This window comes from Pagrus major, chromosome 4, assembly GCF_040436345.1.
Source record: "Pagrus major chromosome 4, Pma_NU_1.0".
Taxonomy (NCBI): domain Eukaryota; kingdom Metazoa; phylum Chordata; class Actinopteri; order Spariformes; family Sparidae; genus Pagrus; species Pagrus major.
Window position 1 is genome coordinate 32,699,781 of NC_133218.1, and position 111,830 is coordinate 32,811,610.

A 111,830-nucleotide genomic window follows, 5' to 3' on the forward strand; every position below is an offset into this window, starting at 1 on the left:
GTTTATACACTTCAGTATTCATATGCTGTAACAAACACTTGCTTAACACTAGGCTCCAATAAGACCTCCAAAATGAACAGTGGCCTCCTGTTAAGGTAAAAGCTCTTATTGACCCAAGTGTAAATAATGGTAAACATGAAATATGAACTGAATGTTCGAATGTAAGAATGGAGACTACATGCATGTAAATGTTGTCCATGTTTGGTCCATACACAAGAGTACAAGCACTAATTTTGCTCAGCTTTGATGCATTGGAGGGATTTGGTTTCAGTAAACAAGGTCAGTAATGCCCTCCGTATGAAACCAGAGACAAAAAAACACTCACCGTTCTTTTCGTGGATCTGAACCAGGGATTTGTAGGACTGCTGTGCTCTGGCGAGATTGTACTGGTTCTGCATTAAAAGAATGAAAATGAAGTCAACCTTATAGTGTTTATGATGACTGTACAGAACAAGAAATAGCATTGACAGCTGTTTTCTATAAGGAAAGAAAAGCTTATCTGACTGACTATCTCTCATTTTAAGAACAGTACCCAGTGTGTGGTGCACGATAATGAACACACATTCTGCCCTTGTTTGACCATTCGTAGCAGACTGCTTTCACACACACCTGGTCATTACCATTCACAGCAGACCTTTAGTTCTCCACACGACTGCTTAACCACCAAATTACACAAGAGTTTGTACAAATCTATATGATACAGGTTCACTTTGAGTTTCAAACCTGAGTGAGTTTTTACAAAGATGGACTTTGTCTGAAGACTGACTATTAGTTTGATCATAGAGATTAAAATTCATCCATTGCATAATGCTGTCTAGGTCTCAGCTGTTAGGTAGGACTCATTTGCCATGACTTGTGACTAAAGACCGTTTTCAAACTAATTAGCATGACCGCTAAAACAGCTCAGCTACCTTCACTCCAGCAAGAAAAAAAAAATTACTCTGGGAGAATTCAACAGTAACAAGGACATGTTACTAGGAGTGTTTAATATCCAATAAAATAAAGTCGTAACTGCAGCATAGTTGGGCTGCTGTGGTTTTGTAATGTGTCAGAGCTCAGTACTTCTGCCAACTCGTCAGTCAGGCTCAGAGTAGATAGTTTCCTTAGGCAACAAAAATGACTTGCATGCCCGCACTGGTATAAAGCATGTACCAAGATGTTACTATGGTTTCTGCAAACTTTCCTACCTTACTGGCCACTCCACCAAATTGTTAGCAAACCACACGTAATGAAATATATTTTCCTCTTTTTAGGTCAATGGTTTGTCAATGGTTCGTTACCATGGTAATATGGCTCTTAGTTAAACGTTAATCCTTTGGATTTACACTGTGTAATACCCCTTTCGAACTGGCAAAAGAAACCCACTTACACTTGCCAACATCTGGCTTTTGTGTTCAATATGAATGTAAATTATCAGGATTTACTCAATTAACCCTGCAGTAGTCGCTGGAACACATCGATGGCGCCGAGTTTGAAAGAAGTGAAAGATAAAAAAGTGACTGTTGTTTGTGGCTTCTGTGTGGTCTGAGCCTCGTCAGCTGCCTGATTGGAACTATGCATCTGCAACTCTCAACAATATCAGTAAAAAAAAATCAAGATGTCTCACTCCTCTGTGATTTCAGTTATCGGCTCCTGAAAAACCAATGTGTCTAATTCATGATATTACTGATAGAGACTTTTTCAAAACAAGTTTAACATCTTCTGGATGTGTTCTGATGAGATATACGATCTACTGCTTTCTACTGTTCATTGTTTTGTTTGGCACGTTCATGATGACAAACAGGATATACAAGAGAGACTATGCAGATTATTAGTGGGTTTACTAATGTTTTTTTTTTTAAAACGGCGTCTACACACTAACAGGTATAAAAGTGGTATAAATCTATATTTTATGAACGATTTTTAAATAAGCTACATGTCTACCTTTTCATACTTAAATGGATGCTTAACCCTGGTGAGACAGGACCTGACAGCAGGTTGTCTAACATGTGTTGACTTATTCAAACTGACAGCAAACAAGCAGGTTTAACCCAGGTCACTGTGTTGATCTTTAAGTGGTACGTGTGCAATTCAGAAAAACTCCCTGAGCTTAAAAATTCCCTAAACAAGTATTATCCCCTCCAGCGCCACACAGATGTCAAACTTCTGTTAGGCATCGAGGTGAAAACTGTGAGGGGTTCAACTTTTGATAAAAAGCCTTGAAAAAGCTATGATCCATTTATCCATGGTTCCCAAAGTTTATATAAAAAAAAGGATTTTAGTAGCAGCTGTCAGAGGGACTCTGTAGTCAGCTGATAAAAATACCTCTTCCATGGAAACAATACAGAATTTAACATGTAAATACATTTTAATCATGGCTGCATGTAATGCTCACCATGCATTTAATGGATTGAGGGGGGAAGCTAGTAACACTGAGAAATGGGATTTGCATCTATGAGACTACGCTTCTGAGAGGGACTAAACATAAATGTATGTTTCCTCATTACTTCACACATCAAACTCAGAGAGAAGCCTGCAGTCAGATTAGGTGTCATTACAAAAAACAAAAACACAAGTACAAGTGAAACCAAATGCAAACTGCAGCATAAAAAGACAAAGCCTCTACAGTGGCCGTCCCAGTGGTGACACACTGCACCTCCCACCCTACTCCAACTACACAGCCAGATTCTCCCCAAACACATTAAGAGCCAGAGAACCAGGTGTCCGTGTCAAAGCACTGTCACTGTGGTCGACATCACTCATAGTGTGAGCTCAGCATTATCACAGGACATTTCCTGACTTGAAATGAAACCTCTAGTGCTTCCTCACTTACTTTATTGGCTCCAAACTGCACTCTGGCTTTTCCTTTGACTAAAGTGGCATTGATCTGCATGATGACAGACTCAATGGAATAGGCACTGCTCCAGCCCTGCAATCAGGAAACCCAGTGTCACCGAGAGTATGTTTTAAAAACAGATATGAATACAATTCAAATTATACAGCGCTGTATTGCTTTAATTTAAGGTTTTAAAAAAATGTGCCTTTGACAAACCTGTTTGGTGAGAAGTTCCATGCACAGGGCACCTCCTCCAAGAACGTAACTGAACACAAGGACAGGGAAAAACAAATGATCAGAGAAAGAGGTATCACAACAACACAAAGAAGCTGTCTTCCTAAAGAAAAGGACACTTGAAAATGGTCAATAGGGATGGATGGAATACAGTGTGAAAAGTGTATCAGCTAAATAAACTCACCCTCCAGAAAGCACAGGCGAAACCACCCGGACAAACGGTGGATCAAAGGGGAAATTATCCTGTAGAGATGACCGGCAAAAAAGGTTAATTGACCAGCTTCAAAGACTCCTAAATGGTGTCTCATTTTCATCAACGCAGAGTCAATTTTACTCACTTTATATGAGAAGTTTAGTAAAATGTAATCCATTCCTTCCTTTTCCTTTAGGACTTGTAAATCACTGTGCAAGGGGCTATCTGGATCCACCCTGTTGGTCATTAAACGATGCAATCAGTCTGTGTTTATGCTAACACAGAGAAAAAGAAAGTAATGCTCGACACAAGATCCCCAAGTAACTTACGTCCTTAGTTTGACGTGCCATTCATACAGGCTGTCGTTGACAAGCTCGACTGAGTAGATGCCTGCCAGAAAAAAAAGGGAAAAAAAGATTAAATGTTAGTCCTCAGAGATGTCTCTCAATGTAAGTACCCAATCTCTTTTTTTTATTCTGCAACTAAATGGTGGATGCAGTAAAGTAAAACATAAAAATGTATTTCAACTGGTGCCTCCACCCTCATAGTGCAAGATAATTGAGTGGCAATTATTTAAAGCCTTGCTCAAAAGCTGAGGGATTTGTACACCCATTTGTGTGCCATTTTCCAAGAGTATCATTTTTCTTTGTTAAGCTGCTGTGGAAAGTGTGTCAGTGTGCCTATAGCCATTACTAAAGCATGCAATGCACACGTGCAAATAACAGCAACGAGTGTAGTAACCTACAGTTCTGCCACCACACCCAGCTGAGGGTGGAGCTGACCTCATAAGCAAAAGTCACAAAGAGCCAAGTACCTTTTGAATTCTGCATAACATAACTTCCTCTTACATATTTATCTCTGATCATGTAAAGCAGTATGGCTTGATGTTCACCAAATGTTGTCCATCGCATCAAGAGGATAGAATTGTTGATTACTGTGTGTGGGAGTTTGTGTGCTAGTTTTAGAAAAGAGTTATTTGCATGCGTTTGCTCCGCTCTGCATCAGAGCCGGCCTTTTGAGCAGTGTGCGTACCTGTCTTGTAACTCTGAGACCTATAGATCTCTCTAAGCTCCTTCATCAGACGGTCAGAGGCTTGCACTGAACCAGACACAGCTCCCTGCAAGACACAAAACAACTGTAACAATCAAGACCAAGAACACAGTGCTTTGCAATTCCCTGTGAAGGTAAACCTGTCATCTGTACTTAAGGTGGGCCGACATCAAAGAGAAAGCTTTATTTCTACTACACATCAGGATTTATATCAGTAAAACAAAAAAGAAAAAATAGTAAAAGAAATGCATGAAAACATGCTAAATTGATTCCATAGTTAGGAAGTTATTGTATTTTTGACACATTTTAGATACGGAGACAGCCTCAGAGCTGAGCCACTGAACAGGATGATGAGCAAGTTGAGAGCCCGTCACTGAAGAAAAACACATCTTTGTATAAGTTTATGCTGCCAAGAGCGACAGACGCCAAGACAAACCTGAAGATGTATTTCTAAACATATCTTTATATATCTAAAGATGTATAGGTTCGACAGAGGGGCAAGCTGACAAAAAAGGGTCATAGTCCATACTGTCAGACATATTGTATGTATTAAATGTCCCATCACTGCCTAACAAGGGCAAACTATGGGCAAACATAAATAATATATACACTAAAATGTAGACTTTAACATCAACTACAAAGGTGTAAAGTTAGGTCCCAGATAAAATATGTTATCAATCATAAGCTCCTCAAAAAGACCTGTACTTCACTGAATCAAGACTTACATTTAAGTGGTCCTGCCTCTGGTTCTTTCGGATCTTCTCCAGGATAGCCAGATTTTCCTTCTCGATACCGTCATCCTCTGATTTTTTCCCGTCCACAGGCTCCTCCTCTTTCATTTCATAGTGGTCCAGATCCTCTATGTCCTGTTGGTTCAGATTTGAGATTTTAAGCAACAGTAAATGCAACATAAAAAAACAGCTCAAGGATTAAATACAGTCAGGTGAAAAGATGTGATGAAATGTCCTTGTTGACGACAATAACAGTGTAACAAAGAAAAACATTGACACAGTCAATATCCAGGGTGAGTTGATCTTAATCACCTCAAACTCTAAAGACAATAATCGCGTGAGTAATTGGCATCTTAATAACATTTTATGCTTTCCCAAAACACATTCTGCGTCATACAAGAATGCAAAAAACAGCCCAAACATTCCTGATGTGTGACTAAGATGCGAGGAAAATACACAAGAGTTTTATTACAGAACATCTAGCACAACCTCCACAGAGCATCACATAAGCTGTTTAGGTCAAAGATGATAACTTACCTCTCCCATCTCCTCCTCCTCCTCTTCTTCAGATGTGACCTCCTCTGTCCCATGCTACACACACACACCACAAACAAGGCATTAAGTCAAGATGCATAAAGTGGTCTGAAGGAAGGTTTACTCGCTAAGCTCTTTTTATTTTACATAAGATTCCAACACCTTTTACTGACCATGACCACAGGAAGAGCCTATTGATCAGCTTAGAGAACAATTTCACACAAATCACCAAGGCCCTCTGTTAGCTGCTATTTCATTATTGAGAATAAGTAGTTTTGAAGGGGATATTAGATATACAAATTTAAATACGATTCCTTAAAAGTAATCAAATACAGGTTAAATGCAGGCGGCACCATTCCATGCCCTGGGGAGGTATCCGACAGGAGCTAACTAGACAGCCTTGCCTTTCGGTCTTGTCCCACAGGGCCTGCAGGGAGGGGCTGGTCCAGCATCTCCACATCTGGATGTTGGGGAAGGTTATACAGCCGACAAAGATCACAAATGAGTTTCTTCAACTGCTGCAAAAGCTAGGAAAAACAAACCACAAATAAAGAAGGAGGATACAGAGTTAGATCGACCATTTAATACTGCAAACGCAGCTACACAGCGATGCCACGTGGCAGAAACAGCATCGCAAACATTAACAATCGCAGATTGTAGTGTAAATAAAATGCCAGTCGGTTTAAATGTGATTTAATACACGTATCTGAATGCAGAAGTAGCAATTCATGATTGTATACAACAAAAGACAAGGAATAATGACATTCACCAAGCACTGTGTTGAAAGGCATTCAAACCACAACTGTGAATAATGTAAAATTTATGAATAAAGTTATGGCCAGTTATTCACATATGACTTCAAAGTGCAGATTTAAACATAAAACACGTATTTAAGAAGCACTGCAAGTAAAAAGAGAAGCACTGACATTGCGTGCACTCATACAAAAGGAGTTAGGCGACATAGTCATTAAGATGCTATCAGCTAGTGTGTTATGCATCCTCAAATTTGGTGCAGTTCAGATATAGGGTACTGCATAAACATCTGCACAACAGCAAGAAAATAGACAGATCTTATCTATCCACAGGAGTTCATCAACAATCAACAATGTTGTATTCTTTAACTGAATGTAGACGAAGTCATGGTGCAAACTGCAAACAACAAAAAAAAAGTCTTCTGTCCAAAAAAGCTGACAGCACTTCTATAAAAAGCTATTTTTTTGTGTGTCCTACAAACAGAGCTGCATGAATAAGTAGGCTAACTAAGCTCAGGGTGTCACACTGCACATACTTTTACATAAGAATCTGCCAGTCACGGACTTTTTGCCCCCAAAGGTCGTCCCAATAAGTTAATGACACGACCGCTTGGTCTGCCGGAAACCTGCGTGTCTGTACGTGCCAGTTATAAACATTCATCCGACTCCCGGCATGCAAAGTCACACACTTTTATGCAGCACATACAAGCTGCTTGTTTACGCTTGAAGTCTGATAAGACACTTAAAGCTCATTTAACACTAAAGTGGCAAAACACTAGTTCAACATAGCGCAAATCCTACAAGAACGATGCAAAAGAGAGTCTAAAAAACAAACATTTAATGAAATATTGTCTATAGTGCCATTATAAAAATCAAATTCTGACTGAATATAGTGCCTAACACATCTAAATAAGCAGCTGGCAAAATAAATCACAGTCCAAAGTGAAGGGAAATTATCTGTCTGCAGCTGATGAGGCTCAACACAGCAGGACGGCATTATGTCACAATAATGCAAAGAAAAAGCTCCTGCTGAGAGGCGCCCTGGTCAATACTTGTTTAGCCAAGCAATTTACTCAAGTCAAATAAAGTCTCAAACACATTATGAAAGCCTCACTGCTGCAGCCCATCTCTGTTTTAACATAACCGGGGCAGTAAAATGATCTCCTTAGTCATTTTTGCTGACTTGATTGCTGCATCACAAGATAATGTCCGTGTTGTCGTGAGCACTCACACCACCACAAAACCTGGTGTGTATGTTGAGGGCAGCGTCTTCGATGACAGAGGTTTCTAAGGCTAACCATCACAGTAAATAATACGTCGACAGCAGTATATAAAAATCATCAAGATCTCCTCAGTGACACAGTGAAACAAGCCAGTTAGGATACCCACCAGGGTGCTGCCTTTTCTCACATCTTCCAACCTCTCCAAAACTTGCGTCAAGCTCGGGTCATCAGAGTCCACAAACCATATCGGCGGCGTAGATGGATAAGATTCCTGAAGATGACAGAAAACGAGACAGTCACATCGACACATCTGACCCATTTACATGCGTGTGGCAGGGTTAAACAGGAGTGAACGAATGATGTAAAATCTGGGTTGACAACATTAGCATTCAGAGTGCAGCGTTAGCCTACAGCTAGGGTAGCTTATCAGCGCAGTTTTAATGTTGGATCGCCGGAACAACAAACCCCCACCAAGCCCGTTAAGCTCCCACTGACACTGGCTTATGAAACTACGCAAAACCTGTCCCGCATAGCGTCAGATTGTACAGTTGTGGAGGTAGCCTGCTACCTGGCTAGCAGGTTAACCCAGCTAACTTTAGCTCGCTAACGACCAACAAGGGAAGTGTTATAAATCCCCGGCACTTGTGTTTCTGTCCCCCTTACCGTTATGTTACAGTGGATTATTAACAGCTTTTCTCCAGTCACATTAAACTGGCAGCTCAGCTCGTCAGGCTTCCAGTCAATGATCCTGAAGCGTTCGTGGTTTGGATCAAAAATGGACTCCAAAAACTTCAGTTCGGCCTTCAGCCCCGACACCGACATCTTCCACGCATCTCCGGCTGGGCCGCTGGGGAGGGGGAGAAGTCGGGACTTAGCTTTTAGCTAGCTAAAGCCACAACACGAATTCAGTACAGAATTGGATGAAGGAGTAGCGAAGAGGTGACGGACCGCCCCGGTAGATGTGGCTGGGCACCGAGTACCAGCTATAAACAGCGTCCGGTCAAATTCCAGCGCAACCGGACAGATTTGCTGATGTACTTAGTAGCTAACGTTAGCTAGCTTCGGTTAGCATTTGAAAACAGCGCAGCGCTTTGGCAAAAGATGCTAGCTTAGCGAGTTAGCGAGCTAGTCCGTTGTTGTTGTCTTTCCGTCTATTGTTGTTGTCTGCCTACGATTACAACAGTTTAAGGCTCTGCGCGGTGTCCCGTGACCGTCTCCTCACAGTCCCATCGGACGGGTCTCTAGAGGGTTATTTCACCGGAGAACAATCATACCAGCCCCGCGATCTGAACTTAAATCCCGCGGAAGGGACAGTGTTTTTCATCCCGGTGTACAACTGTAGCTGGCCTCTTGTGGGGTTTAAAGATGGCGTACTGCAATCTCTCCGTTCCCGCAGAATCCCAGCATTCAGCGCGTACTCAATTTATCTCAGGCGAGAAAATAAAGCAAAGTTTACAGCAGTATTTTTTTATTATTATTATTATTTAGTCCAATAACATTATGCAGGACAAAAGCTTTTATTTCATTTTATTAAAAAAAATAAATAAAAAAAATAAGAGAATCTATTTCCTGCTTCACACAACACATACAGGCCACTACAGAGTTAACTTGTATAAGGATTGGCCCCTTTCCACTGAAATATTCTGCTTTGGTGCCACAAAGATGGCTGAAATGGTTTATTATTTATATGATTTTTGACGCACTGGTCACTCAAAATTGGATTCATGACTCAGCATTAGTGTTCAGTAATCTTTACAATACCACGTTGTGGTGTTCATAGACATACATGTGCAAGAAATGCACTGCTGCTGTGTATTTTTTGTGTCACAGGGGCAATTGAGTGCATGGCCCACATCAGTATTGCCCATAATAATCAATAATCTGTGTGTATTTTCCTGAATGTCTTAACAAACTGGTTACGAGAACTGTGTCTGTGTCAAGTTTTTAGTGAGTGACCTGGACAAAAAACAAAAAAGGTTATTTAAAAGAAAGAGTGCATGTATATGATGGGGTCAAATGTCATTATATATACAAATATGCACAATAAGGATTATGTCCAAGGATGTGTGCAAAAAAAAGTATTGCTCTGAATGAGTTGCAGGTGTGGATGTGAAGTACATCCACCTGTACAGTTTCATTCATTTCTACTTGTGTGAGCCCAGCCGACTGATTGGTAATTGGATTCTATTAATAAACGAAGAACCGTTGCTTGCCATACTCACATAAATCAAAGTCAAGACCACCAAGGTGAGCGTAGAATGAATCACCTTCATGATTATATCAAACAATAAAATATTGAGCTATGTGTTTTGATTGCTGCTCAGCCTACGTGTCATTTTCCCACCTCTTAAAATCTACTCTGCTCATTCATATCCTCTTCACATGCTCTCTGGATTTTTCCCTGTCAGACACCATCAACAGTGTACTTGTGTATCAAAATCATGTCTGTAGTAGTACCTGTTGCCCGCTAGGGGGCAGTGTTGGCTCAAAGTTTGAACAAATAGGTGAGGGTTAAAGTAGGGTAAGCTTATGAAAAAACACAGTTGTTGATCCTGCTCTCTACTCAGGTGTGGTTACTGCATTTCAGACTACACAAATCTAATCTGTTCATATGTATGTGATGCAAAACTTCCCATTATTTTAATGGTTGATTAAATGCCAAACATGTCCAGATTATTTCCATCCTTGCCAGGAAACAGATCTTTGATTGCTGTCTGTATAAAAATGAAAACTTGGATAATATTTGACTTTCAGGTCATTAAGCCAGACAGGCTCGATACTAGGACGATGTCAGGAAACCTTCAGGAAGCAGTCCTTTTAGGCTTTGAATTCAATTAGCCTGATGGGGTTGATTTGAGGGGAGCAAACCTCAAAAGCAAACTTTAAAAGCCGTTCCCTTTGTGAGTGAGCCCGTTATCAGGGAGAGATTTTGGAGTAGCTGACTGGCCCAGAACTGTGTTCTGCTGTCGCCTTTAATTATGCTATCACGAGGCCTCCCTTTCATCGGGTATAACCTTTCTTTTATTTCGACCCCCTCCAAATTAGTATTCCGTCATGATAGACAGTGAAGGACACAGGCGACTCAATCACTGGCAGAAGTTCAGTGCTTATTGTCTAATTTAGTCATATATTAGTAGACCTCAGACAGACCTATCATACCTCCGACTGTGGATGGAGTTACACTGTTCAGTATGCTGTAGTTGTTAGCTGCAGTTTTTGAGCTATGTTGCAGTTTGAGGTTTCAGTGTTGAGGAACAAGATATCGATCGACATTTTTAAAGGCCCATAAACTGAAAGGGGCGGAAGTGGTTGACCCGGTTGTCCGAAGCTGTGTTTGCCACTGTTGAAGTGTGTGGACCTGCAGCTGCAGATCTGAGCCTACAGTGTGAGCAGAGATGACCACAGAGTACCCAGCCCAGGTCTCTGAAGATATACATTAAAGCTGCTGTAAATTGTATTAAAATAAGAGTTAAATAGGTCAGTAACCCATGTCTCTCCTCCCCCTACTCATGCAGTAAAAGAGAAAATAAATTATCTGATATCCCTGCCCACTCTATCCAATCAGGACAGAGAAGTACATGAAGAGGTGGTCCTGGTTAACGTGTAGAGGGCAGGAGCCTCCTATTTGCAGCTAAGTACGGTGATTACCGCTACTTTCATCTGGGGATGTAGAGAGGACGGAGGGGATTGCCAACTGCAGCTTTAGACACATGTAACCAACCTATTATTAGCAAGGTTAAATTGGTAAAAATAAATAAATAAAAAATAACATTTCATTGACAGATAGAATGATGGTGCACCCATGATTCCTCGTGCAACAACAACTGCTGCTGACTTGTTTCTACATGTCACTAAATATTATAGGTCAAATTGAATATGCAACAGAATTTTCTAGTATATATGTCGTAGGGGATCCCTGCTCCATCGCTCCATCAGCTAAGCTATGCTCGACAGTATTCTCATGTGGGTCCAAGCAACCGGCTGCCCAGATTTGTCAACGTCCGCGTTATATGAGTTGAAAAACTCTTAAGTTCACTGCATAGGATATTGCAACTGTGTGCAATAAACTCACACAATATACCTGGACTCACTGAATGTGCAGTGAGGTCAGGGGCTTTGTTAATGTAATGGCTCCTCAGGAAAGGTCAAGGTTCCAGTCTGGCAAACATTGTAATTCATTTTTTGGGGGGAGTTGTTGGGCGGCAAGGGTGGAGGTGGTGGTGCAAAATCAACAAGGGTAAATGTGCAGAACACAAACTGTGGCTAACCTTTTCTCTCTCTGACCCCACTCATTGTGTTTTTGTTCGGTTATGTGTGCATCTGTATTAATGAGTGCGGGCTAGCAGCTGCATTTGTACAATGAATAATGACATTCAGAAAATCAACGCCAGGCTATGATAGTAATAATCATTTATGATAATAGTAATTTATTCTGGGTAGGTCACAAAGGTTTGAGGAATAATGGAGGGATATTATTTAGTTTACTGGACAAATGATAATAGCACAGTCTGCTTCTAGATATGAAGACAGGCTGGTTGAATGGGTTGCAAAAATATCGCTTTTCAACAAGACATCACATGAGCTGAAAATAATAATAAGTTTAGTAAAACATGGACGGACATGATCATTAAGTATGAAGAGAAATGTCCTTTTAAGTGTTTGTTAAGGTTTGCTTTCACATACCTTCAGCACTTCCACCTGGCCGCCTCACTTCATGTAGCTGAGACCAACCTGCTTTACCCCGGTTGACTTTTCACGAGCAGGTTAAATCAGTTAGTGTGCGTTCTTGTTGGTGCGTCATTACTGTGCATTGATTGCTTATTGAGGAGACTGTGCTGAGGGGGTCGTCCTCTACATGTGTCTGCTGTCAGGGTGAAGACAGCAGTTGTATAACATCCCGCCAGAAGCAATTAACCCTGCACACTAAACGTTTGCATCTTCCAGCAAAAAACAGCCACTGAGATTGATTTTGTACTTTAAGACATTAATTATACCAGAATATGTCCCCTTAGATCTTACACACAAATATATATATATATATATATATATATATATATATATATATATATATATATATATATATATATATATATATATATATATATATTGCTTGAAAAAACATGATCATATTTCATGTTGTTTTTCATTTCTTACGTGCAAAGATATTGTATATGGTTTGTTATTGATTGCACTTACAGGATGACATCCATTTCACTCATGAGGAGGACATGCAAATGGAGGGGACGAGGTGAACCTCTGAGAAATGGATTGTACACCTCGATGCTGGAATTATGCTTCATATATTTTAGGCTGAGTTGTACATAAAACATTCCTGGCAGCGCAAATCTTCAGGGATGTCTCAAAGGCAAGTGCTAAAGGGTCAGCGCAAACTAAAACAAATGTCTTTGCCTGGATCCTGATCGTCTTTTCAGCCTTGTTTTATGATTGAGCAGCTGACGTGCAGTTTGTCACAGCGAGCCTGTGTACGCACTAATAAAGAGGCAGATTGCTGTTGTCCTCCGTGATTTATCCCGTTCCTCTGCCCTCCATCTGCACTAGACGAAAAAGTTAATTAAAACCCTGCCTTGTCTCCTCATTCCATCCCAGACAGCGAGAGCAAATCATCTCCCGCCATTTACAACCTTTTATTATTTCTTTATGAACAAGAGCTGAAGTCGAGATGGGCAGCGTAAAGGCTCTACATGCCTTCTCCTTTCAGCTCGGACCTCCTTACAAGATATAAATGCACAACTGGCTGCTAGCGTGTTTTATTTTCACCATCCAATTAAGATACTCTTACAAATTGTTGTGAGTGACAAAGAGGTAGCACTTTTCTAATTAAACGTTTAAATGCCTGGCTTGTTTATGTACGTAGAATTAATAGTATAGCAGAGGTGAAACTGGACCTACATATTCTCAGTGCCAGTTATGCCCAACAGAGACACCGTGGTGTTAAACCAATGTCTTACAGGGATTTCGGAGGTGTTTAGATGTTTAGCTTTGGATATCTGTGGCCATTCCTCAACCGCCCCTACTGCTGAATCAACACATACAGCAGGGCCGTTTATCAGAACCGACTGCACCGTTCCCGACAAGGAGGAGCGATATTCAATTTTCTTCTGGGCAACAGTGAGTATATGGGCAGACACAGAGAGGACAGTTTCAAATCCAGGACACAGAGCTCTAACAGTGAATGTAGCATGTGTCCTTGCATCATTCACAGAGATCATCAACTGACAGAGATGAAGCTCATTTACAGAGAATCTGTATCTCTCAGAGTGTTGGACAGTAGCCACAGAAGGCTTCATTTAGTCACAAATCTTCTCTCAAAATGATCTTTTCTGTTGGTTTTCAGTGTTCATGCTGCAAGGAGTGATGATGACGTACATACATTCAATAATGTGAGAACTGTCCTTGAGACCAAGAGATTAAGAGAGCTACACTGGACCTCCTCACAGCTGTACTTCACTGTGCATGGTCAATAAATGTTAATGGTTGGATTCCACTTATTCTATGAAGGTAGAAAGCAGGAAACTGTAAGTTGAGCCATATTTCTGAGAGGTGGAAAGATAGCACCCTGCTATGTTCTTGAAAATCTCTCAAACAGCTGGAACTGTGGCAATATTCAAGCTATTTTCCTTGGTCTATGTTGCTATGTTTGTTCCACTTTTTCTTTTAAGGATTCTTATGCTTTTTCATTTTTCCCTTTCCTTCTGTGTGTTATATAGTTTCTTGTGCATGTAAAAGGTCTTAAAAGTTGAAAAGCCCCAAGTCCGTGCCAACGGGAGCACCTCTCTCCCACAGAAAACACTGCTCCTGAAACGCCTCGTCAGTAGTCCGGCTTTTAAATCTGCGTCTTCTTGACATCACACTAGTCACCATGTGACACATTTGCATAAATGATGCCTATATTCACAGTAGAAGTGAAACTAGTGCGACGGAGCCAACCGGAGATGCACCGTGAGCAGTACTGGCTCAGGCATGTGTGTGTTGACCAATCAGAGCAGACTAGATATTCAGGAGGAGGAGCCTTAAAGACACAGGAGCTAAAACAGAGTGTCTCAGACAGAGGGGGGATACAGTGCTGCTGCTGCTGCTGCAATGGACAGCATGAGAAAACTGATGTGTTTTCTGAGCATTAAAGCATGTAAACCTATTCTAGTAGTACCCCAAAATATTATGAAGCTGAAAATGAGCATATGTCTCCTTTAAAGTCTGCTGAAAGTGATGACATCTATATGTAAACATCAAGATAGGCGACAGTATATCAGGACAGCCGAGCCTGTTTGTCCAATGGGTGGCAGTGAAGCAGAAACATAACACAACATTGCACCACCAATTGATCAATATATGAAATACAATCTTGCCATGAACTTACACCTTTAATACAGAGTAAAGGCCGACAGCATCAGCTGCAGTCTTCTCACTCACCGCTCTTCAGGAGTGATTAGACCGGCGAGTTGCACCTGTGCTCGGACCTTATTTCCAGTATCTAATGGGAGGCGTTCTCCTGAAACTGACAAGCATCTTGGGAAATAGTCCCCCAGAGGATCATGATGGTGCTTCACTGAGGTTATGTCAAGACCTTTGCAAGACCAATGCATCCAGAACGCTGGTGAGGAAAGTGAACTGAAACACTGATGTGCAGAGCTCAACAATAGTTATCATTTTTGGCCAAAGATCCATGAAAATCTGCTTCTAAAATCCCTGTTCAGACTTTCCCCCAAGTATGAAGAAGTTACATTAAAACATTAGCTATCTTACAGTTAAGGTATACAGTGTATTATACAAATTGGTTTCATACCCTTTCTACACCAGTGTCTTCCAAAACATAATTACATTAAAAAGGCACTTGTCATTTCCATGGGTCTTAGTCGACTTAAGTGTTTCTCCAATGAGCCCACAGAGGGCCATTACACTAAAATAGTACTGAATAAAGAGCAAATGTCACCTTGAACTGCAGTTGGTTTCACCAGAAGTGTCTCAGCGGTCCTTGTACTTCGAAGTAAAAAAAGTTAAAGCTTGAGATGAAGTTGGGTTTAAAGGAGACGCATACAGCTGTTACAGGAGGGTAACAGAGATCAGGAGTGTGTGGTGCTATTTCTATAAGAAAAGCATGATTTCAGATCAGAGCCATTATACACATTGATGGGAGGCAGCAGGTTATAGAAGAACTTTATTGTGACACAGCAATATCAAAGCATGAAAAGAAATAATGTTTGATGGCAGTCGTAATATTTTGTAAAGTCATGTATATTTCATAAGTTTTACAGTGTAATGGATAAATGGACTGTGTTGTGCCAATCTAATTGGATAAAGGTTATCTGTGGGGCATCACTGTGCAGTGGGATCTGTTGTTCCTCATGTGGCCTAACCAAGTAAACTGCAGCCTAATCACATTCAAGCCAAAGTCTATTTACTTTCTGGGGCACTGCTGCTCTGGCAAGAGGCAAAATGGGCTGGTGGAGGGGGCTCTCGTAAATGGGTGCACCATTGCCAATCTATCCGTCCTAATGCTAATACAGTTTACAGGGCCAGTGAGAGACCCTGACAGGCTGACAATGGGGGAAGGAGGCCCGGCTTAAATCAATTAGCTAAGAGGACAAATATCATCTAAATCATACCCTGCCTGGCCCTGGGCAACCGGCCTGAAATGGAAGGCACATGCAGGCATAGAGCTCAGTCACGGCCACAGTTATGATTGAGGTGCTGACAGTAAAGCATACGCTTACTGTTTCGACTGGCTCAGGACCGAGCAGGCACCAAAAGTCAGACTGGAGATCACACTTTGAATAAATCATTTGCCTCATTAATCAAGACACTGGTCATTTCTGCTGCATTAGAGTGAGTGTACAGTGCATCCATTAAACCTTCTGACACTGTGACACTAAGACAGATTTGCATCTGGATGACGCTGAAGACCTCAATTTGCTACAAAGTGTGTGTCTGATTGTCTAACAGTGTCCACATCCTGCTTCTCACAGCAGAATTATGATATTTTTGCAACTTTCCAAAACATTATATCGCTATGACTATTTCTCTTTTCTTTTGCACCACCAAGTCCAGCACCAGGACTTTTTCCCCTGGACATTTTATAACACGTACTAGGCCTTTACGTGCATATTGATGAGTTGAGACTCAAACTTCTCACCATGGGTATGGAGATGATATTGTGGCAAAACCATTTGCAAATGTGTGTGGAGAGTTGTGAAAATACATCTGCTTTATCACCCCAAACTCCTCTTTACTGTATGTGCTTCACTCTTTACTGTATTGTTCACTACTGTTAATAGGATCTAATGTCATGTATGTTTTAAGGGGGAGGTTAGTTCTCCCAGGAGAGTCATTGTTACTGCTTGGATTCTTCAAAAACTCCCTCAATGAGACCTTTACAGTAAATTTGAACTTTGAACTTTTGATACCCTACCCTCGCTATAATTGGTCAGTTTTGTGACGCTGACTGAGCTAAAGTTAACTTTTCTTACCCAACAACTTCTGCTTCGTGAGACAGGCCGCTTGATCCTGTCACTTTCTCTCACAGGAGGATCGTGACTGAGGAGCAAGACAATCTAGAAAGTTTTCTTCCACCTGTCCAACCGTCTGCCTGTCTTGTCCTGTGAGTATGAGCGGGTGTGGAGAATAGGGAGGGCTATCATACAATGAGAAAAGGTGGGGACATATGGTGGCTGTGCTGAGAAGCTGTATGTGGCAGATAACATTTTCCACCAGTGATTCTGATCACAGTCGAGACTTCGAGAAGGAGAGGGTCTCAAAGGGAGCAACATACCATCTGGAATCCTGCGAGCTGTGACACATCCAATTTACCTCTACCTGTGGACCAGTCAGTAACCTCTCTGTGGCGCTCTCCAGGCCAACAGCCGGAGAGATTAGATGTAGTCTGACCTGACACGACATACTTTTGGGACTGGTCAAATTGCTCTCTACAGGAGCGCAGAGCAGTTTTAAGCTAGCCATTTTTTTGCAACTCTTGCTGGCTGTCTGCATCGCAAAATCAATTGACTTAACGATTCAGAAAACCACGATGCCGAGCCAGACTTTTCCTTCGGACGTCCTCCACATCAGCTCCCATGCTGTAAATAAACAGGGACATAATTCATTTAAAGGTTAGCAGTCCAGTCTTAAGTTATGCAATGCTAGGATTGCAGCATACATATAATCAAGCCAAGGACATCACATTGCCCTCACCTCGCCGGCTCTTTCATTCATGCCGTCATGTCACTTCATCATTTTGCTTGGGATGAAAAGTGATAATTCAAATTTTATAGCAGGGAAATTCCTCTCTAATAAATCATTTAGCTTTGGTTGAACAAATGTCATTATGTTAGACAAAAAAAAGGCAGTTAAAGCAATAAACTGCCACATCGAGGAGATAAATCACCCTATAATTACATTAAATGTCCCAAATGTCTAGTTAACACTCGAGGGCATGAGTTCTAATATGTCTTTTGTTGTGACTCCTAGCTAACATCAGCACATCAGTCCACTTGTGGTGAATTTATCCCTCACTATTGTTTCCTCTACAGTTGTTGTTGATATAATGACAGTCCAGCACTGCTATATGTATGTGTGATTGTGTGTTGTTTAAGCTGCAAACGTGTACATTTTAAAGAATAGTTCGCTATCTGGTAGAGCTTAATATCACCTTCATGTGCGTAAGGTATGAAGCTACAGCCAGCACCTGGTTAGCTTAGCTTAGCGCCTTATCTGGAAATGGGTAAGTAGCTAGCCTACTATATCTCACAAATTTACATAAATATCTAGTGAGCTTGAAGCGGAAATAGACAGCTTTTCCCAATTTGACCTCCGTTTTACCAGGAAGAATCCAGCACAGTGGCAGGCCCAATAGCATAATGTAAGCGAGTCTTATAGCGAGCCAATCTATGCTGTCATTTTTCTACAGCCATTACACTGTACAATTAATAATAATTTAAAGCAAAAATGTTGTCTACTGCCACTTTAACCTGTTAAAAAACAAAGATTTGCCAGTTTATGTTTTGTGTCACACTATCTCTTGATCCTGACCAGTAACTCCCTGGACTTGTGTGTGCTCAGACCCAAAATACAGTATTTAGTCGTAACTTGCATGCATCAAAAACGTTACCTTGTACGGTAGAATTTGCACAAAATGGCGGGTGCTGATGAATGGATTTGCGGTGCTTGCTGGATGGATGGGTTGGGATTGCAAGAATATTTACTTGTTACTTGTGCAAGATGGACACAACATCCCTAAACCTGTAACAAACTATCCTAAGGGTGTTTGCTTTCTATCTAATTGATGGATGGTTGGATTTCCATGTGGGAAATGCAGCTTTGCATCCAATTTGTTTCACTTATTTTGGAGTAACTACCAGCCTGTGGTTAGTTGATTATCCTGACCCAGCATCATTAGCAGTCAGTCCAGACAGACACACAGCAATCAGTCACTTCACCATCTGAAACCAGCCCCCCCAGGATGAGCACTCTCGCTATGATGACGGCCTATGTGGTCTCTTGGGTGCCGTGGATGCCAGAAACGCTTCATCCTCTCCTTCGGTCTCCCTAGAGAGTTGGTTTGACGCTAACACAGACACCGAATTGAATCACAGAGACGTAATCCTGGCCAAATGTACAGACATCATTAACCCAAGATACTGTATCCACTGAGCAACGGCTAAGAGGATATAGTTGCGTCATGAAAGCTCCAGTCACACACAGGTCAGAGACATCAGTCACACAACTGTTTATTTTAAAATGAAGCTTCAAGTTACTCCTTATTACTTCAACTGTCATGTTTTATCACACCAAAGGATTCACATGGTTTTACAACTTACATGAAAATACTACTCATGATAGCAAAACTAGTTCATCTTTCTACCAGTAAGACACAAGTCATATTTGCTTTTTCCAATTATATTACTAAATTAGGATTCAATTTTGCACTCCTAAAGATGCATCCTCCACAAGGACCACCCTCACAGTGGTGTATTACCCATCTCACACTCCCGGTCTGGCCCAGGTGGGTCATTCCCATGTCCAGCGTTGATAGGCATTGATTGGATCTGCACACTCTGACCCCACTATGAGCCCCAGGAGACGAGTTCAGCTTCCAAGGTCCAATAACAACAGAGTTGCACTGTCAGTCCTACTCTATCATAATTATGTCCAGCCAGGACCGATGTCTCCCGCTCTTCCTGTTCGACACAAATGAGCTCAGAGGACTGAATGTAGCATTAGGATTTTTAATGCTGCAGACAGCGGAAATTAGATTTCCAAAATGAACAGAATGAACAACATGATTGTTTCAGTACATTACTGCGATGCTTTTTAAGACAAAAATCTTGCATGATGGGATTTTATGTAGCTTTGGAAAACTGGGTAATACATCGTTATGATAAAAGATACATGCCAAAAAGCAAAAAGATGGGTTCCATTTTTTTTAATATTCTATTATTCATTTATTATTCACTATTTTAATCTACTACTCACCAATATTGCTAACAGGTGATATTTATGGTTAGTCATAAACTACCTCTGCGTTTTGGGGTCAAGGCTTTTTATTACTTTTGTCAATTTTTGTGCGTAAGGTGAGAAACAATCAATATTCTGAATCAATCAACATCTCACTCAAATTTCTCCTCCTCACTAACCAACATCTTTATTCCCCCGCCTGCCACATACAGGCAAATACTCAAACAAAGACCGGAAAATGAACTGACTTCTTTAAAGGTGTCATTGCCACTAAATGTGATATTCTGTCATTCCTGTTACAAACTATCCCCGGTGGCCTAAGGGTGTTTGTTTTCTAGCTTAACGTTGAGCAGTAATGTTACAGTTCATAGGCTTCTGTCGAACTCAGCCATTTTTTTCCACAAACTGCCAACTACCAGACTCTTGGATACCACGTGATACCAACGGCATTATCCTATTGGCTCACAAACCTTCTTAGTAGCTGGAACTGACACAGCAGACACACAATTCTTACACAGACTTAAACAAAACAATCATTTTGGACCCGACAAACAGCGTAAAATTATTAATTCACTATCATTATAATGTTTTTAAGGAAAATAGATTATTCTGCACCTTTCTACAAGCTCTGAAGATTAGAAAAAAATGACTTATCTACATAAAAATGTTTTCAATATGGCCTTTAACATTTCTCCACATTGACTCGATGAGGAATATAGGACCAACATTTTCAAGCACAGCTGTTAAGATGTGTAAATTATACCCCCCAGATTTGTCCCTTATCTCATAATCACGAGAGCATTCTCTCTCAAGGTGTCAGACATTTGCTCTCGCCGTGATTTGCTTTTCAACTCACAACGTCTGAGAACATTGACAGTGACAAACTTAAATCATCTGGATTTTACGAGGCAGCTCCTCAGACAGCTGAGGTTATGCAGCGATGACCCGCCGTCTTCAGCAGCACTATCTTTCTAGCAGCCTACCTGCTTTCTTGTTTGTTTTTAACCGGCTGCGTTCTTTGCCTGTGTCTCTTCCGGCATTCGTTTTGTCGCCGGTGTCTAGCTCGTCCTCGTTGGGAGCAAAGAAGCAGAAAGAAAAAGATTTACAGATAGACACAGTTTGCATGGCTCTGCTTCGATCGGGCTCTTGTCTAGGAGCTCTTAGACACACCTTTCTAAGCACATTAAGATCTCATCTAGGGCAGAAAGAATTGATTCCAGTCAGCTGTGATTGTGGGGATGTCAGTAAATAGTGTTTATGTAAGAGACCTCACAGTGACAAATGGGATCAGCTTTACAGTTCTGTTAACACAGGACTGTTTTTCATTTAAATTACACACATGCACAGACTTTTGCCCGCACAAACACATGTATATGCACACATACCTTTACTTTTTCGTGTCTTCCTTCTGAAATCGTTTGTATTTATTCTGTTTCCAGAGCTCTTTTCAAAAAAAGCTTTAATTTCTTTCAATTTAACAACCAGCAAAGTATGACAGCTCTTTATTCCGGTTCCTGGTTGGTCAGCCTCTCAGTTCCTAATCTGTAACGTACAATTTGGTAAACCGGCCTTTGAACTTTCAATCCACTTCCTTGAAGGCTTTGATGGCCAGACGAGCTCCTTGACTGTGGATGTTAAGAGAAGGCCACCTCTAAATCAGACTTCTGGGGTGGAAGAGGAGGATTTGTAGGGCTGCGCCTCCAGACAGGCATGGTTTAATACTCCTCCCTGAGCTGTAAAGAATGGCACTGCAGAGTACATTCAGGAGGCGACATTAAGTCCTGCACTATCTGTAGGTGTCACATAAGACCATTTATCTTCCTCCCTCTTGCTGTATGACATATTGGACACCACACTTGGGAGCTGGTCTCACCTTCCTGTCTATCAGCTGAATATATTAATGAACAGGCTAATCTGTCTTCTCCAGAGACTATCAATTACTGACCGCTCAGTCTGACGCAACAGATATGGACCGCTGAGATAAAACCTCCCACTGGTCAAATATCACATTCTGTGTTCATTTTGCTCTTCCTTCTAATTTCCGTTACTGAAAAAGAAGCTTGAGAAAAAATTTCCCCCCAAATGTTCCTCAATAACTCGGTCCATACCTCAGGAATATTGCAAACATAGTGTGGATGTAGCGTATGCACATGTAGCAGAGTTTCACCTCATGCGATAATGCCCGCTGACATAATGTCATTGCTTTATGAAGCCCCACCACACTGCCTTTTTAAAAAACAGCTGTTGGAATGATTTGCTTGCAGAGCTAAGAATCAATAAAAATTAAGTAATTATTTTTGTGGTCAGTATCGCCCTTCCTCCAAATTATGTGGCCAAGTGGAAGAGCTAATCATCAGATGCCTGCCAGTGACCTCTAATGAGCGGTTCCAGTGACAGGCCTCAACTATATTTGCATGTAGTTAACATTGTAGGTAACATTGTGTGTTAAAGCTCAGGGCACCACAGTGAGATCCTTTACTTACAAAGCAAAAGAAGTGATACCGTGAAACAAACAGATTCATGCTTGTGTTCAAAATGTAAGTAAAAGCCCAGAATTATTAGTAAATGTAACATGCAAAAAGAAAATGGCCACTTGCATAAAATACTGTTTTGTAGGGCTACTGATGCATTAATGTGTAAGTGGCATTTTACTCTGTTGTAGCGGGTTGAAGTAGAGCTACTTACAGTGTTAAGCATTTATAAGTCATACAGAGTTATGGTGCTAAAATGTTACTCTGGTAAAAGTGAAAGACTTGAGTAAAAGTCTTAAGTAAAATCTGATATTATACTTCAGTATGAAAAGTGATTTTCTCTGGCACTAAATATACAAAATATACGTATCAAAAGCACAAGTAAAGGTAAATTATACCATATAATGCATGTATGTATATGTTGTAAACTAAGGTCGATCAATTATAGTCCTGCCTGATTATCAAATCCGTCAATTCAGCAGTTTTACCGATTATAAAAATCAGTATTTATCATTTTTAACCAAATGCAAATTAAATTATCATTGTTCATAATATTTGATGCTCACACTTTTATTTTGAAATGTGTCACTTTGGTTCTGATGCACCATGCAATCCTCAAAAAAAGTAGTGACTGAACTTATCACATGAATGTAGTGGAGTAAAAAGTACCATATCTGCCTCTAAAATGTTGGATGATGTGGGATGGAAGCAAAAGAAGCAGAAAATGTAAAAATCTCAAGGAAAGTACAATTACCCCAAATTGTACTTAAGTACAGTACTTGAGTAAATGTAGTTACATTCTATCACTGGCTCTTTAAAATGACTCACTAAAATGACAATATGTATCTTAATCCTAATCTGCAAAGTAACTAGTAATTATAGCTGTTTGCTGGAACAATATTTCAATATACAATATTTCCTTACAAGATGTAGTTAGTCGTATAAAATACAAAGAACCATTAAATGGAAATTACTCTAGTAAAGTACTGTACCTCAAAATTGTAGTTTTGTCACAGTAGCACAGAAACTATGGTATATAATTAGTTTGCTTCTTTTCAATGCTGTTGAAACTTCACTCAGTAAGTACAGTACTTTTTTTAAATTTTGTTTTGATTTTTTGACAGGTGTCTGGTTTTTTTTCCGAATAGAATTTCTGATGTTTTGACTAGAAATGCATACTTTGAGTGAAATCCTGTCCACAGATCACAGATCATCATCACAGCATTGAAAACATCTTGCATGAACCAGTGAGACAGGCTGATCCCCCTGCAGGCAGCGGAAAGGTGGGCGATCGATAACTTCACATGAGGCTGCGACTCTCTGCTACAGGAGCCAAGCACTCCAGGTAATGAACTGCCTGCTTGATATATATCCCTCACAGGGTGGGATTGCAGCGGTGCAACATGGTACTGCAACAGCAGCAATTCTTTGATTAGCCATTTCTCTTCCATCACGCTTCCCTGGCACGCAGAGAAATCTCTCTCTCCCACACGCCCTAAATGTCTGTCAATGCATGAACATGTCTGAAAGTCAAACCGCAGGATGTTCATACCAGCCTTCACGCTGCAGAGACAGACACAAGTCAAACCATTTCAGATCATATCATCGTTTCATATCTAATTCATAATGACTATGTAGGAAGGTGTACTTCATGTGCATCCTAGTCATTTATCTTGAGGTGAGATGTTTTAAATAAATTGTTTACTAGTTAATTTCATCTAAATGGTTTCCTTCTGTATTATGTTCTGTTGTATGGGCAAATATACAAATTAATTTTAAAAAAAGAGAGAATGAGGCTTTGTACATGGAGCCAAACTGATGTGATTTGGGGCTTTCTTTTCAAAACACTTTTTAACTCTTATCAACTCCCCTGAAATGTAATGCACTGAGAGGTTGTCAGTCTGCATGATATGTTTGGATCCATAGAGCTGTTTCCTGTTTTTATTGTGTCCACTGAGAATCCAGAGAGGCTTTCCACTTGAGTGAACTTGATTTAGATGATTCGGGGACGTGAGCAAAAGGCTGTTTGGGTTGTTAACAGAACAAAACAATAACAAAACAAAAGGTACTCCAGCACAGTCATCTAATCAACATCCCCTTCAGATGATATATTATTATGCTGTGACCCTTGAACTGCTTTGCAATATTGCTGAACATCAGATATATTGCTATTGCACTGTTTTACTTATAATTGGCTCTGGGTTAGAGAGACACAAAGACACATTCAATTTGGGGACTTATCACTGTAATGATTTAACCATAATCATTACAGTAATGACATTTGTTACACTGTTAACTATAAAAATGTGAGAGTCATCTATTGGGTAAGGTAATACAAAGCATTCATATATATTAAAGTGCAACTTCACCAATTTAACACATTAAAGTGTGTTAACATTTCTTGGGGCGTACTACTGCATGTAGAAAAAAATTAGTACAAAGCCTGATAAATTGTTTCCAGTGATGTCACTCAATGGCGAAGTTGCATTGTGGGAAATGTAGGTACCACATTTTGAAGAATGCGTTGAATATGAAGGTGATATCTCTGGTTCTGCTGTAACAATTTTGATCATTGGTTTTTAAACAATCCATAAAGGACTAGCAGACTGCTTTTCAAAACCTGGTGCCTACGTTACCCACAATGCAACTCGGCCCCTGAGCGACATCACTGGAGGAAATTTAAGAGATTGCATGCAGCTTCCTCTGGAGCCACAAAAGGCTTTATGCAACTTTTTTCACACATGCAGTGCTACTCTCCAAGAAATGTAACAAAAGAAAACATAATCAAGTGCATGAGGACTTGAGGTCCCACAGCGTGTACTGTGTCTTACATTAACTCTTCTTTGTTACACTGTATTGTGCTTTATGCTGGTATGATTGAATAAGGTGGTTGTTTTTTGCTAAATTGCAAAATATATAAAATCATTCTTCTGATGTCATTACATGGCTAAGAGAATCATCTTAGCTTGGTCTGCTAGCATGCTAATATTTGCTATTTAACAATAAACACAGCATACAGCCATTATGGGAATGTCCTTAATTGCAGCGATATAAACCAAATTGTTGGACGTATTAAAATGCTGACCCAATGTTTGGTGCTGGATAAAGAGTCAGAATTGATTACAATTCGTCCTGCAGAGGATATACATGTCTGCACAAATTTTCATGGCAATCCATCCAGCGGTTGTAAAGATATTTTAGTGTTGACTAAAGTGTTAGACTGACTGAAGGACGAGCAGGCCACTAGTGCAGTTAACAAAAACAGATGTGACCAAAAATTGCTTCACTATTTCAATATACTTTGTATTAAAGGGCATTAAAGTGCTAAGGCACTGAATTTTGTGGCGACAAAGCTTTGCCTTTTTGTGTCTGGGCTTTTACATATTGGCACTTAAACCTTTAAAGTGCTGCACCTTCCTGATCAAAAAGGAAAGCTTGCACTTCATGATTCAGAGGGGCTGGAGAGAATTTCCCCCCAGGGCCTTGTTACCGGGGTTAATAAAAGAGAGCCACCAACATCTCACTTGATTCCCTCAAATAGTTTGTGCGCCCGCTTACCATAAAATGTAATATGTGTGAACGTATACAACCATTTAGAAGACATTATCGGGCAGGGGAGCAGCTTGGGATCGGGCAATTGAAACATAAAAATCAGTTTACAGCATCACACTTGTCATCGGAACATATTTTAACCACTTTTTATTGTGGGATGTTTGTTCAAGCACAACTGATCTTATCAAATGTATTGTTTGTTATTGTTGTATTGTATTCACACCAGGGATACTGAGCAGTTACTGTATCATCACCACTTTGATTTAGGATTTTGTCTTTGTCAATTAAGAGGTTAAAAAAAGAAACAACAGAACGGTGCCAGAGACCTTTCTTTGGTATTACTGGAGTATTTATACGTCTACGCAGCAAGATATTAGGGACGGGATCCTATTAAGGATGGGATCGTTGGCTTTAATCCAGAGTCCGAATAACCTTCTTGCTCTCCAATTAGAAATCACACTGTAGATATTGAATCTTTCACAGCATGTGTCTCTGTAAATAGTCATCAATGTGTAATATGATGAAGTAGGCGGCCATTTAGGAAATGAACTGGCACATGGTTCATTTCTGAGCAGTCATGTTTCACCACTCATGATTGTACTGCAGTTCATTGTATATTCATAGAATACTGCTGGGGCTGATTTGAGTATTTTTGCTACAGTTTGATTAGTAACAATGAAAAGAGAGTGACAGGAATAAAACACAGAGTATCATCTATTAGATTTAGGGCATTTTCTTGCATTTTCACCCCTGGAAGCTGCGCAGTACAACCACAGTCTGATCTGTTGGCCACTGATCTACCAACAGATTATTATGTTATATTGTACATCCACAAGATCTCCCTGTTACAGCGCTGGGTGGGTTTGTATACTGATAACTACTAAATTAACATTTGAAACCATTAAAAACTGAACAATTGTGTTATGCAAAAGTGGATACTAAGAATTTAAAGTTTCAGACTTTGACCATACTTTTACAGCAGATTTATTTCAAAACATGATTTTCCCATATTACAGGTATATTCTGGTATTATGCAAAAGACGGTATTTATTCACGATAAATGTGTGTGTAAAATATATTTTTTAACAGTGTATGAGCAGAGACAGGAGGCCGGTCTCACAATCATCTGCTTAAAGTAGAAAGTTTTTCTGTGCTCATCTTAAAACCGACTTCAAGGCAGTTATTTATGAGCAGAATCTTGTGACATCGCAACGATCGTTTTTGAAGCCACTTAGCGTCCAACATGCAAATGTTGTGTCCTGTTGAAACTCCAGCACACAGACGCTGACAAAGGACTTTACAGTAAAGTATGACACATCTTGTGCCCAGCAGTCAAACTTTGAAACAAAAACACATTTGCATATTGTGTTTTTTTTTTCAGTAATTGCACTTTTTCTTGGAAAAAAATCCCATCTGACACAAATCATAATTCTATGCAGAGTATTTTTATCTGTCTTAACATGTTTTGGGTGAACTTTAACCTCACTTTGATAATAAAGTGATTTCTGATGACTGCAGTGAACATTTAGTAGATGATACGTTGAAGGAAAATGCAATCAAGGCAATTTGCTAATGCAAAATACTGCTTAATTATTATGCATATGATTTTGTAGGAGATAGATTGTTTTAGCCATTGCTTCCATTCATTTCCCTTCAGTGTGAATAAATGTGGGGATACTTGAGACTTGCTGAGGCTACAGCAGGTATTCTCTCACGATGACCATCATGTCTGCTTTCACTGTTCTCCCAGTCAGGCTTTCAAAGAAGTGCAATTCAGTCAGACTCACTTCTAAAGTCTCCACTGAAGGACACATAACCAGGAGGTAACTGACTTAAAAGTGATCTTTCAGAGATGAATGAAAATAGAGAGGGAAGAACACATACATCCCTGTCATATGCTTTGGGATATTATCTGATGTAAGATATATATAATTGGTTGGAAAGAGACCACAGAAGGCGAAACCATATGGTCTTTTCTATGGATCCAATTGTTTCTACATATTGATAGTCTGACACTTTGCAAACAAATGCACAAACTGTGCAGTTCATTCAACCTTCAACCTGATTAAAAAAAATAAAAAGAATACACAAGCGAGGTCAAAACCTAATCAGCCCTCATTGATCTGCTCTCAATGATCCAGAATAAAAGTCTTTGGAGTCCAAATTTATAACCCTGCAGGTGAGTCCTTGGGGCTGCCCCTCATGCCTGACACAGTTCCGTTGCTGGCCTTTATAATGAGGCTTTAAGCAGCATGACGACTGTAAATCTGCTGCGCTAAGATTGCACTGGTCTGACTGGACCCTCACCTCACTAAATCTCACATCCAGGACCAGAGAGTAATTTATAGTCCTCCTTTGTGCCAGGCAGTGTGAAGTCAGCAAATGATCGGGATAGTCAACCAATGTTTGCTGGTGGGGAGAGAATTAGGCCCATGCACATGTGTATATCAACATCTGGACTCAGGTGCATGGGGTTGTCTTATTGAGGATGCAACATGTGACATGACAATTACACGAACTTCTCCTTTAAGTGCATTTAAGTGCGTCTTTTCAGGCTTGCATGAAGATCCTGAATTCACATATTAGGATGTGGAGGCAAAAGAGGTCAGAGAGATAAATATGGGTCATACTAGGTGCACTGACTGCCTTTACTTCCCTAACAATAAGGCGTGTCCTCACCAAATCCATAAGCAAAATTATATGTTTAAGAAAGAACAAACCATTTAAATTTAGACTTTCTTTGAATAAAGCAAATAACCTGTTCAGTGGTGTTTGTAACTTAACATCTAAAAACAGTTACTGAGTGTAAAGTTACAGCAGCTGATGTCAGACCGGGTACAGGACCTGCAGGACCTGCTGGGAATGGAGAGAGCAGCGCGTCAGGACAGGCTGCAGCTCTGCGTTGTTGGAGCGTAAGGAGCCGTTTACCCAGAGCAGACTGGGTGAATTTTACAGGGCGGATTGTAAAAGTAACCCCGCCATGAGGCGACAGATCTCGCAAGTCGGTAGCCTTAATGATCTGTTCTTCAGGCATCAGCACAGTGCTGGTTAAGTGTCCAAACCGTGAGCGCGTAAAGTCCGGCATGTCCGAGAGGAAGAGCGCTGAACACCGCAGCTCCGAGGCTTCATCACTGGCAACTCCCGCGGATCAGATGGTGCCGAAAAAATGACTCGGGCTCTCTGCATCCTCGCTTACTTTCTCTCTCTGATCCACTGTAAGTGCGTTTTTATTTACATTCTGTGACTTAACCTACTGAGTGTTGTTCTGGCATGTGTTCTTATCTGTGTTTCAACTCTAGATTTAATTGCGTAAAAGTGCTTTGATTGTCATTAGTGTCCCAAAGTCGGAGTGCAGCTGCAGTTTTTAGTGGCTGATAAAAATCAAGATAAAATAACCCCTCCCTTTCATTTCTAATCCACACAGTAATGTTTAATAGTAGTATTACATGTTTAATAACATTTCAAAAGCACATGCATGAATGGCATACAATTCCAAATTCAGCTGAGATATGATACCACTGTGTTTCAACACAGTGTCATTGCAGTTCAGAGTCAGTCCTGCTATCAAATGTGGCCCAATGTCACCAAATCAGCAATCAGCACTCATATGAAGGTTTGAGATATTTAGCGTAGGGTAACAACCATAATAAGAAACAGTTTCCTAAACCTGTAAAATTGTTTTAACAATTGAAGGAAACCTTTGTATCAGTGAGACTCAAAGTTTACACAGGAAAGTAAAATACCTCATAGGGTGACATTCATAGCATAGGCGTAAATTGGGGGGGTTAGGGGGGGCAGGACCCCACCCCCTCACATATATTGATGTAAGCACAATTATGTGCCACAGTAACAATAGTGTTTGCAAGCTGTTTTAATTCGAGTCAATGAGAGAAGCCGCAATGAAATTAAGTGTTCCTTAGCTGGCAGGGTGTTTGTTAGATGTTTGCTGGCAGTGTCACAGCACTACTTTTGGTTTCCTCCCCCTCAGCAGTTGCTCTTGAGTAAATGTCATGCTCCAAAGCTGATATCAAATTTTTTTTATGCTCCATCTGTAAATATTTTGCCAGTCAGTTGTGACATGAATCCTCATGTGTGACACAGAAACCAAGCTTCTTCTTCTTCCTAGTTTTGGAGAAGAAAGAGAAAGATTTATTTACTTTTTTACTGTTTTGTTTATATTTGGCGGACCCTGCCACCTTTGTAGCTGCAAACAGTGTTCTGGGGACCTTATTTTCCTCTGAGAACAGCTTATTTATTCACTAATGGAAAAAATAAATATTTCTGAGTTTGCATTATTACCTCATTAATATTCTAAATATTACAATTCTCCAAATCTACTTAGTGCCCCTTTGCTCCTAAGAAAACACAGAAGAATAATTCCCTGATCTCACTAATACTGATTATGTCGTGACTAAGAAGTGGAATATGAAGGAAAAAATCCCCTCATTCAACCTTTGCCCTGTGTGTCGGCTCATTCACACACTTGATTCTGCTTCCATGTCTCCACCTGTATTGCATTTTGGTGGTATTATGTTTTTCAGTGTGAAGTATGCAGAGTGACCTTATCAACTCCACAACGGCTGAGTAGCATTGCATTAACACGCCTGACCTCACTTTCAATCAGCGTAATGTCAACACTTATGAGAGACGCTGTTCATCTACACACACATACACCCACCGCTGGCGGTTCACGGCAGGTAATCACAAGTCCGGGTGGTGTGCCGGTGGCCTTCACCTCTGGGGAAGGCAGAGCTTGTTTGACTCCGGTCTCCGAGGGCTTTGACATCACACCATCTGTTAATGAGTGCTGTGGAGGTCCCACCGTGTTGGATGGGACTGCAGCCAAATGACTGACAAAGGCACAGTCATGGCGCTGACCCATGGGGCTCGACCGTCGGTAAGCCGCGGCCTGCAGAGCTCCAGGAGTCTGCGGGCCGATAATGACACACGCAGTTTGGTTCTGAGCAAGAGGAGAAGCACTGGAGTTGAAAGTCTGGCTACACAGCATCATCACACAGCTTCATGAGATGAATCTGCAGCCATGAATATCACTCTGCGCAATATTGACAACAGCAGCGATTCTTCTTCGACAGGCCCATCAGCAAGAGTCTCACCTCATAGGCGTGTATCTCATGAGTAAGTCGACTCAGCTACTCCCGACCATGTGGAAGCCATTAATAACCGGCTGCATGTAAAGAAAATGGAAGAGGTGGCGCTACATGTATTCATTCGGCTCCAGTTGAGAAGCGCCGATCATCAGTTTCAATCAGGCTTGTCTTCACCCCTGACACGGGCGTCGTTTATCAGGGATGGAGGGAAGGAGGTGGGGTGTTTGTATTCACAGCTTATTTTCAATTTAAGAGATACATCCAGTGGTTTGGCTTTAGGCAAAAGCAGATTTATTAACATGCTGTGGAAATATCTGCCCTCATCCCAAATGTAATTACTTATTTGGAAATATCTTTGGGGCCTTCATAACATTTCAATTTAATTTCCACAACACAGACATCACTGGCGTGTTAATTGTCAGCTGCTGTTTCCCGCAGGACTTGGGAAGTTGTGCGTGCAGTTCGTATGAAGCAGTTTGACGCATTTTGGTGAATGGATAGAGGAGGAGCAATATTTTGCTAAACAACTTTGTTTACTTCCTTTCCATAGTGATTCAGAGTTTTGGCAAAGAGGTAGACCTCTGCTTTGTCAGCAGGGAGTGTCTGTGCAGGATGACAAAGAAAAACCAAAGAAGAGATGTTACACTCTCTCTCAAAATACTTGCATGGATTGTTTTGTTGCACGGATGTGAGGATGGTGGAAGAGAAGCAAGTGCTCTGTAACAGTACATCGTGAAAGGTTCAACAGCTAAACCAGTCTGTGTCCACATGTAGCCCACTATAAAGCAGGAAGTAGCACATGCACCCATTATGTAAAGGAGGAGAATGTAAGGGCGTGGTGGTGTCATGTGGTCTCCAGTCTTTATGTAGTTGACCATGAGACCATGTGTTGTAATGGACCAACAGTTAACACCTAACCTTAATGACACAGTAACATAAAAAGATGACTAATTATGTGTCTTTGTGTCAGTTGTTCATCCAATCAAATGTGATGTGGAGGCAACAAGATAACCCGATCACAATATATAACCACACTTGACCCTTGGGTAGCGGGCTGTAGCAACATGCAGAGTATGGGGTCAGAGGAGTGCTTTCAGCAAAAACTTTAAGATTTTCAAAGAGCATGTCTGAAGTCTAATTTGTTCATTGTTCATTCACTGACTCATCCTCCTCCCCCTGAGGGAAATGTGGCTGTACTCCTCTACAGCTCTTTATCACCATATTTGCTAAGCCACGCCCGTTTTGAGTTGTCCAATCACATATAATATTCCTCTTGTGATTACACCCTCTGTTTCCCTCAGAAACACGTCACATTACAGACGCTTAAGACGCTCCAACTTCCAACTGTAATCACTGTTGCCGACTGTTTGGTCAGTAACCCATGTCTCTCCTCCCCTGCTAATGCACTAAAAGAGAAAACACATTTTCTGGTATCCCTGCCCACTTTATCCAATCAGGACAGAGAACTTCACAAAGAGGCGGTCCAGTCTGAGAGCAGGAGCCCCCTGTTCCAGTACCTACACCAGCAATGGCGGAATGACAGCTTGTACTACCGAACAAGGCCGAGTGATGAAAAACGCTTGAAGAAAAGAAAGATGCAAAGAAAGCTAGCTTGAACAAAAGAACCAAGTCCTGCAAAGTGTGGTGACAAAGAGAGAATGGAGGAGATTGCTAACTGCAAAACGGACAGGGAGTTAGCTCAATTGACAACGCTTACAGCAGCTTTAAGTACACCCTGTTTTACGTTGCTGTAATGGCTTCTCACCTCTTAATCCCCCAGAATGGCCATAGTGGAAAAACCACTGCAGCAGGTACACTCAGCCAATGAGATCTCACTCAGTGCTTTCCAGACAGCTCCATCCTCAATTTCAAAAATACTTCAGTGTGACAGCTGAATATAGTAGCCTCAAACAACGAACTCAGCAGTTTTAAGAAACCAGTTATGGAAATAGATGGAGCCAGTCTGTAAATGTTGGTCCTAATGGATTAAAGTTAGGAAAATACCAGCATGTTAAATGAAAACAAGAAGCATGGAACTGATGGTCCAATATCTGAACACCTCAGTGTCTTCCTACAGCATCAAAGTCACAGCATGTCCATATTTGTCCGAGCATATCGCCTCTCTCCACCAAACACCGAATCCAATGTTTCAAAGGTTTTGTCATGATACTTACATTTTGGATGTATTACCTGTGCATAGAAATAATCATCGAATTAAACCGTGTCACCAGGTAGCAGCTGTGCTGACTCAGAGGAGCGTCTCATGAACTATTTGCTGGGAACGCATCGCTACAACCCGCTCATCCGCCCGGCTGTCAACAGGACCGAGAGAGTCACGGTGAAGCTGCAAGTGTCTCTGGCTCAGCTCATCAGCGTGGTAAGGGGACCAAATACTCCTGCCCACCGTGAAGGATGTGTGTGTACTTATTTATGTTTGAGGGTAAGAATATGTGCAAGGGAGACAAAGAGGGGGACAGAAAGAGGGTGATAGAAAAGACAAGGGGAGAGTCACAAAGCTTTAAAAAAAAAGGCAGTTAATTACAAACCAGCCTGCGCAGAGCGGCTGTAGCTCTGAAAGAATGAATGAAGTGGAGGATAGATGTGGTCAGCTGTGATCTCTGCCTCTGTCATGTCCAGATTGAAACTTCAGCACATTGGATTAAAAGGGGCCATAAAGCTGTTTTAGCCACAGTGATAGAGGCTCCCCTCTGATTTACAGTGGCGGCTCCTCCCAGCTGCAGACTCAGGCAGCAAGGCCCATTCACAGCCTCACTTTATGAGTTTGCATTGTATCCTTCGGCGTAATTGGCATTTGGTATCACTTTAGTTTAGTGGAAGCGTATGTCGCTGCAGTGTGACCACAACGCTTACCAACAAACATGTTAACAGGCAATTTGTAGAGTAATTACATGCAGGTATTTTTGACCTTTGTTCAAGTTAAATGACAGAGTAAAGATGACAGTAGCCTGGAAGCTTAATCTAAACACTGGTCACATCCACTGTCATATTCATTGAGTCAGTTGTGTTTGTGCATGAAAACTGCTCTAAAAGTAATTTCCACCTCACTTGTACATTTCCAGAATGAAAGAGAACAGATCATGACTACAAATGTGTGGCTCACTCAGGTAAGTGTGATGAAGCTCAGAGTCATATACTCTCACTGTGTTGTGAAATGTCCTTTCCCCTGAACTTGAATTAAACCATATCCATTCTTCTTCTCTCAATGTGGAACAAACTGCCTCTGTAATTGGGATCATATTCCACTGATAATGAAGCATGTAATTGGAAATGAGCTGGTCTTGACGGCCATCTCTCTCTGTCTCTCCAGAACTGGGAGGATTACAGGTTGTCATGGGACCCTGCAGAGTATGAAGGTATCGACAAACTGCGCATTCCCTCCAGACACGTCTGGCTGCCTGATATTGTCCTGTACAACAAGTAAGCATCACTGGAGTGTCATATTGTTATACAGATGTGTGCATCAAATACGGCACGCTTGGTCAGTGGCCGTACGCTTCAAAGTATGGCGCTGTAGTTACCCCTGTAGCGTAACTACTTGCGGCTTCTGGGGCACAAATGTATAATGAGGTGCATGAAGCCAAAAAAGCTCGACTTCCCGGGTATGAAAATAACCAGGACCTTCCATGTTGTGCGGCCCCACTGGAGACTTCGATCGACCGAGCCAGCTAACCTCCAGTTTAGCGCCCTGCTTACTTGAATAGAGATAAAATGGCTCAATCTTGTTGCTCTTCTAGGCTTTCCAAATTTCATTGATATTGAAACGAGTGATTTTTGCTGGGGTTGTGACACTGTGCGTCGCTTGACAATTAATTGTAACCCAAAGCATGATCTTGTCCTGAACCTAACCAAGTAGGTTTATTTCTAACTGTATTGTCTTTTTTTTTAAACAAAATCAGTAATTGTAGAATACAAACAAGTATCTACACCCATACACACACACATAAGTACAGACAAACTATTGGACAAACTAAATTGGATCAAAATAATATTACTGTTACAATTTGTAGGTGGTCATTAGTTGGACCCAAACGTGGACACCAAGACAGGGAAAAAGTTAAAAGGAATTTATTTAGGTTGCTCTAGTGGTTTGGCAGTGGAGGCAGGCTCGGGTTCAGGCTCAGGCTGGTGGCTCAGCAGGTGGAGTAGCTGGGGATCACGATGGTGAAGGCTGAGGCTTAGGTGGAGGTACAGGTGAGTGAGACAAGGAGGATCCACAGCGGAAAAACGGCAGGTGGCAGGGTGGCTGCTGAGCTGGAGCTCGGAGGGAGCACAGGCTCTGGTGAGGGCGAGGAAATATAAAATTAGTCACGTAGGAGAACACAAGAGCAAAAAGTTACTGCGAGTAGCGCTTGCAGTGTAACCACATACCACGTCGATTGGATAAAAACAATCTGGCAGCGAGTTGAGAGAAGACCAGAGTATTTGAGCTGGCGCTGATGATCAGATGAGCTGCAGGTGTGTGAGAGGCAGGAGCTCCAGCCATCAGGAAAGCCACGCCCAGCCTCTGCAAAGCACCTCTGAGAATATATGAGCAGAACAAAAACACAAAGTACCAAAGAATACAACACACAAAGTCCACAATCATGACAATTACATACTTACCAAAAACCCCTGTCCCTCTTGACCTCTCTTATATTGTTTGTCATTCTAACCAAGTAGTTTTTAGTAGCTTTACATTAATCACAGTCCCAAAGTTATATCAAATATCAAAATATATGTAAAATGTTTGTCAGTTCCTTTATTTTGGACAGGGCGTCGCATATTGACTATTGCTTATTCATCCACGGAGCCCAAAACTGATGCCACAAGGGTACGTAGAGGAAACTCTTACAGCCAGACATTTGAAAATTAGGATTGTTTTTGTTCTGTTCAATATTAATTTCTTTCTCAACGGATTCTCTGAAGCTTCTGCAGAGTGTATAAATGATGAAGGTTTCAGTCTGTCCTCTGTGGATTTTGATGTTGATATTGATTTGACTGTCCTTGTACAAAAAAAGTAGCTTTCCTTCTTATCTATGATTGCAGGTTTGATAACACAAGCCTCAAGTTTCTCTCTCTTCCCTCCTCATAGCGCCGATGGTACCTATGAGGTCACAGTCTTCACCAATGTCATTGTCCTTTTCAATGGCACCATCAACTGGCTTCCTCCAGCCATCTACAAAAGCGCCTGTAAGATTGAGGTCAAGCACTTTCCCTTCGACCAACAGAACTGCACCCTCAAGTTCCGCTCCTGGACGTACGACCACACTGAGATCGACCTGATCTTGAAGTCAAATGTGGCCAGCATGGATGATTTTACTCCTAGCGGCGAGTGGGACATCTTGGCACTGCCAGGCAGACGGACTGTCAACCCTCTGGATCCCACCTATGTGGACCTCACGTATGACTTCATCATCAAGAGGAAGCCCCTTTTCTACACCATCAACCTGATCATCCCCTGTGTTTTGATCACCTCTCTGGCCATCCTGGTCTTCTACTTACCTTCAGACTGCGGGGAGAAGATGACCCTCTGCATCTCCGTCCTCCTGGCTCTCACTGTGTTCCTGCTTTTGATCTCAAAGATTGTTCCTCCCACCTCGCTGGATGTGCCCCTGATTGGCAAGTACCTGATGTTCACCATGGTGCTGGTGACCTTCTCCATCATCACCAGTGTGTGCGTGCTCAACGTGCACCACCGCTCTCCCAGCACCCACACCATGCCTTCATGGGTCAAGCTGATATTTCTTGTCAAACTGCCCGCCCTACTCTTCATGAGACGCCCTCACAATAACTCTGCACGCCAGAGACTTCGCCAGCAGCGGTGTCTACGGGCCAGGAGAGCCATTATGGGCTTGGGTTACCCAGTTGCATCCAAAGCAGGTATCACCATGTCGTCTTCTGCCCTGCTGTCTTCCGACTCTGCCTTCTCCACCCCAGGACACAAAAATATAGCTCCTCCGCAAAACTACAGCTACTCCAACAGGAAAGGGGACTTGCGCTCCAATGATTACCTTCCCAGTGGTCTGAATTCTACCCAGGACTTCCAGCAGAGAAGCACCTCAGAATGGGCTGCTGACGTCCAGGAGGCTGTGAACGGGGTGCGCTTCGTGGCTGAGCACATGATGGGAGACGATGATGATCAGAGTGTATGTATACACACATAAAACAAATGTTTTATTGCATTGCATCTATACCAGAGCAGCGGACTAACGTTTGTCACCACTGTCCTGGCACCATCCTGCAAAACATTTTTAAGCTTCCAGAAATGAATGTAAACCTCCCAAAAATCAAAATGTTGTTTCTTTACTTTGTTGATATTGAGTTGTTAGCTAAAAGTACAGGCATTCAAAGTACATTTACCTCCAAACTGTACTCAGCTTAAGTAATTTAGTACATTTATTTACTCACATTAAACTGAAGATCACTGTTGAACACTTCATGTGCCACCGAACAGAAACCCTCAGCCCTGCTGCGTGTTTAGTTCTGTTGTAAGCTAATAGCTCTGTTAGCCAGAAACACTGCAGGACTTTGCAACTTACCAACTGCTAAACTAACAAGCTCTTCTATTCCACTGATTCGGTGTTTTCAGTGTAGCTTTATTAGGGAAAAAATTGAATGTTCGATGGTGAGTTTACTGCATCCTTTCATATTTATTGCTTCATTTTTTTCTTAGGTCTTGCACTTAGTATCTAGCCAGTGATAGTAGGCTTACTACTGTATAGTAACCGCTCCATTGTTGTCAGCACTAGTTTCTATTGATGACAGGACACAGTGTGATGATGATAAAACCATCTTTGTATCTTGACCATCAAGTCCTACCAAACTCCAGAGCAGTCTCATAAAATATTTCAGAATTTGACCTGCATCTAAGGAAATAGTTCAAGATTTTGGTAAAACTGTTCAAATTCTTTCCAAGAGCTGAGTGAGAACATGTGCAGCTATCAATGCTCAAGTTGCACTGTGGATAATTTAGGTGGCAGGTTTGAAGCCAGGAATACAAATGCGTGGTTCAAAAAGGACAAAAACATACGGGTGCAAAGATGTTCACAAAGAAATACTGTAGTTACAGTGTGTAGCTTCTCTACAAATTGACTCTTATTTATATTTATGTTTATGTATGGAGTAAACAAACTAAAAATGGGGTTGTTTGTGAGTTTCAGAGATACTAGTAGGTGGATTTTTTAACTCATGAGCAAGCTGTTTCTTCCCACTCACTGTCTTTATGCAACCCGAGGAGAATCATACAGCTAATTAGGTATTCACAAAAAATGTTAATAATCAGGCTCCACTGTCAGAGCCCTCCTCTTCCATCTATCCTGATCCCAATAAACTGGATCAAAAGTGTTTACTGTACATTCTGTGACCCATGAGGCGCAGGAAGGAATACCACTAACCTTAAGTAGTGGCTGTGACCCAGAAAATTGAAGGCATACTTCAGGCAATCAATCGTTTTCTCTGATAAATCAATAAAGGAAGGAGGGAACCAGGAATGAGAAATTAGTCATTTCACAAACAACCCATGGCAGCACTGAAAATGGGGTGAAAGGGTCAATAGCTGTTTCAGTTTAGGTCTCAGCAATATGGAAACAGTCCTTGCATGTTCCTGTTCAAATATTATTCGGTCAGCATCCTATGAATAAGCTTACCTTTACAAAACAATATTATTAAGGTATGATTGGATGTAATCCATGAAAAAGGATATTAGAGAACTCTGAAGACTATGATGTATAGAAGATATCAGGGTTTTATAGTTTGTTTTAATGCAAACATCCTAGAATCAGAAAGCACTCTCACACATATTCACTTATTCATTCACTCAGCTGCACTCTCTGCCCCCGAGTGGCTGCTCAGAGACGTGGCAGCATCCACAGACAACACATTGAAACGAGGATCACTGCAGTGCTGTTGTTTTATGACCATAAATGCCTTGCTTAAAGATTGTTGTGACAAAAACATGCACGCTGACCAATTCAAATTTGCTTTTCCGTATACTTGCAGGTGATCGAGGACTGGAAGTATGTGGCCATGGTGGTGGATCGTATGTTTCTGTGGATCTTTGTGATAGTGTGTGTGGTGGGCACCCTGGGCTTATTTCTCCAGCCTGTCTTCCAGAGTCAGATCCCTCCCAACCAGCAGCCCAGCTCAGAAACACCTCGCATATGATGATTAACGGGGAACACGGGGAGAGTTTTAATTATTTTCAGCGATTAAGCTGTTAGGATAAGCATTCTTATAAGCAGATACAGGCCAGTAGTAGTTGCAAAGTCTGTGCCAAACCCCACCAATAAGGCACTTGAGAGGGTGAAGCCAGAGAAAAGAGTACGTGCAACCTCTCACTGTGCACATCACAAAACAGAGATGATGTTTGTGCGAGATAGAAAACAGATAAAATGTCTCCTCCTAATCAAAACCATGTGGTCTACAGCAATACAATATTTTGAGGAAATTGAGCATCTGCAGGGACCTAATGTGGCGTCACCGCAGATCATTTCCTTTCGTGTCTCCAAAGGACAGCTGCAGAACTGGACTGAATACACCTTTCACTGCACTAAAGTATGCCGAACTGCTACAGGAGTATATGACAGATATATGGGGAGCATCACTCAGACGTTGTTTGACTCCTTTCTTGTGTTTATGTTACCAAAATGTGATGTGTGATTAAAGAACGATTAATAAAGTTAAATGTGTGTCCTCTTTCAGTTTGATTAAATGTATGAAACCCCGAATAAAGTCTTAAAGTTGTCAGGGTCTTGCCAAAGTGCTCTGTTAATCTGTGTTGCCGGTAATAAAGTTTATCCTCAGAGCCAATACATCAGCTGAAGATGTGCCAATTAAGGCATTTCATCACATAGATAAGACAGCTGTTCACTTGAAATGTGAGAATGTGTGAGCAGGCAAAAAAATATGTTGATACAACAAAACCGGAGATGGACCCTGAGGACCGGTACTTTTGCCGTGGTTATAGCCCTGGACCCCCAACACAAACCCTTCAACAAAAATCTGTATTAAGACTTAAAGGGTAACTCCACCAATTTTACACGTTAAAGGGATAGTTGGTGTCTTTTGATGTGGGGTTGTATGAGGTACTTAACCCTAGTCAGTGACTCTCAGCTCTCCGACTGTGTGGAGAAGCAGCGCATAGCACCGTCAGGGAAACACAGCATTGCACTGCTGTAAACAGAACCAACAGCAAAACGTATTTTAGCCACCTAAAAGAAGGCACACCTAATATATATATATATATATATATATATATATATATATATATATATATATATATATGACTCCTATATATATATATGTATATATATATATATATGTATATATATATATATATATATATATATATATATATATATATATATATATATATCTGTTAAAGTGCACACTATATTCCAAAGTTTTTGGCGCTTTACGTTCCCATCAGCCACTGAAACAGCTGATCTGCGGCGTAACACAGTGCCCGGTAGACACAGCTGCACTTGTGTGTTGTCAAGTACCAAAAATGTTCAAAATATAGCGTACACTTAAACAGTTATATACATTTTTAAGTACATCAAAAGACCTGAACTATAAAGTGTGTTTACATATCTTGGGGAGTATTTCTGTATATGTGGTAAAAGTAGTATAAAGCCTTCTGTGGCTCCAGGGGAAGCTGCATGTAATCTGAAAAATTGCCTCTAGTGATGTCACTCAGTGGCTAAGTTGCATTATGGGAAATGTAGGCGCCAGGCTTGTAAAAGGAAGAAGAATATGTGGAATAAAAAAGGTGATATTTCTGGTTCGGCTGTATCGATTTTGATCATTTGTTTATAAACGGTCCAAAATAAGTCCAATGCAGTTATAGTGGACCGCTTTTCAAAACCTGTTTCCCACAGTACCCACAATGCAACTAAGCCAGAGTGACATCACTGGAGGTAATTTATCAGACTACATGCAGCTTCCTCTGGAGCCACAAAAGAGTTTATACTACTTTTTCAATATGTGTAGTTGTGCTCCCCAAGGCCTGTAAGCACACTTTAAAGTGTAAAAATTGTGGAGTCGCCCTTTAAATCTATGAAGGGGAAAAAAAAGGTTTGCTCTACACACTGTAATCTCATGACAACTCATTTGTGCCCTTACACCAGAGATGATCTCTGTTAAGTGCTTATTTGTACAGACGGGCAGATGCAGGCACACACATTAATGATGCATCACAAAGCACACAAACACATGCTGAACTGAACCTTCACCCACACACGCACACACATTTACTGCTCAATAAACAGTGCTGAGTGGGCTCGTTAGAGATTCTGCAGACTGTTGGTTCTTTTGTGAGACCTTCATTTAAATCAAGAGATAGCAATCGGCATCCGTGTTAATGGCCGAGCTCGCTTCACTTTAATCTCTGTTTACAGTTTTCAAGCTCTTTCGAGGCTTCTTCATACACCTGTTAGCTTCCTGTCATTAGTGAAGAGAGACGGCGCAGTGCCACAGCGTACCCATCAACAGTTCGTCATCTGTTTCAGTCCAAACAAAGTGGGAGGCGTCGTCAGACAACACTCAGTGGAAGGTCCCATAAATCACAAGCCTTATGTCAGCAGCCTTTTGTCATTAGTTTCCAATAAGATATGCATGGAAACATTGCTCTGAGAATTGTACTGCCACATAAGCAAGCACCAACAAACCAACAAAGATCTCACATAATACTTTCCTTGAAAATGTGAGGACTTAGTGGACATTAGATTATTAGTTTGTCTGTAAAGATGATCCTGTTGAATGATGCAAGGCGCACAAACAACCTAAGTTTTTATCCTGTCCTGGGAAAACTTCCTGAAGGTCATTTCCACGTGATGTAATCCCATATTAATCCCTCATGGGGGCGATTCTCTTTTCACCTGTCCCACTAAGAGGAGTTGAGAGTGCAGGGTCAGACACCAAACAGCATCTCTGGTGCTGCTGGTGGGGATTTATTTATCGTTTGAGGGCACTTCAGCAGGGCTAAAAAGCATTTGGACACCCCCTCCCCTTTCATCCACATGAAGGACATAACTGTCAAACCACTGGGACACCCTGCTGCCTAAAGGCAAGAAAATACTGCTCTGATATCACAAGAAAGAAAAGCATGAGTCACATACAGAGCTGTATCTCAATTAGAAGTGGTCTTTCCGACAGATATTGAAATATTTTTGGAAAACAAAACACACAGAATATTATCTGAAAACCTAAATCAATAAGGAATCAATCAAGAGAAATTCTGTTATGCTCTTAATCCCATCCCAGTGGCACACAGTAGCTATTGATCTTGTCTGAAGAATTGAGGGCTATTTGGTAATTTAATGTGGACGTCTACACTGTGAGGGGAAAACATGTGTGAACACCACCTGGGTCCACAGGAAATGTTGTCTCTGCACAACCTCACTGCCAAAATGTCTTCATAGATTGAAGTTATAGCCCCTGAAAACAAGAATCAAAGTGTAATACTAACAAATTTAGCTAATCTGCTATATCAAGACCGTGTGAGTGTGGTTTGATCAGATTTGGTCATCAGATTTTGATTATCATGCTGCTGAATCCGTACTGGTAGGGAAAGTAGGTGACATCACCTGAGAGATCTCTCATGTAAAATAAACTTTGGCAGAAAATGGTGTTTCATGGAGGATCTCATCACTCATAGTTAGAAGCTGAATGAGATATACATATGATGAATATATGGTTTTAAATATGATGCGTAAAATGCGCAATCCTCGGTTCAAGTGTCCTTTTCCCAATTCCAAGGAGGAGATTGTGGCAGAACAAAGCTGACACATCCTGTCTGAACGAAGTAGTCAAATGACCAGTTTGTTTTATCACATTAGGTCGCTATAGGTTGCATCTTTTTTTTGAAGTGGTGAGTGCCTCCTATCCGAGAGGTTTGTGCCTCAGCGTGGCTCTGCCTCCCTCCCTCCGCTCTCTGGGGCTCTCTGGAGCTGCCGACGCGCTTTCACTCTTCCCACTTTCTCCTCCTGTCTGCTCCACGGAGCGCTGCTGCCACGCTGACCCTGCTGGATTCATTTGGAAACATTTTGGAAAACAGGATGGACGCCGTTTTTTGCCTCGTTTTGCGCACATGGTCCCTTCTTCTGTTTCTCCTGTCAGGTAACATAATTATGTACTTGTTGCTTTACATAAATGTTTTTTTTTTAACAATATTGCCACAATTATTGATTTTGTATTGTAGGCTACTCGTACGAAATTAGCCATTCAGATATTTTTTTATTATACATACCAGAAGGCCATGCGTAATCAGAAATATTTTCACATGAAAAGCCTAAATTTAATATAGCCTAACTTAAACATTCTGGCAAATAAAGGTTATTAATGTAAAGGTATGGTTATTCATTCATTCATGGGAGGCATTTATTGGTATTGGTGGCAATTATTATCAGTCTTTACAATTAGCATACAGCAGAGCAAGTCATGGTGACTTGAAGTAAACATGATCACAAAAAAATGGTTATTAATTAATAATCATAGTAATAACATTGGAATTGTGACATATGAATACACTGCTCCCCTGAATCGATGAGAACTAACTGACAATCACCTGTCTGTTAGTCACCAACCTGTACTGTATGACTAACATTGCAGTGACAGATCCATGTCTGACCCTCTGCTCTTATCCAGGAGGCTCCTGTTCAGATGCAGAGCACCAGCTCTTCTCTGTCATATTCTCCAACTACAACCAGTACATACGACCGGTGGAAAATGTGACCGACCCTGTCATTGTACAGTTCGAGGTGTCCATGTCACAGCTGGTCAAAGTGGTAAGTGTCCTACAACAAAACTGTTTGTGCTGTGACAAGAAGATGTGACGTAACGACAGCATTAAGTGTGAAGGGGTCTGAGAAGAATGAGAGGAAATAGGTCCCTGTGTCGATTTGTGGACTTTGACCAACAAAGTTTTAGAGTGAGTGACAATCACCATCTGAGACACCTGAGATGGGCCTGCCTGTGCAAGCCCCTTGTTTATCATCCTGAGGAGATGGGTGGAGGGGCTGTGAGTCTGAGTCTGGCCAAGACAAGATGGGAAATGTCAGCTGTCTGAGTACCTCTCAGTTACGGCAGCCTCAATCACTGCCACTTCAGATGAGCAGCTGTGGATTTAGTGGCAGGTTTCGCCGGAGCTTGTTGACTGCAGACTGGTGGGGCAGACAGACGGCTCTCTCGCTCGGCTCAGACAGGTCTAGAGCGGGTGACGCTAATTAAGCAAAAAGGCTTGCATTGGACAGAGAGGACAGCTCATTTACAAAAAGAACAGCGATATATTGTACAGGTTAAAAAAAAAAAATAATCCACCTATCCCCTGTACACAACCCCCACTTCTAACTGCAAATTGTTTATTTATTTATTTTTAACACAATGTGTTGATTATCCCAAAATGACAAACTATTTCTTTAAATTCTAATATTGCATTCAAAACAACACATACGTGCCGAACTACTTCACGTTAACCTTTACACACTTGTTACGTTACATTATGTACGTGACGTAATTTAACTGCTACTACGTTAAAATAACCCGTGGTCTCCTGGGTGCAAGTCCTGTGTTTGTTTGAACCATCCCTCCGTCCAAACCTCCTCCTTATGCAGACTGTGTCGCTCTTAATACTCCGTTACCTGAATTCCTCCTTTGCCGCTGTAATAAATTACTACAGCCACTAGAGGTTGCTGCCTAACAATAAATATGTGTTACTGCTAGCACAGTTGACCTATATGGTCAATTTTCTAATGATATAATAGAAGACTAAGTCCCAATGTTTGCAATAGTAGCGGCTACGCATGGTTTGGTAATTAAAGTGGATAATGTGGGGTCTGACACATTGTAGTCACTATAGACATTGTCTATATCTACACAGGCAACCTTTTTTTTTTCTTTTTCTTAAGAGCTAGATAAGTATTGAAGAGCTGTCTGGATCTACAGAAATATAATGGATATTTTGTTAGATTCTCCTTAACTCAGTTGATGTAGCACGCTGCGGAGCTCCCCGTGCTGATGGATGACTATTATTCCTTCTCCGCACCTGGTGCTCCTAACCCAGATGCAATTGGTATTGGTCAGCCTACAGCAATTACAGCAGGGCAGTATGAGCTCATTTAGCCCATCAATAGCTCATCGGCAGGGCTGGCTCAGTCATCATCTCTCAATCAGGGATCATATCACAGGCTGTCTGCCTCAGGGTTTCGGAGCAGGTGGTGCCGTGGTACAGTGGCACAAGAGATTGTTCTTTAAAGAGACAGTCTGACATTTTGTGCTTACTCACTGTCTTGCAAAAGTCAGATGAGAAAATTGATACCACACTTGTCTGTTGAATAAAGGGGCTCATTAGTTTATGTTAGCGGACTCTATTTCTAAACTAACGTTAGCTATTGTTGAGATGATTGTTGACATGAGATCTTCTCATGTAACTTTGGGCATAAAGCAAATGAGCATATTTTCCAAACTGTTCTGTTCAGTCGCCATCACTACATCAGATCATGTTGTCAGCCATGTTTTTAATGAATGTTTCCCTGGTAAAAATGGTGCTACTAATGCATTTTAACCATTCCAAAAACAATATCCAAGCTTTCAAGGTCCCTACTGGGTCATCTGATGTGAGCCAGAACATACTCTATTTCATTTGTGTATCTTAAAAGTGCAATATGTAAAAAACAAATATTCAAATATTAATAAAATGATCAACAGATTGGGGAGAAATTAGAGTTTGGGCGTTACATCAAAGAAATCTATGTTTTGTGGTGCTTAGATATCTGCTGAAGTTAGCATGCTAACCAGTTAGCCCCAGCCCATCCTGTCTCGTAAGGCCACTCAGAGTTAGGAGTCTGGACCACTAGCTGCATGCATAACTGAGCAAACTAGCTAAGACAGCTAAAGTTAGCAGCTACTCTGCTAAAATGCTGCCCCATATTTGTTTGGAATATGAATTCGAGAGGTGGGCAATTCTTACATATTGTACCTTTATCTCTGTCTGATTTGGTGCTAAGATACAGGATGTGCGCCCTACCCATCAAAGTGCTGTAAAATCACCACTTTCTCAGAGATAATCCCATTAAGGATGTCCTGCCGCCTTCTGTCCACCTGTGCTTACCAGCCATGTAGAACCTCTCCTGTATATGAAATCATAACATGAATGGTTAATGCTATGCACTGGGTCATGAGATTTGCTCATTCACGGTCTAAGTCACACACAAACTCAGAATAAAAAGTTAAGGCTGTGCGGCGACCCCCTGGCTCCAGCTGTCATGAGGGTTACACTCCAGGCGTGGAGGACTCAGGTGTGCTTCTCTTAATCCTCTTGTCTGAGATACGCAGCGGTCTGACCATGCAGACAGCACACAAACAATCCTCAGTGGTGATCTGGATGATTGCCCCCGACGGTGTTTGTTCCTGTTTTAACTTTTAAATGTTTAAACTTTTAATTTTTTTCTTTGCTTCAATGTCTTCATTATCAATTCTGCTCTGTTCTCAGGATGAAGTCAATCAAATCATGGAGACAAATCTGTGGCTGAGACACGTAAGTTTATGGTGCATGACTGTGAAAATGGATCTTGAGCAAGGACATCAAGTATGGATCCCGCCTTCTGTCATACATGATTCTTCAGGGCTGGACTGACAAGCTGAATTATTCATGGAAGGGAGCTTTTTAAACACATTGATCCTTTTAGTCCTTTTATGAAAAAACAAAAAAACAAACTATAAAGCAAATGCACTGAGATTTCATGGTCAATTTCATAATGTTTTTTTAAATAATTTGACAGTTGTCTCGAATTTATGGTACAAGCCAAAGTCCATAATATTCCTTTTGACACAGTGACAGAAACCTCCAAACGTCTGCAGGATACTGAACCTAAAAGATTAAACTGATTTAAATTCAGTTCCGTTTTATAACCATACAGAGCAAAAACAAATCAGTTTCCATACATGGCTTGACGGTTTTGTCATTTACTCAGTCCCAGAAGATGTCTCTGCTGCCATGATGCGAAGTGCAGTGAACCAGCTTTGAATCAAATGAGGCAGGGCCCGTCTCCAGGTCCCATATTACTGAGCAAATACTCATCTGTGCCGGAGCCATGTTCATGCTAAAGGGTTGAGTTGTAATTTCTCTTCGGTGCTGAGAGTTGAAGCACTCTTCCGCTTAATTTAATGTCATCAGTTGTTGTAGAGTCTCCCTAAGCAATGTACAAACAACAGGCTGAGGTACATTTCCCCTGCTGGCCATCCAAATCCGAGAATACACATGAGATACGCAGTGTTTCCTGATTAAGATCGCTTTATTATTGTTGCTTTATGAGTCACATGAGGATCACCGGCTGTCCTCAAGAGAGGGTCAAGAGGCAGTGGCCAAAAGGTCCATAAAACACACTGTATTCGGTGGTCCATTATATCTCCTCTCAGGCTACACTGATTATATGCCACAGTTGGAGATGACGACTTCTCATTGTTTTTATGAGGAACATTTCACAACAGAATGCATTTAATATCAATCAGACTAGAGTTGCATTGTTAACGATAATCACCAGGAGGAATCAACTGCTACCCTCTGGCTTTTATATCTGTTTTGTTTCTTTATAAAGCTGTTTATGACAAACTTGCTTCGCTTGGATTAAAAAGAATGCACTTGCCAAAATTATGCTTGCAGACGTGGCACCCTGGCACTTGCTATTGGGTTTATTCGGAAGGGACATTTTGCTCTAGGAACGGCTGTGTCGGTCTGTCGGTCGCTCAGTCCAACGCTTTGGATTGGCATGACATTTCGTACAGATGTTCGTGATCCCCAGAGGATGCACCCAAATGACTCTGGTGACCCCGTAACTATTTGTGGCTTTGAGTGAAATGTTGAGATAACTACTGGATGGATTTCAATGACCATTGATCTAGACAAGCACATGAATTATATAAACTTGATCCCTTATATGTCCTTCGAGGAACTTTTGACTGATAATGAAATAGTCTCAGTTTCATACTGACGCTTCTACCTATGACCTATATAATTAGTTTTTATAATTATTCTTAATGTCTGTCACCGAGTGGGGTTCTGACTGTTGGATAAGTCATCAAATTAAAACTATGTCTCATGGCCACAAATAGATACATTACCTCATCTCCATGCATCCTGCAGACAGCCGTGTTTAAAAAAAAAACAGCACTCACTTTTAAAAACAAATGCACACGCTAGCCAGCTTGAGATATGTATGACAGGAGGCGGTGGTGTTAATGCTGCCTTTGTCCACAGGGGCCGCCAGAATTAACAAAGATGAGAGTCACTACAAGCAGCTTTAAGTTTTCAACATCAACATTTTTATTTGTCCAATACTATAGTTTATGACTAAATCATTTCTAAACTAGACTAAGATGTAAGTTAGCATGCTGATGTTAGCCTTTAAAAGAAAACACTGCTAGTACAGCCTAATACAGCTCGTAGCATGGCTGCAGACTCTCGTTAGACTTTGGACTACTGCTTAGATTATATTTTGTATTTATCGTATCTTGTCCGTATTCTTATTCTGTATATCTTATGTTTGATGTCTGGGAATCAGAAGGGGATATATTAATTAAATCTCAATGAGTTTAGTGCATTTAAGATGTCAAATTCTGGTTAAAGGTCTGGATCAACCAATTCATTTGGGACATGAATTCAATTCATATTTCTGTAGAAGACAGATTCAAAACCAATTTCGGTTTCTATACAGAAGGTGGGAACTTCAGTTTCAAATTTTCAGGTCTTAATTACTATCTTAAATTAACCTAAAATTGTTAGCTACATCCGTGGACGTTTTGTACGACATTGTAATTTCTCTGACTTTTGTTTTAATGAGAATGACTCACCTTGTTCTGTTTTTCAGATCTGGAATGACTACAAACTCAGATGGAATCCAAGAGATTTTGGCGGCGTCGAGTTCATCCGAGTGCCGTCCAGCAGGATTTGGAAGCCAGACATTGTGCTGTACAACAAGTGAGCGTAACAACAAATTAAAAACCTGGCTCAACATCTTCATTGATTGTTGAGTACATTTACCTTAGAGGACTTCCAGACAATGACAAAGCTTTATAAGCCTCCATTGCTCATTTTGCATCTGTCATTTTCTGTTTTACATTTCTTTTAACAGAACAATGGAGGGTTTAAAAATTCATGAACCACAAGGCCTCTTTTTTGATTGATATCTCCACACACATTGAGACAAAGCTCAATTAATTTTAAACCTTCTGTTCAATCTCTGACTCAAGATTATTGACTCAGCATTCGCTGTCTTCTTCTTCTCTAACTCTTTACATCTTACAGTGCAGTTGGAGATTTCCAGGTTGATGACAAAACAAAGGCCCTGCTTCGTTACAACGGTGATGTCACCTGGATCCCTCCAGCCATATTCAAAAGCTCCTGTAAGATTGACGTCACCTACTTCCCCTTCGACTACCAAAACTGCACCATGAAGTTTGGCTCCTGGACGTACGACAAGGCAAAGATTGATCTGGTGCTAATAGGTTCAACCATCAACCTCAAGGACTTCTGGGAGACTGGAGAGTGGATCATCATCGACGCGCCTGGTTACAAACATGATATTAAGTACAACTGCTGTGAGGAGATCTACACGGATATCACTTACTCTTTGTACATCCGCCGTCTGCCGCTTTTCTACACAGTTAACATGATCATCCCCTGCCTCCTCATCTCCTTCCTCACCGTGCTCGTCTTCTACCTGCCGTCTGATTGTGGTGAGAAAGTCACTCTGTGCATCTCCGTCCTGCTGTCTTTAACCGTCTTCCTCCTCGTCATAACAGAGACCATTCCCTCCACCTCGCTAGTCATCCCGCTGATTGGCGAGTACCTCCTCTTCACAATGATCTTCGTCACCCTCTCTATCGTCATTACTGTTTTCGTGTTGAACGTACACTACCGCACACCAAAGACCCACACCATGCCCTGCTGGGTGCGGACTGTGTTCCTGGGACTGTTGCCCCGGGTGATGTTCATGACTAGGCCAGAGAGGGACCCCGAGCAGGTGACGGTCGCTGGCAATGTTCAAACCATGAATTCAAGACCCTGTGCGGTTCATTCGTCAGGTAATTCGCAGAAGCAGCACAAACCTCAGGCCCTGGCCTCCACCGTGGTGTCCAGCCTGACAAACCGCCAGCGGCTTTTCAACAACACAGAGCTCTCCAACCTCAATAACTTAAGTGGAGACTCGGTCAAAGGTGCAGGCTCTGCGTTCTTGTGCTGCGAGGGACGTTGCAACTGCTGCTGGCACCAGAGATCCAGCAAATTGCCTTCAGACTCTGGGGGAGGAAGCGGAGGACTGGGCAGTCTGGGGGCGCTGACCGGAGGCAGTGCTGTTGGCGTCGGAGGGGGGAGTCAGTGCTCCAGCTCTGAATCTCTGGATGGAGGAATAATGCCCCTGTTGCCGCTCTCCCCTGAGGTTACGGAGGCCATTGAGAGTGTGAAATACATAGCAGAGAACATGAGACTACAGAATGAAGCAAAGGAGGTGAGCTCTCACATTTTAAACTATAGTTTTAAGATCTTAATAGGAAAGTCTGCTTTCAACTGTGACCGTATCATTGAAAATGTTTTCTCTGCAATCCTTTCACAGGTGCAGGACGACTGGAAATACGTCGCCATGGTCATCGACAGGATCTTCTTGTGGGTTTTTGTCCTTGTGTGCATCCTGGGTACAGCTGGCCTCTTCCTCCAGCCTCTATTACTTGGGGAGGACATTTGAATCACTTTGACAAAACTCATACTCCAGACTGCTGAACTGTGCAGCATCCGTTATAAATATAAATCTGGGCATGGCTCAGACGGAGAGAAAATACAGAGGGGATCCAAAGTTGAGAAGAACAGATGACTGTCTGCCAAATGTTGATGCAAATGGTTTATTGACTGTTTTTTTTCCACAGATAGGCTTGATGATTTTCGGTCCTTTTGTTTGACACAGTGGTTTAAGGACTCTCCAATGCTGAGGACATGGCTAACAAACATGGTGGTTAGTCTTTTTATTGTGTATACAAAATCGTTCTGGAGTAAATGGCGACATAATCTGTAATGCCAAGGCAGCGCACACCCATACAGAATCAAAGATCTGTGATGGTTATTTTGACGAGTACACAACCAGGACAGTGGTATTATTAATGGAACTTAAAGCCCCTGTTTTCACATTAAGCAAGTATGTACATATATTCACCATATATGACTTTCCATTATATTCCATTACAAGAAAATCTCACATATGTTCTTCTATACCATGTCATCAGTCATTACTGAGTACCATACCAAAAATATGTATGTGTTTATGGAGGTAACGAAGAAAAACAAACATTTTCAACATCCAACATAGATTTTCAATGTTTCTGACAACAAGGCTATCGTCTGTGTTCATATAGTGACATCATGTGGTGATTCTTTGCTACTACAAATGGTAACGAGGCTGTCTGACAGGTAAAAGCATACGTCGTCTAGTTTCTCATAATCTCTGTTGTATCATATTCTCAGTGATAAAACGTTAAGAAAGGTTATACTGATAGTTTATGCCTTAACTGCATAGAGAGAGCTACTGATTACCTTCTGGACCAGCTGACCTGAGACAATGTCATGAAGTGGATATTGGCAGTATCTGATGAACGAAAAGAAAAAGCATCTATAAATACACATTTTTCCTTAAATTCAACTCACATTTTCTGTAAATAAATCTTAAAAATATAAAGGTGGACCTCTATTGTATCTGTGCTTTTTTTTTCTTCTTTTTTTTTCTTTTTTTAAAAAGGACCAGTATTTCTGAGACTGGAAACAAAAGCTGTGGGATGTAAATGTAATTTCAAGGAGGCCAGCGAGGCTCTGTTTATTACTCTGTTCCACATCTCTGTGCCCCCGCGGAGCTAACTCAGCTTACTGGATCACAATCAATAGGAGAGAGCAGGTGATGAAGGACCCTATTGGATTCCTCTCCTTTCTTCATCTTACTTTTCTTCCTGCACAAAACACAATTTTCTGCTCTTGACCACACCACCTCTTAATAGCCCAGTGCTACCGCCACAGGTCTGATCAGGGCTAAGGGTCACATTCTCACATGTATTTAAAAACACATAGAGTTGTGGTTGTTTTACTGCGCTCCAGTTGAGAATTTAAATGTAATGCTTGATACTACACTTGATATTACGAGCTACCACATCAAAGAGTCTTAAACGCTTAAAGAGCTCTGGTCATATGACAGAAACACACATGCAGGGGGATGGTGCATTTTAAAATTTGGTTATTTTGCTGACAGTCGAACCGGTGTGACTCCTGCCTGTGCTGTGAGTGTCTGTGCTGCATGGGGTCTGACTGTCAGTAAGTCACCGTCTGATTCTTATTATACAGCTAACAATCAGAGCAGATGGCGAGCTATGTGATTACAAGGAAATCCAGCCCATATTAATTGAATGCTGGCGGGGAAGCACAGACAGATAGTGTATTAGCTCTCCTGCCACATCTGATAAGAAACCCCTGGCCAATGAATTTAATTAAAGCTCACTCAGAAGTCGTGCGGCTGATCTGCAGGAGGGCAAGAGATCTCACCGACAGATACTGTGTGATGTACCAAATGAATGAGCCTCTAATGGTATCAGTGTAGCCTCTGATGTGACTGCATGCAAAGTGACAACGTGTAAAAACAGACTACAAACCACAGTTATTATAGTTCTGTATTTTTCTTCAGTTATTCTTTTCTTTTCTTTTTTTTTCTTTTTGTTTTTAATTTTTGACTCAGTTTCTGGAATGAGTCTGCTTATAGTTTAGTTATTATTTTTATGAATGTTAAATTATATTTAAGTCTTTATTAGTCTCAGTATTAGTTTAAAGGATAAGTTCACCCAGAAATGAATAATTCATTAGTAGTCATTTTCTGCTCTATTTTGTGGACTATGAAACTGCACCCGACTTTTCCATCAGTATAAGGGTTGAGTAGATAACGACTAAAGTTTCGTTTTGGGTGAACTGTTCCTTTAAAGGTTTCTTTCGAGTTTTAAGAAGTTCAGAACAGGTAACTTAATGCAAACACAACATTTTGTGAGAGCAGTTGACTCACAGTCATGTACTGTAGACATCTCAATAAACATATGCACCAATGCCTCCTCATGCCTGCTGTGTCGACACACTTGTTCAAATTGATAAAACACATTTCCTGTAAATAACCTCTACTCTAAAGTAGTTGGTATGCTGTATAAAACTTAAATAAAAACAGAATTAGATCATCTGCAAACAAACTGTTTTACTGACAATGGTTTTACGTAGTGTTCCTGAACCTGTGTAGTAATATACTTTATACAATCGTGTGTTTCCTTTTGAGGACGCCCCTTTACTCAATCATGATACTGTCACCTGGTACCGATCAAGCAGCAGTCATAAACTTTCCTAGCATTCCTAAACTTTCCCAGTCTCTTGTTTCTCCTGTCCCAACTTGTTTTTGCCATCAAATGCAACATATATTTACAAAAATCAATGAAATTGATGAGATAAAACATTACATACATTGTCTTTGTCCTGTTTTCAACTGAGTATATGAATTAGCAAATTCTGTTTCACTCGTGGTTTATTCAGCATCCCAACGTTTTTGAATTTGGGGTCGTATTTGTATTTTCTTTTTAGTTAGTTATGTAAGTGCACAATATGGTCTCAGTAACATTTGGATTTGTTTGTGTAGCTTTAATTTTCATTTCAGTCGACTTAAATGTTTTAGTTACATTTTAGTTAACTGTAATAACCTTTTTACGAACAGAAGGATGAGGAACAAAAGTGAAAAGATGTACAAGTACTTACTCTACAACAATCACTCAGTAAAAGCATGCATGAACAAGCTTGAACTGATGTTACTTTTGTTTGTTTGAATGTCACAAGGCCCCCACACAATGCACAGGAAGTGTATTTTTTGCATATTTACTATCTGAGCTGTCTGAGTTGTGGTCAGGAACCTGATAGGAGTCTGTAGTGTACAGGGTTTCACATGGTGCTGTGGAGAGTCTATGGCTGTCACACTGCTTGTAATCATGCAACTCATCGCCATTCTTCTGTGTAAGTACAACTCATACGTTTAACTATCTTATTGTTTGTATTAATAATTGACTATTGTGTGCAATTACGAGGAGAAGGGTTCAGCTTCACTTCTTGTTTTCCTTCAAGGTGCTCTTGCTAATCAAGTCACGGGCCAAACTACTGGTGAGCTTTCGATCGTGAGAAAACATCTGCACCTTAATGTGACTGTTTTCCATTGTATCATTTATCAATGTAACAATCCAGGGCCTGTCTCTGTTTCAGCTAACCAATTAGCAGAGATTGTTCCTGCGAAGATCCTGGTCCAGCACAAAACTATAAGCGAGAACAGTGACCTCCATATAACCTGCAGCACAGTTGGGTTCAAGAAAGAACACCAAGTTTATGTTTATTTATGTAAGAATGACACTGCGATCAGTGTGAAGACACAGAAGGATCATCATGATAGCATCTTCATGATAAGAAGTGTTGGTCTTGATCAAAGTGGAAATTACAGCTGTGTCTTCTCCACAACGGGGTATGATCTTTCCAAAGTAGCCAAGAGAGGCTATAACGTCATTCAGATTCAGGTTATAGGTAAGCATTTTCATTCCTTTGAAAGCATTGTGTCAGTCTTATTTCCCTCCACTCATTTTATCCTCCCGCTGCACAGCCAATTTTCTCCCTGCAGTTATTTCAGTGGCCGGGTCGTCCACTGTCAGCGAGGGAGACGACGTTGAGCTCAGATGTGCTGTTTCTAACAGCCTGCAAACACTTGGCGAATGTCAACTCATCCACTCTTACCTAATGAAGAATGAGAGCATCGTCCAAGTGGGAGCGTTTAATGTCACACGGATGGAGGTGGCTTTCACCATCGAAGGTGCCGTCATGAGGGATTCGGGTCATTACAGCTGTGTGGTGCTGCCTTCCAAATGCATCCAGGAGCACAAGCAAACACTCCAAGGAAACAACATAGTTTTACTCGAGGTCGAAGGTGAGTGCAAATAGAGACAGTGGTTTTATAGTTTTCTTTTCAAATAAATTCGATTTTGACATGTTCATTGTGTTGAGGCTGACGTGTCTGCTTTGCTTTTGCAGACAGTTTGTTTCTCCGAGTGATTGTCTACTGCCCAGCGATAATCCTGTTTTTGTTACTGAGTCTGTGTCTGTGTTGCATCGACAAACCAGGTCAGATGATCGGACTCAACTTTAGAGTCAACATTTTGTGGTTAACATCCATTTTGATTCTCCTGTTCTACTATTATTGCTGGATAAAAGAAATTATTTAAAAAAATATTTATAATCTGTATAGATTTTCTGAGGGTATGTCTTTAGATTTAAATGTATGAACCTGATCATACAGTGTGCATGGTTTATTTCACTTTATATTATGTTGTTTTTTTCTAATTCAACAGGCTGCTCAGCTTCGCGCAAACCACGGTGAGTGTTAATCCAGTCTGACTCATGTTGGCTGATATATTATCAAATAAAACCTCATAAACTGGCAGTATCTGGCATTTATTCCTCAGTAATTTGTGCTCAAAGATATTTTTCAGGATGTTTATTGTGCCATGCAGAATGTTTACAGTGAACTAAAATACACGGGATCAGTGGGTTTGCGTATTTACCTCGAGTTGTGTTTTCTCACAGTGCGGCGACTAAGCAGGCAAAGACAGTAATGTTGGAGGAGCAGCAGGAGCAGACAGAGGGAGATAATCTGGAATCACAAGATGGTATGTTGATAAAGGAATTACAGTAAAGACATACTCTGGGGAGATTGTAATGAAATTACCTATGAAGACTTTGAAAAGAAAACACAGTCTAGCCACATTCTGGTCTGTTTAAATACCACCTCTCAGGATGTATGAAACACTAGGGACACCTCCCGTATTTATTTATTTTTTTTCCATTTTTTATATTAATTGATTAAAATCTTTTTTCACAACTACCTCCTTAAGTGGATTTAAATATATGAAAGGGCTTTTTAATTCACACGGTCATCCTAATTCCTTAAAAACAGGAGCTCCTCATAATTAGTTGTTTCTGTTTTCTTCAAATTATTTGCATCAATAGTGGTGGGTGACATGGTGAATAGCATGACATATAAATAAAGATATAAAGTGATAATAGAAAATGCATTTCTTTCTTCTCTCTTTTATATATTATAAACATCTTTTCTTTTTGCAATTATCAGGAGACTCTTTCAGCGAGGAGGAGGAGGAGGAGGAGGAAGAGGAGCAAGAGTAAGACTATAATTTCATTTTTTAATGCAAATCATTACCTCAGTGTTACTTTCAAAGACGTGGGGAGTAAGATATACTTTATTGTGTTTTTTTTTTATTTCATGAATGAAGTGATAAATTACACTCACTTTGACCGATGTTATTTAACTTCTGTTATTATGTTATTAGACTTCTACAGTTCAGCTAGTTAATTTTGTATCATTCTTCAGATACAAACTTTTTTGTATTTTCTCTAGAGAGCTGTTATGGTGTCTACAATGCTTAATACAAAGACATTTTATTATGATGATGATGATGATGATGATGATGATGATTATCATTATTATTATTATCAGTGACAGAATGTTACCAAGTATATTTACTCAAGTAGTGTTCTTAAGTACAATTTTGAGGTACTTGTCTTGAGTATTTACGAGTATTATTTAATATTTACCCGACTACATTTATTTGAACACTTCAGTTACTACTTACTTTGCTAATTACATGCTGCATCAGAGCATCGAGTAACGCATTTGTAATACATTGGTTCATCAGCAATACAATTAAAAAAAAAACGCTAAATATCAGATCTGATAATAAAACAAGCTGATAGTCAGTCGACCCCTATTGTACAGTGTATATACAGTATATACAGGTAAATGCATGTATAATTTTACTGCTACTTTTGATAGTGAAGTACATTTATTGCTTCAAAATTACTTTTGATACTTGAGTAGAGTATCAGAGTCTTTATTAACATATTACACTGTGCCAAGAAGATTTTCTTTGTATAACAATATACTATCTATTTATCTCGTCATAACGTAAAACGTTTATAAATTATAAAGTACGTTTTATATTATAACAAAAAGTTATCTGATATATATCAGATAACTTTTACATTATAATGAGATAGTATAGATAGTAAGATTGTAAACTGATATAACAAGAAAAGTTCCTTGGTATAACACCAGTTTGCATTTCACAATAATTTGAAAATATCTTCATATAACAATATAGTTTAACACATTATAATGTCATACTGATATTGTTTTTTCTTTTTCTGGCATGGCAGCAATACACTTCCATATTATTATTATTAGTATTATCATTTATTATTGTTACTACTACTACTTTTAATGTTACTATTGCCAACAATTTCTTAGGTATGGGAGTCTTGGCAATGATGCTGCGGACTGTGAGGAGGATTGTGGGGAGGGAGTGTACAGTGTTGCAGGTAGGTAATGATCTACTTTGTGCTCTTACTGAAGTAGTTTTTTATGGCCTATTAAAGGTCATATATACCTTTGATTTCTCACGTGCAGATGAGAGTGAGAATGACTACGATGACATTGATCTGATGTGTGCCAACTGAGTGCTTAAGGTACTGTAAAATGTATAGTTATAATGCAGTATATTCTCATACTCCGTGAGTAAGGCACAGTTGGCAATGTGAAAGCTAGAGGTGACAGACAATGAGAATATTAAAACATAATAAAGTCATCATCTTCGAAGCGATTATGAGTTGTGGCACTGCCTCAGTCATATGAGGTGAGCAGGTCTTTCTGTCAGTGAGGTTCCAGTTGTCACAGGAAAACCACACGTTCATTTGCAGCAGCAGGGCGGACGTGAATAGCATTTTGTGGCATCCTTTCTCACTCACAAGAGCTAACTCTCTCATGACCACTGGTTCCAGAAAGAGTTGAATTAAGCAAGAAAAAAATGTATGAGCACCTAAAAACAGATCACACAGAGCCCGCTACCTAACTGTGAATTTTCCACCACAGATGACCCCCCTGGCAGAACGCCTGCAGTGCTCTTGTATGCCCAGTCCATGAAAAAGAAGAGAACACCAGATCCAGTGCAAATTTGATTTCACCATCAGTTTAATGGATAACTGGTGGACGTTCCTTTCATTTTTTAAACAGTCTGTGCTTTATAAAATGTACTCCAGTCTGTTTTCAATGATCAACAGTGCGGGTGTTGTTGTTGCATTGATTGTACTTTTTTTGAACAGTGTAGAAAACAAATCTTTCCTCATCTCACATTCAGTTCGACACATCTGTTCTTTGTTGTTTCTGTTGTCCAAGCATGTAAAGCATAAGCCACTACTATTAAAACCAGAACTGATTTTTGTGTGTGAAGTCACACATTTGGGTTGTGTTTGGACATACTATAATGTAATACATTTTTAAGAAGAACCTGATGAGTGGTGGAAGAATTACACACATTCTTGGCTTCAGTTAAATTACGATAATAGAAAAATACTTTAGTAGTCCTGCATTTAAATTCCTACTTTGCGTATGAAAGGCACAAGTGTCCACTGTGACTGATTATCATATACATTTCATTAGTTAATGACTGTGATCGTTATAATTATTGTTGATTGTCATTCATTGATTTTTGTTGTAGAAGAAAAAAAATCTGCTACACAAATCTGTTTCTTCTTTCTTGTTTTTTGCTGTTATTTGTGAAATATCGTAGAATTTTACCTCTCTGGGCATCAAATGCTTGTTTAAATTATCCCATCTGAGGAGTTTAAAGGTGCAAAGGCTGTCATACATATTTGAAAGTTGACAAAGTGCAGCGACTTCACACGGCAGTTTATCACATGTTGCTTTAGCTGCTTTGATCTTAATCTGCATATTAAACTTGCACTATGTAGTTTCGGGGAAAAGATTCAAACTCAGAAAGTTAATATTTACAATATTAAAAGGGTAATAATACAAACTCAGAAATAGTTATTTAAAATATTTCAATATTAATAAGCTGTCCTCGAGGGGAATAAGGTCCCCAAAACACTGTTTAAGGCGAAAAAAAGACAAAGTCAAACAGTCAAACAAGTTTGTTTATTCAGTCATGCAAATCAATAAGTGAAGACTTTTCTCCTCTCTTAAAATGTTCCCTTCAAATTTGTAAGTACTGTGCAGTAAAAAGCACAATATTTCTCACTGAATTTTGAGAAGATGAACGTATTTAGGTTAATTGCAAGTACCTCTGAATGTAATTACTTTCCACCAATCAGCCTGATCTGGGAGTGATGACTACAGGCACAGAATCAAAGCCTAACTACAAATGCTGTTTTATCTAACAAGGGATACATAGAAATATTAAATGATGCCATTATTAAAACATGTAGTTTATTATATTGTGCTATTTTATCTGGATGCTTTTAGCTCTTTTTGGCAAAAACTTCCTCAAAGAGTGAGGTTTACACATGGACAATGACTTGCACTTTATATGTGGGCCATTTGTGTTTATTTTATTGTAATGATTAGACAATGTCCAGCTGCCTGCATCTATTATCTATCTAAGTTTACCCTTATGGCAATTTAACCAAAGCCTCCATGACCTGATAAGTGAAAAGGATGGTAATGATTCACCATGTTCTTTACTGCTGCAGCTCCTGTGGGAAATACAGCAGAGGAGCTGATGGAGATAATGGAGTTATTACTTTCTCAAAAATAGGGAGCAGATGTGCATTGCTGTAAAAAAAGAAAAAGAAAAAAACATCTGTACACTGAGGCTTTTACTGTGTTTTTAAAAAGATTTTCACTGTCATCTCCCAATCTGAACATGTGTGGTCACCTTACATGCCATTAGCATTTCTAAATGCTTGCTCTGCCTACAAAACCTGGAAAATCTGGATTGTGCCACATTGATTTCCTTGGAAGGTGTTGTGCTGTTCTCATTGTTGCATGGCTTTGGACAAAGCCTCACACAACCAACCACTATCCTGCATGGAAACACATTTCTATCATTAGACTTTCTTAGAGGTAAATTTGCTACACATTACAGGAAATCTGTACTGCAAAATAAAGCACAAACCATCTTTACTACCTACTCGTTAAACCCTTATTAGACTTTATTTGACGTTAATTTGCTACACATGACCAGAAAACTGTACTGTCAATTCAGTGGGGGCTCCAATATGCAACCCAACCATAAATCCTCTGCTGCACCAAACATCTGTTTTAGGGTTGTATTCTTGTTTCATAAAAAATGATACCACTGAGGACGGCTTTAATATTCAATTTGATTTGATTTTTATTTCTGATATCTTTTAGCTTATCGGCTAATCTTGAAAGAGTCCACATTAAAAACATTCAAGCATACAATAACTCACTAATATGAAGCACATTATTGTTGGCGTACACACAATCATACAGCATACATTGAACCTACATACATTTCCACATACAATCTAACGTGACTATTTATACACATATTCATCTACATTGTTCACATTAATAACATATCAATACTCCACAACCTACCAACAATACAACAGTATAATAATGACTGCATTTTACTATCAGCAGATCAACGGCAGTTGATTTAATAATCAACATGAAATAATCAAGACTCGACTGTTAATTGAGAAAAAATCCAAAACATGATACTGTCATTTTTTATTCATTTTCCTTTTCAAACATTTCTCAAGACACACCCATCTGAAAAACAAAAGAGAGGGGAAAGTAATGGCTGCAACAGTTGCCAAAAAAGACAGAAATACATCCACAGAGTGGTAGGAGTACCAGGGCAGTCTGTAGGACTCTGTTCTCAGGTGAGCTGCACCTTTGTGTCTCATGACAAACTCTATCCAGAAGAGGGCGGTATCCAGCGGCTTCATTGGTGTGTCTCTGTGCAGCCTGGACAGTCTCTGCATGTTCATCCTGTATGAGGGCTCATTCAGGACTTCCTGTATGGTCTTTAGGAAGTTGTCATCTTTGTCCAATGCATTAAGGGTGACAATCTTAGCTGCTTCTCTCTCTTTCAGGCGCAGCAGGTTGTCGTGTTGGTCGAAAAAAGCAGGCAGACCCACAATTGGGACTCCGTGATAAATAGCTTCTTGAAGTCCATTTGATCCTCCATGGGCCACAAACAGTTTTATCTTGGGATGTCCTAAAAGATCATTCTGTGGCATCCAGTTGACTATTAAAGTGTTGTTGCCCAGAGCCACTGGTCTGTCACCTTTATGCCTCCAGATGACTTTCTGAGGTAATTTAGCAAATGCAGCAGCGATCTCATCAGCTAGGTCACGAGGAAGCTCTCCAATCAAAGTCCCCAGAGACATGATGATGACTCCATGCTCTCCAGAACTCTGCACAAACTCCTCCAGATGTTCAGGTAAAGGTTCAGCAGGTTTGCACTGGAACCCTCCCATGTACACAGCATTAGGCATGGTGGGACGAGGGAACTCAAACACAAAGTCCACTCTCATGAGCCACAGATCTGCTCCCTTCAGTAAGTCACTATATCTGACTTCTGGGCCGAAGAACTTGTCACAAACAGCTTGATACTGAGGGTTGACTAAAAATACATCCTGAGCTTGCCAAATGACATATAAAATGATATTTTTGAGTCTCTGCATGAAAGTCATTTTGTCTGACAGTCCGGAGCCAGTCATTGGGATATAAGATAAAGGAGACGGTGCAATGGCCAAATGCCCCTCTCCACTAGTTATCCACCGCACATTATAGACCAGAGGTAGTTTAAGAGCGTGAGCCAACATTATTCCTGCCCCCCATGCTGGGTCAGTAAGAACCAGATCATACTCTCTCTCCTTTAATCTATTCATTAAGTCTTTATCTTCAAACATGTTGGTAGCCATTTTGCACACTATTCTATGTATGTTAATAATTGCATTAGACATCTCAATGTGCACACTGGCAAATCTCAATAGTGAGCTCTCTCTTCTTTCTGTCTCAATCATCCTTTTCACGATCGGGTTCACAAAGTCATGATTAAAGGCTTCAGTGACAGGAACTGTGATAGTCTTGTAGTGCAGAGAATCGTCCTTGATGTACCAGCTTTTATTGGACCGTACCACATCAACAGAGTGTCCTCGAGAGTGGAGAGCTTTGATCAAGATGTCCATGTTCACCCAGTGACTTCCCTCAACAGGGACGACCAGAATTTTCCCTCCATGACAAATTCTCCATGACAAGAACACGACAGAAAATAAGAGAAGAAAAGATACATTTCCATGTGGAGGCATCTTTAACCTGAATGCAGAAAACAAAATAAATAACATTATTATTCATCATTCTGAGGAAGAAAACAAGCTATAAATGCAATAAAATTTAATTAAAGTCATTTTAAATATAAAGGGAAATTCAGTGATATTAAATCAAAGGCAAGATGAGCTGTATAACATACCTGTTTTAGATGAAGTAGCTCCGAGCATGTATGTGCTTAGATGTTGCAGTGAAGCACCAAAGGTACGGCTGAATATATAACCACAGATTCCAGGTTAAATTACACAAGTTGATTAAAGATTAGCTGTGAGGTTTGAGCATTTGTTCTTCTGGAATGGACAGCAGTTATTCCACTGTGTGGAAAAAAAAATATTACAGCTACTTATTTATACCTCCTTGTGTGATTTCTGCTCTGAATATATTTACACTACTGCTCCCTTCAGTGTTCATAGTGAATAACATCTCTTCTTAGAGGAGGCTTTTCAAAGGTTTGTACGCTCATACAAAGTCCCCATCAAGATTGAAAGCCTTTGTCCTTTGAAGTCTGTGAAACAGTCAAGATGGTTGATATAAGTAATATAATATATAATAACAAATAATATTGTGTGCCTCACATCAAAATCAGTAACCAAAGTTACTGACAAACCAAAGGCAGTATCTAATAGGAATTTTCAGGATTAACTAAATAATCCTAAATATGAGTGCAGAAAGCATTGGAGAGGTTTGTCCTACTTCGTATTAACTGCATGTCCTTCTTTCATTGTCCACAGTGGGACAGCAATATGCCCATTTATTTGTTTGTATACTTTTGTAGAAAGAACAGGATAGTGTTAAGAGTCTTGTCATTTTTTATTAACTTTTCTTTTCAAACATTTCTCAAGACATACACATCGGAAAAACAAAAGAGAGGGAAAAGTAATGGCTGCAACAGTTGCCAAAAAAAACAAAACTACATCCACAGAGTGGTAGGAGTACCAGGGCAGTCTGTAGGACTCTGTTCTCAGGTGAGCTGCACCTTTGTGTCTCATGACAAACTCTATCCAGAAGAGGGCGGTATCCAGTGGCTTCATTGGTGTGTCTCTGTGCAGCCTGGACAGTCTCTGCATGTTCATCCTGTATGAGGGCTCATTCAGGACTTCATGTATGGCCTTCAGGAAGTTGTCGTCTTTGTCCACTGCATCAAGGGTCAGAATCTTTGCTCCTCGTCTCTCTTTCAGACGCAGCAGGTTGTCGTATTGGTCATTAAACAAGGGCAGACCCACAACTGGGACTCCATGATAAATAGCCTCTTGAAGTCCGTTTGTTCCTCCATGGGCCACAAACAGTTTTATCTTGGGATGTCCTAAAAGATCATTCTGTGGCATCCAGTCAACTAGTAAAGTGTTGTTGCCCAGAGCCACTGGTCTGTCACCTTTATGCCTCCAGATGACTTTCTGAGGTAATTTGGCAAAAGCTGCAGCGATCTCATTTGTCATGTCAGCAGGAAGTTCACTCACAAAAGTCCCCATAGACATGATGATGACTCCATGCTCTCCAGAACTCTGCACAAACTCCTCCAGGTGTTCAGGTAAAGGTTCAGCAGGTTTGCACTGGAACCCTCCCATGTACACAGCATTAGGCATGGTGGGACGAGGGAACTCAAACACAAAGTCCACTCTCATGAGCCACAGATCTGCTCCCTTCAGTAAGTCACTATATCTGACTTCTGGGCCGAAGAACTTGTCACAAACAGCTTGATACTGTGGGTCGATTAAAAATAAATTCAGAGCTTGCCAAATGACATAGAAAATGAAATTGTTGACTCTCTGCATGAAAGTCATTTTGTCTGACAGTCTGGAGCCAGTCATTGGGATATAAGATAAAGGAGACGGTGCAATGGCCAAATGCCCCTCTCCGCTAGTTAGCCACCGCACATTATAGACCAGAGGTAGTTTAAGAGCATGAGCCAACATTATTCCTGCCCCCCCTACTGGGTCAGTAAGGACCAGATCATACTCTCTCTCCTTTAAACTATTCATTAAGTCTTTATCTTCAAACATGTTGGTAGCCATTTTGCACACTATTCTATGTATGTTAATCATTGCATTAGAAAACTCAACCTGCACAGTGGCAGAGCTCAATAGTGAGCTCTTTCCCCTTTCTATATCAATCATCCTTTTCAGGATCGGGTTCACAAACTCATAATTAAAGGCTTCAGTGACGGGAACTGTGATAGTCTTGTAGTGCGGAGAATTGTCCTTGATGTACCAGCTTTTATTGGCCTGTACCACATCAACAGAGTGTCCTCGAGAGTGGAGGGCTTTGATCAAGATGTCCATGTTCAACCAGTGGCTTCCCTCAACAGGGACGACCAGAATTTTCCCTCCATGACAAATTCTCCATGACAAGAACACAACAGAAAATAAGAGAAGTAAAGATACATTTCCATGTGGAGGCATCTTTAACCTGAAAGCAGAAAAATAAATAAATAAAACATCAGGTTGTATTTTTTGACAAATTAGGCAAAAACTAGAAATAATATGGTCTTTATTAGACAGTGAAAACAACAATGTAATACCCTAATGTAAGTAAACTAATAACACATAAGAAGAAAAATCTTATTTCAATTTACATTAAAGCTGGAATTAATGTAAACAAATAGTTATCCCCTAATTATAAACCATACACCCAAGTCATGCTGTAGTTAGAAATCACACATAATACCTTATTAGCCCTAAAATACACTATACTCAGACACTATTATCCCGAATTATACTCTAATTTGAAACCAAAAGGGGGGATCTTAATACACTATTACACACTATTGTCCAAGATCAGGCCATTAGAAATCAAATGCAATGAAATAGCAGATCAAAAATATATTGATTAGACGCCGTTTTATCCTTAATACCAAATAATAATGTACACCACACACACTTATTGCTACCACCTTGGACCGATAATGGTTCAATTACAACACAGGCTGTAATTTGACAAATGTAGTGGCATATTAATAATGGTTCAGAGTTCAGAGGATGATGAATGTATTTAGGCTTTATACAAAATAGTTTTATTTTTTTTACAGGGTTAGTTGTTGCCGACTGCAATAAAACTGTACCGTAAAATAAAGTCAAACAACATCATGGGCTCTCGCAGCCATGAAATGTTGTCCAGCTTCCAATGGAGTTTGTAGATAGGCTACTAGTAAGTAGCCACAGGATTTCTTGTTAGCACCCTGTTAGACTGTCTTAGAGGGTAATTTGCTAAACATTACAAGAAATCTGTACTGCAAAATAAAGCAAAAACCATGTTTACTTCCTACCTGTTAGACCCTTATTAGACTTTCTTTTCCTATAAAGAAAGTGTTATGTCTAGTTTTTGCCTAACTTCAAACAAATTACTACTAATAGTGACCTATTGGTTTACTTATGGTATAACGGTCTTTGCTTACCGTCTATTAAAGACCATATTATTTTAGTTTTTGCCTAATTGGATACAAAGAATGGCTTATTACATTAGTGTAGTCTAAAATAAACTGAGACCACATATCCTTTAAATCGGTATTCAGTGTGTATGCTATAATATTTGCGATGTAGTATTTCTGCCAGCTCTAGGCTCCAGAGGAGGGTTCATGTACAAGCAAATAGAGCAAAATCTATTTCCTTTGGCTCGGACGCGCTGTACATTATAAGTACTTTGTGAAACAATAATTTGGAGGGAAATATGTTAAGAGTGTGAAACAAGATTAAGTTCGGTACTCTGGTCTGTAGGTATAATTCATAAGATGCATGACAGACAGGACACCCAAGACCATGAATAATGTGGCGGGCGGTTCGGAGGTCGACCAGCGAGCTGGTATAATTAAGGAGGAGCCAACAACGCCAACCTGGGAACTTCACCCAAGGAATAATATTCACCTCAGACCAAGACTGATAACTCAGAGGCACACAGGTTTGTGATACTAAGAGGCAAGAGACGTGGGTCCATCAAACAATAATTCTTTATTTAAACAATCTCAAAATACTAATAAAAGGGTCAGTAGACACAATATAGACAATAATTAGGAAAGGGCAAAGAAAATGGCCGAAGCTGAGGATTACCAGTGGAGAGGCAGGCCACCAGGAATGAGGTATCCTGAAGAAGAGTCACCCCAATCACACGTGCACACAAATCCACACACACACGTGAAGGATCACACCAGGGGTAGACAACTACGCGCAGCACACAGGAAGGGGACACCACCACCGGAAGACACCAACCCCTATCACCTTAGGCTCCCAGCTTCTAAAACAGAAAGGGGACGAGATACAGTTAGTGGGGCATCACTCATACAAATATACAAAACACTGTATTGCACTGATTAAACACTGCAACACTAAATGCTGGTTAGCAGCTATAGAAAGAAAGAGAACGTTAACAGAATAAACAACACAAAACAATATTAATGGTGGGACTAAGCAGCCAGGTATTGGTAAATTATGAGAAATCAACAAAACAAGAAAAGAGTTAAGATACAGAAAATAAACAGAATCAACTACACAAAACAATGTTAATGATGTGTTAGAGGCAGTTTGTAATTAAAACAAAATGAAGAGTTACTGTCCCAAACCATTCCCGTGGGCAAAACAACAGTAATCAGGAACAAAATCATATATAACTGCTTTTAACAACACCATAACAAAACGGATAAACTAAGGCACAAACAATACAGAGACCGCTGTCATACCTGCGACCGCGGCGGACATCGGGCGCACAGGAAGTGACGCGGGCTTTCGGCGTCAGAGGGAGAACCAAGAGGACCCCTACCTGCCCTTATAGAATGCCTGTACGCAATGATTGGCTATCGATCACAGAGCAATTGAGAAGCGAAAAATATACGGGCGCCACGTAAACTAGAGCAGAATATAATACAGCTCTGTTCTGCTACAATAAGGCTGACAGGAGCTGGGGAGGTGGTTTTGTTGGAGGGGTTAAATATAATAATTCAAAGTTTTTATTAACTTATAAATTCAGCAAATGCAGCGGCACCTTAGATTTATTCAGTAGTTCCATGTAGACTGAGCTTGGCCCAGCAACCTTTATACATAGATTGAGTCTCAAATAATTTCCAGTCTTATGTTTATGTTGTAATGTTCTGGGTGTATCTGCAAAAAGCAGTTATTCCATTAAAAAGGTACTTCAGAAACAGATGCATTGCACACAGGTTTATTAACTAAACAATCCTAAATATGAGTGCAGAAAGCATTGGAAAGATGTGTCCTACTTCCTATTTACTGCATGTCCTTCCTTAATTCACCACAGTGAGACATTAATATGCCCATTCCTTTGTTTATTTACTTTTGTAGAAAGAACAGTATAGTGTTAAGACTCTCGTCATTTTTTATTCATTTTTCTTTTTTCAAACATTTCTCAAGACATACACATCTGAAAAACAAAAGAGAGAGAAAAGTAATGGCAAGAAAATGTATGGTTTACACTTCATTTTGATTGCTACTCTGGTTTTTTTAATCACGTTTACTTTTTCTTCTCAGACACACAGAGCATAAACACCGTATCAAGGCAGCAAAGGTGGCTAGAATAATCAGCACGACTCCAACTAAGAGGAGAATCACATCCACAGAGTGGTAGGAGTACCAGGGCAGTCTGTAGGACTCTGTTCTCAGGTGAGCTGCACCTTTGTGTCTCATGACAAACTCTATCCAGAAGAGGGCGGTGTCCAGCGGCTTCATTGGTGTGTCTCTGTGCAGCCTGGACAGTCTCTGCATGTTCATCCTGTATGAGGGCTCATTCAGGACTTCCTGTATGGCCTTCAGGAAGTTGTCGTCTTTGTCCAATGCATTAAGAGTGAGAATCTTTGCTCCTCCTCTCTCTTTCAGACGCAGCAGGTTGTCGTATTGGTCAGAAAACAAGGGCAGACCAACAACTGGGACTCCATGATAAATAGCCTCTTGAAGTCCATTTGTTCCTCCATGAGCCACAAACAGTTTTATCTTGGGATGTCCTAAAAGATCATTCTGTGGCATCCAGTCGACTAGTAAAGTGTTGTTGCCCAGAGCCACTGGTCTGTCACCTTTATGCCTCCAGATGACTTTCTGAGGTAATTTGGCAAAAGCTGCAGCGATCACATTTGTTATGTCAGCAGGAAGTTCACTCACAAAAGTCCCCATAGACATGATGATGAGTCCATGCTCTCCAGAACTCTGCACAAACTCCTCCAGATGTTCAGGTAAAGGTTCAGCAGGTTTGCAATGGAACCCTCCCATGTACACAGCATTAGGCATGGTGGGACGAGGGAACTCAAACACAAAGTCCACTCTCATGAGCCACAGATCTGCTCCCTTCAGTAAGTCACTATATCTGACTTCTGGGCCGAAGAACTTGTCACAAAGAGCTTGATACTGAGGGTTGATTAAAAACACATCCTGAGCTTGCCAAATGACATAGAAAATTAGATTTTTGAGTCTCTGCATGAAAGTCATTTTGTCTGACAGTCCGGAGCCAGTCATTGGGATATAAGATAAAGGAGACGGTGCAATGACCAAATGCCCCTCTCCACTAGTTATCCACCGCACATTATAGACCAGAGGTAGTTTAAGAGCGTGAGCCAACATTATTCCTGCAGCACCTAATGGGTCAATAAGGACCAGATCATACTCTCTCTCCTTTAATCTATTCATTAAGTCTTTATCTTCGAACATGTTGGTAGCCATTTTGCACATTATTCTATTTAGGTTAATCATTGTACTACACATCTCAAGCTGCAAACTGGCAAAGCTCAATAGTGAGCTCTCTCCCCTTTCTATGTCAATCATCCTTTTCACGATCGGGTTCACAAAGTCATGATTTAAGGCTTCAGTGATGGGAACTGTGATAGTCTTGTAGTGCGAAGAATTGTCCTTGATGTACCAGCTTTTATTGGCTCGTACCACATCAACAGAGTGTCCTCGAGAGTGGAGAGCTTTGATCAAGATGTCCATGTTCACCCAGTGACTTCCCTCAACAGGGACGACCAGAATTTTCCCTCCATGACAAATTCTACATGACAAGAACACGACAGAAAATAAGAGAAGAAAAGATACATTTCCATGTGGAGGCATCTTTAACCTGAAAGGAGAAAACGAAATAAATAAATAACATTATAATTCATCATTCTGAGGAAGAAAACAAGCTATAAATGCGATAAAATTGAATTAAAGTCATTTTAAATATAAAGGGAAATTCAGTGATATTAAATCAAAGGCAAGATGAGCTGTATAACATACCTGTTTTAGATGAAGTAGCTCCGAGCATGCATGTGCTTGGATGTTGCAGTGAAGCACCAAAGGTACCGCTCAATAAAATGAGCACAAAGTCCAGGAAAAGTTACACAAGTTGATTAAAGATTAGCTGTGAGGTTTGAGCAATTTTTCTTCTGGAATGGACAGCAGTTATTCCACTGTGTGGAAAAAAATATGTTACAGCTACTTATTGATACCTCGTGTGATTTCTGCTCTGAATATATTTACACTACTGCTCCCTTCAGTGTTCATAGTGAATAACATCTCTTCTTAGAGGAGGCTTTTCAAAGGTTTGTATGCTCATACAAAGTCCCCATCAAGATTGAAAGCCTTTTCCTTTGAAGTCTGTGAAACAGTCAAGATGGTTGATATAAGTAATATAATATATAATTACAAATAATATTGTGTGCATCACATCAAAATCAGTAACCAAAGTTACTGACAAACCAAAAGCAGTATCTAATAGGAATTTTCAGGATTAACTAAATAATCCTAAATATGAGTGCAGAAAGCATTGGAGAGGTTTGTCCTACTTCGTATTAACTGCATGTCCTTCTTTCATTGTCCACAGTGGGACAGCAATATGCCCATTTATTTGTTTGTATACTTTTGTAGAAAGAACAGGATAGTGTTAAGAGTCTTGTCATTTTTTATTAACTTTTCTTTTCAAACATTTCTCAAGACATACACATCGGAAAAACAAAAGAGAGGGGAAAGTAATGGCTGCAACAGTTGCCAAAAAAGACAGAAATACATCCACAGAGTGGTAGGAGTACCAGGGCAGTCTGTAGGACTCTGTTCTCAGGTGAGCTGCGCCTTTGTGTCTCATGACAAACTCTATCCAGAAGAGGGCGGTATCCAGTGGCTTCATTGGTGTGTCTCTGTGCAGCCTGGACAGTCTCTGCATGTTCATCCTGTATGAGGGCTCATTCAGGACTTCCTGTATGGCCTTCAGGAAGTTGTCGTCTTTGTCCACTGCATCAAGGGTGAGAATCTTAGCACCTCCTCTCTCTTTCAGACGCAGCAGGTTGTCGTATTGGTCGAAAAACACAGGCAGACCCACAACTGGGACTCCATGATAAATAGCCTCTTGAAGTCCATTTGTTCCTCCATGAGCCACAAACAGTTTTATCTTGGGATGTCCTAAAAGATCATTCTGTGGCATCCAGTTGACTATTAAAGTGTTGTTGCCCAGAGCCACTGGTCTGTCACCTTTACGCCTCCAGATGACTTTCTGAGGTAATTTGGCAAAAGCTGCAGCGATCTCATTTGTCATGTCAGCAGGAAGTTCACTCACAAAAGTCCCCATAGACATGATGATGACTCCATGCTCTCCAGAACTCTGCACAAACTCCTCCAGGTGTTCAGGTAAAGGTTCAGCAGGTTTGCACTGGAACCCTCCCATGTACACAGCATTAGGCATGGTGGGACGAGGGAACTCAAACACAAAGTCCACTCTCATGAGCCACAGATCTGCTCCCTTCAGTAAGTCACTATATCTGACTTCTGGGCCGAAGAACTTGTCACAAACAGCTTGATACTGAGGGTTGATTAAAAATACATCCTGCGCTTGCCAAATGACATAGAAAATTAGATTTTTGAGTCTCTGCATGAAAGTCATTTTGTCTGACAGTCCGGAGCCAGTCATTGGGATATAAGATAAAGGAGACGGTGCGATGGCCAAATGCCCCTCTCCGCTAGTTATCCACCGCACATTATAGACCAGAGGTAGTTTAAGAGCGTGAGCCAACATTATTCCTGCCCCCCATGCTGGGTCAGTAAGGACCAGATCATACTCTCTCTCCTTTAAACTATTCATTAAGTTTTTATCTTCAAACATGTTGGTAGCCATTTTGCACATTATTCCATGAATGTTAAACATTGCAGTAAACATCTCAACCTGCAAACTGGCAAAGCTCAAAAGTGAGCTTCCTCCCCTTTCTGTGTCAATGATCCTTTCCAGGATCGGGTTAATGAAGTCAGGATTAAAGGCTTCAGTGACAGGAATTGTGATAGTCTTGTAGTGCGGAGAATCGTCCTTGATGTACCAGCTTTGATTGGTTCGTACCACATCAACAGAGTGTCCTCGAGAGTGGAGGGCTTTGATCAAGATGTCCATGTTCACCCAATGGCTTCCTTCTAAAGGAACGATCAAAATCTTCCCTCCATGACAAATTCTCCATGACAAGAACACGACAGAAAATAAGAGAAGAAAAGTTACATTTCCATGTGGAGGCATCTTTAACCTGAAAGGAGAAAATAAATAAATTAAACATCTTTATTAATCACTCTGGGGATATAAACAATCTATAAATGCCATCAGATAAAATTAAGTGACTTTAAATCAAAGGCAAGCTTGAGCTGTATAACATACCTGTTTCACATGAAGTAGCTCTGAGCATGTATGTGCTGAGACGATGCACTGAATGACCCAAGTTTGGTCATTCACTGCATGGTCACTGCATCATCTGAATACATAACCCCAAATTCCAGGAAAGATTACACAAGTGGATTACAGATAAGCTGTTTTTGAGCCTTTTTTTCTTCTGGAATGGACAACAATGCTGCCTCTTTGTTGAAAAATGTGTTACAGCTGCTTATTAATACCTCCTTGTGTGAACCTGTGAATGCAAAGGTTTGTATGCTCATACAAAATCCCCATTACGATTTGAAAGCCTTTATCCTTTGTGTTCTTTGAAAGAGTCAAGATGGTTTATATAAATAATATATAATAATATAACAAATAATATTCAGAGCCTCACATCAAAATTAGTAGCCAATGTTACTGATGAACCAAAAGTATTATCGAATAACAACTGTCAGGACTGTCGTTCTATTTAAATATTTATATATACTGATAAATGTGCCTATACACTTTCTAAGACAAATAAAGGTTGTGGGTAGATTTACTTGTTATTAGCAAGAAATAAGCCAATCAGTCCACTTACGGTGCCATAAGGTGCAACTCTATTATTTATTTTTGCCTCAGATTCAATGGCTCATTAGATTTGCATTATAGGTCTAGGTTATCATAGGCCAAAACAACAAATGAAAGGTGTTTGAATAAACCTTCACTTACTGCTGCTCTCTTCTCCTTTTTTTGTTATTATCCATATTTGTTTGGTTCATATTAAAGGATTAAAAAAAGCCTTACTTTCTTTACCTGTGCTTGTTTGTTTCACATTTTATTTACACTGTTATTTACTCTCTACATTGTTTAAAGTTACAACTGTCATATGAAGACATGGCCATTTGAGGGCACTGCGGGCTCAACTGAGACTGTGCTGCTCTGCTGCTGCTGGAGCACGGTGATCCTGCAGTCTTCCTGCTTCTTAGAGATGTGCATAAGGGGTGTGTTACACCATTGGCCCTTTGTCCCACTGGTCTAAATGACATCATCTGAGGTATCAACATCAATTAAATAACAAGACAGATTAAGAGCTGGACCTGTTTTTCACTTTGGATGGAGCTTGTTCTTTGTTCAATCCAAGCTAGGAGAGGCTGACTTTGTATGACTGTATCTATCTGTTGCCAAGGATCATCTGACAGGCCTCATAAAGAATGTGTGGATTTGTTCTCAGGCTTAATACAAAGTGCTGCCTTCGAAAATCAAGTCCTGGCAAGAAAATTGCCCTCTCCCGCCCACATGTTGTTAAGCAGAATGAAGAGAGGAACTATTAAACCGTGTGTGTCCCCAAAGAGGAGTGTCTGACCTGTTTGCACTGTGATAATGATCTATTGATTGAGTTCATGTTACTGCGGTCTTCTGAATGTACACAGGAGACATGCCTTTTATTATTTGCTCTGGCTCTTTTTCATGTTTCAGATGTTTACCTACGAGAATGTTCTCCAGAAGCTTTAAGAACTGACTCATACTGATGATCTGTAAGGTTGATTTGTGACACTAGAATTACAGATAAGCAAAGATGAACCATCACTTTCATTTGAATTATGCCCCACAAATAACGTGGTTATCTTTCCAAACGCTACAGATGGCAGATAGGCAGACAGAGAGAGAGTAGTATGTGAAAACAGAGTGAAGGTCTTCTCTTACCCGTGTGTGGATCTGGTGATCTGGGTGGCGAGATGCCATATATTTATTCATTATCCTTTACGGGGTCGCAGGGGCTGGAGCCGATCACAGCTGACATCGGGCGAGCAGCAGGGGACGGTACACACTGGACAAGTCGCCAGTTCATCACAGGGCTGACATATAGAGACCAACAACCATTCAAACTTACATTCATATGGGCAATTTAGAGTGAACTATTAACTGTCAATTAACCTCACTTGGATGTTTTGCCCCAGCAGGGTAACAAACCCTGCCCCAGCCGGGTCTCGAACCCAGGACCTTCTTGCTGTGAGCAACAGCGCTAACTACTGTGCCCCCGTGCTGCTGTGAGATGTCATATTATTGACCATTCATTTGTACAGAAATGAACTGAACAACCCTGCATCAACACAAAGGGCCGTTAGTGAGTCCTTTAACCGACAGTAAATGATCCTGTGAGGACATGTTTTCTCGGCATGACGCATCTATGAATCTCTACCAGACCCAGTGATAAATCTCACTATAATGCCAGCTTGTACATGAAATGAACATATTGAAATTTATTGATGTGTGAGATGTGGGCAAAAATTAGTTTTCTTCTCTTATCATATGTAGTACATCAACTACATTTTCATTTATCTTTAAACTCAAAAATACAATCTTTTTAAAACAAACAAACAAAAAAAAAAAACATGTCTCTGTGAGATATACTCAGCAAATAAAGTCCCGAATCTTGATCTCTGGCACAGCTGTGACTTACAGAGTGACTGTGGAGAAGCAGAGCGGATCTATATCTGAGTGATAATCTCAATATCTCTAGTCTGTCGAATCTCAAATAGGACCCATAACGAGCTGTTAATGTGCTTTGCCTCCATTTGCGGTTGGATGAACTGCGGTTCTTAGAGGGTACTTCCAGCGTGGTTAGGGACGATGATGTTGGCCCATTTGTAAATAACCGGGATGAAGAGGAGGGCAGAGCCCAGGATGGACACCAGGAGGAAGGCCCAAAGAAACATTCGATCCAGGACCTGGGCTACAAACTTCCAGTCTTGTACCACCTGAAGGAAAAAGAGACGCACGAGTCAGACATGTCTAGACATATACTCAACAGTTATGTGCAGAGACTAGTGATGGGATTTTCGGCTCCTTTGCGAGATCCGGCTCTAACGGCTCTTCTTGATGTGGAGAGCCGGCTCTTTCGGCTCCCAAACGGCTCACATACGCATTTTTTTACATTATTAATTAATTAATAGTGTAAACCTAATTTTACGTCATTTTGTTTCATTATTGACATTGTTAAGCACTTATATGAGTAAAAATGCAGCACAACAATGCTTTATGAATAAAACTTTTATTTAAACCAAGGATTGGACAGATGTGTGGCGCACACGCTTGACACGAGGGCAGTGGAGACAGCCAGGCACCAACGGAGGCAAAAAACCGGTGCAAGATTTTTTTCAGTGTTTTCCCCGTCACTTTCTTAATTGAAAACTGATTGTGATTGGTCAGATGTGTGGAGCACACACTTGACATGAAGGCAGTGGAGACAGCAAGGCACCAACGGAGGGGAAAAAAACTCCCCGCTCTAGCACAGGCAGCAGAACAAGACGTCGGAGAGGGAGAGAGAGAGTGAGAGACTCAGAGCGAGAAGGAGGAGGGGAGGGGGAGGGGAGAGAGAGCAAGGAGGCACCGCAGGGTAAAAAAACGACGTGGGAAACAACAGAGCACACGCACAGTACAGGGAAGTGGAGAGACAGCGATATACTGAAGAAAAAAAAACGGCTCCCAACAAACGGCTCTCATTGGAGAACCGGTTCTAATCGTTCACGGCAAAGAGCCGGCTCTTTGAACCGGCTCGTTCGTGAACGACACATCACTAGCAGAGACATGCCTGAGCCAGATTTTGATCATCTTTGTGGTGAGTGAGTAACATAAAGTATTACACCGAGGTTTGTCACAGCCTTTGCTGCTATTTGTTGGTGGGACAAAATGTTCTCAACCATTTTATGATTACCTATGGAAGTAAAAAAATACACAAAATCAAACATACTCACCTCCCTGACCTCATTTTCTTTAACCACATGCATGGTTATGTAGCGAATAGAATCCAAAGCTGCTTGTAGGTTATGTCTGGTGTACAGGAGAGGTTTCAGTTCAGGTGCTGAGTCCTTCATCATACCCACTCCTCCCGCTCTGGCAGCTCCAGTTGTGGCGTAACGGTCAACATGGCTACGCATGCACAGCAGCTTAGGCAGCCGATGCAGAAAAATCCTCCTCACCCAGGGCGCCATGCCGTGATGTGTAGAAGAGGAGCGGTGGTGGATGTTGATGGCAAAGACGGTGATGATGATGGAGAGTGTGACGAAGATCATGGTGAAGACCAGATACTCCCCGATGAGAGGGATAGCCTTCGAGGAGGAGGGGATAATCTCCTCGATGACCAGGAGGAAAACTGTAAGCGACACCAGGACTGACGTGCAGAGAGAGATCTTCTCGCCGCCGTTGGAGGGCAGATAGAAGACAAGGATAGTGAGGAAGGACAGGCCTATGCAGGGGATGATGAGGAAGAGGGTGTAGAAAAGAGGCAGCCTGCGGATGATGAAAAAGTAGGTGATGGTGGGATAGGAGGCGCTGCCGTCGGTCCTCAAACCACGGCTGCCTGTGGCCTTCACTATCTCCCATTCACCGTTGTCAAAATAATCCCGCTTGTCCACGTGGAACTCCTCCAGAGTTATGTCCACCTGTCGAATACAGAGGGAATTCTCATGTTGATTAGTGCTCATGACTTAGACAATGCATTGTGCACGAACTATGAAGTAGGCGCTCACCTGGGAGCCATCATATGTCCAGGAGCCAAACTTCATCGAGCAGTTCTGGAGGTCAAAGGGGAAGAAGGTGACGTCAATGGTGCAGGCTGACTTGTAATTGGCTGGTGGTGTCCATGATATGGTTCCATCATACTTAACGACTGCCTTGGTGACAGTACCCTCAAAACGGCCATCTGAACTGTTGAAAGAAAACCAATTTCATGTAAAAGTTCACCTAATGGCTAGTTTCATGCAGAGCTGCATGATTCTTCTAAAGGTACGATGGTTACATTTATTGAGTAATACTTTTTATGATAACTCATTCTTCTAAGACTTTATTATACAGAACTGTCAGCATATCATGGTCATGACAATTCTAAAATTTTGGAAAATCTAAAATGCATGACATCCTCGTCATTTCCTCCCATATAATGACACATACTTATCATACAGTACAACATCAGGGAGCCAGATCCTGTCAGAAGGGACTCGGATGACTGTGATGCCCAGATAGTCGTCAGGGTTCCATCTGAGTTTCATGTCAACCCACTCCTAAATAAAAGAAATATTCGAAAAATTGTAAAAACAAACAAACCAAAAAAAAAAAAAAACATAGTTGGGGCTTTCAAGGAAAAGGCTTAACATTTAGGGAAATATTGATATCACTCATGTCTGTATGCTAAGAAGCTGCAGCTAGCCAGCTAACTTAGCTTAGCACAAGGACAGGTAGAAACTATAGCAACCGCTAGCTTTGCTTTTTGGTAACAAAATCTGCCGACCAGCAATTCTAAACAAACCAATTAACATGTTGTATAACCAAATATAAAAATACAAAGTACAAAAATAGCAAATCACAGTTTGATGGAGGGTGATGTATCAGTGTCAACAAGATTTAATGGGTTAATTAGTAACTTTTACAGGTGCTGATAGGTAGATTTTGTTACCTTTGACCAGAGCTGACTGTTTCCCCATTTCGTCATGTCTTTGTACTAAGCTAACTAGCATCTGGCGATAGCCTCATAAATTCTGCACAGACATGAAAGTGGCAACAATCTCTAGTAACACACAATAAAGCAAATAAGCAAACTTTCAAAAATGTCAAACATTTCCTTTAAATTGGTATTCAGTGCTTATGCTTTCATATTTAGTATACAATGTTGCTCCCAGATCCAGAGGAGGGCAGGTATTCAAGCAAATACAGCACAATATGACTGTTACTAGCAGATCTGTTTGATTTGGCAGGTACTATTTGACTTGGCAAAGTATTTTGCAATAGAATAATCTGAAGGGTAAACTAGTGTGTGATACAAGCGGGAGTTCAGCAGTAAGGTGACCTCCAAATGAGAGAGATAAAATACAATTAGAAAATCTGACATTCTTTCCCACTTTGCAAATTACACCTTTGATAGATGGGTGTCACTGCTAGGGCCACTGCCCTTCCTGCTCTTTTTCTGCATGATGCAATCCATCAATATGAAAGGGGGTAACTGACCTGAATGGCAAAGCCTGGTCTATGGGGATAATTCATAAGATGCATGACAGACAGGACTCCTAAGGCCATGAATAAGGCTGACAGGAGAATGAGGAGGCCTTGTGGAGAAAAGTGCATGGGCACAGGACCGAAGTGACTCATATAGATAAGGACAGTCGGGGAAATGTCACTGGATCAGATTAAAGAGGGGTGTGGAGAGGCTGACCGGCTGTCTCTGAATGCCATGTAAGCCAGAGGTTATTTCAGAATATTTCCATGGCCATAAAGTAACACTATCAGCCTTACCCTGAGGCAAAACAAAATGTAATGCTGCAGCAGTGGTCTTGTTGGATAGCTCTACTAACCTGTTTCATCCACACATTAGTTGTCATCCGCTGATTTTTCTCATCCTAGAACGTTCAAACAACAATCAAAGTATAAATGTCAATTTGAAAAGTAGCTTTTTCTTTAGAGTAACAATTTAAATATCATTCTGTCTTTGTTTTTCAAAGCACTGTAGTTAACACTTCAGTGACACACATTCATACAACAATATCAGTAACAGCAGTGCTTGTCTGTTCTCACCACATCAACTAGCTGGGAGATGGCCAGTCCAAACTTCACACGGATCGTCTGGTTCAGGAATTCCACGGGTCGAACCCATTTCTGGTAGTTTCCAAAGAGGTATTTGAACAGCTTGTCCTCTGCTTTTGCATAGGAGGAGAGTTTGGGAACCCCTAAGGAAGGTGTGAAAAGACAGGAAGGTTAAATAGAATCATTTAAAGGAGACATATTATGCTCATTTTCCTGTTCGTAATTTATTTTGGGTTACTAAAAGAATAGGTTTACATGCTTTAGTGCTCAAAAAACAAATCAGCTTTCTCATACTGTCCAGTGCTGCAGCACTGTATTCCCCCTCTGTCTAAATCGCTCTGTTTAAATAGCTCCCGTCTCTTTAAGGCCACAATTTCATACTGTTTTACTTATATTTGGCGGACCCTGCCACCTTTGTAGCTTCAAAGGTTATGGGGACCTTATATCTGAGTTTAAACTTTGTCTAGAGAACTACATAGTGCCCCTTTAATGTTTATACTTACTTGTAAATTGCTTGTTAAAAGCTCTGCTATTAGCGTTATTCCCTGTATTCACCTCTCTGACCTTACTATAGCGTTGATGTCCAGAGTTTCTGGATCTGACCTCTGTGGTAAAGCTTTGGTTTCAAGAGACAGAAAAACCAAAGCTTTGACCCAAATGCACTCTGAATCTCCAGCATGTGTTTGTAATCCTTAAAAACAGATGGCACCTGTCTGCTATACAGACAAAACAGTGTGTCCAGTGTTAGGTTGGTATGTTGTTATTGTCAGTTAACTACAGCCAACATATTTAATTCTGTTCTCTCTTACTCTGTCCAGCTAACAAAATGGTATCAAAGGATTTTCAGCCACATACTTATGTTGTCAAAGCAGTTACTCCATGAAAAGGTACTTCAGAAACAATGAATTGTGCACGGTTTTATTACCTAAATAATTCTAAATATGATTGGAGAACGCAGTGATGATATCTGGCCCACTTCCTATTTACCGCATGTCCTTGAAAAAAAACAACAACTGCCCATTTACTTGTTTTGCACTGTGAGTCATGTGCGTCGGTGAATGAAAATAATACAGGCACTCTCAATTCAAGGGGCACCGTTATGAAATCACTAAATGGATCTTTGGAGAATAAGTGTAAATGTAACAATAGATAGGATACTGTGAATATGGAAAAGTGTTTTTTTTATTTCAAAAAGGTAAAGAGCAACACGTCAAATGTGTGCAAATGCAGTATGTCTCGGACTGACGTGTTACAATGTGCTGATTTTCATAGAACACTGACCTTTCAAAAAATTGGTATTATTCAGTTCAAATATACTTAAATTGCTGAAACAAGACAGAAATCTACTTGTATTTCCTTCTTATCCAGTTTCATCTTCCTTTTTTGTCTTCTGTAGTCTTCGTATTTTTTTCTATCCATACAAGCATTAAATATAATAAATATAAAAGTGCATTGTTATGCTGAACCAGAGCTCATCTAGAGTGTAGAAAATATCGATTACATTTTGAATTACACGCACTTTCTTTCATCCTGCCCTTCGAGTCATTCACCAACATGGTTATAAACTCAATTTATGGACGGAGAATGTGGCTGGAAATCAACCACAAGACTGACCGCAAATGTGTGGTGTCACCCTCTCGGCGTGTGCGGATCGATAAAGACGAGGCTGCAACACCCCCAGTCAATGACTGGGTGATAAGCAAATTCATCATCTCTTCAGCCTCTCCCCCGACTATCGCCAGCATCTTGCTCGCCTGTAAAGCCGGCTGCAGGGTCTGCTGGTTTCATCACTGATCTGTTTTCATGAATGATGAATGTAATGTGTGGAGTCAAGAATATACTGATATGAAAAAATAATGTATGTGCTATACAGTAAAAGGAGATGCTCATTTTCACCTGATACTAAAATCAATATTTAATGTTTACTCATTCCTGCATTTTCAATGAGGCCGGAGTCAATGCTTGTTGCAATCTGCAGTGGGGAGCATGACGGAAAGCAAATCAATATAGATGAAACATGGGATATATTATGTATGTATGGTGTGTTGCCGTACAGATGACGAGGATTACAGTGAGATCAAACTACGATGACGTGTTGCTACAACCAGCCAGATGTGCAAAATATCAATGACAGAAAGAAACTCCAAAAAGGCGTCGATACCTATTCAAACATACTGTACGTAGAAATATACTCTAAAGGATATGCTGTACACATGCATCCAAGTATATTGTTCATTAAATATAAATGCACACAAATATATACACACTGTCATGGCAACAGTGGTTCCTCTCTTCGCTCCTCTACAGTATGCATTTAATAAATACTGTAGCGACCTCTCCTATCATTCCCTCACCTGCCCACAGGCTGTCACTACAGAGTTCATCACCCGACCCAGTCATCAATGAATACAGCCACAGTTAAGTTCACCCAAGGACAACAATCAGTTGCCTCCTGACTTTAGCTGCATAGATTGTATTCTGTTGCTCCTGCCAATTTCCGTCCCTGCTCTGACGACCTTTTGTCTGCCTTGTGATGACAACCCCGTATGCCTCATGCTGCATTTGTGTCATATCAGAGTAATTACAACTGTCAAGGTTCAAGGTTTATACACAACACACACACACAGGAAGACAACCATTATTCCTGGCAGAGTGAATAGCTGAGGATGAATTGAGGTGGCTCAGTGGCGGATACTTCTGTATCACTTGTCAAACTGGAGCAGATTAAAAAGGCTGGGACTGAGGTGGATGTAGCGTTCGTGTCAACATCCCAAGTTGGAAGGTCAGATTTTTCTGAAAGCTTGATCTATGCAACTTGACCCTTCATAACAGAGAAGTGCTTGAAACAAACAAACATGAACGCCTCACGTCAGCCAGAAGCGCCTCATTCATTGAAATTAATTCCAAATTTAGTGGATATGGTGTTATGTTGTTAAAGCACACTAGGTTTAACTGTCACATACACAACTCTGACAAAAGATACACAAGTATCCGCGGCCGTGACACCAGACTACGGAGCAGCTTCATTCCTCAGGCTAAGACTCCTTTATTCATCTTGCACCCTCTACTCTATAAAATAGTTTGTTATAAGGGACTCAAACTTAGTTTCGTTTTGCAACCCTGGTGTTGTAAAATGTTAAATAAATGAACATTGAACTTTTCCTATCTATCTGACATGACCTGAGCAGCACGTTTTCCTGGTTTTCTGCATTATTGATTCTGCATTATGTCACAAGGAAACCCCGAAGTAAACCCACATAAAATCAGAGGAATTGCAGCACTTTCTCTCTTCTTATGAAGTTTTTGTTCTCAAGTTTCTAGTTTTTAGGAGAATCGTGGAGGTTTAATGAAAATTTGAGGTGGTAATTAACTTATTAGCTGTTAGAAGTGTGCTGCTTGTAAAATTAGCTGTGCAGTTTTCTTACTTTGTACAACACTCTGAGCTCAGTAATCAGTTTACCATGCAGCTAAAATCCTTAACTACCCAAAAAAAGACATGAAACTGTGAAATTTGATATGAAAAGGTAAGTGGTCACACTGACACTTTTTGTTTGACTCTAACTTGGCAAGCATCCCTCAATCTTCACTGAACATCTGCCAAGTTCTACTCCTTCTTTCCCTGTCTCTTCATACCCGCTAGAGTCCAACTTATCTCTGACTATGCCATCTGTCATACTGAGGCTTTTACGTTCCACCGTGATAATTTAATGAGGCAATCCCGGTCCTTGGGAAACTTACGCAGTGAGTGGCACAGGTGGCAGCAGCACAGCAACGGCAGCAGCAGCAGCAGTGCGAGAGAGGTGGCTGCCCCTCCTGCTCTCAGCATCATATCAGAGGTGGCACTGGATCCGCACAGCTGGTCCCTCTGGCATCAGAGCTGGAAAAATAAACACCAAGGTCAGTGGTTGTTGAAATCAGTACCTTTTGTGTACATTAAACAAACAGCTGAGCTACTGGCTTTATTACGCCTTGGGTTAAGGGTTAAATTCCCAAGGTAGCCTGCTCCCCTTAGGCTACACAGTAATGGATTTCAGTGAGTAGGCTGTGTACAGCTAAGAAAACATCCTGATGTCGTTCATACTAAATAAACTGCATTAGTCACACGCCTTCAATAAACTGCATCCTTCACGAGCCAAGAATCCGAGAATGCACCCTCACCTCACCTTGCTAACCTGACCCCCTTCAAGGCAATGATTACATTTCACACAGCAAGCATGCAAATGATGTACACATACCTGCTCCTCTGAGTCTCTTCCATAAACACACAGTCCAGTGCGCCGGCGGTGGTGGTGGTGGTGGAGGTGGAGGCGGTGGGAGTCTTGACGACAGCGACAGAGCTGCTCTAACGCTCCTCCATTCCATGCAGGTTCCTTCTCTCGCCTCATACAGATGCCGCTTCCCTCCCTGCTGCCTCCAATTGTGCACAGGCAGCGCATCCTCATCTCCTCCTCCTCCTCCTCTTCCTTCAGAGCCCGCCCCGTTTCCCCCAACACCGACCCCCCCTCACACACACACACCCTCCTCCTCTCCTTCCTCAATAGCATTTCCATGGTCACTAATCATAGACAGGGATATTCGCCCCCTCCATGCCTCTCCGCAGCAGCAGCAGCAGCAGCATCAGGGAATGGCATGAGCATCTCTGCCACTGAGATTCTGCTTCATATTCAAATAACGGTTACCAGGTTATCTGGCGTCCACAGCCACATGTGATGCTACATTTTGTACCTCTAGGTCCTCTCTGTACATGTGAGTGTTTGTGCTTCCATGGTAACAGCTAATTGTGGGACCAGAAATGTTGGCGGGGGGGAATCATTATCCACTGTGTAGAGAAATCAATTTGCACAGTCACCAATGAATATTTAGTTGAGATTATCTTATACAGACATTGTTAAATAACTTAGACTTAGAAATAACTGATGTGATGTGAGGGAGCTCTGTATTTAACTAAAGGCTAAGAATGACCAGCAGCACTAAAAGTGAATGAAAAAGCCTTGAAGGATTCTTCAGAATACTGCCAATAAGACATGAAAGATCGTTCTCTGACAATTTGTTCCTGAAAGAGCCTTTCAAAACAAATCTTGTTGCATAGACATGACAAGCTCCCTTTTTTAATATTGCATTCATGAAACAATGTCCAATTTTACCTACTGTATGTTTTATAAAATGGGAAAATTGTTTTGAGGGAATACATGGTAAAAAAAAATAATAAAAGATTCTATTATAAAGCTAAACCAAACTACAAATCCTCACCATCAAACCTGCAATATTGAGAAAAATAAATACTGACTGAAGACAACATCAATATCATTAAAACATATGATATACAATGACATGTCAATGTTAAGAATATAGCTTTTAAAAAACATGTGCTCACCTGGGTTAGCGTGTCATCTCCTCTCTCAGTCTCTCTCTCTGTATCTCTTCTTATCCTGTCCTTGATCTCAAAGGTTTTTTTTCAAGCAAGCAAATATATCTAGTGTCAAAGAAACCAGAAATATCTTAGCCAGACTTAAAAAAAAAAAGTACTCGTCTGGATACACAGAAAGGATTCAAGCAAATGCTAGTGCCATCATCTTGAAATAAGGCTTTCTTTATGAATTCTGTATTAAATACACTTAAACCAAGGTCCTGTCTACTAGTCTACGCGTCCATCCAATAGCTAGAGCCACTTATTCTTTGAGAGTTGCTGGAGGGGGGGAGGGGGGGCTTGAGTGGAACCCAGCTGAAAATAGACAAGAGGCCCGGTGCACCTTGAACCGGTCACCATGCAAACTCAACACATAACAGAACCAATAACAACAACTAATAATAATAATAATAATAATAATAACAATACAATTTTAGAATGTCTTATCAACGTCAAAATGGTTTGACACAAGCTAAACGCTCTAACACAGACATACCTTGTCACATCTATTTCACATTATGGAGTGTAAGAGAGAAAAAGCTTAAAAATAAAATGACAATATTAGATGTCGGGATCACGTAAATTTAATGATGCCTTCTGCATAAAGCGTTATGTCGCCTGCAGCTAGTCCTGTAACACCCTCTGACACAATTCTACAGCAAAGGCAATAACAAGATGCATTTGTCAATAATGGCTGTTACATTTCATTGTAATCACTCAATGAACACTCAGCCTACACACAGCAGGCTGCAGGAGTGACTGAAGGCGAGGGGAATTATCATGCAAATGCTGCCAACTCTTGAGTTACTGACAATTTGGGATGTGCTCTCCAAATTATAGCCGTCAGTACAAAGACTGGCACTGGAACAAAGCCAGCGCTGACTAATATTAGCACAATTAGAGTCCATTTCATATGTAGCCTGTTATGTAATCTCTTTATTCATGCCAAATAACAAAATTACAACAGGCAGACAAGATCTGTCGCTTGTGTTTGGCTGGTTTAATGAGGTGAGTGTGTTTTTATTAAACAGACACATGGATAATAATGAATGAATGAATGAATGATAAAAACACTATAGCCAGAAAGACATCAAGCCTCAGTAGGTTATATTCAGCACACTTCCTGTAGGCTACTGATCCTGTCAGTCATTCACTTCCTTATCGCTGCTGTGTCCACCTACATCACAGTCCTGGTGTTGACTGTCATCACACAGAGCTCCACCATTAATGATCCTGACCTACACTGCTCCAGCTCCCTCCAGGATCACAGTCCGGACTCGTCAGCTCTGTTGCTGTACGGCTGAGTGTGGAGTAAACAGACAGACAGACAGACAGGCAGGCAGGCAGACAGGCAGCAACAGTAAGTAGAAACGCTCCGTGTTAACACTGTTGGACTGAGCTTAGAAGTAGCGGATTTTCTCTCTGGAAGTAAAGAACGGCGCTAAATGTCGCAGCACTATATCGACAAAAGTAGTCTGATGGTTTTACAAATGAGCTTTAGATGTCAGTCCAGAGGACAAAGGACAGGGCGGGTACAGAGACAGTCAGACCCGCTGTGACCGGCACCAAAACGTCTTAAAGGTGCATTTTAACTTTCAGTTAACAAGAAGTAGTGCAGGGCTGCACGATGTGCTAAGAAATGTACGAATACTAATGCGATTATTTCTGGGACTGATGATTTTTGCATTTCATGTTCAGTATTTTATATATATGTATACATATATAAATTATATATGTATACATATATAATTTATATATGTATATATATATATATATATATATATATATATATATATATATATATATACATATATATACAATAATTGTTATTATTATTCATTTATTTATTTAATTTTTTTTAACATACTTTAATCATTCATTCATATATATATATATATATATATATATATTAAAATAACAGCTTCAAAATCATTTTGATGGTACAGTGTCTTGTAATCGGGTGAATGGTGTCTCTGTCACTTGTTTCTGCACCATGTAACTTCACTGAGAGGGTAAGATCACAGCGTTACGTGCCTGTTCATTTCAACACATAACATTGTTATGACGTTATGAGTTTTGTTTGTAGTTAGCACCTACATTGCTTCCGACAAATTGTAACAGACCTGGGATTTGTATTTACGACAGTGGTGTTGCACTCAAAAACTGTGGGGGGCGCCAAATCGCACAAAATTCGTCCAATTTTTTCACTTTGCTCAATGGATTATAAATCGTTTCATTTCAGATGAGGCTGATCTACTGCTGCAGTGCTTTGCTTCTGCTCGTCCTCATCCCCAGAGCCTGTCAAGCTGGCAACATCTTGGTGTTTCCTACTGAAGGCAGTCACTGGATAAACATGGATATCCTACTTCAAGCTTTGCATGCGAGAGGGCACCATATAACTATTGTGCGTTCCAGCAAAAGCTGGTACATCAAGGAAGAGGCCTCATATTACGATGCCTATACCATTCAAGTGGAGAGGAGCTTAGATCAGAGGTTCATTACAGAACTCATCAGTGAGGCCATTAAATTTGAAAGGGGTGCTCTTCCCTTGATGAGTTTTCTCCAAATGACTGTAGGAATGTTCGGCACATTTGTCGAGGCTCATGAAACCGTGGGTGAATTTGTGACAGCGATGCTAGACGACCAAGGCTTGATGAGAAAATTGAATGACAGCAAGTTTGACCTGGTGCTCACCGACCCCTGCTGGGGTGGCGGAGTCATTTTGGCCAAATATTTGAATCTTCCTTTGGTCTATAATGTCCGCTGGCTACTTGCTGTAGAGGCTCATCTCGCTATTGCTCCTTCACCCATTTCATATATTCCTATAACAGGATCTGGCAACACTGATAAGATGTCCTTTTTCCAGAGAGTTAAAAATGTGTTATTGTATACTGTAAGCCAAACGCAAAATTACATGGTAGCTAAGCAAGTATACCAGAAAATATCTGACAAATACCTTGGGCCTGGTATTGACTATAACCAGTTAATGCTCGAAGCAGATATTTGGCTCATGAGAGTGGACTTTGTGTTTGAGTTCCCTCGTCCCACCATGCCTAATGCTGTGTACATGGGAGGGTTCCAGTGTAAACCTGCCAAACCTTTACCGGAACACCTGGAGGAGTTTGTGCAGAGTTCTGGAGAGCATGGAGTCATCCTCATGTCCATGGGGACTTTTGTGAGTGAACTTCCTGCTGACATGACAAATGAGATGGCTGCAGCTTTTGCTAAATTGCCTCAGAAAGTCATCTGGAGGCATAAAGGTGACAGACCAGTGACTCTGGGCAACAACACTTTAATAGTCGACTGGATGCCACAGAATGATCTTTTAGGACATCCCAAGATAAAACTGTTTGTGGCTCATGGAGGAACAAACGGCGTTCAAGAAGCTCTTTATCACGGAGTCCCAATTGTGGGTCTGCCCTTGTTTTTTGACCAATACGACAACCTGCTGCGTCTGAAAGAGAGAGGAGGTGCAAAGATTCTATCCATCACTACAGTGGACAAAGACGACAACTTCCTGAAGGCCATAGAGGAAGTCCTGAATGAGCCCTCATACAGGATGAACATGCAGAGACTGTCCAGGCTGCACAGAGACACACCAATGAAGCCGCTGGACACCGCCCTCTTCTGGATAGAGTTTGTCATGAGACACAAAGGTGCAGCTCACCTGAGACCGGAGTCCTACGGCCTGCCCTGGTACTCCTACCACTCTGTGGATGTAGTTTTGTTCCTGGCTGGAGCTGTGCTGCTCGTGCTTTATACCATTTTCCTCTTGATCAGGTGTTTGTACGCTACAATGTGTAAACGTAAAGCCAAACGTGACTAATCATTCAAGGGATATACAGTTTTTACATTAAATGTATAAAAATGCACAATCAATATGAAGATGAATTTTGATAATCTTGAGAATGATCCATTTATGCAGAATTTTGACAATTTCTTACTATGCAATGGCATTTTGCTGTATATTTTTATAATTCTTTTGATGATGTATTTCAGTAAAGTACTTGAACTAAATGGATGCTTTGACCAAAACTGTCCAAATAAAAAATACTTGAAATCAATGTAAATCGAGTTATATTGTCCCAGTGGGAATATTTATGTGCTGTGTTCCACCCTTGTTCAAGGGCAATGGCAGGAGTGCTTCTTATTACTGTAGGTATTATGAGAAAGCAGAGGCTCATGGGAGTAAAGACAACAGATGGGGTTTAAAACTAGTAAGTTATCAACTTTATCCTTACTTGGTGTAGCAAAATGTATAAAGAAAGATTTGAAAAGCGTTGACTGTTTACATCTTGAAGCTAAAATATGTTTTCTGACTTATTTATCACTTCATTTGTATTCTGTCTGTCAGGAGCCATTTTTAGTTATAATGTGTATATACGTTTATAGGCCGATATACAGCATATATACTATATACTGTATGTGTGTTTATGTTTGTCTGCGTTTTAGCCTCCATCCAGCAGGTGGTGCATCTTTCTTTTGGACACAACTGATGTTGATGTCCTGAAGGAGGTAAATGCTGTCACCTTCAGCTGTTTCTGCTTTGGGTTGTGCAAGAGAAAAAAACAGTTATTGAACGCGCTCTTCCGTCCTGAGTCACAGCCTCTGTTTGTGCAGTTGAGTGATTTGTACTTTTCATGGAACATTGACAAAGGACACATTTTGATAATACTGGCAGAGGTGAGCTGTAAAGAACCTTACAATACATCTGAACTGTTTATGTACAAACAGGGCATTTATTGAGAGCACGTCGCTACTAAATCTCACAGCAGCCGCCTCACACTGCCTTAGTAGGAGTATATAATACCTGTTTTTCATCGGTGCATGTTTGACTTCCCTTTACATGACTCATTTGAGAACAATAAATCTGTTTACAAGAGGTGGAGTCTTCAAGTCTTCAAGTGTAAGCACAGCTCTCTGCAGGTACCAGGATCACGCTTTATCAGTGCCTGCCTTTTATTCCCGATCCCAACGCTCAAGAAGTCACATTAGATCTTGCCCGTAGGTCAATGTTTTTTGAATGTAGACTGAAGTTTCAGCTGAGTGAGTTATATTCATTTCTATGAGTCACACAGCTTGTTAATGTTAATGTAGATTACTCTGATTCTATTAAAATGTCCGATGTCAGCGTGCTGCTGGTAAAGAAACACTTTCCTTTAGATTACTTTGAGTTTCGCCTCATTGCACTAAATTGACTGGACTTTCCCTCAAAGAGACACATTTATTGTAGATACATTCAGCAGAACAGTGGTGAAGCAAAAGAGGAAGTGTTGTTGTCAGGCCTGCTGGTTTGAATTTATCTGTGCACCGTCCGGCCTTAAAGCAGAAGTTTAGCAAAGCCATGAAAGGTTTTACCGTAAGTTTGCTATTTATAGATTTGTGTCATATAAAGCAAAACCATTGTAAGTAAATATCGTAGGCCTGTTTCAAAGCTTTTGACAGATAGACTATAATTTTTCAAGTCAGAGCTGCACATTTGAGGATTATGTGGTCAGGAAATGTTGTACAACTATGAAATGTGTTTCAGCTGAGCATACAGGATATTTAAGTCACACCGGGTGTTTAGTGAGATACTGGTATGAATTTTTTTCACAAAAAATGTCACACTTACTTTCTCATAGCGAATGTGTTTTGGTGTTAAATATCAGTTTGTGCACCATCTAAATTAGTACTGGATGTAGTGCAAATGTAATATCCAATGCTCTATAAGGGACATGAGTCTTCCAGCATAAATAAACAGAAACATGTTTGTCAATTATTTTTCTCATGTCTTTGCATTTTGAGATAGGTATCAGGAGTTCTAGTACAAAAGGCCTCACAGCATTTTTTAAAGGATATGGTGAAGTGACTTTGTGAAACGTAAACAACACCAAGTAGACCGTCCTATACAGCTGCTATTTCCTGTTAAAAAACTCTGCAGCTCTTTGTCACTGCGCTATCAGGACTAATGTTGCCCAGGAAGAGATAATCTCTTGCAACAGTCTTGTGGGTGTGACGAGAGAAACCAGGAACCATTTTATAGTCTGACTGGTTTGACTTTAACTCTTCACTCGTCTCTTTTTGTTTGGGTCTTAACCATCTGGAGGGAGAGTTTCTTTGACACAAGTGCCTGGAAGATTTTCACTGGAAGCTTTCACATTTAAAGATTTTGTTTTCAGTTTATGAGAAATGTGTAAGTGATCTTTGTCGAGAGAATTGTAAGCAGCTGCTGAGTACTGAAAGGGGAGCATTTGTTTCTAGCTTTTGCCAGCTGTAATGTTACCAAGTGGAATGGAGATTTTATTGAATCAAGTCCATTGTGGGAGGATTACACATTTGATCAATAGGAAAATAGGTGCATGGGATTTGTTGCACAGGGATTGTTGGGTTTTTTTTCCAATGGAAATGTCTTTTATTGAGAATAATCGCAGTCATGGTTGTATAAACACTTCTGCTCGGGGGAGAAATGGGCCTCAACACAGAGTGCCTGCAAAGCTCTTGGCACTGAACAGCACTCTGATTTCCTGAAAGAGGCTCCATGTGTTATGTCCACGTGAGGCAGTCAGAGGGATTTTTTTCACACAGACAGAGAGAAAAGACCATCATTGTAGCTCTCTGTTTTCTGGCATCCTGGTATATCATCCACATTTGTGCAAGTTTCCAGGAATACTTGAGTAACAGTTTTTCTTTTCTACTTGTTTTTCAGTCTCCACCGTTTGAGAAGATTTGAAAATGTTTTCGTCGCTGGCTCCTTTCCTCTCTCTTTTGGCTGTCATTATTTCATCTGCCCACAGTGGTAAAGTTCTGGTATTTCCACACGATGGCAGCCACTGGGTGAACATGAGGGTACTTGTTGAGGAGCTGCATTCAAGAGGACACGCTGTGACTGTGATTCGGGCTGTTGACAGCTGGTACATCAGTGAAACGTCTCCGCATTACAACAGTATCACAGTGAACCTTGCTGGTGGTGGAGATGAGGATTTTTACCGTCTCTTTGTCTCTGAAGTTATTCGAATCAAACGAAGCAAGGGGTCTGCTTGGGCCCATTTTGCTTTACAGTTGGAGTTGAAAGACAAGTTCTTTGAACTGCACAAGAAAGTCTGTGAAGTGGTTACGCACATACTTGAAAATAAAGAGTTAATTAAGTCCCTTCAAGACGCTAAGTATGATATGGTTTTGACAGACCCTGCCAACGGAGGAGGGGTGATACTGGCTCACTATCTTGGATTGCCATTAGTGTTTAATGCTAGATGGACTGTTCATGGCGAAGCCCATTTTGCTATTGCACCTTCTCCGCTTTCCTATGTCCCACTTTCACCTTCAGAATTGACGGATCAAATGACTTTTTCTGACAGGGTCACAAACATGGTCTTTTACATCATGAGGATGCACCTGTACAAGCAGATATCCGGCCCACATTATTCTGCGATGTCCAGTCGCTACTTTGGTTCAGCAGACTACTTCTCTCTGTTTCAAGCCGCAGACCTGTGGCTCATGAGAGTGGACTTTGTGTTTGAGTTTCCTCGTCCCACCATGCCTAATGTTATCTATATGGGAGGGTTCCAGTGTAAACCTGCAAAACCTCTTCCACAACACCTGGAGGAGTTTGTGCAGAGTTCTGGAGAGCATGGAGTCATCATCATGTCTCTGGGGACTTTGATTGCAGAGCTGCCTCATGACCTAGCTGATGAGATCGCTGCAGCTTTTGCCAAATTGCCTCAGAAAGTCATCTGGAGATATAAAGGTGACAGACCAGCCAGTCTGGGAAACAACACTTTAATAGTCGACTGGATGCCACAGAACGATCTTTTAGGACATCCAAAGATGAAACTTTTTATAAGTCATGGAGGAACAAATGGAATATATGAGGCGATTTATCATGGAGTTCCAATTGTAGGAATTCCCATTGTGTTCGATCAAGCCGACAACCTCTCCAGAATGAAGGCAAAGGGTGTCACAAAGGTTATGGACGTTTCCGAATTGGATCGGCAAACATTTCAGCGAGCCATAGAGGAAGTCCTGAATGAGCCCTCATACAGGATGAACATGCAGAGACTGTCCAGGCTGCACAGAGACACACCAATGAAGCCGCTGGACACCGCCCTCTTCTGGATAGAGTTCGTCATGAGACACAAAGGTGCAGCTCACCTGAGAACAGAGTCCTACAGACTGCCCTGGTACTCCTACCACTCTGTGGATGTAGTGTTATTCTTACTCACTATGGTGCTACTTATTTTGTTATTTTTTGCCGGGTTAGCATGGTCATGCTTTCGAATGTGTTTCAAAAGAAAAGTGAAATCCGACTAACCAGGAAAGATGGATTGATCAGTTTCATATGAATCTTCTGCTGTACTCAGTGCTGTGATCAGATGAATATTGAAAGGAGTAAATATTTCACTTTTAAAAATATCTATTGTTAAAAATGTCATAAAACTGCCAGTCGTGACTGCTTACTTGCAAGAGTGGAATCTGTTTATTTTCTTTGATTTTTTTGTCAGTTTGTCGTTTTAATAGATTTGTATGCATACATCAGTTTACTTTTGTTTCTAACCAAATGAGAACTCACTGCAGATACAAACTATCATAAGACTAGTAGACTAGCTTGATGCAATGAGCCAGGATACAAATGTCAACTCTTCTGTACTCTATTGTATTCTAAACATGCTAAAAGCAGGATCCCGAAAAATAAAAAGACTCACAATGTAAATAAAAATTCAAAACCATGTGACTGTAAGGCTGGAGAGATAAAATGCACTGTATTCCAACCAGCATAGGTTTGCTCTGCTGAAAGAGAAACCTCAGTTTGTTTAAATAAATGTAAAAATAAACTAACCAAAGGAGGAGTTGTCTCTATCTTTAACACCCAGCAGGTGTTGTTCAACCACTTACACTATTTTACTGGCTATTAAAGTACATCAGCTATTTTTCTGTAGCTTCTTTGTGGGTGACTGAATTATAGAAATGCGACAAAATTAGCAATTTAAACTGAAATGTTGTCACAGTCTGAACCTAAACACTTGTAACACAGTAAAATAATCCTGCAGTTTTCAAAATGATTTTGTTTTCCAGTTACTTAATTTTGTCTGGTATTTGTTTGAGGGCTACGCACTATGGACAGAGGCGGGTAGTAACGAAGCTACATTTACTTAGTTACATGTACTTGAGTAACTTTTTTGAGTTTCAGAATACTTTTAATGCAGCATACTTTGACTCTAACTTGAGTAGATTTTTTGGGAAAAATCATTACTCTAATAGGATATAATACAGAATATATTTAACCACTCTCAAATTATTGTCTTCACGTCAATGACAGACTGGGGCTGTCTGTTATGGGGACTGGGAGTTGGGACATCTATACTTGAATGAATGTTTGAGGACAATGTAATTTGCGGACACTTTATATCTGACACATTAGACATGGTTTATTGTGAACATGATATGCTGATTTACCTGCCAAATTATAGTATATTAAAGGGGATGACTAGCAAATGATGTAATTTTAATAAGAGATTAAATATGAATAGAAAGATGTGTGCTGGTGTTTTTTTTTTCTTTCTCTTTTGTATATTTCTTGGGTTACTCACTACTTGATTAACTTTTGATACTCAAGGAGTTATAATGACAACCATTTTTACTGTTATGTGAGTACTCATTTTGTCAAAAAAGTAACAGTACTTTTACTTGAACACACGTTTTGGCTACTCTACCCACACCTCTGACTACAGATGACCTTTATGGTGCGTTCCATTTACCTTGGAAGTAAGAGCTGGGAATGCCGTCAAACCGGACCTGACTGCGTGTCGGTACAAGTCAGAGAAACAGTTCTAGCCAGGTTAGATTTTGTTAGACATTGCTGACAATACCAGCTGGTAACAACACATTACACAATATTTTGCACATACAAAGACAGAAGCAACATGTCCACAGGTAGAAATTGGGCAGTACTAAGTTATACAGTACACAAATCAGACAGAAATGCTAAGAAACCGTATGTTCTACAACTTTTGCAGTTGTTGATGGGCTTAAGCAGCCATCTTGGATTTTGAGGTAAGGATTGATGAGGTGCATCCGAGTTGAGATCCGACTTCAGCGGGTATTCCAGTTGAAATTGCCGGCTGGGAGCTCAGAAATTCCTACTTCTGAATTTAAGTTGAATGCATCAATACTGACCTTTGCTCTGTCTTATCACCAAAGCTTTTTTTAACACGAACTGCAGTATCAAAGTCCCACTCAGGACGGAGCCTTGAAAGTACGAGCACATATTCATCTCTCTATCTCTGGCAAAGATTAAATATTGAAAAAGCAATACTTTGGAAGCCAAAAAAAAGGTAACATGATCATTTTTGACTGTTTTGCCAACATAAATGACTGACAGCTATCTCGAGGTTTGAGCCATTGTGTTGTTCCAAAAGTTAATTTTTAACTGGCATGTAATACATTTCCTTTTTGGTCCAGTGGTTTAGGTTCTCTTACATGTTGCTTGTCAGTACTGAGTATTTGATTTTGTTTGCGATAAAACCAATTGCAACAGGCTACACATACTACAATAAAAAAGCAAAAAAAAAAGATCAATGATATCACCTGTATCTTCTATATTAATGCAAATGGTGATAATAATGCTACTTGTATTTAATGCATCTGATAAAATATGATATGCTTTCTTCCCAACTTTAGAATAAAAATGCGTTGGCCCTGGGTTTGGATGACCCTCTGCTTGCTCTGTCCTGCTGTGGTCTATTGTGGGAAAGTTCTTGTTTATCCTATGGACGGGAGCCCCTGGGTGAACATGAAAGTCATTATTGAGGAACTACATTCAAAGGGCCACCAGATTTCTGTTGTGCGTGCACCAGACAACTGGTACATCAAGGAAACCTCCCCATTCTACACTTCAATTACAATCGATGCAGAGTCTGGATTTGACGAAGAATTCATAACTGAGTTTGTGGCAGAGTTGCTGAAAATTCAGAGGGAAGGGAAGTCTCTCTGGACGCGTTTAAAACTGGAAATGGAAACAACAGGAAAGGCCCTTGAAATGCATAATAAAACATGCAAAATGCTTGAGGCACTTTTAGAAAACGAAGCTCTGATTCAGTCACTACAGGATGCCAAATATGACCTTGTCCTTACAGAGCCTTTCACACCAGGGGGTCCTATACTTGCCCACCGCCTCGGGTTGCCTCTTGTTTTTAGTGTCAGGTGGACTAGTGGTGGTCAAAGTGAAGGCCATTTCTCAATTGCGCCTTCTCCTCTGTCTTATATTCCCATGCCAGGGACCGAGCTTACAGATAAAATGAGCTTTTTTGAGAGAGTTCTTAACGTAATCGTTTATGGCGTCAATGAATATGTAATTGCACAGTATGTCGTACCAAATTATGCTGGCCTTATTGAAAAATATCTGGGTCCAGACATAGACTACTTCTCTCTGTTTCAAGCCGCAGACCTTTGGCTCATGAGAGTGGACTTTGTGTTTGAGTTTCCTCGTCCCACCATGCCTAATGTTGTCTATACGGGAGGATTCCAGTGCAAACCTGCAAAACCTCTTCCACAACACCTGGAGGAGTTTGTGCAGAGTTCTGGAGAGCATGGAGTCATCATCATGTCTCTGGGGACTTTGATTGGAGAGCTTCCTCGTGACCTAGCTGATGAGATCGCTGCAGCTTTTGCCAAATTGCCCCAGAAAGTCATCTGGAGATATAAAGGTGACAGACCAGCCAGTCTGGGCAACAACACTTTACTCGTCGACTGGATGCCACAGAATGACCTTTTAGGACATCCCAAGATAAAAGTGTTTGTCGCTCATGGAGGAACAAACGGAGTTCAAGAGGCAATCTACCACGGAGTTCCTATCCTCGGACTTCCACTGATTTTTGATCAGCGTGATAATCTGCTTAGAATTGAAGCAAGAGGAGCAGGGAAGATAATTGATATCTTTACTATGAATGGAGACATCTTCTATCAGGGAATTCAGGAAGTCCTGAATGAGCCCTCATACAGGATGAACATGCAGAGACTGTCCAGGCTGCACAGAGACACACCAATGAAGCCGCTGGATACCGCCCTCTTCTGGATAGAGTTCGTCATGAGACACAAAGGTGCAGCTCACCTGAGAACAGAGTCCTACAGACTGCCCTGGTACTCCTACCACTCTGTGGATGTAGTTTTATTCTTACTCACTATAGTGCTACTTATTTTGTTATTTTTTGCCGGGTTAGCATGGTCATGCTTTCGAATGTGTTTCAAAAGAAAAGTGAAATCCGACTAACCAGGAAAGATGGATTGATCAGTTTCATGTGAATCTTTTGCTGTACTCAGTGCTGTGATCAGATAAATATTGAAAGGAGTAAATATTTCACTTTTAAAAATATCTATTGTTAAAAATGTCATAAAACTGCCAGTCGTGACTGCTTACTTGCAAGAGTGGAATCTGTTTATTTTCTTTGATTTTTTTGTCAGTTTGTCGTTTTAATAGATTTGTATGCATACATCAGTTTACTTTTGTTTCTAACCAAATGAGAACTCACTGCAGATACAAACTATCATAAGACTAGTAGACTAGCTTGATGCAATGAGCCAGGATACAAATTTCAACTCTTCTGTACTCTATTGTATTCTAAACATGCTAAAAGCAGGATCCCGAAAAATAAAAAGACTCACAATGTAAATAAAAATTCAAAACCATGTCTCTGCCGAAAAGTGACTGCACCCTGTAAGTCCTTATTGCAAGGAGTGATATTGACCAAATTCACTGTACATGCACCTGGTTTCCTCTACTATTAATGCTGAAAAGACAGAGAATGTAACCCCTCCCAATCCAGAGTTACAGGGTGCAGTCACTTTTCGGCAGGGCCTGCCGAAAAGTGACTGCACCCTATAACTCTGGATTGCAAGGAGTGATATTGACCAAATTCACTGTACATGCACCTGGTTTCCTCTACTATTAATGCTGAAAAGACAGAGAATGTAACCCCTCCCAATCCAGAGTTATAGGGTGCAGTCACTTTTCAGTAGGCCCTGCCGAAAAGTGACTGCACCCTGTAAGTCCTTATTGCAAGGAGTGATATTGACCAAATTCACTGTACATGCACCTGGTTTCCTCTACTATTAATGCTGAAAAGACAGAGAATGTAATCCCTCCCAATCCAGAGTTACAGGGTACAGTCACTTTTCAGTAGGCCCTGCCGAAAAGTGACTGCACCCTGTAAGTCCTTATTGCAAGGAGTGATATTGACCAAATTCACTGTACATGCACCTGGTTTCCTCTACTATTAATGCTGAAAAGACAGAGAATGTAACCCCTCCCAATCCAGAGTTACAGGGTGCAGTCACTTTTCGGCAGGCCCTGCTGAAAAGTGACTGCACAGTGACACAGTGATATTGACCAAATTCACTGTACATGCACCTGCAAACACAGAGAATGTTATGCAGAATGTAAAGGCAATCCGTTACAGTTAACCTACAGTTATATATATACTGCATTATTGTATTCATAATTATGCTCTTAAAAGTACAAGTTATCCAAAAAGTTACTTAAGTAAATGTAATGAAGTAAATGTAAATCGTTATTACCCACCTCTGATAGCACTTACTAATTTCTCAGTATGTGTTATATGATTGCTTTCTAATGTGACGTGGAAACACTCCTGCATTCTTTTCTGCATTGATTTCCTAATCCTCGTTATAAAATCACTGAAACAGGGATATTGAATTATGACTTTATTTATAGATCAAAGCGGTGTAAAATCACATTGCAACAACGATAACAACAACAACAACAACAACAATACAAGTGGCAAGGTAAAGCATCTACCCTCATCAATTGTTGACAACTAGCCTACATTATGGAAACATCAGGTTACTTTTTTTTATCTGCGCCGTTCTTGTTCCGTAGCCTCTTCACTTGGGCTACAGGACTGCACAGTAAAAAAAAACATTTCTCTCGGTGCTGCGTCTGCCGGCTGACCTACGCCCACTTCCTCTGAACTGATGCGCGTTCCCGTCGGGGGCAGTCGTTTTTCGGGAAGCAGTCTCTTCTCGGCACCACACCTGAAACAGAATACGCGGCGGAATTGTTTACTTTTGCTTGCTGAAGAGCAGGAGACAGAGATAGGCGACCGTGTTAAGGTAAGTTGTGTAGTATGAACCCATTTATTTTGTCAGCTTGAACTAGACTTGGCTTAGGAAGAGGACTGTGGTGGACCTGCTGAACCAGCTGGGTTCGTGGATCCAGACATTTAGGACCAGAAACCATAGAGCTTTTGTGTTTGAAAAGTGCAAAAATTCCCAAGAGTGGTGTGAGATATGGCCATAAAATCCATCAGCTAAATAATAAATGAGTTAAATAAGATAAGAATCTGTTTTGTTGTTGTTGTTGTTGTTTTTGTTTTATCTCTGTTTTTTACAGCTCTAATGTCAAATGCTGCAGACATATGATAGAATAAACAACTCATGCAGCCTTAACAGAGGTGGCTATTCTTTAATTATAATACTACCGAACTACTACTACCAGGACTACTGAAACTTCTTATTGGCTACTCATTTGCTTTAATACACATTAAAAATACACATTAAAATTAAAATACATTAACATGTAATTGCCCCTGTTATTTATTTCATAATTAACATTTGAATTTTGGCCACCGCGCTGAAAATGTCCCCGATTTTCATTTAAGAAATCTGGTCACCTTATTCTACAACTTTTGCAGTTGTTGATGGGCTAAAGCAGCCATCTTGGATTTTGAGGTAAGGATTGATGAGGTGCATCCGAGTTGAAAATCCAACTTCAGCGGGTATTCCAGTTGAAATTGCCGGCTGGGAACTCAGAAATTCCTACTTCTGAATTTAAGTTGAATGCATCAATACTGACCTCTGCTCTGTCTTATCACCAAAGCTTTTATTAACACGAACTGCAGTATCAAAGTCCCACTCAGGACGGAGCCTTGAAAGTACAAGCACATATTCATCTCTCTATCTCTGGCAAAGATTAAATATTGAAAAAGCAATACTTTGGAAGCCAAAAAAAGGTAACATGATCATTTTTGACTGTTTTGCCAACATAAATGACTGACAGCTATCTCGAGGTTTGAGCCATTGTGTTGTTCCAAAAGTTAATTTTTAACTGGCATGTAATACATTTCCTTTTTGGTCCAGTGGTTTAGGTTCTCTTACATGTTGCTCATCAGTACTGAGTATTTGATTTTGTTTGCGATAAAACCAATTGCAACAGGCTACACATACTACAGCAAAAAAGCAAAAAAAAAGATCAATGATATCACCTGTATCTTCTATATTAATGCAAATGGTGATAATAATGCTACTTGTATTTAAAATGCATCTGATAAAATATGATATGCTTTCTTCCCAACTTTAGAATAAAAATGCGTTGGCCCTGGGTTTGGATGACCCTCTGCTTGCTCTGTCCTGCTGTGGTCTACTGTGGGAAAGTTCTTGTTTATCCTGTAGACGGGAGCCCCTGGGTGAACATGAAAGTCATTATTGAGGAACTACATTCAAAGGGCCACCAGATTTCTGTTGTGCGATCACCAGACAGCTGGTACATCAAGGAAACCTCCCCATTCTACACTTCAATTACAATCGATGCAGAGTCTGGATTGGATGAAGAATTCATAACTGAGTTTGTGGCAGAGTTGCTGAAAATTCAGAGGGAAGGGAAGTCTCTCTGGACGCGTTTAAAACTGCAAATGGAAACAACAGGAAAGGCCCTTGAAATGCATAATAAAACATGCAAAATGCTTGAGGCACTTTTTGAAAACAAAGCTCTGATTCAGTCACTACAAGATGCCAAATATGACCTTGTCCTTACAGAGCCTTTCACACCAGGGGGTCCTATACTTGCCCACCTCCTCGGGTTGCCTCTTGTTTTTAGTGTCAGGTGGACTAGTGGTGGTCAAAGTGAAGGCCATTTCTCAATTGCGCCTTCTCCTCTGTCTTATATTCCCATGACAGGGACCGAGCTTACAGATAAAATGAGCTTTTTTGAGAGAGTTCTTAACGTAATCGTTTATGGCGTCAATGAATATGTAATTGCACAATATGTCGTACCAAATTATGCTGGCTTAATTGAAAAATATCTGGGTCCAGACATAGACTACTTCTCTCTGTTTCAAGCCGCAGATATTTGGCTCATGAGAGTGGACTTTGTGTTTGAGTTTCCTCGTCCCACCATGCCTAATGTTGTCTATACGGGAGGATTCCAGTGCAAACCTGCAAAACCTCTTCCACAACACCTGGAGGAGTTTGTGCAGAGTTCTGGAGAGCATGGAGTCATCATCATGTCTCTGGGGACTTTTATTGGAGAGCTTCCTCGTGACCTAGCTGATGAGATCGCTGTAGCTTTTGCCGAATTGCCTCAGAAAGTCATCTGGAGATATAAAGGTGACAGACCAGCCAGTCTGGGCAACAACACTTTACTCGTCGACTGGATGCCACAGAATGACCTTTTAGGACATCCCAAGATAAAAGTGTTTGTCGCTCATGGAGGAACAAACGGCATTCAAGAGGCAATCTACCACGGAGTTCCTATCCTCGGACTTCCACTGATTTTTGATCAGCGTGATAATCTGCTTAGAATTAAAGCAAGAGGAGCAGGGAAGATAATTGATATCTTTACTATGAATGGAGACATCTTCTATCAGGGAATTCAGGAAGTCCTGAATGAGCCCTCATACAGGATGAACATGCAGAGACTGTCCAGGCTGCACAGAGACACACCAATGAAGCCGCTGGATACCGCCCTCTTCTGGATAGAGTTCGTCATGAGACACAAAGGTGCAGCTCACCTGAGAACAGAGTCCTACAGACTGCCCTGGTACTCCTACCACTCTGTGGATGTGATGCTCCTCTTAGTTGGAGTCGTGCTGATTATTCTAGCCACCTTTGCTGCCTTGATACGGTGTTTGTGCTCTGTGTGTCTGAGAAGAAAAAGTAAACGTGATTAAAAAAAACAGAGTAGCAGTCAAAATGAAGTGTAAACCATAAATTTTCTTAGAATACATTCTTCAATATGTAAAACGCAAAAATGTTGTCGGGGTTATTTGTACTGTGATTTGATGTAGATAACACAAAAAATCATTTTCCGGTAAGTTGCAGAAACTTGGTCTGATTCTGGTTAAAAGACAATAAACCAAATCATTTTGTACTTTGTCAATTATTTAATCAACAAAGAAGAACATGAGTTCAATGATAATTTTATGTGAATCACTATATCCTTACACTGTTGTTGTTTTATAAACCTGGGACTCTGAATAAACAAACATGTCATACCTTTGAAATGCAATGTTTCTTTGCTCAATATCAGGTACTGATAGCTATCTTGGGGTTTGAACAAGATATGTAGGTCAGTGCATCTCTGCAGAACTACAATAGGCCTACTTAATTATAATGCTGTTTTTGTCAGACATTTCTACCGTTATCTAAGCATTGCAGTTTCTGCAATTTTAATATTGCACATGGTCATATTGCAATTTTGATAATATTTCAATTGAGTTGTTGCAAGTTATTTACATTTTTCTGGAAAATGTTCTCCTGTAAAAAACAAATGTCCACTCTTCTATACTCGATGGTGCTCTAAACTACAACATGTTGAAGGATCCTGAAAAATAAAAAGACTGACATTGTAATTAAACAAATAATTTGACTGTAAGACTGGAGAAATAAAATGCATCATGTATTTTTTTCCAATAGCAGAGGTTTGCCCTGCTGAAAGAGAAACCTGTCAGTTTTTTAAAATAAAAGTATAAATAAAACCTGGCCGAAATAGGAGTCGTTGCTATCTTTACCAGCCAGCAGGTAATGTTCAACCATTAATGAGATTTCCTAAGCTGTTAGAGTACAATATCAGCTATACTAAAACAATTTCAGAGGACAACAGTACACTCTCCTGAGCATTGTTGGCATAACAGGACCTGTTCCTCACACCATCAAGGTGTGTTGCTGTAGCTTGTTTGTGTGAGACTGAATCATGGTATTGCAATAAAATGAATAAATCAAACAGAAATGTAATCCCAATCTGAACCTTTTTATGTGCTTTATGGCTTTTAATAAAGAAAATAATATTGCAGTTTTGAAAATGATTTTGTTTTGTCACTGATATTTGCTAAACACGAACACTATGGACAACTTTTACTCCCCTTTGTACTTCCTTATCGGCTGTGTATTTATTAACATGAAATTGCAGGACCAAAGTCCCACTCGTGTTGGAACCTGGAAGGACCAGCACATATTCAGCTCTCGGGCAAAGGAGAAATATTGAAAAGCAATACATTGGAGCTCAAAAAAGGTAACATTATCTATTTTTCTTTAATGTTTTCCCAAATACAATTGACTCATGGTTATCTTGGGGTTCTCTTACATGCTGTACAGGGTTAGGCTTAGTTCTTGTTAGTTATTAACTCTTACTGTATTGTTAAAAGGGTTTGCAAAAACTTACACATACAAAAGATCCTTGATACAACTATATCTTCTTTATTATAGTAAATGGCGATTATAATGCTACTTCTAATGAAAATGCATCTGATAAAATATGATATGCTTTCTTCCCAACTTTAGAATAAAAATGCGTTGGCCCTGGGTTTGGATGACCCTCTGCTTGCTCTGTCCTGCTGTGGTCTATTGTGGGAAAGTTCTTGTTTATCCTATGGAAGGGAGCCACTGGGTAAACATGAAAGTCATTATTGAGGAACTACATTCAAAGGGCCACCAGATTTCTGTTGTGAGATCACCAGACAGCTGGTACATCAAGGAAACCTCCCCATTCTACACTTCAATTACAATCGATGCAGAGTCTGGATTTGACGAAGAATTCCTAACTGAGTTTGTGACAGAGTTGCTGAAAATTCAGAGGGAAGGGAAGTCTCTCTGGACGCGTTTAAAACTGGAAATGGAAACAATGGAAAAGGCCTTTGAGATACATACTAAAACATGCAAAATGCTTGAGGTACTTTTTGAAAACAAAGCTCTGATTCAGTCACTACAGGATGCCAAATATGACCTTGTCCTTACAGACCCTGCTACAACAGTGGGTCCTATACTTTCCCACTACCTTGGGTTGCCTCTTGTTTTCAATGTAAGGTGGACTAGTCATGGTGAAGGCCATTTCTCAATTGCACCTTCTCCTCTGTCTTATATTCCAATGACAGGGACCGAGCTTACAGATAAAATGAGCTTTTTTGAGAGACTTCTTAACGTATTCATTTATGGCGTCGGTGAATATCAAATTGCATGGTATGTCGTACCAAATTATGCTGGCTTACTTGAAAAGTATCTGGGTCCAGACATAGACTACTTCTCTCTGTTTCAAGCCGCAGACCTTTGGCTCATGAGAGTGGACTTTGTGTTTGAGTTTCCTCGTCCCACCATGCCTAATGTTATCTATATGGGAGGGTTCCAGTGTAAACCTGCAAAACCTCTTCCACAACACCTGGAGGAGTTTGTGCAGAGTTCTGGAGAGCATGGAGTCATCCTCATGTCTCTGGGGACGTTGATTGGAGAGCTTCCTCGTGACCTAGCTGATGAGATCGCTGTAGCTTTTGCCAAATTGCCTCAGAAAGTCATCTGGAGATATAAAGGTGACAGACCAGCCAGTCTGGGCAACAACACTTTACTCGTCGACTGGATGCCACAGAATGACCTTTTAGGACATCCCAAGATAAAAGTGTTTGTCGCTCATGGAGGAACAAACGGAGTTCAAGAGGCAATCTACCATGGAGTTCCTATCCTCGGACTTCCTCTGATTTTTGATCAGCATGATAATCTGCTTAGAATTGAAGCAAGAGGAGCAGGGAAGGTAATTGATATTTTTACTATGAATGGAGACATCTTCTATCAGGGAATTCAGGGAGTCCTGAATGAGCCCTCATACAGGATGAACATGCAGAGACTGTCCAGGCTGCACAGAGACACACCAATGAAGCCGCTGGATACCGCCCTCTTCTGGATAGAGTTCGTTATGAGACACAAAGGTGCAGCTCACCTGAGAACAGAGTCCTACAGACTGCCCTGGTACTCCTACCACTCTGTGGATGTGATGCTCCTCTTAGTTGGAGTCGTGCTGATTATTCTAGCCACCTTTGCTGCCTTGATACGGTGTTTGTGCTCTGTGTGTCTGAGAAGAAAAAGTAAACGTGATTAAAAAAACAGAGTAGCAATTAAAAAGAAATGTAAACCATAAATTTTCTTAGAATACATTCTTCAATATGTAAAACACAAAAATGTTGTCGGGGTTATTTGTACTGTGATTTGATGTAGATAACACAAAAAATCATTTTCTGGCAAGTTGCAGAAACTTGGTCTGATTCTGGTTAAAAGACAATAAACCAAATCATTTGTACTTTGTCAATTATTTAATCAACAAAGAAGAACATGAGTTCAATGATAATTTTATTTGAATCACTATATCCTTACACTGTTGTTATTTTATAAACCTGGAACTCTGAATGAACAAACATGTCATACCTTTGAAATGCAATGTTTCTTTGCTCAATATCAGGTACTGATAGCCATCTTGGGGTTTGAACAAGATATGTAGGTCAGTGCATCTCTGCAGAACTACAATAGGCCTACTTAATTATAATGCTGTTTTTGTCAGACATTTCTACCGTTATCTAAGCATTGCAGTTTCTGCAATTTGAATATTGCACATGGTCATATTGCAATTTTGATAATATTTCAATTGAGTTGTTGCAAGTTATTTACATTTTTCTGGAAAATGTTCTCCTGTAAAAAACAAATGTCCACTCTTCTATACTCGATGGTGCTCTAAACTACAACATGTTGAAAGCAAACTGTTAAAGGCAGGATCCTGAAAAATAAAGAGACTGACATTGTAATTAAACAAATAATTTGTAAGATTGGAGAAATAAAATGCATCATTTATTTTTTTCCAACAGCAGAGGTTTGCCCTGCTGAAAGAGAAACCTGTCAGTTTTTTAAAATAAAAGTATAAATAAAACCTGGCCGAAATAGGAGTCGTTGCTATCTTTACCAGCCAGCAGGTAATGTTCAACCATTGACAAGATTTCCTAAGCTGTTAGAGTACAATATCAGCTATACTAAAACAATTTCAGAGGACAACAGTACACTCTCCTGAGCATTGTTGGCATAACAGGACCTGTTCCTCACACCATCAAGGTGTGTTGCTGTAGCTTGTTTGTGTGAGACTGAATCATGGGATTGCAATAAAATGAATGAATCAAACAGAAATGTATTCCCAATCTGAACCTTTTTATGTGCTTTACGGCTTTTAATAAAGAAAATAATATTGCAGTTTTGAAAATGATTTTGTTTTGTCACTGATATTTGCTGAAGACGAACACTATGGACAACTTTTACTCCCCTTTGTACTTCCTTATCGGCTGTGTATTTATTAACATGAAATTGCAGGACCAAAGTCCCACTCGTGTTGGAACCTGGAAGGACCAGCACATATTCAGCTCTCGGGCAAAGGAGAAATATTGAAAAGCAATACATTGGAGCTCAAAAAAGGTAACATTATCTTTTTTTCTTTAATGTTTTCCCAAATACAAGTGACTCATAGTTATCTTGGGGTTTGAACCATTGTTTGGGTTGCGGTTCTCTTACATGCTGTACAGGGTTAGGGTTAATTCTTGTTAGTTATTAACTCTTACTGTATTGTTAAAAGGGTTTGCAAAAACTTACACATACAAAAGATCCTTGATACAACTATATCTTCTTTATTATAGTACATGGAGATTATAATACTACTTCTATTGAAAATGCATCTGATAAAATATGATATGCTTTCTTCCCAACTTCAGAATAAAAATGCGTTGGCCCTGGGTTTGGATGACTCTCTGCTTGCTCTGTCCTGCTGTGGTCTATTGTGGGAAAGTTCTTGTTTATCCTATGGACGGGAGCCCCTGGGTGAACATGAAAGTCATTATTGAGGAACTACATTCAAAGGGCCACCAGATTTCTGTTGTGCGTGCACCAGACAACTGGTACATCAAGGAAACCTCCCCATTCTACACTTCAATTACGATCGATGCAGAGTCTGGATTTGACGAAGAATTCATAACTGAGTTTGTGGCAGAGTTGCTGAAAATTCAGAGGGAAGGGAAGTCTCTCTGGACGCGTTTAAAACTGGAAATGGAAACAATGGAAAAGGCCTTTGAGATACATACTAAAACATGCAAAATGCTTGAGGTACTTTTTGAAAACAAAGCTCTGATTCAGTCACTACAGGATGCCAAATATGACCTTGTCCTTACAGACCCTTTCACACCAGGGGGTCCTATACTTGCCCACTACCTCGGGTTGCCTCTTGTTTTCAATGTAAGGTGGACTAGTGAAGGTGAAGGCCATTTCTCAATTGCACCTTCTCCTCTGTCTTATATTCCCATGACAGGGACCGAGCTTACAGATAAAATGAGCTTTTTTGAGAGACTTCTTAACGTAATCGTTTATGGCGTCGGTGAATATCAAATTGCACGGTATGTCGTACCAAATTATGCTGGCTTAATTGAAAAGTATCTGGGTCCAGACATAGACTACTTCTCTCTGTTTCAAGCCGCAGATATTTGGCTCATGAGAGTGGACTTTGTGTTTGAGTTTCCTCGTCCCACCATGCCTAATGTTATCTATATGGGAGGGTTCCAGTGTAAACCTGCAAAACCTCTTCCACAACACCTGGAGGAGTTTGTGCAGAGTTCTGGAGAGCATGGAGTCATCCTCATGTCTCTGGGGACTTTTATTGGAGAGCTTCCTCGTGACCTAGCTGATGAGATCGCTGTAGCTTTTGCCAAATTGCCTCAGAAAGTCATCTGGAGATATAAAGGTGACAGACCAGCCAGTCTGGGCAACAACACTTTACTCGTCGACTGGATGCCACAGAATGACCTTTTAGGACATCCTAAGATAAAAGTGTTTGTCGCTCATGGAGGAACAAACGGTGTTCAAGAGGCAATCTACCACGGAGTTCCTATCCTCGGACTTCCTCTGATTTTTGATCAGCGTGATAATCTGCTTAGAATTGAAGCAAGAGGAGCAGGGAAGATAATTGATATTTTTACTATGAATGGAGACATCTTCTATCAGGGAATTCAGGGAGTCCTGAATGAGCCCTCATACAGGATGAACATGCAGAGACTGTCCAGGCTGCACAGAGACACACCAATGAAGCCGCTGGATACCGCCCTCTTCTGGATAGAGTTCGTCATGAGACACAAAGGTGCAGCTCACCTGAGAACAGAGTCCTACAGACTGCCCTGGTACTCCTACCACTCTGTGGATGTGATGCTCCTCTTAGTTGGAGTCGTGCTGATTATTCTAGCCACCTTTGCTGCCTTGATACGGTGTTTGTGCTCTGTGTGTCTGAGAAGAAAAAGTAAACGTGATTAAAAAAACAGAGTAGCAATCAAAAAGAAATGTAAACCATACATTTTCTTAGAATACATTCTTCAATATGTAAAACACAAAAATGTTGTCGGGGTTATTTGTACTGTGATTAAATGTAGATAACACAAAAAAATCATTTTCTGGCAAGTTGGAGAAACTTGGTCTGATTCTGGTTAAAAGACAATAAACCAAATCATTTGTACTTTGTCAATTATTTAATCAACAAAGAAGAACATGAGTTCAATGATAATTTTATGTGAATCACTATATCCTTACACTGTTGTTGTTTTATAAACCTGGAACTCTGAATAAACAAACATGTCATACCTTTGAAATGCAATGTTTCTTTGCTCAATATCAGGTACTGATAGCTATCTTGGGGTTTGAACAAGATATGTAGGTCAGTGCATCTCTGCAGAACTACAATAGGCCTACTTAATTATAATGCTGTTTTTGTCAGACATTTCTACCGTTATCTAAGCATTGCAGTTTCTGCAATTTTAATATTGCACATGGTCATATTGCAATTTTGATAATATTTCAATTGAGTTGTTGCAAGTTATTTACATTTTTCTGGAAAATGTTCTCCTGTAAAAAACAAATGTCCACTCTTCTATACTCGATGGTGCTCTAAACTACAACATGTTGAAAGCAAACTGTTAAAGGCAGGATCCTGAAAAATAAAAAGACTGACATTGTAATTAAACAAATAATTTGTAAGACTGGAGAAATAAAATGCATCATTTATTTTTTTCCAACAGCAGAGGTTTGCCCTGCTGAAAGAGAAACCTGTCAGTTTTTTAAAATAAAAGTATAAATAAAACCTGGCCGAAATAGCAGTCGTTGCTATCTTTACCAGCCAGCAGGTAATGTTCAACCATTGACAAGATTTCCTAAGCTGTTAGAGTACAATATCAGCTATACTAAAACAATTTCAGAGGACAACAGTACACTCTCCTGAGCATTGTTGGCATAACAGGACCTGTTCCTCACACCATCAAGGGGTGTTGCTGTAGCTTGTTTGTGTGAGACTGAATCATGGGATTGCAATAAAATGAATAAATCAAACAGAAATGTAATCCCAATCTGAACCTTTTTATGTGATTTACGGCTTTTAATAAAGAAAATAATATTGCAGTTTTGAAAATGATTTTGTTTTGTCACTGATATTTGCTAAACACGAACACTATGGACAACTTTTACTCCCCTTTGTACTTCCTTATCAGCTGTGCATTTATTAACATGAAATTGCAGGACCAAAGTCCCACTCGTGTTGGAACCTGGAAGGACCAGCACATATTCAGCTCTCGGGCAAAGGAGAAATATTGAAAAGCAATACATTGGAGCTGAAAAAAGGTAACATTATCTATTTTTCTTTAATGTTTTCCCAAATACAATTGACTCATGGTTATCTTGGGGTTTGAACCATTGTTTGGGTTGCGGTTCTCTTACATGCTGTACAGGGTTAGGCTTAGTTCTTGTTAGTTATTAACTCTTACTGTATTGTTAAAAGGGTTTGCAAAAACTTACACATACAAAAGATCCTTGATACAACTATATCTTCTTTATTATAGTAAATGGCGATTATAATGCTACTTCTAATGAAAATGCATCTGATAAAATATGATATGCTTTCTTCCCAACTTTAGAATAAAATGCGTTGGCCCTGGGTTTGGATGACCCTCTGCTTGCTCTGTCCTGCTGTGGTCTATTGTGGGAAAGTTCTTGTTTATCCTATGGACGGGAGCCACTGGGTGAACATGAAAGTCATTATTGAGGAACTACATTCAAAGGGCCACCTGATTTCTGTTGTGAGATCACCAGACAGCTGGTACATCAAGGAAACCTCCCCATTCTACACTTCAATTACAATCGGTACAGAGTCTGGATTTGACGAAGAATTCCTAACTGAGTTTGTGACAGAGTTGCTGAAAATTCAGAGGGAAGGGAAGTCTCTCTGGACGCGTTTAAAATTGGAAATGGAAACAACAGAAAAGGCCCTTCAGATACATAATAAAATATGCAAAATTCTTGAGGTACTTTTAGAAAACAAAGCTCTGATTCAGTCACTACAGGATGCCAAATATGACCTTGTCCTTACAGACCCTGTTACACCAGTGGGTCCTATACTTTCCCACCTCCTCAGGTTGCCTCTTGTTTTCAATGTAAGGTGGACTAGTCAAGGTGAAGGCCATTTCTCAATTGCGCCTTCTCCTCTGTCTTATATTCCAATGACAGGGACCGAGCTTACAGATAAAATGAGCTTTTTTGAGAGACTTCTTAATGTATTTATTTATGGCTTCAATGAATATCAAATTGCAAAGTATATCATACCAAGTTATGCTGGCTTACTTGAAAAGTATCTGGGTCCAGACATAGACTACTTCTCTCTGTTTCAAGCCGCAGACCTTTGGCTCATGAGAGTGGACTTTGTGTTTGAGTTTCCTCGTCCCACCATGCCTAATGTTATCTATATGGGAGGGTTCCAGTGTAAACCTGCAAAACCTCTTCCACAACACCTGGAGGAGTTTGTGCAGAGTTCTGGAGAGCATGGAGTCATCATCATGTCTCTGGGGACTTTGATTGGAGAGCTTCCTCGTGACCTAGCTGATGAGATCGCTGCTGCATTTGCCAAATTGCCTCAAAAAGTCATCTGGAGATATAAAGGTGACAGACCAGCCAGTCTGGGCAACAACACTTTACTCGTCGACTGGATGCCACAGAATGACCTTTTAGGACATCCTAAGATAAAAGTGTTTGTCGCTCATGGAGGAACAAACGGTGTTCAAGAGGCAATCTACCACGGAGTTCCTATCCTCGGACTTCCTCTGATTTTTGATCAGCGTGATAATCTGCTTAGAATTGAAGCAAGAGGAGCAGGGAAGATAATTGATATTTTTACTATGAATGGAGACATCTTCTATCAGGGAATTCAGGGAGTCCTGAATGAGCCCTCATACAGGATGAACATGCAGAGACTGTCCAGGCTGCACAGAGACACACCAATGAAGCCGCTGGATACCGCCCTCTTCTGGATAGAGTTCGTCATGAGACACAAAGGTGCAGCTCACCTGAGAACAGAGTCCTACAGACTGCCCTGGTACTCCTACCACTCTGTGGATGTGATGCTCCTCTTAGTTGGAGTCGTGCTGATTATTCTAGCCACCTTTGCTGCCTTGATACGGTGTTTGTGCTCTGTGTGTCTGAGAAGAAAAAGTAAACGTGATTAAAAGAAACAGAGTGGCAATCAAAATGAAATGCAAACCATAAATTTTCTTAGAATACATCCTTCAATATGTAAAACCTGAAAATGTTGCCTATTGTCTTGCCTATGATTTGCTGTTGATGAAGTTGCAAAAACTTTGGACAATATACCAAATCATTTAATGCTTTGTAATTAACTGTATCAACACAAGTTTAAATTAAATGTTAAATTTGATTCACTATATTCACTGTTATTTCACAAACCCCATACCCTGGATAAATCAACGTGTATTTCCTTCATTATTACATTATTTTGAAAAAATATATATATTTCAGATCATTCATTCAATACACTTTGAAAATGTGACCCCTTGATGTCTGTAATCTCCGACCCAATCACCAGAATAAATGTTGGCAATGGATGTTTTGCACAGCACAGATATATAGACCTTTTTTTACCACTGATATGACGACACGTTTCTTTATATCAAATTTGAAATTTTATGTTGTGACAACGTTGTGCTTATTTTGTGGTTAGGTTTAACCCTCTTATATTGAGTTAGAAAAAGGTCCGATTTTGTCTTGCCTTTGTCACCACAAACACGGCTGAAAATAAAATAATTTCAGTATAGATTGTCATTTTTAATAAGCCCACAGTGGAAATAACATCCACATATGTCTTTGCTCGTTTCTGTCTTAGTTAAATTTTTCAGATTGACTCGTACACTGTAGCACAATATATTAAATATTATATTTTAAATTCTTTCCTCGATGTTGCACAGTATTGAAGAATTCTCTTATGTCATCCAAGCCATGGGTAAGCTTGTATGGATTTAATATCTATCTAATATCATATCTAGTTTAACACACAAAGATTGCAGTGACATGCCAGGGCCTAGTTTTTGAGACCTCAATCTTAATTTTTTTTTATACAACACATAAAATTACATCAGTTTCAGTGTTGATCAGATGTTGTGAAGATTTCATTTAGAAGTCAAAAAAATTGAAATGTTTGATCATCAAAAAATATTTCAATGCTGAGGTATTGAATGCTGGAATTCAAGGAAAGATATTCACGTGGTTATGAATACTATTCACTGATACAGTATTGCTTATTCCTTCTATCTTAGAAGAACAGAGAAAAGTTTTACTTTTGATATATTTCCTCTCATAATGTATGAAAAAACACCTGATAGATAGTATAGATCTCTGTGGTGACTGCAACATGTCACAAAATGTGCTAAATAGTTATAACACACTTAGAGCCAAATTCATTAATAGGGTAAAGGGCAGCAAGCATGCTGATCTTTATTCAACCAGTGTGTGGTAGGCATAATATT

General features: G+C 40.4%; 7 protein-coding genes and 8 pseudogenes across 9 annotated transcripts in view; 9 read left to right on the forward strand and 6 right to left on the reverse strand.

The window, feature by feature from the left end:
* LOC140994518 (ubiquitin-conjugating enzyme E2 Q2-like) overlaps nt 1-8,908 on the reverse strand; it is a 13,352-nt gene extending 4,444 nt beyond the window's left edge. The window contains exons 1-13 of one of the 2 annotated variants that reach the window (XM_073464182.1): nt 8,481-8,568; nt 8,196-8,379; nt 7,699-7,803; nt 5,962-6,084; nt 5,561-5,614; nt 5,018-5,158; nt 4,275-4,359; nt 3,572-3,632; nt 3,388-3,478; nt 3,234-3,292; nt 3,032-3,080; nt 2,813-2,908; nt 326-392 (exon numbers count right to left, since the gene is read on the reverse strand). In XM_073464182.1, coding sequence (XP_073320283.1) covers nt 326-392; nt 2,813-2,908; nt 3,032-3,080; nt 3,234-3,292; nt 3,388-3,478; nt 3,572-3,632; nt 4,275-4,359; nt 5,018-5,158; nt 5,561-5,614; nt 5,962-6,084; nt 7,699-7,803; nt 8,196-8,354 — 1,090 coding nt within the window. In that variant the 5' untranslated portion in view covers nt 8,355-8,379; nt 8,481-8,568. Of the gene's footprint in view, nt 1-325; nt 393-2,812; nt 2,909-3,031; nt 3,081-3,233; nt 3,293-3,387; nt 3,479-3,571; nt 3,633-4,274; nt 4,360-5,017; nt 5,159-5,560; nt 5,615-5,961; nt 6,085-7,698; nt 7,804-8,195 lie in introns of both variants that reach the window. The other variant, XM_073464181.1, reaches the window with a different exon arrangement.
* Nucleotides 8,909-29,106: 20,198 nt separating this feature from the next.
* On the forward strand, nt 29,107-39,294 carry chrnb4 (cholinergic receptor, nicotinic, beta 4 (neuronal)). The gene is given in 7 exon segments (XM_073464388.1): nt 29,107-29,164; nt 29,167-29,238; nt 33,363-33,508; nt 34,212-34,256; nt 34,460-34,569; nt 36,224-37,277; nt 39,130-39,294. Coding segments are annotated over 7 exon segments (1,650 nt in total).
* Nucleotides 39,295-43,235: 3,941 nt separating this feature from the next.
* Nucleotides 43,236-50,864, forward strand: chrna3 (cholinergic receptor, nicotinic, alpha 3). Its single transcript, XM_073464496.1, has 6 exons — nt 43,236-43,248; nt 43,777-43,916; nt 46,619-46,663; nt 48,993-49,102; nt 49,430-50,630; nt 50,736-50,864. The coding sequence occupies exons 2-6, from the start codon at nt 43,896-43,898 to the stop codon at nt 50,862-50,864; spliced, it is 1,506 nt and encodes a 501-aa protein (XP_073320597.1). The 5' UTR covers nt 43,236-43,248; nt 43,777-43,895.
* A 9,525-nt stretch (nt 50,865-60,389) lies between these two features.
* LOC140994727 (UDP-glucuronosyltransferase 2C1 pseudogene) lies at nt 60,390-62,576 on the reverse strand (annotated as a pseudogene).
* Nucleotides 62,577-63,178: 602 nt separating this feature from the next.
* Nucleotides 63,179-67,125, reverse strand: LOC140994380 (UDP-glucuronosyltransferase 2C1 pseudogene; annotated as a pseudogene).
* A 514-nt stretch (nt 67,126-67,639) lies between these two features.
* Nucleotides 67,640-69,643, reverse strand: LOC140994381 (UDP-glucuronosyltransferase 2B20-like). The gene is made up of 2 exons (XM_073463978.1): nt 69,590-69,643; nt 67,640-69,431 (listed from the first exon to the last, which is right to left on the reverse strand). The coding sequence occupies exon 2, from the start codon at nt 69,422-69,424 to the stop codon at nt 67,832-67,834; it is 1,593 nt and encodes a 530-aa protein (XP_073320079.1). The 5' UTR covers nt 69,425-69,431; nt 69,590-69,643; the 3' UTR covers nt 67,640-67,831.
* A 592-nt stretch (nt 69,644-70,235) lies between these two features.
* LOC140994382 (UDP-glucuronosyltransferase 2A2-like) lies at nt 70,236-71,801 on the reverse strand. The gene has a single exon (XM_073463979.1). It carries the CDS (start codon nt 71,721-71,723, stop codon nt 70,248-70,250), a length of 1,476 nt encoding a protein of 491 aa, XP_073320080.1. The 5' UTR covers nt 71,724-71,801; the 3' UTR covers nt 70,236-70,247.
* Nucleotides 71,802-74,252: 2,451 nt separating this feature from the next.
* chrna5 (cholinergic receptor, nicotinic, alpha 5) lies at nt 74,253-82,353 on the reverse strand. Its single transcript, XM_073464359.1, has 7 exons — nt 82,266-82,353; nt 78,519-78,670; nt 78,299-78,343; nt 76,905-77,014; nt 76,484-76,661; nt 75,710-76,396; nt 74,253-74,713 (listed from the first exon to the last, which is right to left on the reverse strand). The coding sequence occupies exons 1-7, from the start codon at nt 82,351-82,353 to the stop codon at nt 74,555-74,557; spliced, it is 1,419 nt and encodes a 472-aa protein (XP_073320460.1). The 3' UTR covers nt 74,253-74,554.
* A 2,819-nt stretch (nt 82,354-85,172) lies between these two features.
* LOC140995066 (UDP-glucuronosyltransferase 2C1 pseudogene) lies at nt 85,173-87,998 on the forward strand (annotated as a pseudogene).
* A 420-nt stretch (nt 87,999-88,418) lies between these two features.
* Nucleotides 88,419-93,447, forward strand: LOC140994423 (UDP-glucuronosyltransferase 2A2-like). 2 transcript variants are annotated; one of them, XM_073464039.1, is made up of 2 exons: nt 88,419-88,617; nt 90,623-93,447. In XM_073464039.1, exon 2 carries the CDS (start codon nt 90,649-90,651, stop codon nt 92,221-92,223), a length of 1,575 nt encoding a protein of 524 aa, XP_073320140.1. In that variant the 5' UTR covers nt 88,419-88,617; nt 90,623-90,648; the 3' UTR covers nt 92,224-93,447. The 2 variants fall into 2 exon arrangements, with proteins under 2 accessions (XP_073320140.1, XP_073320141.1); XM_073464040.1 differs by lacking the exon at nt 88,419-88,617 and adding an exon at nt 90,058-90,109.
* Nucleotides 93,448-94,029: 582 nt separating this feature from the next.
* LOC140994422 (UDP-glucuronosyltransferase 2A1 pseudogene) lies at nt 94,030-96,596 on the forward strand (annotated as a pseudogene).
* A 1,352-nt stretch (nt 96,597-97,948) lies between these two features.
* LOC140994489 (UDP-glucuronosyltransferase 2B15 pseudogene) lies at nt 97,949-101,204 on the forward strand (annotated as a pseudogene).
* LOC140994491 (UDP-glucuronosyltransferase 2B15 pseudogene) lies at nt 97,985-104,892 on the forward strand (annotated as a pseudogene).
* A 465-nt stretch (nt 104,893-105,357) lies between these two features.
* Nucleotides 105,358-107,621, forward strand: LOC140994682 (UDP-glucuronosyltransferase 2A1 pseudogene; annotated as a pseudogene).
* A 1,328-nt stretch (nt 107,622-108,949) lies between these two features.
* LOC140994683 (UDP-glucuronosyltransferase 2A3 pseudogene) lies at nt 108,950-110,725 on the forward strand (annotated as a pseudogene).
* The last annotated feature ends 1,105 nt before the right edge of the window (nt 110,726-111,830 follow it).

Coding starts and splice junctions, on each gene's coding strand:
- chrna3 (XM_073464496.1), top strand. CDS start 43,896: ATGTCACAGCTGGTCAAAGTG. Junction 46,664..48,992: donor CAAATCTGTGGCTGAGACAC/GTAAGTTTATGG, acceptor TCTGTTTTTCAG/ATCTGGAATGACTACAAACT. Junction 49,103..49,429: donor GACATTGTGCTGTACAACAA/GTGAGCGTAACA, acceptor TACATCTTACAG/TGCAGTTGGAGATTTCCAGG.
- LOC140994381 (XM_073463978.1), bottom strand. CDS start 69,424: ATGCCTCCACATGGAAATGTATCTTTTCTTCTCTTATTTTCTGTCGTG.
- LOC140994382 (XM_073463979.1), bottom strand. CDS start 71,723: ATGGACATCTTGATCAAAGCCCTCCACTCTCGAGGACACTCTGTTGAT.
- chrna5 (XM_073464359.1), bottom strand. CDS start 82,353: ATGCTGAGAGCAGGAGGGGCAGCCACCTCTCTCGCACTGCTGCTGCTG. Junction 78,344..78,518: donor TCTCCCAGCTAGTTGATGTG/GTGAGAACAGAC, acceptor TGAACGTTCTAG/GATGAGAAAAATCAGCGGAT. Junction 74,714..75,709: donor AAGAAAATGAGGTCAGGGAG/GTGAGTATGTTT, acceptor TTTTTCCTTCAG/GTGGTACAAGACTGGAAGTT.
- LOC140994423 (XM_073464039.1), top strand. CDS start 90,649: ATGTTTTCGTCGCTGGCTCCTTTCCTCTCTCTTTTGGCTGTCATTATT.